Source organism: Trematomus bernacchii, unplaced genomic scaffold, assembly GCF_902827165.1.
Source record: "Trematomus bernacchii unplaced genomic scaffold, fTreBer1.1, whole genome shotgun sequence".
Lineage (NCBI taxonomy): Eukaryota > Metazoa > Chordata > Actinopteri > Perciformes > Nototheniidae > Trematomus > Trematomus bernacchii.
Window position 1 is genome coordinate 9,458,381 of NW_022987593.1, and position 121,896 is coordinate 9,580,276.

Genomic DNA, 121,896 nt, shown 5'->3' on the forward strand with positions numbered 1-121,896 from the left:
GTTCGTTTGTTTATCAGACAGGTAAAGTGGATCCTCACCAACCCCGAATATCGGGCCACAAAGGAAATGTGTTAGACGTCAAATGGAATCCATTCAACGACTACTGCATCGCCTCCTGTTCTGAGGACACCACGGTTTGTACAAACACACCCACCTAAAGTACAAATAGTTCATTGATGTGTTATCATTTTCATTCATTATGAGCGTGTAGCAGCAGGGAGATCATTTTATTGCCTTTCTGTTTAGCCTTCAAGAAGTCATTCCTCACATTCCTCAGCCATGACTTGGCTCAGAAGAAATCAATGTACAAAGAAAGAGAGAGAAGAGTGATATAAGACCATTTCTTTAAAGTAATTTATTTCTCGTATCCAGTGGACCCTCAATTATTTATTGAACCGTTATTTGTCATAGATTTAGACATATTGATTTTTGTTCGTTTGTGATTTCTCTTACAGTGGTGTATTCAAAGCCTTCACTAAAAAGTGCTGATGCCACTCTGTAAAAATGCATTGGAAATTAACTAAATGTATGTCAAAACTATCTAAAAAAAAATGCACTTAAAGTTAAAGGTGGGGTATGTAAGTTTGAGAAACCGGCTTGAGATCGCTAGAATTTGAAAATACACAGCCGGAAAAAATCTGCCACTTCCTTACAGAGCCCCTCCTCCAACACACACGAACGCGCACATGACCAATGAGGGCACGAGATAAGTTTGTGCACAGATGGAAGGCTGACAGGCAGGTAGGCCATCCAGTTACTTTAGCCGGGCCGGCTAAAATGATTGGTCGTGCTTTTTACAGTACTACGGCTTCTACAGATGACATTTCTTTATGGATTTTTTGTCAAAGCACTTAAGATATTCATTGCTATCGGGATGTTAAGAGCATTCCATGGAATATAACAAAAAGTGTATCTCGAGCCGGTTTCTCAAACTTACCTACCCCACCTTTAAGTAAAAGTACTCATCATTACTGATACAAGCATTCATGTAAAAGCTGAATTTTATGGTTGCAGTCGGTTGAATTTTTTTTCTGCCGTTTCGCCTTTATCAAATCAATGAGACAGGGAAAGAGAGAAAGGAGAAATGGCGCTTAATTGTACAAAATTGTAAATTATTATTCAAATAAATAATAATAGCAAACTTGAGAAGCTGGAAGCATTACATTTTTGCACATCAATCAAAAAGAATGTTTTTTTATATTGGCTTATGAACAAATCAACTAGTCAATTCAGGTGTACTGTGATAGTTTAATTTCTGACAGAACATCATATTTCATGAGGTCTTGATGATGTTGTTTTGGGTGTGTCTGCAGGTGAAAGTGTGGGAAATCCCTCCTCATGGCGTGCTGAAGAACCTCACAGTCCCGTGGAAGGAGCTCCAGGGTCACAGCCGCAGAGTGGGCCTCATCGAGTGGCACCCCACTGCTAACAACATCCTCTTCAGTACGGCCTATGACTACAAGGTAATGCAAACACACAGAAGTTAACCCTAACTCTGCCCAAAAACTGAACTCAAACAAGCTACTGTGACATATACTGTAAGCAAGTGTGCATATCAATGCAGTCAAACAGGTCACAGATCTATCAGCCCAGTTCTTTTTATCTGATCATGATAAAGACAAAGATTGCTGACAGTAACACTGCAATCTACAGTACAAAGCTTCACAATCGCTTTATAAGTGACAGCAGCATTTCAGGAATGTTCACTAAATGTACTGTCTTTCTGCTGCAATCAGAAATGGGACAAGTCTCATGACCGAGTCTAAATAAAGAACACTAAGTCAAATGTATGGCAGTGTCAACTCTCAAGGCACCAGTAGGCTTTAAAATAACCTTCATGTAAAAAAAAAAAGGGATTATTGTCTGAAATTATATGTATATATAATATAAGATATATTGCATCTACCCCTCTTTATAATAGCAGTGTCTCCCCCATGCCTTTTTAAATGTGAAAACCCCTTTTAAACATTGTTAAGACATGATGAGAAATCCCTTCATATCAACCAGTTGGCTTAACATTTTAATATAGAGAACCAAAGGAAGTTGAGTCAGGACACATAGGAGTGATTAACTACTATTACAGTCAAATAAGACAAAATATGTCAGTCTTTTATTTTGTTGAAAGAAATGCATTAATTCGTCAGATAAAAGTTGCAATCTGTCTGATTTTGTTATCTTCAATAAGTGAATGTCCCACAAAATGTTCAAGCCCTTGCCTTCAACTCTTCTAGGTGATGATCTGGAACCTGGACTGTCCAGAGCAGGTGATCAAAAACCCCGTACGGACAATCAGCCACCACACAGACGTCGTCCTCTCTCTGTCTTTCAACACGGACGGCAGCCTCTTCGCCACCACCTGCAAGGACAGGAAGGTCCGAATCATAGAGCCGCGCTCAGGAAACCTACTGCAGGTCAGACTGTTTCAATACATAACATATAATCCTGCAATTACATTTGAGAATGCTCTTATTTGTAAAGGCTGCTGCTTCAGTATGTGCCAGCTTATCTTATCTGAAACTTGTACAAACACAGGTATTTCTCTGTGTTTATTTAAGATATATTAAAAGTTTGAAAAGCTATTTTGAAAAAACATACATTTGCAGCTCAAAAAGTTCACATCACTTTTATTAGAAGCCTTTTTGGAGATGCACCCTTAAGTTTAGTTGTTGTTTACATTAGACTCCCAGCAACTGAAATTGCATGAGAGTGAGTTTCTTGCTCCTCTCCGTCTTCCCAGCTCAGGCTCTCATCCAGCACCACACAGCCAAAACTCACACCTCCGGCCCGATCAGGCCGACAGCATAACTCCACAGACCTTTGGGTCACCAGCCAATGACTCACACTCACATCAGTCCGCTCTCACTACCTTCCCCTGCCAAATAACCTCACGTGGACACATACATAACATTACATCACAATTCTGTCCTGTGAAACGTCATTATTAGTGTATACCTTTTAACCCTCCTGTTGTCTTCGGGTCAAATCTGACCGATTTACTACTTTCATCAATCATAACTTTTTTGTTTTAGATTCGATTGCATTAAGGCTTTATGATATCCTTCACAGTAGACATTTGAACATATACAATAGCTGATCACCACTTTCATTGAATTTAGGATGATTTAGTCAACTTTGTAAGACCCATGGTGTTCCCGGTCAAAAATGACCGCCATAAAGAAAAGGAATTAGTAACCATCCGGATCAGATAAAACACACGCGCACACACACACACACACACACACACACACACACACACACACACACACACACACACACACACACATGCGCACACACACACACACACACACACACGCACACACGCACACGCACACGCACACGCACACGCACACGCACACGCACACGCACACGCACACACACACACTGTAGATGTGTCCGTCCCCCTTTATGTGCCCATCCCCCCACATGGATCACACCTGGCACACGCAATACTTGTTCAGTGTCTATTCTTTGTATATTTACTGCAGTTTTTCATGTATACCAGTAGTCTGATACAATATTTACAGTTTGAAAGGGTGTTAAATGAAATTTGGTGATGATTAATGGTTTTTGTGTTAATGTAATAGCAGTTCAAACAGGACCGGCCAAATTTGACCGCGAACACCAAAGTAAGGGGGAGAAAACGAAGACAATAGGAGGGTTAATATAACTTAAGAAAACCTGTTTATACCAAATGTTTAAGATAAGATAAGATGGACCTTTATTAATACCCGAGGGGAAATTCAGGAGTTTAAACATAGTATGAGTTGTTTGATGTATGTTGTGTTTGCAGGAAGCCAACTGTAAGACGCACAAAGCCAGCAAGGTGCTGTTCCTGGGAAACCTGAAGATGCTCTTCACATCGGGAACTTCTCGCTGGAACGACCGACAGTTTGCTCTTTGGGATCAGGTGAGAGCTACAGGAAGTGTTTTCTGACAAATCCTCTCATTTCAGGTCCACTTATGCTCTTACAAGGCACTCCTATGCATTATGGGGTCTTAATTAGCTAATTGTAAGCTGGATCAGGTTTCAATATGTGGAGTGAATGCCATGTGATGACACCTACAATCACTTATCATCAGTTGACTGTCGTTCAACACTCAGGTTGTGTGGCGACACCTGAACCACCTCCATTCACCGACGATGATGATCTGACACTCTGTGGACCTTTGAGTTTAGATCCTTTTGTCACACATGCTGTTCCCATCCTCAAGAATTAACTAGATATGGTAGCTTCAAGTTATTTTATTTTATTAGTTCATGTTTCAACCTTCTTGGGCTAAAAAGAGTTGCTAAAAAGAGTTCTTCTGAGTATCCCAGGTTTTTTTTATATATATTTTTTCACAACAATTCAATAATTTGCAGTCAAAGTAGGGTTATTGACATTCATTACTTACTGAATGTGTTTCCTGTTCTTTTTATTCATCTCCAACATATTTATTTTAATATATAAAAGGGTTTGCACTAAACTTTAAAAGATATATAAATTTACATCATCAATTTAATTAGCCAATTGTCTTTCTAAATTCATTGGTTACCCGTTTAGTCAATAAAACAACAATGACAAAGATATATAAAAAGTGTATTGTTTTTTCCATAATGTTGCACACAAAAAGCACATGAAACGAACTGCAGTCGTTATTAAAAGGTTTGCAAATTGCTGGAAACCTTTGGGACAATGTAAGAACAAAATGTAACAAAATGCATATCATAGGTCTAGTTGGTTTTTACACCTTTCAAAGTGTAAAAGTTACATGTTAAACCTTCAAGACAAAAAGACGTGAGGAAAGTTGAATATTTTTGACCTAATAATCTTTGGGAAATGTACCTTACCAACTCATGGTTCATCTGTGTGAATCAAATTCTCTCACTGTAGAAAAAAAACCATTTAGCATCGTTTCATCCTAATGGTGTAATCTCATGGCTAAAACAATACTGAAAATGAAGTTGAAACTCTCTCACAAACACATCTCTGCCATCTAGTGGAGAAACATGTGGATTTCGCTGTGTTTTGAGAGAGTGTATCGTGGGTGGAAGATTAAAGCTGAAGCACGGATTAGGGATTGAGCACTCAGGCTTTTTAATTCAGCGCTGTAGAGTGTTCTTATGTAGAAGTGGATTTAAATGAGTGTTTTAATATTAGGGAATGTTGTCCATGTTCATTTTTTCATTTTATGTTTGTTTTCAGGATGATTTGTCTGTGCCTTTGCTAGAGGAGAACCTGGATGGTTCTTCAGGAGTCCTTTTTCCTTTCTACGACCCCGACACTCACATGCTCTACCTTGCTGGAAAGGTGGGTCTCTGACAGCAACTACAAAGTGTTAATACACAAATTACTTTTAATCACATTGTTATAAAGACTCCTCTTGTCTCTGTCAGGGTGACGGAAATATGAGGTACTATGAGATCGGCTCGGAAAAACCTTACATCCACTACCTAACAGAGTACCGCTCACACCAACCTCAGAAAGGAATGGGTAAGAAACACACAGATACACAAATATAAATACACACACAGAGAGGTGCTATACATTTAAACTGAAACCCAGTATGTTGGAAGTCAAATTGTCCATACATAGTGTGTCAAATGTGGTTGTTTTTTAAACTATGCATGCCTTCTGGGCCTCCTGACTCTCTTCCACCTGTAAGCAAAGCTATTGTGCAAATAAGCCGGCGATATTTGAATAGCCAAACCAGCTGATCAGGTGAAGTGATATGAAGACAGACATGCACTCAAGGTTTAGACTTGAAAACTCAAGAGATATTTTTTAATGAAAGAACTCTAGTTTGGGATTTTGCAAATATATTTTGTTATGGTACTAAACAGCAACCGTTCTTTGATATCAATTTACAGAGATATAAGCACAATGTAGACCTTTCACAGTCTTAGAGTACTATATATATCATACCCTATATTTCAGACGTTAAGATGATATTCAGGATGAAAGCTCTGTGGTAAAAATAATGTCGTTTTACCTGAAGCTTTACAAATATGGGTTTCCCCTTTGAACTTGTTTAAAGTCTTAGATTCTCTACCTCTTTCTTTCCTTTTTCTACTTGCCCTTTTAATTTTTAACTTAATGAGCATTGTTAAAGGGTGCCAGAGATCCAAGACTGTCATCCCCAACGATGGCTTAACTGTAATTCATTTCATTTCAAACCTTTATTTATCCAGGTGTATCCCATTGAGATCATTGATCTCTTTTTCAAGGGAGACCTGCTCAAATTGTTGTGTGTATGACAATAAAAAAACTTGAAAGCAGCAGAAATGTAATAAATCCTAAAGAAACGCATGCCAGATTCATTATAAGGGTCTAAGGATTAAAACGCTATGGACCTTTTTCTATTGTGTGTGTCCTTAATAAAGTCATTACTGTTATTAAGTTGAGTGGGTGTTAAAAGCCTATCATTTTTGTTCTGCACACGGCCCCTTGGCCTGTGCTCCGGGTGGGTACCACGTTGCCACATTTTATTTTTTCATCTCAATACTAACATACATGTGTACTTGCAAAACGTTTTTACCTTTTGTATTTTCAAAATGAGCATTACATTCATTCTTGTCAAGCCATAATGTATTTACAGTATATGGTTTTTTTCCGTAGTTATGTTTTGTCTTGGTTTTTATCACACCTTTTACCAAATCTCCATTTTAGTGTTCAGTTAATAACCGTCAACTGAATATAACAAGATATACTATACATATATTAAAGCTCAGTAGTGCAGCTCTAAAAGTAAAACTGTCTGTGTGTCTTCCTTCAGGTGTGATGCCTAAGAGAGGTCTGGACGTGAGCTCCTGTGAGGTTTTCAGGTTCTACAAACTGGTGACAACCAAGAGTCTCATCGAGCCTCTCTCCATGATCGTCCCCCGCAGGGTGAGAGCACAGCGTCTCACACAAACCACAAACACCAGGGAGATATACAAAATAAATACTCAATTTTGAACTAAATCGAATACGGAGAGCTAATCTGAATGTGTGTGTGTTTGTAGTCGGAGTCATACCAAGATGACATCTATCCGATGACGGCTGGCAACAGGCCGGCTCTGTCTGCAGAGGAGTGGCTCAGCGGCATCGATAAAGGTCAGACTTAATGTGTGTGTGTGACATTTGTGTATGATGGCGAGGTGCTGCGTGATTTACAGATGTGGTGGTGAACTGCTCCAAACTCAATTGTAACCGGGGTCCAAACATGCCTATAAAGATCAGGAAATAAAGGTAGGGCTGGGTTTAGTCAAGATCGCCATGTTGAGAAGAGTACTTCTCTGGTATTGAGATAGAAAACGTATCCAATACGTAAGACATATACATTTTAATTCAATTTGACTTATTTCTTATTTTTATTTTGAGATCACGGCAATCATGATACAATGGTTACTATGACAACATTTATGGATTGCTTAGCCATAGTTGCATTGCAAAGTTTTTCGCTATAGCATAGGTGTATTTTGAGTCACTTTTCCACTGTTTATAGTCCTTTGGTACCGTATTTAATAATAATAATAATAATAATACATGTGATTTATGAAGCACTTTTCCTGGTGCTCAAAGCGCTTAAACATTTAATAATGGTTCTTCCTTAAAGTGGTGGGAGAAGTAGTAAGATCCTTTACTTTGGCATTTAAAGCAAAAGTTCATCAGCAAATCTAGTATTTGAGCTGGTCAACGTACGGGAGATTGGTCTTACTTTTCATACTCACCTGTAGTTTAATCAGAATATTTCTTCTAACAAATCACACTGAATAAACTAAATGTTATTTCACCATCATTCAGCTCATCTTCCTCCTCTCTTCCTTCTCCATCTCTCTTTGCTATCTAGGTCCGGTGCTGATGTCTCTGAAGCCTGGAAGTCAAATAGCAGAGTCGTACTCGGAGATGGGTAAGGGGCTGGGAAACACACTGGACACGCGGCGGTCTCACAGCAGACCAGGCATGCTGCAGCTGGCCTACATTCAGGACAAACTGGAGACCAAAGAGGGAAAGGAGGACGGCGGCAACACAGAGGAGGAGAGGAGCTGGACGCCCGTCAGCAACGGAGAAGACTACGGACTCTGCTCTCCACCCAAGTCAGAGAATGAGGTACGGGGGGGATTTTGAGTTTATATCCTACTGTTTTTGCAATTATTTAGTTTGCAAAGGCAGAGACGTTGTGTGCTTTCCAGAAGACCAATAGAAGAATTAGAGATGAGCCTAAACTTTTGCATTGTCAATCCATCCTCCTGAATCCTGAAAGGTTTTATTTAGAGGCATCTAACCACAACATTTTAATGGAACAAAATAATTATACATGACAGGACATTCAAACCAAATAATAAATCAAACGGAGACATCACTTTGAATGATGTTGAGTTCATCAGTAAGTTGTGTAAAATATGAGCAAAATCATCATCAGTTAAAGTATGAATTATACAATTTCCCCCTCTCATCATGCAAACGATGCGGTGTCGTTTTCTGAGTCCGGTCAGGCTGTGTAAACAGTTTCCACCAATCAGAGCAGGGCATTGGTCTCTGTGCAGCCTGAAAGGCAAAACCTTGTCTAAAAAAGGTCCAGTAAGTCCCAGCTGCTGCTCAAAAAGCTTAAGGATAAGGCTGCGGATGCTCTATATTTTTGTTATTGACAATAAATCCCATGAAAATGCCAAAATCAACATTCAAGTAATCCTACTTAGGGATTGAACTGAAATATCTTATTCCTCAGCGCACAAACATATACATGTACAGCAGATATGTAGTTGTATTACAATATCATACTGTTTGAGTACCCAGCAGTTTAAGGAATCAACCTTTTTCCTTCTCTTACATTTTAAACTATATATTTTTCAACAGTAATCAATGCCACTGACAGGTTTGGGGAGTCAGAAAGTATTAGTAGAGATGGACTAACCAAATAGATGGTACAATTAGAATACCATCAGCTTTACCCTCAAAGATTTTGCTTTGAGTTTTCTGAAATAATTCAAAGTGACCTACATTAACATGTCAACATCATCCAGATTATGGCAGCTGGACGGTTAGAGAGATTTTAATAAGGAAATCAAAATGGAACGGCAACTCCAATGTATGGAGGACTAAAGCTGCCATTATAACAAATAAAGAAATAAGCCGAAAAAAAGATAAGATAAGATAAAAAACCACAATTAAAAAAATATATACATAAAATGTTTTTTTATCTGGCAAATTACTTATTTGTATAAGATGTAATTAATAAACAAATGTATATGTTTCAGTCCGTATTTATTTTTGTTCCGTATTTATCCTTATTTATTTTTTATTGGATTTTTGGTATATTTTTGCCCATATTTAAATGAGGGTTCATTAACCTTTGACTTAAAGGTCCCATGTCATGCTTTTCTGGTTATTACCCGTCCCCTTGTGTGTTATGTAGCTTTTTATGCATGTAAATGGTCTGTAGAGTCACAAACTCTCAAAGTACACCCTGTAGCGAGTAAAACTCTTAACACAGAAAAGACCTGTCTATGCTGCCCCAGAACGCCTCGTTGGAGATTTCTCTTTTTCCATTGTTTACTTCTTGGGTGAAGTGACGTATTTCGGGTATAGTGACGTAACGTAACGGCTCCGCAGATTGGTCCAAATTGACCAATCCGTGGAGCCGTTACGCTACATCCGCGGAGCCGTTACGTTTGGACCAATCCGCGGACTTCCTCACACACACACACACTCGGCGGGACGTTGCGAGGCTCGCTGCTGCGATGAGCGGGACACTGTGAGCTGGCTCACTGGTGTGGGGTCGGCGAGACAGCGAGACACCACGGAACTCAGCCTGGGAACACACACAAACTCCCAGCCAGGCTGCGGGTGTGTGTGTGTGTGTGTGCCCAGGCTGAGTTTCGCGCTGTCTCGCAGACGGCCACTGGGCTCACAGGGAGGGGGGGGCAGGAGCTTCAACAAGCCGTTTAGGACAGAGAGTGAATACACATACTATACAGAGATGCTGTATGAGAAACCAATGTGAGTTTGGAAAATTGCACAATATAAATGTATTTTAGTATTCCTCAACAATGGAATTATGATCAGTAGAAATGGCCATGACATGGGACCTTTAACACCCTATTAATTATCAAATAAACCTGCACATTTATTTGATAATTAAGGCTTTTAATTCTAAGTTTGTTTCTTCATATTTATACTATTATTTTTTTAATGGCAGCTTCAGTCCTCCATATAGAAGTAGATATATTCCAATGTATTGTGCTTGTGTTTTGTCTACAGCTGCGTCTGAAGTTCCACAAGCAGCAGGAGGAGATCAGACGGTTGCGGGAGCTTCTCAACCAGAGAGACGTACACGTCACACAGCTGGAGCTGGAGATAAAGAACATGAAAAACTCCCAGCCTCACCAGGGCTCACTTTGAGACTTGCCCCCCCCCCACAGAGTCACTTTCACCCCCTCATGGACCACATGCATTACTGTACAAACGCACTAACCCCATCTTCAAACCACCGCACCTCTGCCCTTTCTCACTCACTGCACAGGGGGGATTTACACCTCTACTTTAGGTTTCCTTTCTGTCTGTTCCTCACACGGTGCACATATTTTCTGTTCATGCACACACACTCAGACAGTGACTCTCACCCAGCTGTAATACAAAGTGAAACTCTTTGCACCTGTTGACTTTTACCCTGTTTCTTTTGTACGCTTCACAGCTATGCAAGTTTATTGTAATTTTTAGCTTTTCTATGCTGTTTGTAGCTGAAAAATAAAAAGGTTGTCTGTGCCTGTCTTGACTGAATGATGTGGCTGCCTGATGTTTGAAAGTTGTTGCAGGGCAGGACCAGACGTGGTGTGATTGTACGATAACGCTACATTTTATTTTTTATGCTTGGTGATTGTTTTTTTTCTTCCAATATTTAAACTACTGTAAGTGGAGATGGCTGTGGTGTTTTAATGTATGTTTGCTTGGAAGGAGCGCGATCTAAATGAATGCCGATATCATGATCCTCGCTGTGTTTCGTTGAGCTGCATATTTTTTATGTTTTTTTGTTTTTTTAATGACTGGAAAATTGGTGAATAATTAATCTGTTTCACAGCAGCTATTGTGTAAGCCATGTCTGTAACTGATGCCATGTACCAGTTCTTAATTTTTATATTTATTTTAAAAATACAGTCAAAGAAAAAATACAATCAAATCGAGTTCTTGAATTCACAATTGTAATGTTGCAATATACAGCATGCAAACTGTTTTTAAAAAGACTGAAAGATCGCTTTCATTTTTCCTGATGTGGAATCACTGTGAGAAAACTTTAAAGCCATCGTAGCTCCGGAGCCCTGCACCACTTCTGGGTTTGTTTTCCTCCAGATTTCAGCTCTGAATGTATTTTCCTAAATAGGGTGTCTTTTTTTTGCTCTCTGTAAAAAAAAATGAAACATATCACTGGGGTTTATTAGTCATGTTTAAGCTGAAAGAGTATCTAATACTGTAAGTGGATAGTCAAATCGGAGCATCCCAATGCTCTAATAAGTAATAATGCAAGTTAAGGTGGGAAATAAATATATGTTATAAGATAATGACATTTTTACCTTGTACACCATTGTGGCAATTCCTCTAACATCTCAGTCATTAAATCACGTTTTTTTTATTTGTCAATTCTTTAATTCACTGGCTTAGACAAAAACTGTGTTTTTATTCATATTTGGTTTCTCAGTATCCAATTATAGATATACACACCGATATTAAATTGCAAGAAAGATACATTTATACGATTTTGTTTACATGAATTACTCTTAACCAGGATGTATAGTTATTGACAAAATTGAGCTTTATAGTTGATTTGCAGCTCAATCTAGAACACTGACAGCTATGAACTGTTTTAATTTGTATATTTAGTTTGTAAGTAAATGGATGTTGAGTGAGATGATATTTATTATTATATAGTATATATAATTACTCTGGTCAACTGCTGTTTCTATGTCAATAATGAATTGTCAAGCTCAAATTTAGGCCAACCGGGACGATGAATACTAATACAGGTACGTGGATTTTATTTATTATTTATTTGTAAATGAAATATTGCCAGTATGATGAGTTGAAATACTAAATCTGGAATTGAAGAGAAATGAACTCAACTGGAAGACAGGTATGTATCTTTTAAAGGGAATATTTTACTAACATGTGACAGGAAACTCATCAATACTTTTAGAGGCTTAGATATGATAATCTGTTAATACAACTGCAAAGACTTAAATCTTTAAAACATACACAAATGTACACGAGTAAGTAAAGTCCACCTTAATGTCATATCTAAACGTGTTTTCCTTCAGGTAACCTCTGAATGGTGTTCACAGTATTTGCCATGTGCAGTCGGACCAGTTTCTTATATTTGCTGCTTTCAGAATTTAAACATCCCTTGTTCTCCATGTTAAAGGGAACCATTCTCTAAATGTAAATAATATATATAAATAAATATATATATATATTTATATATATATAATTAAAGAGCCACTTACTATACTGCATAACACCATGCATGCCTGTATTCATGTAGGCACAACACCATAATGATATTCTAGATTTGGCTTACATTTCACAGCCTGTTCTTTATAACACATACAGACACACTGGCTTCACTACAATTGTGACCTCTCTGACCTCTGGCTGGACAGTTCCAGCACAGCTTCATCTCTGGCTGACTTTTGTCCAGGAGCAGCAACGCCCGGTCTATTGTAAACTCTAACCCCCACTGCTGCTGGTGGACAAGTCTCAACACATTCCCACAATGCACTGCTGTTATTGCACAAGGGCTGATTTGGCTGTTTGATCACATCACAACTGTTAAAAGTGACATGTTGTACCACCAGAGACATGTCAACCAGCTTATCTGTGTCCGTGTAACTGTAGAGTTACATTTTCCCCATTCACAAAGCTATTTTATTTATATTTGTATATTATTTCTGCTTCTCTTAGTAGTTTGCAATCTATGCCATCATCTTGTGTTCAAAAGACAATCAATGGTCAGCCTGGAAATGCAATGCTGTATGCGGTTTATACCACAAATAAATATCTGTAGCTGAATAACAAAGGAGCTGCCATATTTTAACACATTTGTTCACAGCAGTTTTGTAGTGACTGAGCTGTCACTACAAAACTGAGAATTTGGGTTATGCACTTTAGTTAACGCTGGCCCATTTCCAGAGCATGTATTAGGACCACATACTATGAAACTGTAACATATTTAATAACATAATGATTGAAGAAATTCTTAAAGAGGCCCCTTTTTATACTTTTTGGGGTTTTCCCTTTCCTGTAGTGTGTTATATAGATTTCTGTGCATGTAAATGGGCTGCAAAGGCTAAAATCCAATAGTTCCCTGTAGAGGGAGTTTCTCTCGATTGGACTCCTTTGTTTACTTCTGCGACATTGTGACATCACTATGTAACGCTTGTGCTTCTATTGGCTAGTGCTCCAACACATTGTACGTGATAGTCTAAGGGGCGGGACATCTCTTAGCGGTTGACCAATCACAATAGAGCCGTACCTGATGATATTTATGGGGTACCATGTGTCAGTAAAGGTTCCTTAGACTTCATTTCCCACTTGTTAGTATGAATAAACATTAGCATGAATTATTGACGAAAAGCAGTGAAGGGTGGAAAATGAAATTGTGTCTCTTTACAAATCTTTTTCCTGCTGTTTCTCCAAGTTCTCTCATGAATGAATCATCACAATGTTGTGGTACTGTGCTGATTGCTTTGCTGAACTACAATTGTGAAAGATGGATCATCACTCTGTTGCTTTATTATTAATGTGGCCAATACCAAGTCCTCAGAAAAACATCTCAAGAAGCCAAATGAGAACAACAATATCAATCCATTTCGGAGAGCTCTCGGTATTAAACCATGCACACTCTGACAGTCTCTGTGTTATACTGGAGCAATAACGTGGCTGCAGAGTCGAGTGAGGCATTCACTCTCTGATTTAATAAAAACATTTATTAAAAGTTTGTTGCTGGCTTCACATGACCTCATTGTGTCTGGTCTATGCATTTAATCCAGTTACTCTGATATCTTTAAATTGTCTGTTAGATGTATTCAGTAAAAACGGAAACATATGCTTTCTTTTAATATAGTTTCGAAAAACAATATTGATCACATAACATATAATTTAATATTTCTGGGAAATCCATTTGTCTCTTGTCTACCTAAAACAATAAATTGAAGTAAAAAGCCTTTCACTCAGTGGCTCAGACCCATTAATATTTGAGCAGAGTAAGCTATTTCTGTTACAAAATCAGCAGTGGTGCTTTCAGGTCCGGTAGCTCCCTCAGTTAACTATTGACTATGTGTGTGGAGTCTGAGGCTGCAACATGTGGACAGCAAACATCATTCATCTGTACATGATTGCCTGTCTTGTGTTCAAAGTTAACACAAATAGGCTCTAAAGGAAGCAGCCTGGAGAAGATCAGCCGCCTGTAACGTTTTTAAAACGAATGACTTGTATACCGTTTCTGTAGATTGAACAATGACTACCTTTGTCACATAATGTGTTTTACACTACAAACAAGCTACTCTCTTGTTCCGGAAAACTCTTCTTTCTTTAAACAGTGACATTCACCAGTCATGTTATTGGTTGCTGTAAACTACACTCTAACCTGGGGGTCAGCAGGCTCCAGTTAGTCACAAGAGAAGGGTTCATTGATTGATTAACAAAGATACCATATTTTTGTTATATGAAAAGCCTGCTAAGGCCTCTGGAGTTTCAAACAGAGGTGAACATTAGAAAACATTTTACCCACAATTGAAGACTACATTTTGTCCCTATCTTACATGGACTTACGAGAAAAGGGTCCCCTTATGGCAAGTGGAGGAAAGTAATAATTGTAGCTACTAAGCTCTTTCCACATACAAATAGGCATTGAGGAATTGTATAGGGATCAACTTTAAACTGTCCGCTAATTCCTAGCTTAATCAATTGTTGGGTCAATTTAAATACAGAACATAGTAAAAAATGTCCATCTGTATTTCTCAAGATCCAACTGATGTCTTTAAATGTCTTGTTTTGTGCGTTCAAAACCAAAAATATTTGATTTAGTACATCATAACAGAGGTAGGATATTTTGAAAGCAGAAAACAGCACGTGCCATATTTTCATGAAAAAACCTTCAAACGGGTATCAAAATAGTTGCCGATTATTTTCTTTTGTCAATGAAATATTACAATCTCAACTGGTCTTTAAAGCCCTTTTCTGTGGACTGTGGGGTAGAGTCCCCTTGGTGCAGAGAACATAAGAATATTTATGGCTGCCATCACTTAACGCTCATTTTGGGGAAATGGCAGGAAGAGAGAGAAAGCACAAAATGTTAACATTTTATTTACAAAGTTGTTTTTTGTCATACAGAAAGTAAAAATGTAGCTACAACCTTGATTTGTGCAACAGGCGGCCACACTAAAAATCATGGCCCGCTGGTTGCACAGCTATAGCAATAATTTTATTGGGAAAAATAAGGAACAGAAAAAAGAAAAAAAACAATAAGACAAAAACAATTTAGAAATAATAAAACCCAACAAACAAAAAATAATTCATCCAACAAAATATTAAAAGCACAGACCCAAAACTAGATACCAGTCCCAAAGTCCTCACACGGGAATACACATAGAGGGAGCAACAGTGAAATTGTGGAATGCTGAGTGCTGGGCTGCCTGAGAACCTCGGGCCGTTGGGGGGTGAGGTGGAGGATGTTGGGTGGCTCTCAGCTCCATGTGGGGGAGGAGGGGGAGAAAAAAGGGGGCGGCAGCTCCACTCGGCCCACCCGTCCGGTACAGTCTTGCCCCGTAAAAAGAGCTCAGAGCTGGGGGTCAGACGTGGATTACAAAGGCGGTGCGAGTTGTAAGACGGCGGACGTTCGGGTTTGTGGGGAGGGAGGGTCACTCGGTAGGCTCTCGTTTTCAGTTTAGCTCTTAATCGTCGTCTTCATCATCGTCGTCATCCTCGTCCTCATCCTCTGGGTCTCGCTTTCTCTTCTCACCTTTCACGGCTACGACTTCTGCTTCTGGGGACAGAGGGAAATCTGTGTCATGAGATGTCATCGGATGGCAAGACCATAAAACTAGCACAACTGTGAACTAATATTCCTTTTGCAACCACTAAAACAACACTGGACACATTTTATCCCTTTAAAGTCCAAGAGCCGGATTCATGTTTTAACTTTTTACTATCTACATATCTTAATGTGTTACATATCTTAAAATTAAGTGTTAACTCTTACAAACAACTAGTTGTTCAGCTTTATCAAAGACATCCTCTAGTGGGACATTAAGGAGAGGGGTCAGTGTTGAAGAATGGTCACTATCATGTTTTGCTGTCTCTACATGATATAATGTTGCACGATTAGGAGCTGAAAATAACTGTCAGATATGTATCTTCAGTAATGAAATTTTTCAGGATTTACTGGCCCTTCCCTCCTCCTCCTGCAATGTATTTGCTCACAAGCTTTATTTCTTCTACCAATAGCTTTCTAATACCGTATTAATAATGAATCCATATATACTGTCTTATTTGAGTTGTATGAGTGGTCAGTAAGTCACCCCTATAGAAGCCCCTTGATAAGGCCCTGTGCCCTCTCCTGCATAAAGCTCCATCAGTAACCAGAACCACCAGCAGGTGTCATATTATCCCTGATATCAATTTGTCATTATCCAGTTCAACATGACACCAACATACTAATTATACTATGCAAACATGTATTCAATTTAAGTTTGCAGCTTAATTACAAACAAAATCTGAAGTACAATGTCTATAAAAAGCCAATCTGCCTTCCTGTTAATAGAAAAACGCATTTGATTTTTAAAACTGGACAGTGCCAGTTTAAGTTCATTTGACTGTTGCCCTTTGTTTACTTTAATAACACAATACACTAAAAAGGCACTCTGCTAAATTGTTTAATTATTTTGCATTCTACTTTTAGTGTTCACACAAATTCTGTTGTACTAATAGTAATAATTTACTACTGTGTTGAAACATGTTTAAAAAGGTGCTATGGGGTTAAATACATTTTCTAAATGTGATGGGGGTGGAACACTCAAATGAAGTAAATGGTACATACCGTCTTCATCATCATCATCATCATCATCGTCGTCATCTTCATCATCATCCACTTTTCCCACTTGACCAAAGGTCGCCACCTGTAAACAAAATTGTACGAGTTAAAATCGAAGATGCATCCAAATGCTTATATCTTTCCACCAAATAATCCTGGCTCAATGGTTTGTTTTATTACCTCATCATCTGCGCTGACCTCATCATCATCATCCTCTTCTCCTTCTACCTCCTCTACCTCCTCCTCGTCTTCCTCCTCGTCCTCTTCCTCATCAAAGTCCTCCTCCTCTCCGTCCTCATCTTCCTCTCCCTCTGCAATACAAAAGCAACAACAATCAGTCGATAACAAAGTGGAATAATGCTCTAATCAAAGTCCAATAGTTCAACTGAGAGACACAGGTAATTATTTTGTGTTGCAATTAAAAGTTCCAGACAGACGCATAGTTCCTACAGCTTCAGGCAAGTTAGATTAAATACTTGTAATGCCACTCAGAAATGTAAGAACAATTATTCATGCATTTTTTCCACTACAGATCTGCTTGACGTTAATGCAAAAGGAATTTGGTAAATATATATATTTTTTTAATAGATCTTACCAAAAATGTGTTTAGAAGACAGATGAAAGATTATTTGAAGACATTTTATCACAAATTAAGGCTTCATTTTTAGATGAATATATTTCATGCCCTTTAAGACTTTTTAAAGATCTGTGGGAGACTTGCAGGCAGCCGTGTTGAGGTTGAACTGTATTTACATTTCTTATTCAGCAGTTATATTCATATCTTTCCAGCTGTCGTGGACCTACGGATATCATTACAGCAGGATGACCATAGACATACCTTCAGAGTCATCAACATCGTCTACGCCTTCTCCGTCCACCTCTCCGTCAGAGTCGGAGGCTTCCCTGTCCTCCAGATCATACCCATCCAGGTAGGTGAGCTGTGGCAGCAGCTTGAACACACTCTCTCTGTAGTCGTTCAGGTTTGTCACTTCACAGTTGAACAGGTCCAAACTCTTCAGGTTATCCAGCTTTTTCTGTTGATCAAATGCAGATAAGTACTGTGATGAGTAACTGCTGTGTGTCCGGTCCTGAGTTCAGGGTACTAGAGGTACATGGTGTTGTGAAAAAAGTAAAACTAGTCTATGTTTAGCAATACCAATTATATAGGGTTGATATTCCCTTTAATAACTAAATGTATATATTGCACAGTATTCTAGTGTTTACAAAATATTAAGGCTAGAAGAGTTTGATAAGTTCAGAAAATAATATCACTTTACTTTAAACCCATCCTCTAAAACCAGGGACATGATGCAACATTATGTCCAACACCTAAGACAGTATCTGGACTAATTTCACAATATCAATTAGATATAATTTCTAGCCCTACCTTGATTTCAAAGATTGGTATCATCACTGTCTACAAACATGTTTTTTCTTATATGAATATCAACTCAAGAATCGTATTTCAAATTAGTATAATTGGGTATTAAATACAAGTGCATTGATGGACGATCTATCATTACTTTTGTAAGGGTCAGGTCCAACATAGACTAAATATTTAGATCAAAATATTCAGAAAACTGGGCTGAAATCATTTTTTATTCTGTTGGTTGAGTAATAACAGCTATTTACCTGCAATTATATTAATGCTAGTAAGGCTGTGTACATGACATGGTTTGGTACAAAGGTATGTCTGCATTTTAGTAAATTGTCATTAATAGTAGATGAGAAAACAAAAAGTGCAATGTCTTCCCCAACCTAAGAGTATACACATTCTGTAGGCATGCAGATGGATATGTTTTATGACTGAGTGTGTCTTCCAACATATAGGAAACATACCAATGGTTCCAATGTGCTGATGTCTTTCAATTTGTTGCCACTCAGGTTTAGATGTGTAAGGTTGGGAAGTTTCTCTGCTAAAACATCAAGGCCGCCGCTGATTCTGTTGTCGCTCAACTCCAGCTGAAACACGGTAGAAGGAAATGTTATTCGAGCTGAACTTTTATCATAATTCAACTTTTACTTATAGGGAGGATGATTGTAATTTTTACCTTTTTGAGTTTTCCTAGTTTAGGCAGGTTGGAGACGGACATTAGGCCAACATTTATCAAACTGAGGAACTCCAGGTTGACAAACTCAGCTGTGAGGCCTTCGATCTTTCCTTCAACTGATCGACAATTATCAAGGACAAGTTCTCGTACCTGAAAAGTAGAAAAGTATATCACATTTAAAATGTCACCAACGCTGTTTTATGCATTTAGTGAAACTATAATAAGAAGTCATACTTACAACTCATTCTTAAACAAATGTAAAATATTTAATAAAAATATTAAACAAAGTTAACATGATGAATTAAAACAAGGTACTTTGTGTAAACAAAATCACAGAGACAACAAGCTTGAAAACAACATAACGTTTTTTTAATCGGGGGTGGTGTTGTTTATCAAAGTGGCCCATGCTTTGAACAAAGTAATTAAAATGTATCTGCTGTAAAATACTGAAAAACAAGTCTAAAGGCGGAGTTTGTTTGAGTCAGTTAATACTAACAATGGTTGTGCAATTCAGTGTTGAACAATACGTTGCAAAAAAAAAAAGTTGTTGTCAAACGTCAAAGATCAGTATTTCCCAAGTAAAAACACCGAAACACAACCTGTGTCTCCATCTAAAAGCACTTGTGTGATTAATTTACCCGGGCGAGACAGATAACATAATGATTTTCATTGGGAACAGTAGAGCAGTAGCTTCTCATGGCCTGCTGTAGCAGTCACTAATGACAAATGCAATGATTTTTTAGTAAGCTAGCTCGCTACAAGCTAATCATTGCCCCTTTTAAACGCTGCCGTGCGGTAGAGGAGCAGCTATTCTGTCTGCCCGCCATTAGCCAACTCAACAGCAGCGGAAAGGATTGCGAATACACCCTTAGTAAAGATTCTTTTTCTACGATAAACCATCTTTCATTTGGGAAGTGGAATATTCCTTGTCGTCGAAGGAACGACCGTAATGGGCAGTTTGTAACGGGGTAAACCGTCGTTTTCATGTCGAAGGAAATATATTGAGAACGGACATTTAGTAAAAACAAAGATGGAGACAGTTCCTTTCTCCCAGAGCTTCAAAGACGACAGAATGACAACATGGCGATTCCTGAGATACAGTATGCAGTTCTCTGAACACCTTCAATGGCACAAAAAATGCTGTTTAGAAAGAGTAATTATAGTTTCTTAAACGTTATCCAGGTTATTTTTCGATGGTATATTAGTTTTATTTCATGCATGAGTCGGGGGGAAACGCCGACCGTCGAGTTTTTGGCTGCCCACGCATCAAGCGCGGTGCACCGGATCTCCGTGTCATTCAAGCAGGGTGGCTCGGTGTGTGAAGCCGATCGATCAGTGTAGTTTAAAACAACATCCAGTTTATAGTAACAGTAAATACTGGGCAAATCATTGTGGTTCTGACGTTTTAAGATTACAGATTTATTTATTTTTGTTGTCTTTGACCAGTGGAGCGAATGGTGGTAATGTGGCGGGAACAAAAATACTAAGTTAGGGTTCCTGCTCACATATTCTATTAAAGAAGTTAGCAATATTTATAATAGTATATGCACTGATATGAAAGTAGTAGCTGTTATAAAACTATGCAAGCTATTGTGTTGAGAAAACCGCTGCACACTCACACCTTTAAAAAAAAAAAAAATGACGAATCGGCTTAAACGTGGTTTTTAACGATTTACAATAACGGGTACAGTTGGCTATTTGTTACAGTTTTGATAGAACAACTGTTGTTATAGTAACACTGGCTTAACGTTAAATGGTCATGGTGTGGATGACTCGTGAATCAAGTGACTGTTTTTTGTTGTCGCGGCTGAATCTGCTGGCCATTTGCTATTAACGTACTATACAGAAATGTAAAGGCATAAAACTCGTGATCTGCCCGTTCACATGTAACAACAACCGATGTTTTAGCACGATAGTAGAGTTGTACCGATCATTTGTGATACAAAGCGCCCCATTTTTAGCAGTTATGCTAGCAGCAAACATGGCTTCCAAGGTCTGTGTAAAATATACCGCTCTGTGAATGCTAAACGCGGCGCAGGAAGCATATTTCGTAATATATATCAGCGTAAAAATAAGTTTACTAATAGTGGTACAAAGGGGGGGTCGAGCTGAATCGTGTGTGCACCAAGGAGGCTGCGAAACGGTTAAACCACTGCAATAATGCCAGCAAGCTGAGGAATCGCCGATTCAAAGTAACGATTCAATTTAGCTTTTCTCCTCTCGTTGCCCCTATACGCCCAATCCTGAACTGTTTAAAAGATTAAGCTTGAGTGTTTTTCGCCCTATTATGAACAAGAAACACAATCTAAATCCCATGTGGTCACCATTACGTTAGCCACACAGGTCACTCGCAAAGCAAAAAAGTAGCAAGCTGCTAGCAAAAGGCTAGCCAGAAAACTAAGGGTTGGTTTTAAAAAAGCACGACTCACATCAGACGGTGTCCTGTTTCTTAGCTCCAAGTGGATCCTCTTTTTCATGTCCATCGTGCCCTATGAAAGTGAAACTTTTCTCTCTTGGGTTTTGGTGGGATCTTCAGTCCAAAGGCAGAGATGCCCTAATGGAGGGAGAATATAGGACTGTATAATGAACTGAGCCAAACGCTAAGTTAGTCGGAGAGAGGAGAAACCATGGAGGGAAACGGGACTGAAACAAAATATATGCTCAACAGCGCCATCTGCGTCCAGAAACGCCCATCGCCTCTATGAAGGCATTGCAGTCACAAAACATGACGCTGCCCCGAAACAGTGCTATGGTGCAATTTATTTCTGCAAGGAAAGTACTGTACTACGTTTAGAGAAGACACGAGTTCTTTGTCTTTAAAGTCACGTTTGCTAAACAAAGAATAGCCTAAAAATTGTATATAGTATACGCGTAGCAGCATTTACCAAATACACATCGACAAAGTAGGTCAAATGTTCAACTTTGTTTATAAACTTCACTCCAAGTTTGCAAAGCTTAAAACATGTCCACGTTATTTATATGTAACTTTATATTGTTGTTGCTTCACACTGGATGTGTAAATAAGGCAACATATATTTTATTTGGACTAAAACCTGTTGCCTGGCAATTTCATAATTGTAATTGTTTATGAATGTGTAATCTTTGTAACCATTTTTCCAATAAAGTGCCCAATGGATAAATTGTGTTGTACTTTTTGTTCATAAATTCCAGATTCCTTTAACCGTTTCGACACTCTGAGAGGAGGGGTGTGTTTGGTTTGCAGTAAAGAGAGCATTGTATATGCACATGGAGAGCGCCCCTACAACCCCACCCCCCTTACTTCCTGAGACACCAGAGCCCTCAAGTAAAAGTACTGACTATGAGTAGTTGATTTTCAGAAATTAAAAAAAATGATCATACAACTGTATTCTGTACTTCGGGGAGATTATGAATACATTTTTAGTGTTGGTTGTAAATATTAAACAAAAATAAATAGGGTTTGGGCTTTAAAGCTGTAGGTCCACTGTTCAGGGCAAATTATGGAAATAGTCTTCGGCCTAGTGCAAGTTATACATACGACTTTAAAATATGTGTTAGGTAGTTGAATATATACACCAGAAGATGGCACCATAGCTGCTTTGACCTTCCTCAAATAATAGCTACATTGTGCAATAGTAAGGATTTGTATGTGAGTGACAGCTTTTTTTTGCCTTTGGATGTTCCAGTAGCCTAATGCTGATACTAATCTGTTATTTAAATAAAATGTTCATACTTTGAAGGAGTCTTTACTCCTTATCAGCTGAGAGGTTATCTGGTCTTTGGTCAGCTGGAAGTCCCCATTTTTAATGAATGTGCTGCTAAATGTTCAAGGTAGTGTGTGTGTTAGCTCCTGATTGACGTTGGGACAGTTTGTTCGTCCCAGCCAGGGTGTCCCCGAGGTTATAATACTTGGCATTGTATGGCCTTGCAAGGTGAGTTAAAGAATAAAAAGCGAATTACCACATTTCCCATTGCGACTTGTCTGCTGCCAAATGTCCATCTATACTAAGCAGGAAATTGAGATTGACATACAGTCCTCTTACTATAGAATGTGTGTGAATAGCAAGAAGCTCCTTGAATTTAACAGACCCTCAGCATTTCCCCTACAGTGCTGGAGGCAATTGGCAGTTGAGTGTTATTTACTCTGCTGGACTGCTTCTTTCTCAGAGTGTCTCAAACACACACATCAGGGCTCAATGTGCTGTGAGAAGATTGAGAACACACCCCAACCGAGCAGCTCTCCATCTGTGAGATAAGACGGGTATGCCAGTGCTCTGGCTAAAGACAGGATTTCTTGCCTGGTCTCAGAGTATCTGATGGCTTTTCAACACAGAGTACTTTATAATATGTTGCTGTAAAAGCCAAATACCTATTTACCTTGAATACAACAGCTTTGTTTATTGATGGGGTTTCAGTTATTTCCCTTAAGTTAACTGTTGAATCGTTTTTGTGTGCAGAAACAATATTAGGCTGTTTAAACATTGTATATTTTTCTATATGAATTCAGTCAATGTTTTAGCATTACTAAAAAAAAAAGCAACATTTCCGCTTTTCTTTTATCTGCTGGCTTGCACAGAGCCATGCATGTAAACAGAAGTGTCCTTTTTTTCTAGTCTGTTTACTAGTTTTAAGACTACTTAACCCAAATTGTATATGTATTTACCATCCTTCAGATGCATATCCCTAAATGCCCTCACACAACTTGACCTGGTCATTTTCTTTCTGTCTATGTTGTGCCAACTCCTCCAGCTTTACAAATATGATAAGACCAAAGCTGCAAGAACTCTCGCAGCACTTTGGTAATGGTTAACCAGATAATTCATTTAGGGGTGGGAATAGAAAACAGTCAGAAGTTATCCGGTCTTATTTCTGTGCTTGACCTCCTTCAATGAGTTGGATTAATTCATAGCAGGACTCAGAATGGAGGAGACATTTCAACAAGAGAAAGAAGAGTCAGAAAATAAAAATCAGAATGAGGAACAAGGTAACTTTTAATATTTACTTCTCTTTTAAAAGTTCTTAAGTCTTTTAACACTACAAAGTTAATTAAGCCAGTTCTTCATTTTCAAACTGTGTGGTGTCTTTTAGTTGACTAGACAGATACTCAACAGCTAAAATGCCGCCACAAGAAAAGTACTTGTGGAATTTTTCTGTATTTTTAACCCTTGTGTGGAAATGGTTCAGTCATAGAGTTGCTAGTGTTTAGCTGTCTATAAACCAATCCTTTATGTATACCATCAGTCACCGAAGTATGCATAAAACATATCTCTGTTTGTTTTTGATTTCATACTTTCTTTGTTAGCATGGTTTCTTTGTTTTATAGGTGGGATCCGTCGCCGGTTACGTGACAGGGATCTTCTGAGGAAAAGAAAAGCTGAAGCAGAAGAGAAGGAGACTAACCAGTGGGTTTTAGGGTACATTTATAAAAGGCACAGCCAATGTTGTGCAATGCAATGTATTTACATTAACAGCTAAGTTTACTTGGAGTAAACATCATAGATCTAGCATTGCCGACATATCATTTAGCAAATATTTGTTTACATGCAATGAAGTGTAAAAAATGACCTAATTGTAGTATCAGTTACTAATGTTTAGTAAGGCTTTACTAACAACATTTGCTTGATAAAACACTACTCCACAAACGCGGTTAAATCGTTATCAGTGCTGCAGCTGCTTATCACTCCACTGCTTTATATTGAATATGGGGCAAAAGGAAACCAAAGGTTGATCATGTGTTTCTATTGACATCCCAGTTCCAGGTCAAGGACTTTGTACTATCAGCTTTGCAAGAGTATCACAAAGAGCTGTATCAATGTCTGCTGTTGTTCAGGTCAATTACAATTGTTGTACTCTTAAAGGGTGGAGAGCCAGAGGAAAAGACCCAGGGCTGAGAGTGGCACAAAGAGGAGAGGGAGGCCCAAGAAGAGTGAGCTCACGTCGGAGATACCCGTCATTCAGGAGGAGGCGGCGGCAGGGACTCAGGAAGATCCTGCTGTAGTACTGGTGCCTGAACCTGCGGAGGACATCCCAGTTCAAGCTCAAGGATCTCTTCTAGCTGTGGAATCACAACCTTCATCTGCCCTTGCTCCCCCTGCTCCTCTACCAGTGTTTGGAGACATCCAAAATCCTGTCTTTGCTCCTTCTCTGACTCCTCCGACCCCACTTATCCCAACTCCTGCTCTTTTTTCACCTTCACCTCCTGCTCCAGCTCCCTCTAAAATCCCTGATATGAGTCCAATCCCTGTCCAAGATCTGGCTCCAGTTCCAGAAGCTGTTCCAGTCCCAGTCCCAGCTCCAGTCATGATCCTGGACCCCTTTCCAGCTGCAGCCCCTGCCCCTCCTGCAGCCCCTCCTCAGGTGGAGACCCTCTTCATAGAGTCACAAGGCAGGGAGGCCATTGGCCCGGTCCATGTTGAGGACTTGGGCCCAGATGAGGAGGCAGACATCTCTCCATCTCAAGACCAAACAGCTGCGGAAGGTAATAAAGAAGAAACTGACACTGCAATGAGAATGAAAGGTGTGCAAAACTAAATGTTTAAACATTGCTTTCTTTAAGGGATTATGCTTTGTCTTAATATTTTCTGTATCCTGTTGTTTTTTAGATCTGATTGAGCCACCATCGATCAACGTCCCTGAACAAAACGAAATGTTCTCAATTCCCACCTGGTCCTCGACACCTCCTCCACAAAAATACTTTCCAGGAAATGCCTTTTAATTTTCTAAAACACACTTTTCAGATACTGCCTCTGCCCAGACTACAATCCTTTTTCGGTCATAGATTGTATTTGAGTATTGTTTTGGTTAGTGTGCATCCTGTTGTTTAAAGAGAACAAACTCATCGAGCATATTTATTCTGGTTTCTGCTGAGAAGCTCATGAATTCTATTTTGTATTTTTGCATTTAGTAAACACCTGCTTTAAAAAAAAGGTTTTGGTATAAATCATTGGTAATGATGTATTTGTAATTACAGATTTATTTGATAGAATTTTGTAAAAGTTGTTTTCCACCAAATAAAATACACTGCTTACTACATCTGACTGTGGTCATGTTTTATCTTTGTTAGTTATTATGTGATATCTTAATAACCTATACTAAATTAATAGATTTCTCATACATTTTTTTTATCTCTCATCCAACTATCCTATAAATGGTGTTAAGACCATATATTTGCTGGTGATTTTCTACAGGTTCTTATGATCATTCATTTAGGTTAGTTTCATAGGATCAATCTTCTTTTGCAACATCTATAATGTGTCATATTTGTTTTAATTGGATAGAGAAACTATTGCCAAATGTCACTTAGAAAATACAAATGCTCTAGCAATACTCAAAGTTATAAATGGCAAAACTATAATATGTAATCATTGCTTAGAAAGTATACAACATATATTTATATATTCCATCTGTGCCTTGTTTGTTCAGTCCTGTTCAACAACTGGCTTTAATTCCTCTGTCTGTTCGTAAAACTGTTAGTTAACTTAACATATATAAAGAAGTATTTGGATTCTTAACTTCCTTCAAAATACCAATGCCAAAATGTGATAACACTCCATTACATACATAAGTCCTGCATTCAAAATAGAAATTATTAGCAATAACATCTCAGGTGCTTATCATGCTACAGAATGGCCAGTATAATATTATTACAAATATATATAGGTGATGCATTAGCTGGTAAGAAGCATTAATTTCAGAAGGTAATGTGGAATTATTTATAAATGCAAAGCACAATATTGATCTCTTAAATGTAATTTAAGGAAATACAATTCTCATGGACAATACTCTACAATACTGTACTTGTTTGGCTTGGCTTTATAAATACAGTCTATGGTTGGTTCCTTGTTCTGATTCCTAAATAAAGCTGCTGAAAAAGATAGAAATTATGACTGTGTCATCATAACTCCTGGCTGCCCTCTGCTGATATAAAACATGCAGTGCCTGCTAAACTAGGGCATATTATCCATGACTTCTTCAACAGTGATATGTAACAATGTGTAACATTAATGTATATACATGACAGTGCACATTATTCAGGATGCAACAAAACGACACAAATGTTGTTGAGCTGTTCGGATTAGTTGTACCTGAAACACTGCTGGTTGGCCAACAGGAAGTCACTATCGTGCTTCCGCATTGAGAAACGACCACGTGTTTCTTCAGCGTGTGTGTCAGGCAGCTAGCTTGAAGCTAACATAACATTTTCATCCATTATATCAAAAAGATGAGTCCTCGGTGTGACTGCTGCGGCGAGCACGTTGAAAAACTGAACCAGCAAATAACAGTGATGAGAAAAGAGATAAAGAACTTGAGGTATGTGAAGATAGGACTGTACCATTAACTTTATGACAGCTGTAACTATATATATTTAATTGTGTTGATTCTTTTTTGTCTGTCAACTTCATTAGACATATTAATTTACACCGCTGCGTTTTCCTTTAAAGACATTATGTTTTATCTATTTTTTAAATTACGTTTTTATTATTTGCTTATTATTCTTCTTTAACAGGCAGATAATGGACGGTGCAGGTAGAGCTCATCGGAAACACATGACATCCATTCGGTCTGCTGTGGCAAATATTGGCCTCCGTGAACCTGATAAAGAGCAGGCACCTCCACCGCCTTTAGCTGCACCACAGGCATTAGAGCAAGGTAATAACCTTTATATAATACAGTCTATGGTAATAACCAGCAGTACAGTCATCTACAATGGTAAATAAAAACAACTCTAATTATTTTTCAGAAGAAACATCTGCAGTGTGTCTTCTGTATTACTGCATCATAAATCATTTATTTATCCTGAAGTAATGATTTGTTGTGCCATATGTGCTGATTTATAGTATAACAAATACTTCTTCTACTACTACTAATAATATGAAGAAGAATATTCATTATACAAATAATAATAATGTGATAATGATCTTAAAATGTAATTCATAGGACTGTATAATATAGATAAGCTTTCCTTACTTATTGCCTACATTTTTTGTGGAATAGTTGATTTGTAATTTGGCCACTGAAGTGCAAATATAAAATATCAATAAATGTCCAATTTTAAAAATATCAATATATAAAATGGACACATAGCCAAAAATATAAAAAAAGTTGAAGGAAAGTTGCCTCTTTATGAATTGCATATACTGCATATATGCATGGGAAAAAACGTTCATAGTTATATAACATGACAGTAGAAACACATCCACACATAAAACAAAGCGAGTGGCAGAGTAAAAAATGGATGTAGTTGTTACAATGTTCTAAATTAAAAGTACAGAAAAAAATAAGCATCTATGTAATAAAATGCTGTTATCTGTGTAACCCTCCAGGAAACATCCAGACTGTCCCCATTGGTTACATCAGTTCCTGTTTCGCTGTGAAGAATGGTACACCCAGACAGCCCACCATCTGTGGCCCCTCAAGGGCCGAACTGCGCATCCAGCAGAGTATCTTCAATAACCCTGAGCACGCTCTGGTGGGCCTGGAGCAATACTCTCATGTTTGGTGGGTGTCTTACATTGTGTTTACTGTGTGTTATCACTGAAAGGGAGTGTTTGATGATTAAAGTGAATTTTTCACTTTTGCAAATGAACTTCTGCCCATTTCAACACAACTGCCTCTGCCATACATACAGACTTTATGTATCCACTGTTTTTCTCATGTCATCTTTATGTTTTTTTCCCCATATGTTCTATACAGGATCATCTTTCTCTTTCACAAAAATGGGCACTTGAATTACAAAGCCAAAGTGAAGCCTCCCAGACTGAACGGTCAGAGAGTTGGTGTGTACTCGACACGCAGTCCGCACCGACCAAATGCCTTGGGCCTAACTCTAGCTAGACTTGATAAAATTGACGGTAAGTGTAATGAATGAAAACATGTTTCTTCAATTGCGAACTGCTTGCCCGTTGTGTGTTTATGAGTTGTGAGCCCCTATGTACAGATTTAACAGACGTCATGATTTTAAACTCTTAATGCATGTATAGCATAATATCTTTTTTTCCTGCTTGCAGTTCAATTAAGCCACATAAACATATAGCTTTATAGAAACTATTGCATTCCCACTTTTATTTTCTAGGTGACACCGTACATCTGTCAGACATTGACATGATTGCTGGCACCCCAGTCCTGGACATCAAACCTTACATCCCAGACTACGACTCCCCCCACTCAAGACTGGACAAAGAGCATTGTGATCCAATCACAGACCAAAAAACAGATGCTCAATCAGACCTAGAAAGTGAAAACAATTACGACGAAGCCTTGGTAAGTCTCCTCTCCAAAGACAAACCTGAAGCTGGTACTCCCGTCCGAGATTCCTCTCAGTCAGTCAGTGCTCAGTTGCCCCTTCACAAAAACATCCACCAAATGCTAGATGAGGTCAGGGCTTATGTGACCCAAGGGGAACTCCAGCTGAGTTGTGCAAGTGAGGATCATGTTTCAGACTCTCCCAAAACGAAAGCACCAGAGTGTAATGTGGACTACCCCTGCTATGGAGAGAAGGCCTACATTACCATCGCTGGCTGGATCAGAGAGCCTCCTGTCAGCAGTCTGCAGGTGCGCTTCACTCCTCAGGCTCAGAAAGAGCTAGCAGACTTCATTCCCACACACCTGTCAGGTAAGCTAAACGTTCAGTAGCCTGTTGTTTAGTTTAGCTTATTTGCACATATATACGTAAATACAAATATATGTCTTGTAATTGCACTGAGGAACCTGTCATTGTCATGTCATATGCACAACTACTGTGTAGTTGTGCATATGACATGACAATACATCTTTGAATCTTGAATCTTGAAATCTAAAAGACAATGTAAAATCTAAGTAGAAGTTAGGAGGGCCGAAAAGCCTAATGAAGAAACCTCTCTTATTAATATTAATAATCATCTTTTAAAATCCATTAAAGGTCACCTGTTATGCAAAATTCACTTTCTCATGTCTTTTCTACATCAACATGGTCCCCTCTGTGGAAAGAGATTCTAAAAGTTTCAGTAAAAAATATTCTCTCTCTTTTTGTCCTGATCCATTTATATAAAAACCTGTCTGAAAATGAGCTGATCAGATTTTGGCCACTTTATGATGTCATTTTTTTGTCTTGTGTAACCATTAACCAATCACCAACCAAGGTAACCCCCCCCACCTTATCACCTGAATCTCCTCCTAGAGCACCATTGTGTTCTTTTTAACCAAATATCTCTCAGAGGGGCGTGGGGAGGGGCTCCTTATTTTCATCTAAAGTAACAGACAGAGAATCAGCACTTTTGAAATAGGGCTGAAACAGAGGGGTTTATGGGATGCTGCAATGATCTGTTTGGTGTTTGGAGCCAAACACTTCAGAGACATGTTTTGTATATATCCGAGACCTATAATATATTGATGTAAAAAGAGTATAATAGGAGACCTTATAAATCTCGCTAATTTAGATATTTTTAAAATAATGAAGTAAATGTTGTATGAAGTGATGAAAGTTGGTTGTTACAAAAGGATTATCCTAATCCCTAGTGTGTCTTTGAATGGCACTACTGTAAATGAGACATATTTCGTATTTAAATACATAAGTAAATAACTCTGTATTTACATTTTAAAATACAGGAAGGATAAATCAATGAACCAGAGAAAGATGATTTTGTGTTTTGTCCACAAGATGGTGCTGTTATGAAAAACCACCAAGTATGCACAGTAACATGTATACGTTCCTGTATGTTCAGCTTGCATGCATTATAATTGATTATAATAAATGAATAAATATTTGTAGAATAACAGAGTGCACCTTCATGCCACACAGGACCCTCTGAAAGTGACAGACCCAGGTTCAGGTTTCTCCGCAGTACAGAGGAGGCTGTTGCTGCCATCAGAGGCGTGCTTTCTGCAGACCCGCGGTCCATCCACAGGAGGACACGCTGCAGGGACAGGCTCTTCTACTTCATCCTGGACTCAGCTGACATCACCTGCTGGTTCGGACAAGGCTTTGCTGAGGTGCTGCAGGTCCGACCTGTTGAGCAAAATGCTGTCTCAGTGTGAGAAATAATTTGATGAAAGCTTTGTGGCTCGATAGACTAAAAAAAACAGCACTTACTTAGACATTTCCGGTCATTTCTCTACTGACAAATATGTAAGTGGTAATATCATTGAGACCTTTTAATCAGACACATGAAAAGCTGGGAAACATTCAGTTGTAAATAAGTTGATTAAATAAAATATTTTTGAAACAGAATTGCCTTTTTATTTTTTGTCCTTGTTTATACTTTCTATTTCTGGAAGGACGATACAGCTGTGATCTACAAATGACATAAATTGTATTGATTATTTTTCTTTCTTCTTATCAAGTATTGAAGGCCTGCCCACTTCTCTCATGTGTCTTCATGATTTAGAAAATGATTTAAATTTGTATTTTAGGTCAAGGCTTGTGGAAGATGTAAACACATGCACCTGTCGAATATACTTGACTTAGTTACTTAACTTGTTTAGTATTTTGCTTAAATAAGGGGCAACATTTTCAAAATAGTAATATAATAATGATTATAAGAAATATATACATTATTGCTTTTTGTAATATGTTAGGAGTAAAGTTAAACATACGCAATGATCAGAGTTATTTTTATATTAAAGAATACAATTATAAAAAAAACTAAAGAAAGCGTTTCCTGGCAACAAAGGGGAAAGATGTCAATTTAAATGTGTCTAATGTAGTGACATGAACTCCCAGCTGGGGGCGGTAGTGGGCTATAGTACGCGTTACGCCTGCGCAGTGTGTCAGAAAACCACTGAAGAAGAAGAATGGACCAATAGCAGCGCTGACATTTGTGTTTTGAACAAAACGCGGTTGATGGCTGATCGACGCTAAATGTTTATTTACCGTAGCTTTTGCAACGTTTTGTTGGTGAAAGTTGAAAGGTAATGTGGTTAAACTTGATTTTACATGTCATAGTGCATAGTTTGGTTGGTTTAAAAATTGTCGTTAGTTGACGCTTTGAGGTGTGTGCTAACTAACTTGAGTTGACGTTGCTTACGTTAGCTAGCGTTACGCCCTTGTTTAAATTATTCTTAGCAACACATTGTGAGATAATTTAGCGTTACTTCATACATTCAAGTTAAGTTAATATTATGTTGGCAAGGTGTTGTAATTGCGTATAATTGTACTCGTAAACATAAAGATACTTCTGGCCAACTGTCTGTGCTCGACACGTATTGTCAGTAACGTTAGCTTCTTAGCTATTGTTAACGTTAGAAACTGACTTTGTCAACACCAAACTGTTTAAACAATTGTTTTAAAGCAAGTTTGATATACAATCATTTGTCTTCATTTGCAGTTGTAAATAAGTCTTCCGGTGCAATGTCATCCAGGAAGAGTTCCAGTGGGGAAGGCTCGGTAAGACTTTTGTTTTCTTGATCAGCAGTGTTTGTTATTCAAATATGTCTGAACAAGCTATAACTAATACAATACTCAGTTTGGCTTCCGTTGACCTTTTATTTTGTTATTGTGTTTGATGTATTCTATACGGCAGCGGTTTTCAAAGTGTGAGGCGCGCCTCCCCTGGGGGGCGCCAGAGAGCTTCAGGGGAGGCGCAGCGTGAGAAAAAAATAAAGAGAAACAATGAAATCTAGCTCGTTAACTTCAGCTAACTTTATGCGAGCGGCAACATGGATCGATTTTTAGTGAAGTTACCTAAAGTGAGAGAGGAGACAGCGTCTGGCCACCCCAGTTGGCAGCTTTGTTTTGAAATAAAAGTTGTGGCTCATCGGACATTTATCAGAGAAAATCCCTGATGTCCGAGTGCAAGTGAATGCAGCACAAGACGCGAGCCTTGTAACCCTGGCGCGAGCGAGGAAATGTGATTGGCGGCGATTTCATTTGAACGGGCGGCAGAAAACGAGAAGCATTCGGACCCAAGTACACGGAAGGAATAAGGTATTTGCGGTCTACAATGACAGAGAAGAGACTGTCAAGTTTGGCTGTGCTCAGCATTGAATCAAAACGCACTAAAGCTTTGGATGTTAATACGTTTGTGAGGCGTTTTGCTGAACAAGATGGTAATCGCCGCATTCAGCTGTAATAGGCATGCCAACTTGATGCTCTGCTCACGGATGACTCGAGCATTAAAAACTGTTAAGATGATGACTTTACGTGTGTACATATATTTTTTTCTTTGTGGGGCTCTGCCCTGAGAAAGTCAAATAAGATGGTGTGTAAAACTACACTGCCCAGACAAAAATAAGTAACCACTTTGATTTAACTAGGCCAGTAGGTAAGGGCATTCCACTGGATAATAATACCCCTGCATTATAGCAACAACAATAATAATAATAATAATAGCAATAATAATTGGGAGGGGGGGCGCGGCTGTTCTTATATTCTCTGAGGGGAGGCTCACCTTCCCACACTTTGAAAACCCCTGCTATACGGTATATAATGTTGCATTGTTGGAGGAGCCTGGGAATTAAGATTTTCATTGCCATAACTTTTATCCACCCCAGAAAAACATTACGCATTACATTAATGCACATCAGTAAAATCACATCATAACATTTGTAAATCCTGCACATGTTGCACACTTCTTCTCCACACTACCTCATTCAAATCGGCACAGCTCTCCACTTTAGATACAGTATATAGTCTTATGTAAATATTGTTAATTTGTTATAATTGTCTTATTTTATACAGTCTTTTTTATTTTATTTGGTTTTGCTACATATACTTCTTTCTGTGTTTTTGAATGCACCACATATACCAAAGCAAATTTCTCGTATGTGTAAACCTACTTGGTAATACAACCGATTCTGATTCTACACTGTATCTACTGTGCCTATGACATACATTTTAGTCTTCAAGCAGATGTGGAGAGCGTACCCCTCTGAGAAGTCTGCAGAATGAAAATCTGCATCTGTCAACTCCATCCTCCAGACTCAAATCAAAACCGCTGACTGATGTTGTGAAACTGACTAAGGTGGGGTTATACTTATATTTGTAAATCCTCCTATTTTTTTGCTCTGTGACTTTTTTCTTACTTTCCATCCATTCTGATCAACAGGGTGATGGCCCTCTCTGTGATCCAGAGCCCCACTTGCAATCTTCTCCATCCACAAAAGGGATTCATATCAATGCTCCCACTACTGATTTATCAACTACTGAGTCAGCTTGTGGACTTGGAGATGTTACATTTAAATCTTTCATCTGTCCTGGTGGTGAGGTTGAGCTTGCAAGCTCCTTTGTGTGTGCAGAAGATAGTATTGTTCTGCCCAAGGATCAGGCTATGACAACCATTCATGAAACGGAAGATACCATCCTCTCTGACAGTATAGCGGTTCAGTCATGCAGTGACCACATCGAACACGCCTATTACAATCCTGAGGTTATAGATGCTTCCTTGGTTGACAATGAAGCATCATGTCCCTGTGAAATTTCCAACACTAATCTAACCTCTGGAGACTTGGATGATGGATGTGCTACACAAGATGTCCGAGCTTTTCAGGGTGACTGCTGTGGGAAGAATGGTGTCACTTGGAAATCCTTTGTCTGTGATGGCGGTGAGGTGGAAGTGGCTGATGTCACCAGACTACAAGATGCGACCATTCCTCTGCCAAATGACCAGCCTGGTGAACCTTTGCAAGATGACGGTGTGAATTCACCAGATCTCTCTAAGTGTGGCGAGCTGTGTCCAGTAGATCATGCCGATCATTTCTACTTTAGCAGAGAAAACTGCATTCCTGTCAGCACCACTTTCTTTGAAATAACAAACGGTCCTGAACAGCCTGCTGATGGACAGAATGATGTGACCTTCAAATCATTTAACTGCACTGGAGGTATGGTTGAAATTTGTGATGGCACCAAACTTGCAGATGAGACTATTCCTCTTCCAGTTAACCAAACGGCTACCGGCAGTGAGTCATACAATTATGGCATGAATCCAAACATGGTAACTTATGAAGAAGATGCCAAAAACAGTAGTGATCATTTAGATCACCCATACTATGATATTGAAAATAACTCATTCAGGGGACCGTTACCTTTCAGCCTTGATGATGTTGATGAAGTAAAACAGGTTAGTTTGGTGGTACCTGATGGTCAGACTGGGAGTCAAGAGGCTATTAGTCTCAGCTCTTTCATCAATGCCAGAAGTGACGGAGAAATATCAGACATCACCGAATTGTCTCAGAAACCTTCCCCCCTTACTGACGACCAGGCTGTGATTGGCCAGCCCCTGGATGACATCAGTGAACCTCCTGCCATGACACAGGATCAGCTTCAAGATGAACTACCATACAGCCATGTGGAAAATGATGAAGTTGTGGTCAATGCTGACTTACTAGCTATCAGTTCATCTTCCCTGACTAACGCATCTCTAGAGTTGAAAGAAACATCTAAAAAGGACTCAATGCATTCTGAGGACAGTGCGTTGCCTTCAATGCTGCATAAAAATCAGTCTTCTGATTGCAGCCATCCTGAGGCTTCTGCAGAGAGACCTACACCCGTAGAAGAGCATGTGGAACACGTCTCTCATGTGCAAATCAGCAGTAAACTCAATGGATGCAGTGAAGAAAAAGACAGTGCTCTTGGTTCATCTGGAACTGAACCAGAAAAACCTCAGCTAAAAAACATACCTGAAATATTCAGAGTGCGGTCAGAGTTTGAGTCAGGAACATTGCCTTTTCAGTTTGGGTTGCTCAGTCCTGTTGTAAAGAGAGCCTCTCTCGCTGTATTTAAGGCCTTCAAGGTTCCTGCTTTGGACCAATTGTTTGCTGAGGATCCAGCTCTTGAGGGTGAAAAGAGCTTGGTTGCTCCATTTAACGTCGACCCTGCTTTGTTTTGGACAGAACAAATGGAGAGCCCCATGCCGTGTCCTCTGTTTAACTCTACAGTGCTTGGTTGCAAGCCCCAGCCAAAACCAGTCCCTGAGCCAGTTAAGGAAATGGATGCAAAGCCTTCTGCTGTGCCTCAGTCTGAAGTAGAGAAGCCAGCTGTGGAATTCCCCCTGATTCCAGACGGTCCCCTTCAGCAGCAGCTTCGGCAGATGGCAGAGTTCCTTTTCTTAGCATCAAAGAAGATGTGTCCTGCTGCTGTCTCTGCTTTCTCTACTCCTGCTGATGCTGTCACAGTCCCATCGGCAAAAGCTACTCCTGCAGAATCCCACGGTGTCTGTGTGGGCACCACTCCTGTTAAATGGTTAGACCACAGCGTCAATACATCTGGCCAATTTGAGAGGAAGAGGATCTTCACTGTGGCTGATTCCTGCACTCTGACTGACCCTATCCTGTGGAAGTAAGTCTTAACGGGATCTGGATAAGTTGCCAATGATTATTGATCATAACACGGATAATTCATTGTTATGTGTTTTCTGTGTCTGCCTCTCACTCTCCCCCTGTTGATATGCTCTCAGCCTCCCCCCAGGCAGCCTTGAGGGTCTCTCACGACAAGAGCTGGAGCAGAGGTTAAGGTCAAGCATGATCATGGTGGAGGCTCTTGTGCAGCAGTTGGATGCAGCCAGAGCAAATGGATGTTCTTCTGCAGGCCCTCCACCTTCAGACCTCAGGGAGAAACAAGTGCAGACGGACCACACTGAACTGAGCCAGGTAAGGAACACGTTCAGATGTCTAAGGGGCCAAATGTGAGATGTTTATAGCATTTCGAAGTTGTACTTTTTGTAGCATGAAATATTTGACTATGACGACATCTGAAGTTTCTTTTAATTCATCCTCAATCTTGGTTATGACTTACTTTTTGTTTTATGTTCCATACAGACAACAATGTTAAGAGACCTATATTTGGAGGCTCTGAACAGGATTGGTGAGTTGGAGTTGGACAGGAGTTCTCTACAGGACCTCACCCAGTGTATGCAGGACATGCGGGTCACCATGGTGAGACAAAAACAATCACTGTCTAGCACAATTGTAATATCTTTATAGATGAAATGCTCTTACATGATTACATGGTTAAATAATGCATTGACACACCTGATGTTGCTCTTTAAAGGGGTCCTATCATGCAAAATGCACTTTTTGATGTCTTTTATACATAAATGTGTGTCCCCGGTGTGTCAGGGAACTCACGCAGCGTCAGAAAATAAAACCCTCTCTCTTTTCCTCCGTACCCACATCTCTAAAAACGGGGCTACAATGGAGCTGATCCAGATTTGCGTCCGATATGACGTAAAATCGGAAATGTAGGCTGGCTTTACACCCACGGCCCTATCAGAAACGTTGCTATCGGAAACAATGCCCGACTGTTTTGGACGTAATATGGTCGGTGCATGTTTACATTAGCATCGCTAACACTCAGAGCTAACCTGTACTGGAGAGCATGTGTGTAAAGAAGCAGGAAATAAAAAGGAACTCACCTTGTGGTATAAACCGGCAAGAGAGAAAGCCTTTGAGCTCCATACTGTTTCAGAAATAATCCTTGATAATCCATGATATGGCGTTTCATCACGGCAGAATCTGCCGGTAGAATCTCCCGCGTGAGCTCAGCCCCCTCCTTTTTTTTTGTAAAGCTTTATACCCCAAATCAGCACTTTTGAAACAGGAAGTGAAATGGAGGGATATGAGGCATGGCTAGAATGGGTGATCTGTTTGGTATTTTGAGCAAAACACTTCATAGACATGTTTTATATATATATTTGTATATATCTGAGACCTATGCTATTGCCTAAAAATAGCATGATAGGTGACCTTTAATAACATTGATGTGTGCATTTGTCCCAACAGACTTCTTTGAGTAGTGACACAGATGCCGCTCTCTCTAACATGAAGAAGATGGGAGACGTTGTCAGAGATGACCACCAGAGCCTTGTTTCACATGTATGTAAACGCCTCTTCCCTCATTCTCTGTAAAATCAATTGAGTATGCCTTCGTTGACGTGAATCTTTCTTGTGCTGTTTAGTACGGTCAGATGAGGTCTCTCTTTGAGAAAACAAAGACGACGCAGACAAAAATGATGCAGAAGGTCAAAGATGCTCTTCACCAAAGAGATGACATGAGGGCACAGATGGAGGAGGCCTTCACAGCCAAGGAGGCGGTAAGTGACAAACATCTGTATTATTTATGTGACTTAACCCTCTGAGACCCACGTATATATCATAATATCACGTTGTGTTCAAAGCATCATAACTTCTCAGCTGTTTGAGCCAGAGACATGCCGTGTTTTTCCTCTTAAACTACAGAAACGGCACTGAACAACTCCATTAAGTTTTTCATTGAGAGGCGTTTACTTATTTCGGTGAAACGGATGTGCGTAAAGTTTTAAAAGATGCGGATAGTCTCACCTTGATTCTGGCGCATTGCTTATCGTTTTGTATGTTTTATAGGTCTATTCTCATCCACCATCTTTGTTTGTGACGTAAAGAGTGTAAGAGTCACGTTTCTGAATACCATGATGGGTATTCTAATACTTATTCATGTTGCTCTTCTGAAGCATGAGGATTTTATTTTATTTGTGTATTGATAAAGTCCACAATAAACCAGGGCTACATTAGGCTTTTGTTTTGAAAAGACAAGATAAGAAGTCATTTCTGTTCTGATATTAAGTCCGTAGAAAACTGAAACATGAAACTGAATATAATAAAAACTAATTACAGGCCTCTTTAAGCTTTACACATTATGAATCAGAAGTAGTTTTACCATCTCTTAAACTTCCAAAGCACATTTTCAACATCTTTATATTACACACGGCATCTATTGCACGTCTGTCCGTCCTGGGAGAGGGATCCCTCCTCTGTTGCTCTCCCTGAGGTTTCTCCCATGTTCCCCTTTAAACTGTGGGGTTTCTCTGGAAGTGTTTCCTTGTACGATGTGAGGGTCTAAGGACAGAGGGTGTCGTATTGTCATACTGATATTCTGTACAAACTGTGAAGTCCACTGAGACAAATGTAACATTTGTGATATTGGGCTATATAAATAAACATTGATTGATTGATTGACTTATTGGCAGGGATATTTATTTCGTAGCACTCTGTATTCCAGGAGCATTAACCGTGTCTCTGGTTGTTTGTTTCCAGGCCTTCAGTGTGATGGAGCAGCTGAGGACTCACTGTTCCTCAGAAATCTCCGAGCTGGAGAGGGTTGTGGGGTCTCAGCAAGAACTGTCAGCTGCCCTAGCCCAGACTTATCCAGAACAGGTACACAGAGCGGGCAGAAACAAAAAGCTTTATTACAATCTTTTCATCAGAACATCCATCAGAATGTCATTTTATTTCTCTTTATTCTTTTTCTCTCTACTATTGCAGGTTGCATTAAACAAGGCCTACAATGAAATGCTCAATTCTGCGTCTGATGTTTTGTCCACAACCATGGAGGAACATTCCAGTTTGATGCAAGAAGTATGTTTAATATATCTTTTAAAAGGAGACTCAAATGGGAACTGTTGATGTAACAATACCATCACACAGAATGTTGCTTTTACCAAAAATCACAATATCTTGCTGTAAAAAAAGTCAATGAAAATGCAGCTTACTTACAACAGGGTGTCCGCGGGGTCTTAAAAAGTATTAAAAGTTGATAAATCAATTTAGCGAAAATTAAGGCTATTAAAAAGTATTAAACGGTATTTTCCAAGGTATTACATTTTGTAGCTTGTTTTCAATAAGTATATAAATTGTCCAAAGAGGTTGTATTCTACAGTTTGCCTGAATGTAATCATTGCGTAGGTGTGTAGTGTGATTCTGTGTAGTTTATTTATGGCATCCCGTTGGATTTGACGTCATCTGAACAGGACATCGCACGCTCACTGCTTGATAGCGCGCGAAGCTCCGTTTACGCCGGTTGTTAAACAACATCGTTATGGGGAAATGCAAGTTCGCGTCCAAATGGTTGGAAGATAAGGAGGAAGGACAATCAATACTGTGTATAGTAAATGTGAGGTAAAGTGTCGCCAATGTAACCGGTTAGAACTCCAAGTGGCGATGAGGTCTTAAAATGTATGGAAAGGGTCTTAAAAAAGGTCTTAAAAGGTATTACATTTGACTTCAGGATTCCTGCATATACCTTGTATATCTTTTAAAAAAAGACTCAAATAGGAACTGTTGATGTGACAATACCATCACACAGAATGTTGCTTTTACCAAAAGTCACAATATCTTCAATGAAAATGCAGCTTACTTACTCAGCTGTGTTTGTTTCAATTGGAGTTTGATTCCTGAAATGTGCTTACAGTTTAGAAACTGCATTAATGCTCATAATACTGATGCTTTTCCGTGGTCATATTTTTCACAGCTCTCTACAGTCAGAGGCCTTCTGCAGAAATCTGTTCCGATGCTTCTGATGCTGAATGAGAAGGCAGCTGCTGCTTTGATAGAGAGGGACGAACACTTCTCTGCCAGAGAGCAAGCGGTTGAAGAGCGAGAGCAGGTAAGACGTCATAATAATGAACAACAGGACTCTTACTTTCCTTCAACTCTTTTCTACTTGTCTTAAAAGCACTATGTCTTATGATTTCTGTGAATCAAGGAGGTCATTATTTTTTTATTTTTCATGAAATTGTTCTCAACAGATTGAAGACGAATTAAACAAAGCAAACATGATTCTACAAACGGCCAGAGAACAGATTGGTGATTTAAATCTGCAGGTGACGATTCTGACCTCAGGTAAAGACAAGCTATGGTCATTTACACTTGTTCAAAAAGTCAATTTAGCTTCTTCCTTACCAGCCTTTGACATTTCTTTCTCTTCAATTTCAGAAATGGGTGTGTTGCGTCAGAAGCTAACAGAAAGAGAGGATGAGAGGGGTCTGCTGGAGAGGCAGGTGACGGAGCTGTCGGCCACAGTTTCCTCCACATTGGCCTCCTACACCTTCCTGGAGCAGGCCCTTGCTTCACAGAGTACAAAGTAAGATTCCTTTTGTGTGTGCTTAAGAATATAATATTAAACAAAATCTGAAAATGTCATCAAGGGTGAATGTGAAAGAGCAAGAATCGCTACAGCACGGTGCTAAAATATGATGTTGTTGTTTCAGGTTGCAGCAGTCATGGAGAGACATCCAGCAAGCCAAGGACAGAGCAAACGGGTAAGTGGTGACAATTATTTTTCTACTCGGGGATGACAAAATAACTTTCAGGTTGAAATAGGTTAATAGCTGGATAACATTTTATGAAAACAATTATAGGATTGTTCAGTTTATCTCTTTTCAAACCTCAGACAAAATCTTCTCACTGACTTTTTGGATGCCTCTTTTAACTTGATATGTTAAAGTGTCCACATTTTTTTCAGTTTTCATATACTCTCTTTTCATAATAAGGGAACTTTCTGCTACGGACAACTTGCCTATATACATATGCAGCATATAAATAGGCAAATACATTTTTCTAGCCTGTTTGAATTGAGAAAGAAGAGTGAAGTAACTTGGCTCTCTGAGGGCAAAATGAATTTCCCTGCCACATCTTAAAAAAAAATTCTTCTAACTAGGGGTTTCACAACTACCAATATTTACTAGTCGACTAGTTGTTACGTCATAATAAAGACACACAAAGAGAGGTGTAAAACTGTATTTTGTATTGCAATGCATACAGTTACGTTAAACACTGTAACAAAGCAGCATTTTAATTTGTGTTACATGCTGTTACATGGCTGATTAAATTAAAAACAGTAACTGGCATTTGCGCATAAGATGAGGACCCCTGAATGTCGGACGTGTTTTGCTGGAGCATTTTGCAGCACCTCAGCGCCAATGTCGGCATCCTCATCTCCCACGTTTGCCTCCATTTTGTTCACGACTAGATGACTAGGGCCTACAGCGCCGACTAGTGGTAGAGGTAGTCGACTAGTCGATTAGTTGGTGAAACCCCTACTTCTAACTAATGCTCACTGCCTGTGTTGTGTCTTGTGTTCAGGTTGGAGGCGTCTCTGGGTCAGTCGGAGCAGCGAGTGTGTGAGTTATCTCAGGCTCTGACTCAGAGTGAGGAGCAGCTCAGCCAGCTGCAGGTCCTCTCTCAGTCCCAGAGCGTGCAGATCCAGCAGCTCCAGGATGTTTGCACACAGCTCAGTGGTGTGCGGGAGATGAACGAGGTTCGTTTTTCAGATTTAAATACTTACACTTGCATTACTTGTATTTAATTCTCTGAGAAGTCTGTAGCTCAACTAAATATAAATAAGTCTATTATTAGGGCAAAGAAGTCATTTAGTTTGAAGCTTCAAAGCTAAAGACATTACGTTCACAGTTAGTTATCTTTTAGCCGTTTAGATTTAATTACCGTCATTTTCTTTGTGTCCAAAATGTGTTTGCTCTCCTGATTGCTACACACAAAGGGAGGCACACACACCTGTATTAACTTAGCGGGAGTGCAGACATTTAGCGGCACTATAAATCACGGATCATAAAATATGAAGACAGACAGCTTACTCGGAAATTCTCAATAAAAGCTTTACAAATTAAATAATTACATTTGGTACAGTCATTTTATTCACCCAGTCTGCACAGTAAAGTGCGTCATCATGGTATGCAATTTCAGTTTGATCATTTCCTGTTGTCTGTGTGTGTTTCAGTTCTTACAGATGGAGAATGAGTTGACGAGGGAGCAGATGGATGAAAGTGAACGGTTGCTGAGTGCCAACCTGCAGGCTCTGCGGCAGAGGAACATAAAGTGTGAGGACCTGAATGGAGAGCTTAGTCAACTTCAGTAAGTTTAAGTTAAAAACACCCATGTCATTATCTTAATCCTATTGAATTCAAACAGTTTCAAAATGCAGCTACAGTGATAAAACATAATGGAGACACGTGAAATTAGATACTCCAATAAATCATCTTTAGAACAGGGCCTAGACACTAAACCTAAAGTACTAGCAAATATAAAATAACTTTGATTATTGTTCCTTTTTACTAGTTCTTTAACAAATATGATATGCATGTATTATACTTTATACAGTGTATTGAGTTGTATCTTATCATTAGCTTCTTCATAAGAACTGACATTATAATTAATTCTTTGTAAATGAAGGTAGAAGCAAAATTAAGCAAGGGAAATAATGGCTTGATAGTACATTTGATTAAGATACAAAATATTCCCAGTGTGGGTAAACAAGTCTTCAGTCCAACTATGAGCATACAGAAATGTTTAACATTCAGAAAATCTTTCTCCAAACTCTTTTAAAGTTGTATAACATTTTCTTTGTATACTGCATGATAATTTATCTGTATGTGTGATGCAGGTTTGAGAAGAGGAGCTTGCACGAGGAGCTGGAAACCACAAAGTCCAGAGCCGGTGCCACGCAGCTGGAGCTTAGACAGAAACTGGCAGACGCGGTCACTGAAATCACTTTGCTGCATCACACACTGAGGGGACTGACCAATGAACTACATACGGCTCTCAATGACCAGGTAAGAAAGGCTAAACACAACCTGAAGCAGATTTTCTGCATTTTCCATACTTCCATGTGAATCCATTCTAATATTAAAGGGGACCTATCATGCGGAATGCACTTTTTGATGTCTTTTATACATAAATGTGTGTCCCCGGTGTGTCAGGGAACTCACGCAGCGTCAGAAAATAAAACCCTCTCTCTTTTCCTCCGTACCCAAATCTCTAAAAACGGGGGTACAACGGAGCTGATCCAGATTTGCGTCCGATATGACGTAATATTGGAAATGTGGACCCACGGCACTATCAGAAAGTTGCTATCAGAAACAATGCCCGACTGTTTTGGACGTAATATGGTCGGTGTTTACATTAGCACTTAGAGCTAACCTGTACTGGAGAGCGTGTGTGTGAAGAAGCAGGAAATAAAAAGGAACTCACCTTGTGGTATTACCGGCAAGAGAGAAAGCCTTTGAGCTCCATACTGTTTCAGAAATAATCCTTGATAATCCATGATATGGCGTTTCATCACGGTAGTATTTAGTTTAGACAGTAGCTCAGCCCCCTCCTTTTTTTTTTTTCAAAGCTTTATACCCAAAATCAGCACTTTTGAAACAGGAAGTGAAATAGAGGGATATGAGGCATGGCTAGAATGGGTGATCTGTTTGGTATTTTGAGCAAAACACTTCATAGACATGTTTTTAATATATTTTTATTATATATCTGAGACCTATGCTATTGCCTAAAAATAGCATGATAGGTGACCTTTAACTAAATAGATACACGTCAGGCTATAACTATATTTCTAGTGGACTCGAGATTGCACCACTAATTGTGTTCAAGTTATGTTACTCATGTGTCAAGTCAAATTTCATGATAAGGGAAAATGCTAAAATCAGCTGCAATTAAACCGATTTCATCACTGTGGGGAAAAACAATATTTTGATGTATACTTGTATTGTTTTTCAGAAACCACAGAAGGATAAAAAGTCTCAACAAGTGGAGCGCCGTCACCCCTCCAGCTCGTTTGTCGACAGCGTCATGATTGCACTCACAACAGAGACACTTCCTGGATCAGGTACTGTAGCTTACTGTGTCTTTGAGTGATAATTGTCAATTATAATTTAGTTCATGACTCCACAAGAAAGGTTTGGTTCTTTTTAAGAATGAAAAATATTATATTTTCTCATTAAAGAAGCTTGTGTTTTAAAAAAGAAACCTGAACACAAATAGCAACTTTCCAACTGAAACAGTAAAGCTGGTTTAACCAATGCTGGTGGTCAATCTGAGCGTGTCAAGGTGCATTATCCAACCACGCATTATGATGCTCTAGCCAACCTGGGTTAAAAGAAGTCACTGTGCGTCTATCTGGCATGAGCACCAATTTAAATAAATGTAGTTCAATGCAAGTGTATTTAAAACAAAAAAGTTGCAAACAAGTGTCCCCGAACAGACTGACACCCAGAGACACTCATGCCTGTTAAAACAAGATGCTTCTGGTCCACAAGAGAAAGCTTACAAAGAAAACATTGATGAATCCCAGAAATCAAAGACTACCAAAACATGAGAACAAATCGTAAAGTAATTGTTAATATTTTCTATATATCGATTCGCTTCATGCTTGAGAAATGTTACGTCCCCACTAAGGTCTAGGGGACCTGGAGACAATAACACACAACAACCAATAAAATGAGAGTCAGCGTAAAGGTTTGACAAAAGGTTTATTCTTGTAAACCTTTTAAACTGAACAGAACCTTACAGAAATACTCTGTGTGTGAGGAGGAGGAGGAGTCGAAGGATTGTGCCAAACAAAAGAAACAAGCATAACAAAACCAGGCCTATCTCTACGGCTATCCTTTGAAACCAAAACTCAAACAAAAACCCTCACTACCTAAACTACTCAGAATTGGACAAAAACAGAATACAGGGGTGGCAACAATCCGCTAACCTAGTGTGTCTTAACATTAGTTATCTACGTGATGAGAAGTGTACAGGGTACCCCAGACTTACCTAACTACTCCACCTCTCAACACACACACACTTTCAACAAAGATTATACAAAATAAAGAGAAATGTTTTCTCTACAAGGCAGTCAATTGCATGCTCCTCCATCAGCAATCAACCCAGAGTGAGAGAGCGAGAAGACTTCCTGGGTGCCTCCTTTATGGTCGGCCCTGGCTGCTGATAGGCCAGCTGAGGGTGAGAGGATCCAATCAGCCATCAGACTCTGGTGCACAGGCAGGTCCTCATCAACTGCTGATTAGCTGTGCAGAAGACAGGGAGAAGAGAAAAACAGGAGGGAAGGAGAATCACACAAGTACAGCCTGCCTGGCACATAACAGGCATCTTATTACTCGAGGCAATTGGAAATCTAACTCGTAGTTCACTTTCTCTCCCGTCCCGTCAGACATGGCCGACCCACCGTGTGAAACTTTGTTTAGTGAGACGAGCGCCTTCACCCGCATCACGCCTAGAAAGAAAAGTAACGCAGCAGAGTTTGACCCCGAGGAGGTTCAGAGCAGCGTGGTGGAGCTGCTGGTTGATCTGGGCAGCACCGTCACAGAGCTGATCAGCAACACGAAGCTGCTGCAACAGCGCAAAGACGCTCAGCTGGAGGAGCTGCACCACACCATGTGAGTGCTGTACCGTGTCTATGTGGTGGGAGATCAAGATGGCCTTTTCATATGAGGCTTACATCACTTATAGACATCATTTAAAGATAATGACCAATACATTTAGGCCTGCAACTAACACTTGTTCAGTGCATCGTACACATGTTTCAGATTCCTCAATTAACTGCTCTGTTATTAAGGGAAAAATGCCAAACACAAGTTTCCTGATCTTTATTTAACAAATGTTTAGGATTTTTGTTTGATGCGTGATTTGCATCATTATCAATCCATAGAAAATCACTTTTCAGTAGTTTTGATTGTTTGATTAATGAACACATTGTTCCATAAGTAGATCTGTGTCATGTAGAGAGTGTGTTCTGCTGCAACTATTTGACTGATTGCAATCAATTTCTCAACTAACCAAATGTGAAAGACAAATCGGGAACAACCGATTGATTTATTAAAGGTCTGCACTTCATTAAGATTTTGTAACTTTGTCAGAGGTTTGGCATTGATATGGTCAACCCCACACAGAGAAGAGGTTATAATAACTGTGTTAATAAATATGAAGGTTTCTGGATTTACTTTCCTTTAGAAATGAATTGGTGGAGTTGCCAAGTTGTCTTTCATATTGAACATATTGGTGCCGTTTTTATAATTCATTTTGGTAAAAACCAATTGGGTACATGCATGTAATTCTTCTTCAACATTATCTGATGCATTGTTCCAGCTCTGGCCTGCAGGTGGAGCAGCAGGCTGCAAGCAACAGACATGAAGCCGAGGCGTCTGCGCTGAAGCTCCAGCTCAGCCGTCTGAACAGCCTGTTTGAGAGAGGAAATCAGGCGCTGCAGCAGAAAGCTCTGGTAAGTACTACTGGACTTTAACTTTGAAAACGAACGGGGGATACAAAAGAGCGCTGCCCTGTCATTTTCCTAAAAATGTTTCTCTTTTCACAGGATGAGAAGACTGTGACAAAGTTGATGTCAGAAGTTCAAGACACCCGGGAAATTCTAAATAAACACAAGACTGAGAGCAATGTAAGGCACATCATCCATACTGTATATATGTATATTGACTACCCGTGAAAGAAATGCTGGTATTAGCTTCAGCTGGTGCGATGGATGTCATCATTTTTATGTGGGCAGATTCGTAGTTAAAATCAAAAAGGGGGTGAAAGGGATCCCACCAGCCAGGAAGGACAATGGCACCCTTTCCTTGGACCTTGATTTTATCATTTTAATTCAACCCCATATCTGTAAAGTTTCATGACTGCCATTGCACACTTGCAATGCTATTGCAGTGACAAAATCTGTCTTAAAATGGAAATACAAACACTTTTTTATTATTTCTTAATAACAGAAAGAGTACGTACTCCATGCTACAGTTACCAAAGTGTCTCCAAAACCACATTCTGACACACACTCAAAAGCTGGAAACAATACTAGCTAAAAACCAACTCGGAATACACTTTATTACATTTAACGGTTTATTTTTATTTGTTCATTGTTCACAGGAACTGCGGAAGGAGGTGGTTGAGCTCCGTCATTCTCTGAAGCAGTCACAGGTGGAGGCTCAATACCTGCGGCTGGAGTTGAGAAAAGCTGGTAGCCAATCGGCTAACCCGGCACAACTAATGGAAGAAAAAATCAAATTGTTGAAAGAGGTATGATCCTGTCACTTATGCTTTGTGAAATGCCAGAAACATAATAGTTTATTAGCCTTAATTTTAAGCTATAGTTGAGCAAACACTTCAGGTTCTCTAACATGGGTCCTTTTTTTATCTGAAGGTGGAGACACTGAAGTTGAGTCTTCAGAAATTGGAGCAGGGCAGAGTTAAGCTCCTTGAGAGAGCAAAAAGACATGTAAGTATCGTCTTGTTACTGTGGTATTGACTAATATCACTGCATAAAAGTGGCGTTATTTATTATCTGGGAAAAATATAAAATCTATATGTCATTATGTACGATGTTGTAATGTCGCTTGCAGCAACTCATCCATCAGGCCAACCAGCAGAAAAGTGAAAATGAGCTCCAGATGTTGAACAAAATGATCAATAAAGTCAGAGAGGTGAGAGATGCTTTTCATAATGCTTGTGTCTTTTTCTGTACATGAATAAATACTGTTTCTATGTTTGTGTATTGGAAGTAAAGAGGGGTTTTAATTTCTCCACACAGACTTTGCTGTCTTTGCCGGTGGTCGTGAAGAATTGTGAACAACTCCAACAGCTCGTTTCATATATCGGCTGACATGTTTGTTATTGTAACCTGTGTTCATTGTATTTATATCCATGTTGTTTAAGCTTGTCCTGTCCTGGCTGTGTTTATTCATATGTTTAGTATGATATATGATATCAAATAAATGTTTAAAATAGGATTATCTTGTTGTGATGTTTTTTTATTTATTTCAAGATTAAATGCAATGACAACAATTCAAAGTGTTTGCCTTCTTTGTGATGGCGGCAAACACATGTTAACATTCAAAAAACACACAAAGACATGTTTTGCACAATTTGCTAAAAGCAGTTTTGCTGGACAATAAGTTTGACACATCTCTTCAAATGTCATACGTCATAACTATATGCTGTACACCTGGCTTTGTTTTAGCAGCAGTTACCCAGTATTAAGTAAAAGGTATATAGATGATGGCTTGAACGTAATAACGATAAATGATACAACTTCATTCAGAAGATGTCTCATGTCGGCCTGCAGTGTTCATAAAGTATCTGTCTTCAAATATATATTGAATCTGCCCCCCAAAACATTTAAATAAATACATCAGTAACCGTTTGCAAAGGTGCAATCCTGTGATGTTAATTTAAAATGTGGATCGATAGGGTGCACACACGTGTTTGCAGTTTCTTTCCACAGTAAATGTTATCATGCTGTTCTGTTGATGTTAATGTGGTTTGCCAATGCTGGCTAGACCAGAGTTTGTTAAAGTCTCTGTTCCCCTCTTTTGGATATATTATTTGTCTAAAAATATTAGCTAGGCAAACTGTGAAAATCAACCAATTACTGCTATTCTAGGCTACCATTAACAGAAGTGAGTGTTCATCAAATAAAGCTTTGTTGCGGATATCCCCTGTCACCTGTATCTTGAGTTCAAGATAACAATTTTTCTTTTGCAATTATAAATGTGACACTTGCTGATTACTGCTATTCTTAGTTGATCCACAAAGATTTAAACATTCAGCGGCACTCAAGAAAAATGAAGACCCTTTTAACTATGGATACTTTGTTGGATCATAACACATCTTATCTGTCAACAAAGCTTCTTTACTGATTGGAAAATCAACTATCTTCAAGATAATGTAGCGTTTCCCAGCGAGTCCCGTCTTGTCAGACATGCAGACTTCGAGTGAGGAAGGTTTCTCATGTTGAGATAAAGGCCTCAAAACGACTTAACTTTTTCAGGCTGAAATATCGAGTTACAAGTCAATTCATTTTCTTGATTAGTGGATCTGTGTGGCAGATTAACTGTGTCTGCCTGTCTAAGTGCAGCGTTGACGTCTGGACATGATAATTGGGGCCCGGTCACGCCGACTGGAAACGCTGTGGCTCCAGACAACACTTCAAACCAGCTGAGCTGAAACGGTGAGAAAAACACGCGAGCACAGAAAGAAAAACATGTTTGAGTGTGTTTTTTTTTTTTCCTGGAGGCAAATGTCTGGATCTGTTTGTCCATGTTATTTTGTAATATATCATAGTTGATGTATTACAAATATAACTAATAGGAATTAAATATGTGACAAGCCTTATGTACCCCTTAGGTATTATACAAATCATTCTGGTGCTTCAAAGTGCTATATAATTCTTTTATTTCCAAAAAGGCAACCTAATATGCATTTTCATTTGGCAACAAAATACATGCAAATGTACTAAAGCTCACTTATTGCTAAGCCAATGACCATGAAGCAAAAATAATTTATACTGATATTTCAGAGTCTGTCATGTCTCAGCATTAATGTAAATATTAAACTTGCACATTCAATTCATGACATAAAAATAAGCTTTTCAACCACACTTGACATTAGATACACTTTACACTCACATGCTGCGTAGAAGCCTTGACATTTAAATCCACATTTATAGCATCTAGTAATTTAAAGTCAATTATCATCAATGGAAAATGGGGTGTTGGGTTAATGTAATAAATCACAGTTCTGTAAGGTGAGGTTAATCAGTCTTTTCAATTTTGCCCTTAACAAAGGTCATTAACAAAGAGAGAAACCATCACGATTGTGCGCATTATGTCTGGCTCACTGGGTGCCGTCTCAAGTCTCTGAGGGTTTTAGTGGCTCAGATAGCAGACACAAACCTGTCCATATTCCCTGGATATGTTGGGTGTCTCAGGTAACCCCCAGTGTTAGCAATAGGCCCTGCAGCACTGTTATACTGCGAGAAAGAGCCCAGCTGAACGGGGGACACCCTGCCGTAATGGTCCACGGCCTCCACAGACCCGTGAGCTGAGGAGTGGAGGCGTCCAGGCGCTGCGTACCCCTGGCTGTGGCCCTGTGCATACGCTGCCTGGTGTGTGTGTTGGTGGCCGTTTGGCCCGGAGTAGGTGAACCCCGGGTGGGTAGAGGAGCGTGATGATACAGCCCCTCCGCACGCTTGACTCTGAAAAGCCGCTGCTCCCAGGCCGCAGTGACTAGACCCATTTGGCAGACCCTCTGGACTGAAGCTGCGGCTGGACTGCTGCATCACCTCTGACCCCTGACCTGCGAGCATGCTGGCTGGACTCTGGTGTCCTATGAGGTGGTTGATGCTGAACGTGCGGTGTTGGCCAGGTCCAAACCCAGGAGGAGATGCAGAGGGGTAATAGGCAGAGTGCAGCTGCTGCCCGTACGCCGGACTGACTGTCATGTTGTTGTAGACAGAGTTGGAATATGAGGCTGATCTGGCAATCTGCACAGGAGAGAAAACGGGTGTCTCATGCACATATGAGGTGTAAGTGTTCATGTCACAGCGCTTAAACCTCTTCCTGCGCCTTAGGAAGCTGCCGCTCTCGAACATGTCCTCAGCGTTGGGGTCCAAGGCCCAGTAGTTGCCCTTCCCTGGCCGCCCCGGCTCTCGGGGGATCTTGATAAAGCAATCATTGAGAGTCAAGTTATGGCGGATGGAGTTCTGCCATTTCTTTGAATTGTCTCTGTAGAAGGGGAAGCGCTCTGTGATGAATTTGTAGATGCCCCCCAAAGTCAGCTTGCGGTCAGGGGAGTTGGCTATGGCCATGGAAATGAGTGCGATGTAGCTGTAAGGAGGCTTCCCTCGCTGCAGAGGTCTCTTCCTCCTCCGACCTCTGGGCTGATCCTCTGTCTGCTGCTGAGTGTTGGACGCAGACGATTGTGTGTCTGCTGGAGAGCCTTTCTCCACTTTGACCACCGGCATTGTCATGAACAGTTCAGATATGTCCCTTAAAAGTCAGATTTTAAAGTGCACTTACTGCAAAGGCTGCACAGTATTAGTACTTCCACAGTTCAGATGAAGTTCCCTCCGTCTGATTTAATCCTGGGCTTCAAAAACAGTCCTGCACACAATCCTGCTTGAAAGATCACATTTGTTTACAACAACTCACGGTCTTTCGGTCCAAATCCAGCAGCTCTTCAAGTGCAAGTCATACACTTTTTCCCAAGAGCTCGTGTTTGAATATTTGCGGTTCTCATTCCCACAGTTTGTAGTCAGGTGCAATTAAAGAGTTGTGCTGCAAGAGTGCCATGCATGTTGCTTAAGGTGTGTGTGAGAATGAGTCACTCAGCGTTACCTGAAGAGACATTAGCTCCACCTGAGGGGCCACACCCCCTGAAGCATCACATGCTCTTGACATACCACAGCTCTATAAGGGTCTATTGTTCACGTTTGACAAGTCTGCATACTTTCTAGTAAACATTTTTATTTCTAGAGTGTTGACCTTTCCTTAATACAGCTGCAATACATCTTGAAAGTTCTGAAATAGCAAAAGGATATCTACTTAATCAGAATATAGTTTTTAAAAGTTGTAATGGTTGTTCATGAAGAAAATACCCACAGGTTTTTCAGTGTTTACCTTCTATTATTATATTTATCTAATCTAACTATCAGACTTAATCTATGCGAGCTATTTTTTATTATCACAGACCAGAACAGTAAAATCCAACAATGTTTCCTCTTGATATTCAAATACCCCTTTAAACCTGACCTCAGTTTACTTTAAAAAGTCAAAATGATCCATGTTGTTTTGATGTTTAACACTAAAATACCTATTTAGTGGTAACTTAACCTTCGTGTTGTTTTTCTATCCTGCTTCCTTGTTTGTTTTGTGCCAGTGGTTGGACGAACCAGCTGTGTTAAGAGATGTAAATGTTTTCCAGACAAAGGCCGTCCTGTGATTTCAGCATGCAAAAATATAGGCTATCATCATGAATCCTGGACGCAACCTGGGAGACGGGAATAACCAACTCTCCGCATGTGAATTGGTCAATGAGATTGGTTTGGTTATGAATGTCTCTAAGGAATTAGTGATAACATGTGCTGGACATGTTTTAAAGTCAGTGTCATAGAGGTTTGTTCTTTATATGAGTCTATTTTTGCGGTATATTCATTCAATTAAAATTATCAACCACTTTCTTAGATAGTTTAATCTGTGAAAGCTCTGTTTGAAAACCGACTTTAAACACTATTACATTTCACAGGCACCAGTGATGGAGACAAGGCTGAAGGTTTGAGCAGCTCTGGTGGTATGAAGTCCAGGGGCTCCACAGTGTAGGGTTCACCAGCTTAATCTTTTAAACAAACAGAGGGAAACAAGGCAGCACACTCCCACCGCTCATCACCAGGCCGGGTTAGCAGAGCGGGCATGTGTCAGAGCGGGAGCGAGGGTTTGTTCAGACAAACAGCGCGATGAAAGGTCTCGTCCCGTGGCTCTCCTATCTCAGCTCTACCTGCCGCACCATGCTATACAATGTGGTGTATGATGGGTTAACACCATATTAACATGGGAGTCCACATACCTGTTAGTAAACTTAGTTGTTGAAGTTGTCATTAACTAAACACAGGAGTGCCATTCCAATATTGTGCATCTTACTAAAAAATCAAGAAAATTGTTCACAGTTGATACAAAAAGTAGATAACAGCTTAAGTTACAGGACAATTGTCATTTACACTCTACAGGAGATAATATCTTAAATTTTAAATATCTTAAAGGTCTCTCCAATCTGTCAGTTCATTACAGACTTAATTGATTTTGTCTCATTATTGTTATTATTATTATTTATAAGGATTTGCTTATCTTATAATGAGTTATATCTATCATTGTGGTGAGACACAACCACTATAATATAGCTACGGTTTTACAGTTTATATTTTGATGACGTTTTGTCTGTGATGGATAAACATCCTATTATTGTTGTAGCTATTTCGTTTAGTTAAACCTAGCATGTACTTTTTGGTTCAAAGAATATTTCTCAGTCTGTTGTTTGAGCTTGATTTACATATTGAAATATATTAGACCACACATGATTGATAGCTGACAAGCTGATTAGTATCTCTGAATACAGTAGATAGGGTATGTCTAAGGTTGTAGATGTTTTTACTGTTCAATGATTTCTTTATTTGAGTGTGTGTGTGTGTGTGTGTGTGTGTGTGTGTGTGTGTGTGTGTGTGTGTGTGTGTGTGTGTGTGTGTGTGTGTGTGTGTGTGTGTGTGTGTTTGTAAGATTGTACACCTAGTACTGCATCAAAGTGGATATGATTGATTGTCATAGTGAGAATTTAGAGCCTAATTATCATTCTTGAAGCAAAACTAATAAGGATTGTTGTTTTTTGGACATAGCAAGCTATTTGAAGATGTCACAAGGGGATCTTGACATTTGTGTTGGACGTTTATCACCTTTTTGAGATAATAAAGATTAAGATATTCTCATAAACAATCAAGGAAACAATTGTTGGCTGTAGCTTTAATATAATTACTATGATAGGCTGGCTTGGAAATAAAATAATTAAAATAGGTGTTACCTTGTTTACATATCTTTATTTTCCCAAAGAAGTTCAGATACACTTCAGGCAGTACAACATATGATAGAGTTCAAGTGTTAAACGCTTCAACCAGTAATAAATAAACATGCAATATTTAAGATGCATATTTAATTTGAATTTAGTGCTTGTATTGCATGTATTTGGTCCGGGCCTTAACCACTTTTAAACATTTGTTGTTTTAAGACACCTTGTAAATACTGGTAACATTGCATTAAAATGACTGTAATAATGTGTTTGGTTGTGTAGTGTCTTCACTTCAGCTTTGACAGGTGTGATGGACATGCAGAGGACCTCACCCTTTCCTTAAGGCAGCTTCTTATGCTTTATGGCAATGAACAATTAGTGGTGAGTAACTTCTCAGGCACTCGTTGTTAGTGGAGCTAACAGGCTCATAGCTGCCATAGTTTGCTCATGCATCACCATCTGGCACTCACACAGCATTTACTGTTAATATTTGCTCATGAGCCTTTTATCTTTGCGTTCGTACCGGTGGATTAAATGTATGATTTATTCTGCTGAAAGGTGACTCAAGTGTCAACATTTGTGTTTAAGAATGTTTTATGGCGTGTTCATGCGCTTCAGAGGCTTACATGATTCTCAGTTCATGCAAAACGGTTCGTGTTGTGTAACAGGGAAAGTTGTCGTTTAGAAAGCAAACAAACTTTCACTCTTTTCAAAAAAGATATTAACAATGAATACAAATCTTATAATTATTTTAAATCGTTTTTTTTCCCGCTTATCTTTCAGGTTCTTTAATTATACTGTTTATATTATCCATGGATTATATGATAAATAGTGTAAATAAGCTAACACATTTGTTGTATCAACTTTTTAACGTGATACTATTTAAATGTGTTGTTTGCAGACACAATTCTATTGCAGCCTTAATCAAACAGAGGTACAGAAAAGAACAACACACCCTTATGAAAAGCTATTGTAGCTCCGAGTTGTACGAATTCATCAGGACATTTCTCAGAATAGCAAATAGCTACACTATGGGCTCTAGAAATAAGCTTTTTGATATGCCACCAATTGATGTATACCACATGTACGGTTGCTTCAGTAAAAAAAAGACACAATACATTTTTGGGTATGAATTAATAATCTAATGATAATCTTTGAAGTACCTGTGATGGAAACTTCTGAAGCAATGGAGACTCAGAGAGACACAGAGAGAGCAGGAACTTTGATGGCAAACACTGATGGTATATTTGGAGCTTCGGCCGGAGAATTCACAAGACATGTGCTGAAGATCTCTACCCCAGACCCATGTATTTAGCTAGTTCTGAGAGAATAATCAACATGCTGCATAACAAGATAAAACCATAACACCTCTATCAGCTGACGCCAAGAGGCAGGAGCAGGGAGACAAAACACTGAGAGGGCAGATGTGCTCAGGAAGGGCAGTACAAACTGATAAACTGGGTCAAAGGTATGGGCCTAGGAAAATATTTCCCCAACAGTACCTACAATGTATAACCTTAAGGTTAAAGTTATTTTCCCCCTGATTTTGTCCACTCTATGAACTTTCACTTGGACTCGGCATGCACAAAACTGAGTCTTCCAGTTAAGTGTTCTTTGGTTTGGCATCACTGAGTGTAGTTGGGCCCTCCGCAGCCAAGGGCCCTGGAGCTATGCATTGATGCCGCCATGAGAGGCCTCCACCTGCCCATCACGGCACAGCGAGGAGACGCAAATCAACGGCTTTAGGTCGGGACATCTGCAGGGCGGCAGCCAAGGCAAATGAAGAGCTCTTCACATATACATCTGGCAGTGCCAGGGAAACGGCTCTCTACAAACAAAGACAAGCAAATTTGACATTTGAATTTGAACACTTGAATTTAACCATTTCATGGCTGCATGTTTACATGTGGGGAATCACTTAAGGACTTATACTAGACGCAGCATTGTTAAAAAATAGATGATACAATGGGATAATGGAAGATCGTTAGAAACTTCTCATGTTGCATGTTCAGATATACATTTTTTCAGCAAGTATCTTTGGAAGGGTTTATGAAAAAATGGACCGTATAATTAATTAAGTAAAGGAAAGTTAAAAGTCCTTAAAGCTGAGGGCAGCTGCTGATTCAGGTGATAATTTGACTGCAGGTTTGTCCCTACACGAGGCCCCCTTTCATTGTGCCAACTAGATCAATTAGATAAATACACACACACACACACACACACACACACACACACACACACACACACACACACACACACACACACACACACGTGTATTTAACGGCAGGCTCCCGGGCAGTGGAGTGCTTCAGTTATGTAAACTGGCCCGGGTTAGGAGCAAGTCAACCGTCAGGATTTTGCATCCTCAACAAGCCCCTGCAGCTGCGAATGCAAACAAGAAACTCTCACTTTCTTCACACACGCACACACTTATACAAACACACATACAAACACAAACATACACACCCAGACAAACAGCTTTTGACTCGTATTCAAATAGAACAAAAAAGCACTTTCTTATAACATGATACACATTTCTTGAAAGGAGGAAACCCTTCTTGAAAATTAGTTTAGCTTATAAAAAGAAAGAAAGTGCCTTTAAGGAATATTATGGATCATTCGGAATATAAATATATTTTTGAGACAATGTAATATTAACTTAAAAGGGGCTCTAATCAATATTTTCAAACCTATCAAATGACTGCTAAAATAATGTGTGAATGTAAAATGGGTCTCTTGTATTGATGAACCCAGAGATAATTATCACCTTTATTTGCAGCTCTAAGGAGCTTAATAGAGTATTTCAGTTTATTGTTTAGCTATCTTACCCTCATCTTCACATGTTGGTTCACTCTTATCGTTTTAAGCCATAGCTGACAGCTGTTTACAATGAAAGATTCTAAAAGAAGTAGTGACATGCTAGTGAACGTTGTAGTGAATTTCGTGACAAAAAGCGAAATGTTTTCCTTTGAGTTCGGTAGAGACAAAAAAGAAAACTGTAGGTTTAAGGTGTGAACTGTAAAACTTGCCATTAAAGGGTCCCAGGATGGCCATTTGAGTTACTGATAACCTATTGAATCATATGATAGTTGAGTTAGAAAACAGTTGAACTTACAATGCTGCATTAACTTCACTGGCTCTATTTAACTCCAGCAAAACCATGGCCAAGCCCCAAAAAGTGGAATGAGAAAGTCCTTTAAGTGAGCCCACACATTTTAAACGGTTGTTGTTGCTGCATAAGACAATTCCTATACAACTCAAATATGACAATTTGGCATTCACACCCATTTTTCTTTTTAATTGGCAAGGTGTGTGGAGGTCACAAGGTAAGAAGCTTATTTGTCAACCTTCCCACTATGCTTGCGTACTACTTTTGAGTGCCAAACTAATTGCAATACTGTAAGTGCTTTCCAAGAAATATTTGCCAAACAATTATTTAATCTCCCTCCTTGGCTTTTGAGTTTGGCATTTCGGAACATCTATAAACAATTTTGCTTTAGGCGTGTTCAGACCTTAAGACTAAAAGTTTCCAACCTTGCTTTTATGTCATTAGAGTTCTATTTAAATTCACACCAAAATGTGAATTATGTGGATAAATTGTATAACTTCTGTGTCATTTAATCCTTGTTTTGTCTGCTGTCAAATTGAGGCCAAAAACGGCTTCTACTGAGTCGCTGTACAGCACTAGACAACTGTGTTTATTTTACCGGTTGACCCCTAACACTAACCCTGTAACAATTTCATATTTGTAGGTCTTCATACCAAAAAATACCGTTAAGGCTTGAAACATAGTCATTTGGTTTTTTTCAGCCGCAAGATCCACATAAATAAACCTCCATTATGTCTTACAAACAAAACAGTTTGAAAACAATGCAACAAAAAACATTGCCTGAAATCCACACCCATCAGAGACAAAAGAACATGTTATATAAATTTGAACTGCTACCTCAGAGTTATACGCTATCCAAGAGTCAACAAATGACAATCCAAATAGCACTTGTCAAATCAAACAAATTATCCCTGGGAACATATCTTCACCAAGACCATGAGAATAAACTTTATTTATAGATTAAGAGATCGGATCTATTAATGTATCAGATAATCAAAATGTCCACGTTTACATCCCTCTTCATATTTAGTTGTGGATCAGGTTTTCTTTGTATGACTCACACACAGAATGACTCACCCTTGGCTGATAGAGACAGTATCTATCTACTGTAACAGAGCTCACAATTATAGTCATGCCTGGTTGCAAGTGTCAGTGCATCTTTGTCAGTTGGCCTCTATTAGGATCCATGTGTCAACACCTCATAGAAGTCTCAGCCTGCAAAGGGCCGAGGCGGCTGCACAGGACATTTTACCCGTGCCTGCACCTGAAAAGAACGACAGTTGCACAACAGGATTGCACGTTAAGATCGAGCACTATCCTCCTTATTTTGTTCTACTTCATTAACACAGATTCATTTCTCAGCGTGTCTGCTGTCTGAGAGCGAGGCAGTCAGGAGGGTGGAGGTGGGAAGAGTCGGAGGAGATGTGTTGTTACCAAACACAGCTCTTGTGGCTTTGGCAAAGTGTTTCCCATGAAGTAAAGCTTTTGCTCTCTTAAATTGTTGCAGCACCTTCTGTTTGTGGGCAAGTATTGGCACGCAATTCAGTCTACAAAGTAATTGAATTTAAAACAGGTTATTTTATACTCCATTAAAAATGTTTTTAGAAGGATTTCAGTTTTTAATGAATGAAATATGCTAATTTGCTTTCTTTGTGAAATGAGAAGATTGACCACATGATTAAAATAAAAAGCTACAGCAATTGTCTGCTTAGCTTAGCTTAATTTAGCTAAGCATAGTCGTGATTTCACAACGAAAACTACAACCTGTTGATTATATACACAAAATAATTGTTTTTAAATATATATGTCACATGTAAAATCTAATTTAGAGATGCTGGTCAGTGGAATTTGTAACACTTTGACTGATCCAAGCTGCTGTTTCCAGTCTGTATGCTAGGCTAAGCTAAGCTAAGCAGCTACTAACTCTATCTTATACTCACAGACATGAGATTGGTATGGATTTTGTGACCAAATCCTAAAAGATGTACTTTATTGATCCCAGTAGGCCTATAAGTAAAAAGGGACAAACATTTCCCCACCTATAATTGGAATAGGCCTACATGTTCATCATTAAAACAAATACATGGTTTAACTTGATTCATTACATGGCCTACATTTCATTTTTTTCCCTTCCAAATCTGTATCTGGATTATTGCAGCAATAATGGATATTTCATTTTTAATCTTCCATCTCATTTTTATCATAATCACTGCTTCTTTCGCGGGCAATTTATCAGTGATGCACAAACAGGCTTTTGTGTGTGTCTGCTGACAGGCTTTCACCGCCGCTTAAATCCTCTGATTCCTAAGCAGGAAGATACAGGTATTCAAACAGCTTCCACCGAAATCCTGGAGCACAGTGTCGTGTTTTCTCAGCTGTCAAACTCTTGACATGTCTCTTGAAGCTTGGCAGATGGAGCACTTGCGGAAAGGGCCTTGGCTATGGAAATGCACGTTTGTTTTTGTACGATGTTGTACCTGTTGATTTTGTTGAATGTGATAGGATTGATATTTAAACAAATGAATCATTAACTGTATGTAGTTGTTGTTAAATAATATAAAATATCTCCTTAAAAAAAGAAACTGTAAAGTACACTGTTTTCAAAGTGTGTCATTTTTGACACTTCAACATAACTTTATTCTCCCAGACAACAAGATGTAAACACAAGATGCAAAACCAGAAGGGCACTTCGAGACACAGAATCAAACATGCAACAGCCAAAACCGAAAAGGTCAACTCCTTGGCAAAGGTAACATAGAAATACATGATTAGAAAACGTAAACATGAACACCTCTGTGAGACTGCATTTAGACAGAGCTGTGCTTTGAGCAACATGCTAATATCAGCATGCTAACGTGCTTACAATGACAATGCTAAAGTTGAGCAGGTATAGTGTTTACCATGTTCACCATATTAGTTTATCATGTTCACATGCTAACACTTGCACTTGAAAAGTACTACATTTGAGACAGATGTGATTAATTTTGCAGGTTTTTGGTAATACTCTCAACCTGACATTTTGACCTGATGAAAAAGCTAAAGGCAAAATTAGGGATTCAACAGAGTATTGCAATTCATCCTGTACGGGACCAAATTGTATGTCATTACATCTAAAAAAACAAATACAAACAGGCTTTCATTAGTAATTATGATCTATTCTCTATATCAGGGGTGTCAAACTCAAATACACAGTGGGCCAAAATAAAAAAATCGCTACTACTCGAGGGCCGGACTGGTTCAATGTTTATTGCAAAACTTATTGAAATGAACTTATTGCACATATTAAACCTGGAACTAACAAAGCTTAAATTATTGCCTATAAAAACAACATTAAACATTAAATAATCAGTTGCATTCATTTCTTATGGCTCTATCTGCAGAGTCATTTCTTATGATTACATTGTTCCACAGGCCAACAACAGCTTCAAAAAAACAATTTCCCTCAAAGAAAAAACCAAACATGCCCTGTTGTTGCAAGAAAAAAAGTGCAGAAGGAAACATCCATTAAACTCAGTGTGCTGCTCTGTGATGCTAGTTCAAGCCAGATACTTGGCATCTCATCTTGGGTGCAAGTTCATCAATGTTTGGGGTCAGGCTCTGAGCTGAGGAAACCCTCAGGATTGAGTGAAGGTGTGCGTGCAATATACCAGCGGGCCAGATCTAATAGTAATTTAAAATGATCCTGATTTGGCCCCCGGGCCTTGAGTTTGACACATGTGCTCTAGGGACTACTAATGACTGTTCATGTCACTTTCAGCGTTCTTGTTCACTTTGGCAGCCAAGTGAGGACTGTTTATGACTTGTTATCACCAGCTGCATACGAGGTGAGATCAGTTCAACCAAAGAATGTTGTTTTATTTCATTTTTAGAGGCTTGTTGAAATAAAAGATATTTGATATTTCCCACGATAAAGAGAAAATGATCAAAACCGCACACAGATCGCTCCACTTTGTTCATGTGCTCCTTGTTGTGTTAGAGAATTTAATTAGTTATGTACTTAATTATGTTTTGTGGTTGGCAGCTTGTGATAAGATCCTGCCTCGGTTCTTTGTAGGTGCAGATATTTCGAATGCCTTTGCCGGATGTTTATTACTCATTATAGGTAATTAGTTATACATTGTTTGTTCGGCGTTGAATTGTCTAGTGGTTACAATTTACGGCAGGATAATCGAAGCTTGTTTCCATTCGAAAGAAAGATAAGACACATGCGCTGGCAATGACTGCAGCACGAGTTTAGGGAGAGACTTGGTCATTATCACTCAAACAGGATGTGGTGCAGAGCAGGACACGTTTTAGTATCCTAATGAGTCGGCAGTGTTTTAGGTGTAAGGTCTCACGCATTCCTGTATCTAGGTTGTACAGAGGGAGGTTGCTCTTCTGACTCATCCTTGCATGATCGTTGGCCAGAGAGAGAGGGAGAGAAATCTAGACTGGTATGCTGTTTCTTTGCAGTGCCACCTGTGTGTCTGTTACAGTGGGATTTGTACCTCCTCAATCACTGACACATGTGGATTATCTGTACTTAAGGGGAAAAGCCAAAGCAAGCCACATCTTGTGTGCAGGCACTCAAACACAACATATCTTCCCCTTTGTGGACAGAATCTTCTAAAGACCTGCTACCAGTATAATTGCTGTAATTAAACCTGGAATAGATTGTTATTGCAATGTAACCCCTCCCAATTGTAAATTTAACACATTTATTAAAGACACCCTGAGGCATTTATTGTCTTACAAACAGTTTGTAGGTAAAATGGTCTTTGTGGTTGTGTATTGAGGTGCCCTGGGTTTGTGCTTGGCAGAGGCAGCCGAACTCAGGTGCAAACTCAGGTCAAAGGTGGGTCAACTGTAGAGGAATCATTATGAGCGAGTGAGTAAGCCAGGGAGAGGGAGGAGAGGAAATATTGTCGAACAATGCTGATAATCTCCCTCATCAGAAACCGACTCACCTGGATTTCTCTCTCTCTGCAGGTGCAGGGGGAAGTCGGCCCAAAGCAGATACTTTCCTTTTTCTTTGTTTAGCTTTCACAGGTGGTGTCATGGTCTGTTCCCCATCTATGCTGTCAGGGGGTTTATATTAACTGACACAATAAACAGAATGATAATTCATGAATAGAATAAGTAGGAAAGAAGAAGGGAGGTCATAGAAAGGTTCAGTACAGTGGTGTGTCTGTGGGAAACGTTGTATTGACAGAGATTAAACGCCTGGTCAGTAATCCATCTGTTCAACCATAAGCAAATCCCATTCATTTTAGATGGTTTCAGGGACAAACACATCGAGGCAGACAGTATTCAATTGCACACAAGCAATTATGTCGCCAATTCACCTAAATATCAACGTGTTATATATGAGAGTGATATCTGTCTGCATTTTGTAGATATGGCAACCATTGTGTGATTATGACATTTTAATCACCAACTTATTTGATGACATCTGAAACATTGCTAAAAGAAAAGGAGTCAGATGATCAGAAGGGTTTCTATCAAACCCCTAATTAATCCACATTTATTTGGAGGAGAAAACTGAAGATGAATGGGGAAAATATTTCTTATAAACATCTAAAGTTTACAGGTGAAGCTCTTCAGATTTGACCAACTGTACTCCTCAATGTAGTTGAGGGCTCCTGTGCATTGAGGCATTATAAGTGTAATGTTTGGTGTGCTGACTCTAGGTTTTACCTCCAAATGAAGTAGTTTATATTCTGTAATCTGGCTTCAATTCATTTAATGTCTGATCATCTGAATGCTCACATGTTTTGCCACGCCGCAATAGAATGTAGGGATCTTTCTCTTTTACCACATTTAACAAGTAACATTTCTAGTACAATTTAGCATACCAAAAGCTATGGGCTGAACTACAAAAACGACACCCACGTTGAATTATCCTTTAAAGGCAACAATAGGATACAAATAACAAAAAAAAAGACAAGGTCCAGAGCTGGAGGAGGGTGGAGGAAGCAACATATCACGAAGATGTGCAGAGAAGATGGCACAGTTTCTTCTGTAAGCATGTCTGAATCAGGATTGAGTCTTCTTTAAACTTTAAAGAAACCCAAACATTAATCTGTAAATGTCAGAGTGTTGTTGAGTAGGATTAACTGTTGATAGACAAGTTATTCTGGATAGAGTCAGACACAAAGAGAGCCTGTTTAACACCTGGATCCCGGTCACGGCCCAAAATCTGCAGGTAAACAATTAAACAAATGCACAACATACTAAAAGCCAACCATTTAAATTGCATGTGTGTGGCATTAAGACTGCACGAATATACAGTATGCATGTACATATACCTGTGTGTGATTTGAGCTGAGCTTGCAGAATGATCAACTCAAGGACCCAGACTCTGTCAAGCATGGAGAGGTTTGAGCTGCACAATGGCAGCGTGATGGGTGTGACTCTCTCTGGGATTAAAGCAGGAGAAAAGATCCAGAAGCGGACAGGTTCCACCACCTCTGTGAAGCCTCCTCCTTAACACCAAGCAGGGAAACCCCCACGCTCTCTAATGCTCTCAAATTAGTTTGAATTAAACGTTAAATTAAACTTTGAAAGGTGCCATGTTTGAGCCCATGTGAGTAACTTTTTTAATTTTTTTTATTCTGATTTCTCCCCCTCCCCTCGGGTTAATTGATTTGTTTGTGTAACAACTTTTTCTCTGCGACACCATTTGAATGGACTGGTGGATTTGCACACCAAATGTTGTCCCATCGTGGTGTTTTGCATGTTGTGCAGCTGGCCCTTAGCCTGGCGCCATTCGTCATGAAAGCCCTTCTCTCTGGTCCACTGTTTGCTCACACTGTAAAACCTTTCCCGGGCTAAACCACTGTGGAAAATTAATGACCAGGAATAAAGATACACTGAAGTTAATGTGTTCAGTTCTGCCTCATAACCAGAGGTGGAAGAATTACTCACATTATTTACTTAGTAAAAGTAGAAATACTGCAGTCTAAAAATACTGTTACGAGTAAACGTCCTGCAGTCAAAATCAAACATTAGAATCTAAATATACTTTAAGTACTAAAGTAAAAGTACTCATTATGCAGGAAGGCCCGTTTTAGCCCCTTATGGCGCATTTTCCACTACAGCGCGGAGCGCGGTTTAAGCGTGCCGTGCCCGGCCCGTTTTTGGTTGCGTTTCCACCAGGCGTAGTTCCGGCTAGCGGGTACTTTTTCACAGTTTTCTGGCTCTCCAAAATCGAGGTTCTTGCCGGGCCAACAACCGGGCTGAGTATGCTAAACTAGTGAGAGAATCGCTGGCAACTACAACAAAATGAACATATTTGACCGTGATGTAATTGTAATACACGTTTCAAAATGATGCCGAAGTAACAACATACTGATACCGGTTAGTAAAAACCATGAATTAATGCTTTGACAAGTCTGCAGACAGACGGCAGGCGAAACACCTTTTAAAATGTGTGTTTTCTAAATGGAGATCGGCTAAGCTAACGTTGTATATGCTCCGACCGTCCACACTCACAACAACGGCCTACAGACATAAATAAACCAGCGACTGTATTCACCATGACACAGGCTGTCTGTGGTTTGTACTTGTTTAACTTTTGTCTAGTTTCTGAACAGATATGAGGAGCTGTGAGCTCTGAGTGCTAACAGCTAACGGCTGATGTTGGTTTTGTGTTTCACATTGAAAATGACGTCACGGCTCCGCCTACACTGCGTTACTATAGATACTGCCCCAGCTACTAAACTGTAATGGAAACGCAGCATAAAGTGAGCCTGGCCTAACAAGGCCTAACGAGGCCTAGCCATATCGTACTAAGCCGAGCGAAGCCCTGCAGTGGAAAAGCGCCATTATATGTAGGTGTTATATATATTGATTATTTATTCACCCACCTAGTTCATCACTGTAATGTTGTTCTTTATACACTACTGGGTTGCTTAACCTATCATTATATATAATAATGTATTTGTTGATTTATATTTTCTATGAATAATCCAAATCTGCAAAAAAGCTAGTAACTAAAATTGACAAAATAAACGTCTGTACAACATGTAGTGGAGTAAAAGTATAAATTAGTACACTGTAAAAATACTCAAGTAAAGTACAAGTACCTACATTTGATACTGCAGTACAGTAGAGTGTAAATACAATTCTCCCTCATCAATCTTCCCTGAACAACAGAACAGCAGTTAATCCTGAGCAGGTTGTTTTTTCATCATGCTTGTAGACTTGTTTATGCACAGAACAATGTGGTAATCATTGACATCATTGTGTTAATCAAGACTGTCACACTTTGGAATTGCTTTGACATTTCTCCTTTATTGTTCGTCATTGTGCATTGAGTGACACATAGAGAATGAAGAGGACATTTGTAACAAATTGTTCCTTTTGTCCCCTGGAAATCATAATGCAAGTCAGAAAAAGGAAAAAGGTTAAGGTAAAGGTTCATTAAAAGAAAAATAAGGACATGGAGTGTTTACTGTGCTTAGTTTGATATGGCATAAAACATAAAAAAAAGTTGGTTTAATGTGTGTTATTGAAATCTCATGCAGATTTAAAGATACTGGTATCAATATGAACCTTTAAAGCCTTTGTGGCTACATCACATCACGCACCGACATTTAGCTAATAATAATATATATATTTTTTGCAATTACCCTCAAATGCAGTTAAAAAGTACATACACATCTGCCACAATGTGTGTCTCATCAACATGATCCTCCCAAAGCAGAAATATTTGACCTTTACCAGGGCTGTGAAGATAACTCCTGCTTTATCCAAATCATAACATGTGCAATACACTTTGTGTAGTTTACATTACATGTCATTTGTTAGACGCTTTTATCCAAAGCAACTTACATACTCAATACTGTGGACAATCCCCACAGGAACAATTTGGGGTGAAGTGTCTTGCCCAGGGACACAACGACATGCTGACTGCAGTGGGACTTGAACTTGCTACCCCCTGATTCGAAGTCCAGCACTCTATCCACTGAGCCACAACCGCCCTGTTTATTGTTGTTACTGGCTGCTACCTCGCCTACACATATGTATACATAATGCTGCTATTTTTTACCATGGAAGTGAACTTATTTGATTTCATTACCATGTGCCTGCCTCTTATTTATTTGTAAGAATACGTTTTGCATTGCCTTTTTATCTGCACTGTCCCCTTTACTGTAGCAATGTATTTTCCCGCCGTGGATTATTCTGCTTCTGATAATGAAATGACCAATGTAAATAGGGCTAATAATGAATCAGTTTCTATGCGTATTGCTTTTGATATTCTGAGAACAGAAAACGTTGTGAATAAAGTGAGTCAAATTGTTCTATAATAATATAATTGTTATCACTTAGTTATCAGGGCTGGTACTGTCCTCATGGAGGCTCTTATCTTTTTTAATTCAACATCCCTCCTCAGAGGACCATTCCCCGAGATGACGCCTGATGAGGAGAGATGAGGCCACACACACAGGGGTTATCACATTTTTCTCAGAATATTTGAAGGGTTTGGTGGCTTTATTTGAACACACACACACTGAATTTTCCTTCCTCTTTCAGATTCCAGTGTGTAAGCCTGAGTGACAGAGACCCTCATGGGGGACCGAGCTGGTGCTGGAAGTGAATCCCGAGCCGGAAACAAACTTTTTCCCTTCTTCAGACTGACGGACAAGCGTGGCGTCAGACCCCCAGATACCCTCACGGTATGATTAACACATATGCAAGAACACACACACTTGAAATACCTCCTCCCTGTTGGCACTCACACACTCCTTTCAGAGCCGCCTGCTCCCTCTCCCTCTCTGCAGCCGTAGAGCTGCCGGACCTGTCTTTCTGCCTCGTTTGTCATCTCCAATCACTTGCTCTTTGAGCGGCCCTGACAGACGGGGTATTAGCCGCCTCTGTCTGGTGTTGAGAGCTGGGCTTTCCTGCTGAATAGAGAAACTATGTACGAACGCCACAGGAAAACATGTAATGACACACACTGGCACACTCCCACCAACAGCTGCTCCTCAGTGTCTGTAGGTGAGTGTGTGAGTGTGGGTCTGTGTGTGTGTGTGTGTTGTGTTACATCTTTTCGTGGTTGTATTTTCTACAAAGTGACATTTCTGTCTTCTTTATTTCCATTTCATACACCTTTTATTGTATGTCTTCTTCTAAGGTGTGTGTTGTTAAAGTCATACCTTGAAAATATTGCAATTTAAAACACATTAGAGTATGTTTTTATTATCAAACTGTTAAGAAAGTATACATTAACGCAAAAATAAATGGCTCCTATCAGTGTTGTACTATTGTATTATTTCATATATTAATGCTTTTTGAATTATTAATACTCATGCCTCAATGTGCAAGTGAATCAACTTTTGTAGTTTTGTTGAGGTTGAGTTTTTTTTTGTGTTACAGTAGCTATTCTATATTTTGTTAGTTGGCATTATTACTCTACTCTTAGGCGACATCAAACAGAAACCACAGCATAATCAAGTTATACGACAAACATACACATATTGTATTAATCCATCTTTCATAATTTGAGTGCCACTTTAGGGTTATTAACGTGCGGGGTGTGGTTGTCGGTATCATCAGAAGTGTCAGTCAGCAGTAGTGATTGATGTGTGTGTGATAGGTAAGGTGAACCTACATTGAATTTAACTTCATCTACAACAATCATAATACTGTAAGTAGTAGTAGTAACTGTCATATTTTGTAACTCGTAACCATAGCTGACAAATAAATGTAGTGGAGTAAATAACACAATATTGATTTCTGAAAGTTAGTGGAATAGAAGTTTAAAATGTTAAGTAAAGCAAAGTACTGTACATTGTTTAAAATGTGTTTCTTAACGTACTTTTTGTTTTTGAATCTTTATACTATTTTAAAATGTGCCTTTTAGAAGTCTAAAAGCTAACATTTTACTACACTGTGTGAAAATATGACATCTGCCTCTGAAGTAAAAGGGCAGTGGTTAAACATGTACAATTACTGAATAATTGTGCTTAGGTTAAAGTTTATACAATTCATTAAGTAGATTTTATTTTCCATTTTGTGTGGCTTACACAAAGTCGTAAAGAGATGACAGAAAATGATTAAGAAATATGAAACTGTCCTCGACAACATCTTGTAACGAAGGTGCGCCTACTGTGCACTTTTAATTTCATTTTGATGCATTTCAATTACAAAAAGAGGTTTTTTATTATGTCTTGTAATTAATTCAATAGTAAATGAACTAACTAGTAACTACTTTATTGAAAACACTGTTAAATATGCAAACCTCTCAGTAGGACACAACAGTTTCAGAAAACAGCCATTGCTACAAACTGCAGCACCAAAAATCACAGTAAATATAAATGTACTGCTCCCTAAAACAACAACTGAATGTTATAACATTAATGAAAGAAGGTTTATCGCAACTGGGTGTATTTGGTATGTTTAGAAACTGAGACTTTGTTTTAACGTGTACATTTTGGAGTAAATTCTAAGTGTTGTAATCCTCCAACTGCTTTTTAGGAATACATACAATAGTGTACAGTATAATCTTTTACATATGTGAGTAACTAGTAGAACTGGTTGTAATGCCGTGGGAGTGACCTGAGTGTGATATTTATTGTTCTCTCGTCCTCAGTGAATATGTAGGACATGTCTGTAACTGGTGTGGTTGTCATGCGGTCTTCTGTGGTTTGGGGTTGGCCAGAACACAGATGCAGTCTGCCATTCATGCGTTACGAGCTGCTGCTGATTCAAGTGTCAGAAATGATGGAGTGGGTGACTAGCCTGCCAGTTTAAGCTTGCCATGGCTGAGTGTGCAGCATCGCTCCTCTTTACACGCAAACTAAATGAAACGTTGAATTCAGCTCCTGCAGACAGTGTGGAGAGCTTTAGAAAGGAAGGACTTTCTCAACTTCAAAATAGCTCCTCTGATTGAAAACACAGAATTCTCTCTTTTTTTTTAAATACATACGAGCAGCCAGAGGTGGAAAGCAGTGTTGGAAGAAGTACTCGGATCCTTTGATTAAGTGAAAGCACAAACCTGTGGTCTCAAAATACTCCACTACAAGTCAAAGTGAAACTACAAACGTATTAGCATCAAATTGTACTTAAAGTATAAAAAGTAAAAGTACTCATTCTGCACAATTACCCATTTCAGAATAACACAAAGTACAGGATAATTATTAGCTCTGTACTCAAGAGTAAAAGTACTTGTTATGCAGAATGGCTCTCTTTGCAACAGTTTATTATTATTGTTTTTATTTTATCCTGTCTTTATACATGTAAGAGTATTTTAGTATTGTGGTTTGTCCATGTGTGTCTTTGAAGATTAGTAGTTCAGTGCTATCATGTGTTTTATTTGTACATGGTAACTGTACAAATTAAACATTTGCCATAATTAAGTACATTTTTGAGGTATATATTCTTTACTTGAGAATTTAGATTTAAGGCTACTTCATACTTTTACTCCATTACATTTTGGAAGCAAATATTGTGTTTTTTTATGAACTACAATTGAATTTGACAGGACTAGTTACTTTAGCAGGTTCATATAAAACATTTAACAACTAATACATTATGATTTACTATCATCGATGAAGATAGCTGACAAAAATGTGATCAACAAAATTATCCATCACTAATTTAATACAGTGGTAAAATGTATATTTGTATATTGAGTACTTTTAGATATGGTACTTATTTTTCTGCTGATATTTTTACCTACTTTGAACACAGATCTTAAGTATACCGCAGTGAAGAAATACTAAGCTCTGAGTACTTCTTCCACCTCTGTTAGCAGCTGATAACCATCTGTTCAACTATTATATGTTTTAGTGGGTAAGGATAACGTGGCATTTAAACACAAAAGGATGAGAAATGTTCCACAGTAAGTGACTCAGTGGCTGAAACACAGAAACACAACGGCTGAGAAGGGTTTTTTAGTAAAACGAGCTGCTGTGTCTGCGGCGTCTAAGCAGGCCACCCACCAGGAGAGAGGGTCTGAGGAATGCTTTTTACTGGATTGCTTGTCTTGTTCCCCCCCCCTCCCCTCACCTCAACCCCATCCTCAGACCTACAGTGTTTTTGTGTTTGTGTGTGGGCATGTGTTTGAAATCCCATTATATACATTACTTGGAAGAGAGGAGTGTGTGTTTGTGTGTGTAATCAATGTGTTTTTGTCTGCGTGCATGGATTTTCTCTGTGCACTGTGACCTCCAGTGTTGTGGTTTTGAGTTTCCTTTTTATCTTGTTGACAGACTATTTAAGGAAAAGCAGCACAAAAGGGCTTTTTTATTTCATTACTGTTGAAACAAACCTAAGACGATTAGTTGACTAGTCGATGTCAAGAGTGATAGGTGATACTTTTATATTGTGTTAGCTGTAATTTGGCCCTTCAGTAGTATTTTATTTCTCAGATAGTTTACAGATTCTTATCTTCACGTTCAACTTGTAAATGTTTTACTCCTGTTTAATTTCTATTTTGAAATGTTTCTATTTTATAATTGTTTATTTTCTACTCTTTTTATTTTCAAATGACGTGCAATGCCCTGTTTTATATGCTGCTATAACGAAAACATTTCCCAATTGTGGATCAATAAAGTACATCTTATCTTATATCCTATCTTAATATACCCCTATTACACCCACATTACTCCATCCCGTATTACACCGTTATAAAACCAATGTCACACCAACGTTACACCGTTATAATACCCATATGACACTGTAATTAGACCCATATTACACCAATATTACACCCTTATTTCACTGTTATTACACCCATTCTAAGCAGCCAGTCAAATGCCTGCTTCCACCAGGATACAGAAACCATTTAGCCTTTTGAACTATCTATTTAGTTATATAAAGCCTTTTATGCTCCAGAGGTAGAGAGTCTGATAAATTGCCTCAAGTGACTTCACTTTCTACTTTAGCTGCTACTCGCATTGGTCAAATTGCATTGTGGTTAGTGTAAACGCCAGGTTAAGACACTTGAAAGGCAATATCCCTGTTTGTGCTACATCAATTAATATCAGGTTGTTCAGGCATACTATCACAGACAGAACAAAACTCCTGCTGAAGCGTGCTCTTCTTTCTTTGGATCGTTTATTTAAGGGGTGATCGTTGGTATCATTTGATACTGTGAGTACTCAGTTTGTGATGGCTATCAAGTTCATATCTGATAGACTGGGTGTGGGAAGGGAGGTATTTTAGATGCTGGTTAGTTTGTTTTTGTCGGAGATGATTGACAAGGTAAATAAGTAGGGAGAGATACAGGACAGATGTTTCTTGTAATACAGGTCACAAGTATATTTGCTTTTACAAAGAGGTTTTTAATATACTCCATTCTGTGTGTTTTAGTGGTATTCTGTTTTCAAGTGAAAGCTCTTTGTAACTCTGTTTGAAAGGTGCTATATAAATGAAGTTCAAGGTTCAAGGCTTTTATTTGTCATACGTACATAGCTACAGTGTAGTTATGTCTATGAAAATCTTAGGTCACAGGCTCCTACTAAGTTTATTATTATGTGTAAAATGTGTAATTTTTAAGATCTTGTTTTCCTCCTTCTTGAGTGATTGTGATATTATGTGAAATGTTTCCTTGTATCTTGTCTTGAATATAGTCTTATAATGATGTTGCTGCTGTGAAAAATGTCAGACTTGATCTATCTATGAAGTATTATCGTATCGTATTGCTCACCTTTTTTTTGACATTTCATGGTAATATTGTTAGCATTTCCTGTGACACAACACAAATACATTTATAAGATAAGTTATACTTCATAATTAGGAAACAGAAAAAGCTTATAACCACTTATTATCAGTATGTGTTACTGCAAAACAAGACCAGTTTCCCATATAAGCTCCACAGTACATATTTCTCACCACTAGAGGTCGCTTGTCTTCTAGTTTCCCTCAGCAGCAGGGTGAGAGTCTCCTGCAGAGAGATGGCACCGTTTCAGTCTCAACATTAAAAAGGAGACGCCCTAGATTCACAATATCCACCTGTACACATAATGATTATAGGCTGTCACTGTATCTTGTGGTTGGCACAAGTGTTTGTGGACTTATCTAACCTGTAACATGTCCAACAAAGTGCAGGCTGTGTCCATATTTGCAGTTATCAGTGGAGCGATCTGCCACTGGGTGTGTGGCTGTAACAGCGACATGCTCTGATGCTGTTCAAAAGACCGAGCTGATTCCTCTGCACGATGCTACACCAGACCCCCCCTCTGCGGGAACAGTGACAGTGTGTGTGTGTTAGTGTGTGTGTGTGTGTGTGTGTGTGTGTGTGTGTGTGTGTGTGTGTGTGTGTGTGTGTGTGTGTGTGTGTGTGTGTGTGTGTGTGTGTGTGTGTGTGTGTGTGTGTGTGTGTGTGTGTGTGTGTGTGTGTGTGTGTGTGTGTGTGTGTGTGTGTGTGTGTGTGTGTGTGTGTGTGTGTGTGTGTGTTATTGTAGGGAAGAGTGGGGGTTAAACAGTGTGCACAAAGAGAGGGTGTAGCCACAATGACAGGTGGTTACAGAGTACAGGGTGGGGACCACGAGGTGTCACACTATCTCTGATGTTAACTGTCAGTCGTTATCTAAACTAGTTTATCCTCCTGTCAGATGACGAGAGAGGAAGAATATGTTATTATCACATTTTTTTAAGATGGCTCTGCACCGATATTTCTTTGGGTGTTTCACCTTGTGAATTTTGTTTAAGGTTGGATGTTCAAATGACACAAAACCAATATTATTTTTCAACATTTCCGTGTGATGTTAGGCACAGGGAAGTATAACCTATCTTGCTCATATTAGTGAATATGCCTTAAGGATGTGACATTAATTGATTTAACACAAGTTTTTATAGAAATACATTTTTTTCACAAGATTGTATGTCATATGGATGTAGTCCAAACATGTAAAAAATGTTTGTTGAAAAGTCTAATTTATTTTCAATAGTTTCCACGTCATGTGACCAAGTGACTACCAATCCAAAGTTTATATTAATACTACACTGGATTTTGGGCTTTTTAAAAACATTTTATATGATCAGTGTTTTTGAAACTCGGGTGTTCTTAGTTGAAACGTCTCTTTTTTTCAAAAGCTTCAATGTCATGTGACGCAGTGACTCCAAGTCAATGCAGCATGTTAGGCCTGATACTACGCAGGACGAGCACGACACCTCTTTCAACTGGATTTTAGTCCGCTTTCTATTTTCTATTTCTTCAAAAATCATCCCTTTTTTATTGAAAACTCGTTAATTTAGTTTTCTTAAAGAGTCTTATGAATGTATTTTATTTCACTTTAGACCATACCCTATTATAATTGATTATTTGTACAGAACATTTCCAATGTTTACAATGTATTTCCCAGCTTACACGTGCACGTCTGATATCTTTTGGAGCCTTTCACTTGCTCTCGTCGTGACTTTGATAATGTTGCAGGATTAATACGACATCTCAATCGTACTACTGAGGTACTAAGGAGATTTTCTTACCCGACCTATTTTTTATGCTGTGTGGATTCTAGCAAGAATACATGAAAGAATCCACCAGAAAAATTAATAATGCATCTATGTTCTTCCCTGCATGCTGAGCAAGTCCCCGCTGTGTGTTCTCCATATTCAGGAAACAACAGCCAGAGAAAGTATTGATGTAAAATAGACGTTAAGGAAATGAGTTTTACATTTAGCAAGAAGTTAAATTATTAGTAATCTTCATAACAGATTTCTGCCTGAAACATATTTTTTTAGCTAATATCTAGAGGTGTGTGAACAGAAAGGGGTCGGAGCAATAACCATTTCTTCGTATTTATTTGAATAAATTACATTGACTTATCACATTGTTTTCTTTACATCAAGCATACAGTCTTAGAATCCAGTGCAAGAATAAAATAAAACAAAACAGAAAACCAACAAATAAAACAAAAAACAATCCAAAGACAATCATGTGCAGCACAGAGAATCCCTCCTTTCACATTGCTTTTGGATAATATACTGTATATATACATCTATACTGTATGTGTATACTTTTGTCACAGTTACAAAAATAAGATACGTTACTGTAGATGCGCGACTATACACACAAGGTGAAAACAAAACACAGAAAAGCTGTACAGTCCTCATTGAGGGCAAAGATACACACGATTGTTAAAAAAAAGTGAGAGAGATAAAGAAGGAAGGAATTGTTTCGCCTTTTAAAAAATAAATAAATAAATACATGACCTTTAAACTGTTATTCTTCCCCTGCCAACAAATATACTGTCTGTTAATGTTGTGCTTCCCTTAAAAAAACAACACTTAATATGGGTTTTAGTTCGTTTAGTGTAATCCTACTGAATATAATGAACTGGTCTTTTGATTAAAGAGACATCCATGTTTGTTTTAATGTGGAACACTGTCAGAAACAGTATATCTTAAACACCTCAGCATTCGAGGTCCTCTGAAACCCCGTCCCTGTGCATAACATTTACCAAACCCCTCCCCCAAAGCACACAGACTACATTACTACAAGATGGGTGAGAAAATATTGTTTACTTCTGCACAGATTACGCTGCAGAAGGGTTAATACATTGTAGATATTGCAGGAAACAAATCCCTGGGGGATGACGTGTGCACAACAGCACCTCTCTGCTCTGACTATAACATGTACTGTAATAACTGAGTGTTTTAGATTATCTTAAAGAAGGGGAGAGAAAATCCCACACAATACTGCACACACCCATAAAGCCGGTGAGGGGAAACACAATGTTTATAATCTTGCAGTTTTTCAGAGGTCTAACAAGACATGAAAAGGGTTAACCAGCGGCTTTAAGTTGTTATTATGTTGCAGAAAGGAGGTTTTAGTGTAAGTTGCATCATTCCAATTAATAAAAAAATGTCCAACAAGACAAAAATAAATTATTTCTCATTCTGTTCAGACGTTTGTGCACTCCTGTCTAGTTTTGTCCTAATCGTTGGCTCATAGACTGCTAAACTACAGAACACTATCGGGAGTAGTAGGGATGCAGTAAAAAGAGCTACGTCTTCATCTGCAGAAGAAACAGTTGCCCCAACGAGCAGTTAAGTCCTATAAGTTATTATATCACAATACACCGACCATTTTTCACACAAGCTGCTGATAAAATACACGTTGGAGGATTTGAAACTTATGCACCATAGTTTTCTTACATCACTTCAAACTGTTTAAACTTCACAACTTGTGTTTTTGCAAATCATGTCATCACTCCACTAATCACTGGCTCAGATAGGTAATGTCACATACTCAAGAATACAGCTTTCCCTCCTGATAAAAATACCAAAGAACTAGAGATTGCGAAGCTTCACCATGCGGCGTCGCGAACAGATTCACCGACATCTCGCGGTCTGGGAATCCTGAAGCTAAAATTGGCGTTGACTCTGGTTTTAGCAGGTAACTTTGGTATCTAAATCACATATAACCAATTACGTGCACATGTTAATATTTTCAAAAATAAAAATACGATAGGTAATCTTGGTTGTTAGTTATCAACTAGATAAATGTAGTCTACAACCTTTGTCAAAACTCTGTATGGTTAATATGGAGGACATCATGTGGATGCCGAAAGACGACTACCATTAAAAAGAGGACTGCTCAAAACAGAACAAAATGAGCTCAACATATTTTTTCGTAAGATAAAACGTTAAACACTTGAAACCATGCTTTGACCTAAAGTCTCTAACAAACATGAAGCACGTGGACCTTTTTTTTTTTCTTAGTATGTGAGAGAAAAGTATCTATCTACTGAAGAGGTTTCCACAAAGTACAGTGAATGAGAGAAAATTGTGATTTTGAAACTGGATATCATGACGGACTGACAGCCAACTCAAACCGAGACAAAAGCCGGGACAGAAATGGATAAAACGACTCCGTGAGCCTGAACGCACCTCCTGGGATACGGGGGAAGCAACGACATAAACGCAGATGTTTCCTCACTTAAAGTTTTTACGCTCAATCGGTGCATACTTGCTTTAATACTTCGCCAATACTCGTTCGTTTTTGTGTTGTTGCTGTTTTGACTCCTTTAGGTGGAGTACAGGATGTTGGTAGGAATGTTAAGGGAAAAAGGTTAGTGGGAATACTTAGAGAGGGGAGGACTGGAGATCTGGAGATCAAGGATCTTTTTCGCCATCGTTGCAGATACAGCTGGTAGCAGTGACGTCTTAGTGGGGCAGCGGCACCAGGATGTCCACATAGTTGATGGGGAAGAACCCGGAGTTGCCGTGCAGCATCCCCTCGTACCAGTTGTCATCGATCTTATTGGTCAGGGTGATGATATCGCCTTCCTTGAAGCCTAGCTCACCTTCGTTCTCGGGGTCAAAATCGTACAGTGCACGACAGCAGGGCTGGTCCAGCGGGGCTGGAGATAAGGAGAAGAAAATCAAAGTTAGATCACAGGATAGAGGCAAGAGATACGGTGCCGCATGCAGATTAGAGATATAAGGATTGCTTTAGAAAGGCTCACCTGGAGACCTGGCTGAAAGAGGGAAAGGGAAGAAGTGGAGGAGACAAAGCAAAGGAGACACAAAGCATGACTATCAGTGACCGCAATATATCAATGAGGCATCCAATTTTTAAAGGAATAGTTCTACATTTTCAGGAATACGCCTTTTACGCCCGGTAAGCTTAGCATTACGTCTGGAAACGGGAGGAAACATGTCTTATATACTGTAATGTAGGTGCATTGAAGCGACTATGCCCTTTTTAATGGAGGTCGGACAATTAACAAGACTTATTGCCTTCCTTGTTTCTAGGAAAACCGAAGCATATTTCCACCAAGCTGTTTTGATAAAGCATTAACATCACCTCTGTATCATTTCCAAACAGCAACCTCCAGGGTTATGCATTAAAGCCAATGTGGAAGTGCCAAAAACTGCAGTTACTCGAGCGGCCATTTGAGGCTGTGTCCTAAAGGAAGCAATTTCTATTAGACCTCCATGTAAAATGGCCAACTTTACAGCAGATATAACATGTTTAAGCATGGTACGAAAACAGTTTTGATCTCTATAGCTAACTTTCCAATTTATGTCATCTACATGTAATGGCATTTTTGATATAACTCATCTCATTAGGTCTTAAATGTATGCTTTATTAGCGGCGTTTCTGCTTTGAGTTACAGCTGGGTGCCGCCTAATAGCTTGCTGTCTGCGCTGTTGTGTGACACGGCCCTATCTCAATATCACCATTTTGTGATTGTGTCCGGGAAGTACACGAAGGCATCACGGCAAAGATGGCGACGACCGGAGAGGCCCACTTTTTGCTTCACTACGGCATGTCTATGGGTGACGTCACAGAGACTACATTTGTATTATATAAAGTGTTTATTGCTTGATGAAGTTTGTGTTTTAAGTCGAATAGACTCTATTGCCCTTTGTGGCAAACAGCAACTTCAACGGTTCTCAACAAAGCTTAAGTACCATGCGTTGGATGATAGCCTGGCTTCGTCCAACGGTAACTAATCCCACCTACCAGCACCTCTAAGGCTCACGTTACATTTTTTTTGTTTAATCTGTACCAAACCATGTTTAAAAATACAATTCACACATCCCAAAATGCTGTGCTATTCCTTTAAAAATAAGAGAAAGATGAACAATTTGAAAGAAAAAAGGGTCAAAAGAGAAACCAGGCGTTAGACAGAAACAGAAATGCAGACAAAAATACACTTCCACAAAAGTCCATTTAAGGAAGGATAACAATAATGTGGAGAGTGAGATTTTGCATCCCTTTCCAAGTCCCCTTTGCTCACCTGGAGATCTTGCTGCAAAGGGTGAAGAAAAAAGAAAAGGTGAAATAAGTGCAGAAGCTTTAAGTTTCTTTTTTCGATGGGTAAGTGATGAAATGATGGGTAAGTACAGCAGGCGGAGAAAGGAAAAGGTCAAACAAAACAAGAAGAAATACACGTTTGACGATGACTTGGCAGAGAAGGCGGACTGACAAAGAAACAGGAGGGTAGGACGGATCAGAAAACTGACAAGAGAACAAAACAGAAACTGCAAATGCTCGTCCGCCGGTAAAGCTTTTCATTGTTTCTGTAGGTCGAGCCCTCTTTGTGCGGCGAGCGGACGGCACTTGTTTTTCTGCTGTTAATTTGTACCATTTGTAACAATGAGAGATGGACACAGAAACGACGAAGTGACGGAGGAGATATTGTTATATCTCTCCAGGGATTCATTTTTGTCTCACCTGGAGATACTGCTGTAAAAGAGGGAAGAGGAAACAACACAAGAGGGAGGAGGGGAGAAATAAGCAGTAGACATATTGAGTTTCAAGTGTAAATGAAATGTATGATCACACAGACAGAAAACATGTTGACAGATAAGTTTGACCTGGCTCACCTGGAGACCTCGGCCCTGGGAGATTAAACACAATCACAAAGGGAAAAGACAAGCGCGCAGAGTAGCAGTAATTAGTTCTGGATTGATGGATATTACGTTCAGAAAAGGAATTAATGAAATGGTGGGAACGGAAAGAGCTGAGGAAAAAAAGATACGATTAGGAATCACCATAAACTCTCAAATATTTGCCTTTTTCATTTATCCCTAATGTGGAGAGCAGATAACTAGTATCCTGTTTTACAAGATATTTGTATGGAAACCAATTATGTTTCTTTAAGGCTACTAAAAAACACTTGCAATTTCTTCTTTAAAGTGGACCTATCATGCTATATTTGAATAATATAGTGTAGGACCATACCTATATAAGGCATATTTATACTTTTTTTTTTTCAAAATACCAAACAGATCATGCATTTTAGCCATGCCTCATTTTGCTCAATTTGACATTTTTTAGCTCTGTTTTTGCAAGGGCTGATTCTGTGAGAACAGCACCATCTAGAGGCCTGTCATATGTACTACAGCGTCTCCAGCGCTTTCGAACGGCAATGGCCGTGGCTGTCTCCTCCTGATTGGTGGAGTTGGCCCAATAGCCGTAGCGCCACCGTCCTGACGTCAGGACAGTGTTCAAATCTGGATCAGTTTTTATCAGATACGTTGCAGCCCCTTTTTTAGAGATTTGGGTATGGAGGAAAATAGAGAGGGTTGTGTTTTCTGACACTTGGTGAGTTCCCTGGAACACCGGGGACACATATTCATGTATAAAAGACGTACAAAAGTGCATTTTGCATGATAGGTCCCCTTTAAGATTGAAGGGGCCCTATTATACTCATTTTCAGATTCATTTGTGCATATTGTGCCTCTGCTGTGACATGTTGACATGCTTTAATGTTCAAAGAGGTCTTTATTTTTCGAATACTGTGCCCAGTCTGATTGGTTAGCTGGCCGGCTCTGTTGTGAGTGGTCAACCGCTTAGAGATTTCCCGCCCCTTAGCCTATCACGTACAATATGTTGGAGCACTAGTTTAAGCCTTTAAAATAATGTCTATCATTGTGTTGTGTATTTATGTCTGTCCATACTAATACTTGTTATTAGGCGACTCTGTCTCTTAGAAAAACATGAACTCAATGTGTCGATCAAAGTTCAACTATATCTGATCATATTTTAGTAAGACACCTTTCTCTTTTTGTGTCTTTTATTAATTATTCAAACCGCGAGCTGTTTATCCACACTACACAGCATTTTGACATTAAAAGGCTTCTCGCACATAATCATTTATTTTTCCTGGAAGGCATTTATTTTGAAACTTCAAGTGGAAAGGTTGTATTTCAGTAGAGTGATATTAAGAAACTAAAGTCACATAGACCAACATATATCAGTGGAAATTATGAATATGTTGTACTGGTTAAATATATTGTGTAAATGTCCCCAACTAACACCAGTTCTGGCTTTTGTTTGAGAATGTATGGTGCAAATTAAAAACATAGAAAGGTTGTTAAAGGAAAGAAGATCATAAATTGAAACTAGACAATGAATGATCCTTTACAGACAAAAGACATTCACAAATTGTTGTCGTTCACATCAGTAGATACAGCAACTCATGAGATTCACAGTCGCTGTTGACAGTACCCTGACAGTGCTGACAGTATGATTACCATACAGGACCCTGACCGTTTTCTGAGTGAATGTCCTCTAGTTCTCACCTGGAGAGCGAGCATTGTGGATGCCTCCATTGTGGTTCTCACTGATGGAGAAGTCCAGAGACGTCCGGGCTTTAGGAGCATACTCTTTCCTCGGTTTGACAGAAGTATCCTTTATCCTGCCGTAAAGTAAAAAACACAGAATCCATCAAGCCACTAATGATATAGATAAACATGAACCACAGTGTGTTTCTGGGGCAATGTAGCATTTGAAAATGGGTGTGAATTGTCGTGTCAAGTTATCATATAATCATTTAAAACATATAGTGTTATACTCAGATTGCCTTTTACACTGTTAAATTGTATTGTTAGTCTTGTATGTGTTTAACAGAGACATATGTTAAGGATTTACATTTCAGGAGGGCAAAAGGAAGTGTGAAAGGGGGATATGCAAATGGTTAAGGACGAGGGGGTTTTATGGTTAAATGGTGGGGATGTTTAGATGATGCCTAAGGGAATTTAAGGGTTGGCTATTCTCTCTTTCTGGGTGCAAAGATAAAATGGCTCTGTTCCTGCATTTGAGATCCACTTCACTTGTACATTGACTTTCGACACAGGAAGTACTAACCGCTCGTCGATCTTGCTTGAGAGCTGTGTGAGGATCTCAGCGGCGCGGCTGTGGTACTCCACCTGAGCGTGCACCAGAGCAGCCAGCTGGCTCACCTGCTCGATCTGTGAGAGAGGAGCACTGTTACACACTGACGCCATGACACCTGGCACACATCACCTGTGAGGAGGATAGTTGAACGAGCTCCCCATTGATCAGGAAATCAGAGAGTCTGCACACACCCCGTCGCAGACTGAAAACTCAGCTGTTTCCACTGCATCTTGGCTTTAAATAAATACAAATAAACTCTTCTGCACGTAGCACCTAGAAAGGATTTGGCTTTAAGTGAAGCTATTGCAGTAGCACTTCATCTGGTTGGGTTTATAGATAGGTAATGTACCTTCAGGATTCATGCTTCAGAGTTTGTAATTTCGTAATTCGCTTTGAACACTTTTGGATTGATGAATGTAATGTAATGATTGTTTCTGAGCCCTTGACTCAAATGTCCTATAACGCAGATTAATACAAATAATGTGTTCTTGGAGAATTAACAGCAAAAACACACAGGACAAACTGGCATAGCAAGTAAGTGGTTATTGATTATTTCATGTTGAATTTTCTTTACACAGAACATCTATTGCATGACTCTTGTTACTCGAACTGAGCTTTCTTTCATTTTGCTGGGTTTCTTTTGAGAAGTTTTTCATTGTCTGTTGCAAGACAGACAGTGTCATATTCTGTACAAACTGTAACACCCCCCCCCCCCCCGAGGCTAAGTTGTGATTTTGGGTTATATAATCAACATGTCATTGATTGATTGACTGTTACTAACACATACTGGGTGGAAGTTGTCAGTTAACTCATCAGTAGGACTACAATCTCCCCGCTCATGAGCAGCTGTTGTGAAGTATTTGGTAGCATCGAGAACTTTGTCAGTAGATGATATTTGCACAGGAATTGTATATGTATTTCAGTGTGGACGAGAAGACCATTAAATGCTTATGAAAAAAGGCAATCTGCAATTCAATGACAACTGGACAGAACTTGATCTGCAGAGGAAGATGCGTAATATTATAGAAAGCACCAGAACACCAACTCATCGACCCTGTGGTGAGATTTGTTTGTACACATATAGGATAAACTAATATTTCTTAAAGTAGTAGCAGAAGAAGTCAAAGAATTGTAATGGTTTTAGGGACAAAAAACTGTCACAATGCCTTTAAGACAATGACTTGCTTTGTTACGTTGTTATTCTATGTGTATAAAATGTAGCAGGCAGCAAAGGGTATTAATGGGTCATTTTACAAATTGGTTATAAATGCTGCCACAGCAACAAAAGAAAGTGTAGATAGTACAGTGTATCATACAGTTGACAGAATAAACAAAACACTAAAAACAAACCAAAAGGTAGAGTAAGTCTGCGGGGAAAGGGACAGGTGATGAGAACATCTTACGTCGCTCTCTATCAGGTTGAACATGCTCTGCTCAGCGATCTCCTTGGAGTCGTCAAATTTCTCTAGGGCCTGTTTGAGCTCGTCGTCTGTGCATTTGCCCTGGCGCTTCTTCTTATAGTCAAAGTCCAGACGACGACCCTCCATTTTCTTCAGGTGATGCTGCAAATGGAGGAGAGTAAGAAAATAAACATGAGTCACAGATCAAGAGATTTCTTAGGTAACTGCTTGTTTTTGCATCCGTACCTGAATCTCCTTCAGATCCTTTTCGTGGAGGTTCTGCATCGGATCGATGAAGTTCTGCTTGACCTCGATGTCCAGAGCGTCCTTCACCTCTCCAAGCTCACGCATGGCTTCCCCAGCTTCAATCAGAGCACCGCCTGAAAAATAAAGACTCATTTAGACACTGAACCAGAACACATATATATTACAGTCACTCTCTCATTCGAATCCACAGACTATTTTGAAGAAGGTATTTCTCTTTCATGCCACCGCTGGTGAACTAAATAACAACTCTAGTCAAAACAATGGGCTCATGCATATTTAATAACTTTGTTATGAGTCCTTGAGGGAACAAAGTGATGCCACTTTGTTCTAGTGAAGCTAAACAAAGAGTGTTATTCTCTCTGCGAGGAGCTTTAATGTGCTGCTGCTCACCGAAGTTAGACTCCTCTCCGAGCTCCCGGCCAAACCGCTGCATGGACTCTCCCAGGATGGCCTCGGTCTGCGTGTAGCCCGGACCCTTCTCCTGTCCCCGCATACGGGACATGGAGTTTATCATGCTCATCTTGGCTCTGGTGGCTGTGGAGAAAGAGCACTAATGAAACCAAACACCACTGCTCTAACAATTGGAGATTTAAGATTCAAAGGCTTTATTGTCATATAAGAGCTACAGTGCAGTTGTTGGAAATGAAAATCATATAATATACTTGAGACCGTAAGAAATACTATACATAATATACAGGTGCAAATCAAATGCAGCAATAAGTAAGCTATGTACATGTCAGATAGAATAAGTTCAAACAGAACATTGAGGCCATGTTTTAAAACAATGCCTAAAAAAATATTCAAAATGTTTTAAGTCATTTCTTAGTCTGACTGCGGTGTGTTTTGATCCATACGAATAATGTATGTGATGGGCCACCTCGTGTCTGAAAAATATTTAGTTTGTAGACACAGTTTAAAAGGCTATTGATCATCCAGTGGAAACCTTTTAAATCAACTCTGTCTGATCACACTCATTGGTGCCAAACAAGTCAAGCTGCTCTATATCAAACCTTGAACCTGACGTAGACTATAAATGAATATGTGAATATAAGTGAATGTAAAACTAACTTTATCCTGCTGGTTATCTGTGTGTACAGAGGCTGCAATTCCCTCTGACACCTTTACTTAACTGTGCCTGACTCAGCCTTTCCCCTCTGCCACAGGCTTTCTTTTTGCATGTTGTGCTGTTAAATTACCACAAAGCGTACGTAGTGAAAGATGTGTTCAATCTGTGAATCACACCTGCCGAGCTGAATCACACGGGTCCAAAAATACCTTGTTTTCAATTAAATGATATGACAGTTAAAAAACAGTCCTCACATCTGTGTGTCTGCTTAAATGGTACATGGTGTATTTTGGGAATGTTTTTTAGATCGTCTTGTATTAGTATATTAATTACTTTTAGGAGAATAGCCTAACGTCTGACACACTAAATCACATTGTCATCCTGCCTGTCATCACCTGGGTTCGGCTGCAGATACTCAGTAGTCTTAGTCATGATGTCCAGCACTGCCCGAGCGGTGGTGTCCATTTTCTGTAAAGCAGAATGTAAAACATGTAGAGACAGAAACAAGCTGCAGCGGTAACAGTTGTCTAAAAAGACGGTGGTAGAAACACAAACAGGTAATGGCTGAAAGCATTGTGGGACAATAGAGACAAATTCCTTTATGCATGTAGCAGTGAGAGAAACACCAGATAACAGAAGGTGTTGTTTTGTTCTGAAGTGTGAGAGAGGCGGGCAGAGCGAGAGCTGCCTGTGATGTTCTTGTTTAGTGCGTCGAGACTCGAGTGCTCCCAGCAGCTCTGCAACACTCAGCCTCTCTTTCTGCAGCACACTGAGATACACACACACACACAGCATCACGTATAACCATACAGTCTGTGGTTAAACACACATGCACTGACATGTGGTGATGCTCAAAAGTACTCACATTTACATTCATGCATAATGATAATATGGCTCAGAAATTGATTTTTGATTTTTTTGGGAAAAGTGATGTAGGCCATCAATGTATGCGAGCATTCACGGTTGACTCCCCATTAAGAGCAACAACATGTGTGCAATTTATTAATATTTTAGATTTACTAAATGTCCTGAGAAATCTTTCTGATGGTTCTTTGCGTTTGATCTTCAAATAACTTGTAATTCCAACATGACAGCAAGTGATAAACACACAAGTCCCACAAGATTTGTAAACTAATAACAAGATAAAGCGTGAGTTTTCTTTCCAAAGTGATAATGCAAAGATTTCAGACTTGCCTTCTCCATTTCAGTGAAGTCGTCATCGAGCTTCGTTCCTTCTGCCCCTCCGACTTTCTCACTCACTTTCTGCAAAACAGACACAACACGTTTGTTAGAAAAGCTTTAATCCGCTTGGCAAAATGATGATGTGAAAATATGAAACACTGCAAATTCCAGAAAGGTCAATCCATTTCTCCAATGCTCAAAAGTGAAATGAAGTTAATACTCTATCTAAAGGTCGTGCCAAAGTATCATCAAAAGAACTTCATCTTAAATATCGCACATACACTGCAGAGATCCAATAAAGAAAGAAAATCCCTTTGAATAGAAATTGTACGATTCCTTTCTGAGTGTCTGTTGGAAATGCTTATATAATTATATTATGTACGCACACTGAACTGTAGTCTGACACACAGGTTTATGAGATAATAAGGAACTAATCAGATGTTGCTCTTTATTCAATTACATGCTAAGTGACTTGATACAAGAAAGTGGTTTCCCCCGTCAGCATGTGCAGAGTGAATCAGTCTGTGTGCAGCGGGTCGCAGGCTCTCTACTAAGATAATGTCCGACAACATACACACACATATCAGCCTGACCTTGTGCTTCATAGAGCAGAAACCCATTTCATTAATGATTATACTTTGATGTGAGCCTCACCTCTCACTGCATCAACACCAGTGCTCGCAGATAAAACAACGCAAGTGTCACTTCACATCAGGGTTAATGATCTTAAGGAGGTTTGACCTGACATGAATGAAGTGTGTGTGTATGTGTGTAGAACTGCCACACTATTATTATAGCAGAATATATTTATTTCAAAGGTAGAGAGCCCTTACTATTAAACAAACACCGTCTTCTTGTCTTGTTCAAATGTCAAGTCAAGTTCTGGGCAGTACAGACACATATTGAATGTTTTTATCTAAGAATGGTGCATTTTAATTTCTTTTAGACGACTGAAAAGATAGATATAAGGTTCAGTATTAAAGAAACTATGTTTGTATAGCAGAAATATGCTTTCACTTCTTATTCATCCTGTGAAGCCTCAGATAAACTCCTCATGGATATATTCAAGATTCAAAGGCATAAAGCATATTCACAATAGTGCAAATACCTCAATGGTGCAACTACAAATGTAACATAAAGTAGTAAAATAAACTGTGCACATATAAATTAAAATAAGATCAATCAAAAACTGGTTTGTCAACAGATACATGTGCTATAAATAAATGGGATATTACAGAGCTGAGAACTCCAACAACCTCATGACCTGTGTGATGAAACTGCCCCCGAGCCTGGTGTTTTTTTTATATATTTCTACCAACATATTTGTATGCACACACACACACACACCCCTCAATCTAGACTCGACAGGCAGTGTCCGACCTCAGGCAGGACAGGGTCAGGCTCAGCAATGCAGAGATTCTCCATCACTGAAGCAGCAGAGGAAGAGATGGAGAATGGGCAGCAACAAGCTGAGAGCGCTGGCTCTTATAGCTTCAGACATGGCACAAGTCCACGTGCGCAGATATATAAACATAACTCCTGTGGGCTCCTGTCCTCCCCCTGTCTCTCTCTGGCTTACAATATTTGCAGCTCTGCCACCGTGCCGCTCCAGTCTGTGATGTAACCAGATGGCTTGAGAGGCCAGAAATCTGACACAACCAGGCCAGACAAGCCCCTCAGAGGATGGGCTGCAGGGAGGGGACATTTTCAGGGAACGTCACGACGCGTGACTAAAGGATCCATGAAAGCTAAGGTCATGGTGAAGTCTTTCCTCGAGTGAAACAATGACAAATCACATTGTGCAGTTTTTATATCTTTCGTCTTTCCCCGGGATGTCATTTTCTTCTAATGTCAAACTATTAAAACATCCTGAAATAGGGAGGAAGATTAAGCGAGTTAAAGAATAGCGGGGGCAGAGCGTGATTGGTGACAGAGTGAGTGCGGGGGTTATGTTATAAGAAATAAGCTGCACAAGTTTATGCAGCGTAAGACTTTCTGAGGATTGGTGCTCTATGATTTATCCGAGCAAAAAGTGTCTTCACTTGTGAAACAGCTCAATTTTCTGACAGGAATGCAAAAAAAAAACCCCACACACACACACACAGTCTGAGTCCTGCAGCGAGCCACACTTCCTGTCAGTCGCATCAGCGCATCACTACAATGTCTTCAAATCATCCTTGAGCTTGTTGCCATGGAGACAGCTACCTGGATTATCAGGTGCTGTGTTTTTTTGTCGTGTGTGTGTGCATCCTTTTCTTCTGTCAAACCTGATGCTCACAGACCAAAAAGACACACGAGCTGTGACATACTGTATAGAGGTGTTCGTATCAGATGTTTGCCTGTAAAATAACACGGCGTACCGTCAACGTGTGACGCGGTCCGTGTTCATTTTTGTGTGAGATGCATCTGTGCCACCACGAGACTAACATAGTGACACTTCTGGTGTTCATCCAAGCCGTCTAATCACATACTGAACTGCATCACACCTGGGAAACCATGTGACTGCGGTTACATGTGCATTACCACTTGGTCTGATCCATATATACGTGATGCGAATGTACAGACTGCTCCTCTGGATAGAAACTGGTGAATACATTTCACATTGACACACAGGCTTCATGAATCATCTGCGCTGATGTAGTGACGGAGAGAAGGGTTACATCAAAGAGAAGTTTATTTTTTCTTGTTTAGCCCTTATTAGTATTTTTTTATTTCAACAGCATGAACCAGTGAGTCATGGCTGTGCCTAATGACACAGTCACTATTTTGGTGCTGCTGGAGGATATTAGCAATTATTATTTTCCCTACAGAGAGAATTAGTCCGATGTTCTGACCCAAGATGGTGATTAATGTTTCACACCAGGTTGAACAGAGAGAAAAAAGCTTACAAATGACTGACATTTATATAACAACTATTACATGTATGCAGGGAGCAGAGTAGGTTTACTTGGCTTTGCATCCAACATTAAGCTGTTAATTGATGGCTGTAACTCGAAAGAAACTGGTGTCTAAATATCTCAATGTTATCAGGAATTACAAAATAAATGGTGTATCTGCCCCCTTGATCAGGATCTACTACGACGTTCAATGGGTTCTTCCTGTGGCCGTGCATCACCCTGTCATCAAAGTTGAATTAAAATTGGCCAGTAGTTTGACTGTAATCATTGTGATAAACAAACTGAACTGAAAACAGGTTGTTACAAATCAGGGCTGCGTTTAGCCATCATGATGTTTTCAATTCATCTTAAAATGTGTTGTCAATGAAGCTTGAAATCCTTGGGAATAAAATGGTAAAATTAAGAAAAATGTCATATAGCACATCGTTTGTTTTAATCTACCAAGTGTCCAGAAACCAAATATATTGAGTTTATAATACATACTAGAAATCCTCATTATTGAAAAGCTAGAACTGGGAAGAATGACTAAAACCATTCATTAAATACCAAAACCGCTAAAATCACATTTCCTATCAACCACCATTACATTTGATTTGATTATAACTGCAGTATAAATGATCAAACATTTTTACCTCCTCCACAATTCTTCTTGCCCACTCAGCCCACATGGACAGATGAAGATGGAAGCATTAGCAGAAAACCTGAGCCAGTTGCCAGACATTTTCCGACTGAACTCGACCACATATTGTTCCTCGCACAGCTTCACATTTCCGCCTCTGAATCATGGCCTATTTTGGGAAGGGAAACAGCCCCGTTAAGCACTTTCGATAATTACCCCATGAACACCTACATGCATCAAAATGTAGGTACTCGGTAATCAGCAAGTAAACCTGTAGGTAGAAAGTAATACCTCCGTCGCACAAACATGTCATTTGCTGGTACTTTTGAGTATGTGAGTCCCAGTGTAGACTTAATGGAAAAGAGCAGCAGCAGCAGTATTTCTGAGAACAAACTATGGAAATACGAGTGACGCAGGACGACTCACTTCACACGGTATTCAAACCTCTGAATTCAGCCATATTTATCGGTGTGCCTCTCTGTGTGTCCCACATCTCTAAATCCCTTAGCTTAGAGAAGGGAGTCCAGGGAGTCAGTCACTTATTTCTTAAGCTAAATGGATGAAAAACAACTCAGTCAAGTGGTGCCTGTGGGGAGATGGGTATATCCAGGCAGGGGGAGAGCAACTGAATGAATAAAAATGGGCTGTTGGTGGCTGTTTTCAGTAAGTGGAGCAGCACTGCTGTGCATGCCGCTGCCCATGGCTGCTGTCAACGCACGCTCAACCCCAGACACCAGAGAGGAGAGCAAAGACAGAGCCAGTGTTGTGCTTTCAGGGCTGCAAGCTGAGGAGACGGCAGTGATGAAGGGAGATGCATGCCAAGAAAACGTACACACACACACTCAGAGACACTAAAGGACTATATAGCATGTCACAGCCAATAACAGCGGCACTGGTGATTGATCCTCTACTCGCTGTGAGTTACACATCTCGCCTAACAGCCAAGAAATCTAAACAGCAACGTCACGGTGCTTTTTCACATTGCTGATTTGTTTTTGTCCCCCATTATCTGTCCCCTCGTTTCTCCAGCCATCACTCTCTCTCGCCACCCTCCCATTTCTCTCCCTCCCTGCAGGGGAAGGACACAACAAGGTGAACGGCACAGCAGTGCGAAGTGAACCTTGAAGGGATGAGTAAAATGCGCAGTTGGCTGCTGGGAAATAACAGCAGTTGCGTAGATTATATGTAATCTGGGACGTCACAGGCTGCTACGTCACACACAGAGCACTCGTAGTTAGGGCTGTGCAATTAATCGTATTTTAATCGCAATTACGATTTTGGCCTGCCACAATTACGAAAACAACATAATCGAAAAAAACGATTATTTTGCTTTGCTAGGTTGTGACTGCACTGCAACATATTTGATCTAATTTATTTGTATTTATCATATTTATATATGTTTAGTAGCTTGTGGAAGTGCGCTCCAAAATATTTGTTGATCTTGTTTATTGGTATTTATTATTTTTGATATTATTTATTTAAATGTAGATTTAAATGTATCATTTTTTAATTTATTTTTGTATTGGTTTTTCAGTTGAATTATACGTTCAGAGAAATCAACAGTTAAAAAGATACTGTTCAAATTATTATTTGTATTTAAAAGTTCAATAAATGGATGTTTTCAAAGTCAATGAATAATCGTATTTAATAATCGTGATATCAATTATTGACCAAAATAATCGTGATTATGATTTTTGCCATAATCGCACAGCCCTACTCGTAGTAGTGAAGGCTCATAAATGGACATGCAGCTGATTCGTGATACTGATAGACAAAGAGGCAATGCAGGGATAAGGTTTCACTGCAGAGCTGGAGCCGTGTGATTCCTAACACGCTGCAGCCATCGCACACTAATATGATTTCATTTACGGATCCCCCTCAAGAGCTTTTACAATATAATATCTAGTCTGCTTTGAATACTAATTTGTGCTCAATGTGTTTTTTTCTCCATAAAAACGCTCAAAGACCTTGTCCAAATATCTACTACCTCGTTATAAAATCCAGAATATATGAACATACAAATATTGTTTATTTCAAAAGTTAAACTATGTCCCCCCCCCTTTTAAAACCACTCGTGAGTGCTGCAAAATCACTTGCTTTCAAAATCCTGCTCATCCTCGTCTTGAACTGAGATTTAAGGTAAGCGTAGAGAATTTTTGTGTCCTAAAAAAAACCTTTTATGTCAAACTCATGCATTTAATGTACGTCATTCTGCACAATGAAGCTCAAAAAACCAAGTGAAGAGACAACTAGCAAGAAACCCATTTTGACTGGAGGGGAACTTAGATAATGTGCAGGGAGGAAGGAAGCCAAAAGCACTCCGGGTACAAAAGAAGAAAGAAAGCTGGAATCCAATTAAGTCAGGAGGATAGATGGAAAAACGAGAATAACCACAGCTAAAAGTAAATATAAAAGAGTCTACAGCAATGCTAGTGTACAAAAAGGCTCACAAAAACAATGTTAACATTTCGATGAACAGCTGATGATATGTTAACATGTTCCATATCTTAAATTAGCATGTTAACATTTTCTTATCAAAGGAAATGTCATTGGATTTACTGGCATTTGGAGCTTCAATAGAGGGTTATTACAATGAATCCTGAGTGGCATGAATGCCTGAACCGAAGTCCATGGCAATCCATTTAACACAGGTTGATACAGTTCACGTGTCTGTACAGATTATCCTAGTGATGCGTTCAATGAAACAGAGATATTTCTATCAGGATCAAAGAGGTGGACTGAGCAAATGAAATAAAGAATGAATATATAACTCTAATTACACTCAGAAAACCTTGATGACTAGTTCATATGATGAATAAGATATCTCTCCTTACTCTCTCATTTTCTCTCCAACTGGCCTGCACGTAACACAAATCAGACCAGAGGAAGTAACCCAGAGATTTTGCTAGAGGCTGCCGCACATCCTCCCCTGCGTGTTTGTCCCAAAATGTCTTGCATCATCACATGGGCCAGACAGCAGAGTGTCCCGACATGCTCTCACGGCCGATCTCTAAACGGTACATCAGCATGCAGAGGCTCAGGTGACTAAACAAGGTGTGCTAAAGCGGCCAATTAGCGTCATGTAAGGTCGGCCTTAAAGTGCATTTACTGCTGAGGCGGATTGTGTCTGATCAAGTTTGTCAAGTCATGACTGATCTAAATGGAAACCTAAACAAAGGTTCAAATGGATTACTCTTCTTCCCTATTTGCTTACACATGGATGCGTCTACAGTAACAGCTTTCACCTACATTATAAGCATATATATCCACATTATAAGCATATATATCTACATTATAAGCATATATCCACATTATAAGCATATATATCTACATTATAAGCATATATCCACATTATAAGGGCAGAGGTCAAAAGTCGGTAACCTGTGCAGCTTCGGAACTGATTATGAACGTTTGGAAGAATAGGTGAATCTTAAAACCACGATATAACTTACTTTAGTTCACTTTGTCTTTATTGAAAAGTACGATCAAACTACTGATCCATAAAATACCAGCACATTTATCAGTAAGACTATAATATTACAATTCATTTCAACTTCAACACAATTCACAGTCAATGTAATGTTGTTCTAATGTGTGTAAATCTAAACACTTAAATATAAATTATAGATATTTTAAGAAATACTGAGAGCGGAGAGCTGAAGCCAAAGGGGACTGAGGGCGAGAAGATAAGGGAGATTTGAATCCAATCATTTGAGGAACAAAAAGATGAGATGAATGGTTTTATTTCACATCGTCAGTTAAGAAATGCTTGATTTAAAAAAGGCTTTTCAGGTTGAAAGGAATAAAGAAATTCACCATTTCAAAAAAGCACATTTCAATCTCTTGATGTGATTTAGATGAGCAGATTGATACAGCTCTCATGTGTAGTGGTATCAATCTATCAATCAATATTAATGGCAAAAAAAGTGGGATGAATGTATTTCGCTCGATGTTCCTTAAAAGAAAAAAAATCGATGTTATTGAAAGACTGCTCTTGACTCTAAGGGTTTCAGCGAACACTGATAGATGTTGTAATTTCTCCTTCTGTCCCTATAACAACAAACCATTAGCAGGTATTGGATCCCACTCTGTTGTGTTTAATCAGCAGAGAAAATTCACCTGCAGGCCTTCAGTCTTTCCTTCTCTATAAAAGAGCCCGCACAGACCAATGGAGCACTGCTGGCACACAGGAGAGTTGGGACAGCAGGGTTTGACACCTGTAAGACACCTTGAGTTAATACTATTAAACGGCTGAGGAGGAAACCGACCAGAGACGCACTCTGACACGTAAAGCGTCTGCTTTTCAAAAGGAAGTCCAGGATTAGATTACGCTTCTCACTGCAGAACAGAGCATATGATCAATACTACAGCATCATATCTACACATGCACACACAGAGTTACGATGTGGGTTTGTTTCTCATGTTTCTACACTTGTTTTTCTAAATCATGTGCTTTGTCAAACATTAGTGGATTAGTCTTAACAAAATAAATGCTCTAGGGAGAGACAAACTCTTCAATCAAAAGCTTAACATTTAAGCATTCTTTATCCAAATATTTCTTAACTCTGCAAAGCAATAGTGCTTGTGGTACTGTATCCAACATTTCCTTTACACTCTTTCAATAAACTTAAAGCAGTGGAATTTGAGAACAAGTGAGGTTTGTTCATGGATTTGTAAAACATATTATTAGGGATGTCCCGATCACCTTTTTTTGCTCCCGATCCGATTCCGATCATTTGATTTTGACAATCTGCCGATACCGATTTTTCCCAATCCGATCTTTATGCAATGCATTAAGAGAAAAAAAAGGAAAAAAGCATTCAAGTTGTCCCTTAAACCTCACGTTCTCCACCACAGATAACGGCTGGTCATCCAACGCGATGAATTCAGCTATCTTGGCTGTTATGTTTTTGGCCTTTTCACTGTTCTGGGGCAGTTTCTCTTTCCTTTTAAAAGTCTCTGAAAGTGTCGGTTGTTTCAGTGCCGTTACCTGAGTGGCCGCTGTGTACTCGTCGTGTTGTTGTTGGTGTTTGTTTCTCATGTGGCGTATTAGATTGGTCGTGTTGAACGTATAGCTCTGTTCTTTCCACCACGCGGAACCTCCGCCTTGCAAACATTGCATCTGGCTGTTACACTGCCTTTGCTTTCAATTTTATAATACTTCCAAACTCCTGACATTTTCTCTGTCCCGACTCCCGAGGCACCAGCTGAACGTAGCCTCTCGTTAGCTTACTGCTACTATTAGACACTGCGCCCACTCTGTTGCCTAGATTTGAGAGAAATAAGCAACCAGGTCTATGAAAACAAGCCCAAAAGAAGCAACACATACATGATGTTGTGTAATTTTAAACCAAAACTAAGGCCTCAGGATGACTTTAAGACGTGAACATGGTCATTTTTGTTTTGTAACATTAAATAAAATAATAAAAATATTTAAAAAAAAAAAAAGATTCCCGATCCCCGATTTTTTTCTCCCGATTCCGATCTTTTGAAAATCACGTGATCGGCTCCGATCCCCGATCACGTGATCGGATCGGGACATCTCTACATATTATACAAAGATGTTAAGAAGCAAACAGATACAGTCACACAGCCAGTGTGTAATTCAGCCAATACTGTATTTCAGAAAAGCATCATTATGAACCCAAATGTTTTTCATGGCAAAAAGCGGCCTGGTTGAGGTTGACCTCAGGTGGTCAGGGTCAGGATGTCCCATTGGTCGGGGCATAGGAACCAATCAGGTTACTTGTATCGTGCGAACATGGACACCTGGCCTGCCAATACTATTCCTCAAATGCATGCAAGGTGGGACATGTGCTAGTTCAACATGGTACTGTATATTCATGATGTACGCATGAATGCAGAGGTCCTTACAAACTGTACTGTACTGTACTGTACTAATAGTGTTATAATGTTAAAGTCTTTTTTCAATAATCTATTTATTTTTAGCATTCACAACAGTGCTGTTAACATTAGCATCCGTCACATGGCGCCCAATGTGAGGCACAAGGAGTGTGCTGCGCTGCTGCTCCCTCCTCCCTCCTCTCATGCTCACTAGTCTAATCCCGGCCGGGCACATGCAGGCCCCTGCTTTAAATACGCCCAGGGTGGAAGAGGCAGATTAAAAATGACAAGAGTGATTAGTGAAGCTATACTCTTCCTCCATCTCCTGACAGCTTTCAAACACCTGCTAATGTGAAGGTGTCTCCTTACATGTTTCTCCTGCTCATTAACAAAAGTTCAAACATGTATATTTCACCCTTTTCTCTCCTTCAAACTCTTCATTTTCACATTTTTTGTTGTGAGAGATGAGGAGGACGATAAATCAGAGCGTCTTGGGTCGGTGGGGAATATGACTGCCAAATCTTAAAAGTCAAAACAATTGCATAACAATGCCCAGGAGATCTTTGACTTGTTTCCTTTTTTTCAGATGTCTCCCTCTCTTCTTCCCACTGTGTCTTTATCACTCCCTTTTTCGCTCTTCTCACCTCCAAACACCCTCAAGGCCTCGCTGTTCTCATGGTCACGTTTCTCATGCTGCACTGCGCCGATTATATTCACTGATGGACTGTGACTCAACAATATGTCTCTCTAAATTCATCACAAAAGGAACACAGACTGCCTCCTGTATACTTTAACATAATAAAGCACCAGAAGGACCAAATTGAGGGTAGAGACAAGTACTTTCATAAGAAATAAGGGCTACTGCACTGAAACTGTACTTTGAACACTTTAAATAACATTTTAAACTGTATACCCCGGTTATCTAGGCCCTTTTTGTTTTGTCTTATGTATACATGTCACACTGTGGGACTGCGGGAAACGATATTTCGATATTTCTGGATGTATAACACATGTAGAATTTTTGACAATAAAGCTGACTTTGACTTTGAAGAAGCAAAACCTTTATTTAAAAGCAAAATCAAACCTACTGTAAACCTAACAATACTACAGCACGAGAGGGACTGAACAGTGGATGATTATGAGTCCTCTAAATAGAAGCGCACAGTACAGGCCGTCCTGAGAATAGACCTGTGCTCTTGTGGAATCAAGGAAAATCCGTTTGTTATTCTTAAATCCTGGCGTTCAGAGCCAGCGTGGGGGGGGGGGGGTGGCTGGATCCTGCTCCAAGTACAGCTGTTTCAGGATGATAGTAATCCAGCAGAAAATCAAGGCCTGTGGCGGCATTAGTGGGGACACATTTTGCCGTTACGCCTGGTTGTGATGTCGCACAAACCCACAGAGAAACAAGTGTTTAACAGGGAACTGCAGTGTAACCCTAAATTAGCGGCTGACATTTCAATACCTGCAGAACAGGTGGGCGTCGAGTGCAGACAGGACAAGATGCTAACGTCTCTCCTGTCCACACTCATGCCAACATCAGTCCTCCGGCTCTCCATGTTGCTTCCTGACCTCTATCCTCTCCGAGTTTGCGGCCTACAGCTATTATAATCTGATTTGTAAGCCTTTGCATGGCTCTTATGTAACTGCAGGGATGAGTCTGTAGCTGGGGAGATGTGTGTGCAGACTAAAATCCATCCATGTACTGCTCTGTAAACGGGAGAGGATGGGGATAGGAGACCAGCTGGCACCGTGTGTGAGAGGAAAGTGTGCCAGGGTGTGTGTGAGCATTGGGATACGTGGCGATGGTGAGATGACAAACATGGATGAGCAATGGCACACACACAACATGAATATTGGCTGAGAATTCCAGAGCGTGCCATGCATCTATTGTTTACTGTGAATTCACGTTAAGACACAATTGGTATTATGTGTATGTATGTGTGTATCTTCTAGCACTTTCACAACTGTTTAAAATTAATTACAAGACAGCTAAACTGATCTGTGTGTGCAGTTACTAGAAATGTGTAAGATAACACGGGGTGTTACTTCATCCATTGGACGCATTTTGCTGTTGTGCTCAAACTGCCTCCATCATAAACGGCTCATTATTTCCTCCACCATCACACCTCTACAGACCACCTATAGTTCTGCCCGGCAACCATGAGTAGGTGTGAAAGACTCGTCACGTTCAATTCTCTCTTTTAATGACTTCTTGCAGTTATTTTTAAACCACTTTGTGCCTTTCTAACCTATTTGGTTCACACTTTGTCCTTTCTCTCTTGACATGCATACTCTCTCCATTCTAACATCCTGTTTGTACACAAAGGAAAGTGTTAGAGCCAATCGTAATATTGAGTGTTAGAGAGACCTCCACATGCTAATCATTTATCATAAATGTAGCTAGCATGCTACGAGGAGAGCTGAAGACCAAATTCTTAAATCAAGCCTCCTTTAGAGTTACTGTATATATGGTTTCTCCAACTGGCACAACAACAGATATTTAAAAAAAAATCTAAGACATATGAGGCGACTGAAACTATGCCACATGAATAAATACAAGGCATTTAAACAAAAAATACTCAAGAAAGTAACTCAGTGGAAAACAGGTACGTTTGTACCGGGCAGAACCAGGTTTGATTGAAAGTGTAGCAGGACACATCATATCAATAGATACAATCAATACAAGTACTAGTGTTAATTCAATGTAGCCTAAACATTAAGGATACTTAAATGAGGGCTACTAAAGCAGCTTCAGAGGCATTTTCCTAGAGACACCCTGGAGAAGGGACTTGCCATGTTCTTGCATCAAAAGGAAACCATTAAAAGATAATGAGTATTTGCACAAATAACAGCTATTAGCATAAATAAAACAGTATCATTAGTTCCCATTCTCATTCATCACCAGCAGACAGAGAGAGGAGCACGGCCCTTTTATAAATGATACTTTACATCCACTCACTATTCACTCAAAACGCACTTTAGACAAACACTGCAGAAGCTCAGACAGTTAAAACACACACACTAGCTCTCTCTCTTCCTCTGTACTCAACTGCTACTCTCCTATTTCCATATCAAACGCAAAGTGTTTCTCAGAAGAAATAATGACGGAGCTTTGAGGTTTGGAATTGATTTTTCCCTCCAGCACATCCAGAAAAGGGAGCCATGTTATATTGTTACGCAGCGTTGATAGTACGATCATCTTAATGTTTACCCATCAGAGCCAGGAGCCACACCTGTGTGGGTGTAATGATGGGCTGTCTAGGATGATGAAGGATGGAAAGCAGTATTGATGATAGTTATTAAAGCAGATACTGGAGACTGCATAGTGTGTGTGTGTGTGTAAACCACAAATGTATCACCACCAGGTTATTTTCCTTAAAGATTACAGTCCAGCTGCATGTCGGGCCAGAGTTCTGTACTGTCAGTATATTATTCATGAAGAACTAACAATATAGGGGACATAATATGCTCACTTTCACCCTTGACATTTCAAGCAGGTGGGGGAGTGTGTGGGAGAGAAACTCCCTCTGGAGCGAGCTTTGGGATTTCAGCCTTTGCAGACCATTGACATGCACAACAACCTATATTACACACTACAGGAAAAGGAAACCCCAAAAAACACAACAGGGCCTCTTTAAACAGCCACATATGAGTGTTAATCATATTTTCTTGTCATTATTTTAATGTATCCAGTTTTTAATATTAACAGAGCAGGTGAAATGATTATAAATTAAATACACTGTTCTTCAAAATCTTAGTCATTCATAACAATTGATTAAAGGTGGGGTAGGTAATTTTGGAGAAACCAGCTCGAGTGCGCTAGAATTTGAAAATACACAGCCGGAACAAATCTGCCACTTCCTTACAGAGCCCCTCCTCCAACACACACGTACGCGCACATGACCAATGAGGGCACGAGATAAGTTTGTGCACAGATGGAAGGCTGACAGGCAGGTAGGCCATCCAGTTATTTTAGCCGGGCCGGCTAAAATGATTGGTCGTGCTTTTTACAGTACTACGGCTTCCACAATTTTTGTCAAAGCACTTACAGTAAGATATTCATTGCTATCGGGATGTTGAGAGCATTCCATGGAATATAACAAAAGGTGTATCTCGAGCCGGTTTCTCAAACTTACCTACCCCACCTTTAAGTGAATTTAAATATAATATAAATTCAGTGCATCACTATCCAGCTTGTTCTTCTTTAATGCTTGGTGACATAAAGAATCCAGACATGAAAATACAAGAGATAATAATAAATGGTTAAAACTGAAAGGGACATAGCAGCCATTTTATAAATCTGCCGCTTCCTAGAGTTGAAGCCACAGTGTTTTTTCTATCATTTCAGTCTCTGGAGTATCTGGAAGAGTTGTTGCCATGTCCCTCTCTGCAGTGAGACCTTCGCTGCTTTGTCCTTCTTACAATGTGTTTGACCTTTTACATAAACGGCTCTGTGTGTCTCTCACACACACACACACACACACACACATTCAGTCACACAGAACACGGACAGCAAGGCTAGAACATAAATACTAAGGAAAATCATCACTTAACAAAAACATTCAGCTGCACTTCATCAGTCAATGTAAAAAAAAGATCCTCCCACACAGCAGATGGCCAGTAATCAATAAGAAAGCCAAACGAAAAACTTTGAAACTCACTGAAAATCCAGCAATGAGTGATGGACTTATAAAATCTTATAAAATCTTATAAAATCTCATTAACTATAATACTGCAGTAAGTCATTTGTGAAATAACTAAAACTGAGGGCACACTTACTCGTTTTTTCTGGAGGTTACAACCACATCTCACTGACTTCATCGTGAAACACGGTACGCTCTGGAAACAGCTATTAAAATGGACCGTGAGTTAAGATGACTTTCTCAAACTGCTGTTACCAAGGTCAATAATGGACAGTCAGCCCAGGGACACTTACATAGATTTCAAACATCTGAATGCATGCCGTTGCAGTGTTTAAGGTATGGTAAAGATGCAGAGGCTTGAGTTGTGGTTGAGTTGTTGCAATTAAGGGGGACTAAGGCAAAAATGTTTACAGAACAGTCATACCTATGAATATGAAAAGCGAAAGGAAGAAAAGTCAGGCGGGTGAGACATGAAGGACGATGGAAAATGGGTTGATTATTCAAAAATAAAAATGATAATTGATAGCAGTCGCATTGTGTGGAATGTGATTTAAAAAGTAGATCATATTATGAAAGTACAAAGTGTGTCTGCATTAAACATTTTTGTGTATCTACACATTTTTGCATATTATTGTGTGTCTAAAAAGCTTAGTATACGATGCATAATGTCTTAATTTAAACACAAGACTTTCAAATCAAGCACAAAAATGCAAAAAAACACAAAAAATAAACGTGATTTGTTCTTTTAAATTATTCAATTGCAAGGCCATGTTTAGGTACAATAAAGCAAACATTCGGGGCTCATAACTTCAAATGTGACGTAAATGTAATAAATATGTGTATATAAATAATACAGGAAACACATTAATATGGTAGGTAGAAGAGATCTGGAGCAGCAGCATGATAACAAGGAAGATAGGAAGAGAAAGTATGTGGGGCTGTTTAAATGCTGCCTCTACATGCCTGCAGAGAAACTATGTTTACACTAATAGAAAAACAACATGGTGTCAAAATGCACAGGGAGGGTGCAGACTGTTCCTGTGGTCTGTGAGCGCAGGAGACACCAACGCTCCCTGAACGCAACACATCTGTTCAAACCAGCTTTCCACGCTGGAGTGGACGAATGGTGCCTAGCATGAAAGAAGATCTATTATCACTGTTGACGAGGATAAATGTCTTCCACTCTTATCCTAAGGCTAAACAACCGGCAGCAGAATAATGGATCCTGCAGGCAGCCGTGCTTTTAGACACAAATCAATAAAACAGGTTTTTTGTTTTACCCTCCAAACACTGCCACAGACTTTCAATCACACTGCACCAATTGCTCCCAAAAATAAAGGATAATAAAAAACATCAGAGACCAGCATGACCCATTAAAAAAAGGAGGGGAATTGAAAAGCCTCAGCAGAGCGACGTGCTGTTTATTTGATATTGACTCTCTGCTGTTCAGCGGCGCTCTGATATGATTAGATCTCCACTCCATGAAGAAGGTCGCGTCAGGAGGGCACTCGCATACCGGAAATATAATGATACTCTGAATGATGAGGCTGGAATTCATTGAAAATATGTGAAAAATATATGTTGAAACACAATACGAGGAGCTGAGAATCATTGAGAAGCTACTGTACTATTTGGATGATTGTCATTTTTCAAGCAAAAATGCCAAATATCTACTGATTCCAGCTTCTCAAATATGCAGATTTGAAGCATTAAGCTTTATGAGCTATAAGTAAGCTGAATATTTATTCCCAAATTAAGCAATTGAAAGATGTAATTGTGCACTCTGGATGTAATAACGGGCACTCAGCATTCAGTATCATTGGTTTGAAAAACAAAAGGCATTTTTGTCTAGAAATAACCAGCCGATTAATCGACATTTAAAATGATTCATTGCAGCCCAAAAAAGGCTTATTGTTAAAAGAAAAATCAGCAGCAAAAAATAGAGGCTAAATGCAGGTCCACGAAGATCAGTAAATTAAAAAAGAAAGAAAAAGAAGATAATGGTTCAATCGATTTTCTCAGAGGGATCAATAAACCTCTCACCTTGTGACCTCGTATATTATGAATGCATGTTCCTCAGTGTGTTAAAGCCGTGGTCAGCATGTAGGCGCACTGTTGTAAATAGAGTGGCCATTTAATAAAAAAACACCATAATATACTAGTCAGTTTACTTATTAAATACAATTAAATAGCACAACACGACAGCCTCCAAAATGATCCATTTGATACTGACAGAGCCAGTATTTTGATTTGATAAGAAAGGTCACCTAATTGTGACGTCTGTAGTCAACGCTCTATAAAAGACTACAAATCCCACGGCGCCTTCTCTATAGTGACAGTGATGGGCAACCTGCTAGAAAGACCCCGTCGAAGAACAGTCTTTAACCGTTAAACTACCCTTTAAGTTATTAAGTTATATAAGCCTTAAGTTAAGTTAAGTTGTTTGTTATTTTACTTGAGTTTTGCTTATTTGTTTTGAATATTGTAAAGGCCTATTTTCTTTGTTGCACATATTTTATTTTTGAGCAAACACTTCGCTTAATACCATCGGAGGCCAAGCAACTCTTCAAACTGTAAGTAACACAAATATTAAGGAAGAAAACGAGTTAAAACATGTCTGTTTAAGGCGTCTAGTGGCTTGATAGATAAACAAGGAAGGAAGCCACGACAGATACAGTTGAATAAAAACTTTATAAAAACCTTGGTGAGTTCAGGAGGTGAATCTGCTCTAAAGTGGTTCCTGAGTGGAGATGGGCAGCAGTGCTTCAGAAGATGAAGCATATACAAAAATGCCTGTCTGTGTTTGTGCCCGAACAACGGGGTGTTTCTCAATGTCGAGGAGGCTTGCTTGGTAGCACATGTACCTCTGAGTGAGTTCCTTAAGAAGCGAGGCAAGAATACCTCCTAGCCTCGGAAAACGACGAATGGAACAGGCGAGCAAGTGTGCAGGTGTGCGTCATATGAGAGGCCCCGCCTTACATTTTCCGCCAAAGATTTTGGAAATTGGTCCGTGCGCAAAGCATTATGGGGATTTTAAGACCGCGGAGTCTACACATGTGCAGCCTCGAAATGAAGTACGAAGTACGCCGGGCTCGGTAGATTTCCAAGGATCCTGGACGTTGGAACAGTCCTTCGGCGGGACTCGATGATAGCATCCTTGAAATAGTGGCTCTGGAGCAGCCTTCCTCAACACCCACGGTTTTTGCATTTACTGTGTGCAAGCTGACATCATTTTTTGACTCTTTGCCTTGGTGAACTCTCCCCGAAAGCAGCATGAGGCCCCAATCTGTGAACAATGGCTGATCTCATCACATTGGAGGAAAACAAACCTTGACAATTACAAGAAATCTGTTTTAAATAATGTAAACATTGTTTTTTTATCCAAAAAACCTATTTTATCCTATGAATATATTTGATATATGTGCAAATGTGTTTTGTTTTATGATCATGTATTATCTGTTTGCACACCGGCCTCCACTTACAGTTGTTGACAAATTCAGCTCTTGCATTTTAAATAATTTGTTAAATGTCTATAAACCGATATAGGGATGCTTAATAAGGGAACATTTAGTTAAATCTTGCCTTTTATTATATAGGTTTGCAAATTCAGGCTGCAACTAATGTCAATTGTTGATTATTTTTTATTTTTTATTTAAAATGGGAGAACATTAGGAAAATAATGTCCATCCTACTTTCTCTCAGTCCAATGTAAAGTCCTTGCCATGTTGAAAACTAACATTTAGTTTAATATCATATGAAACAGAAAATCTTCATAAAGGAGATTCTAAAGACATTAAAAATAGGCTACTTTAACAACTAATGGATTATCTTTTGTTATCATTAAACAATCATTAGGTGTGTTTTGTCAGAATGACTCTCAGGGAATAATGTCATCTATAATAAAACTAATCTTTCAGGATTTTCACACATTATTATTTACTCACACCGATTGATTTACTCTGCTAACACCTGGTTACTTGGCTGTAAACACACACCTCCATGCAGCTAAACTGAAGACCGTATAATTAAAAACTATTCATTTCATTCTCTGTGTGTAATCCACGGCTCAGTCTGATGGTGGTATTTGTCATATTAAAGTCGTTTAACGTTGCTTCCCCTGAGCCTGTGGCACTTCGTATAAGTCTGGAAGATGATGAAGAGGCTTGTTGACACAAAGCACCAGCGTGATTAAATGACTCATTAATCAACTGCATGGTAAACAATAATATTATCGCAATTACTCACGATAGTGCAGGGTTAGTGATAATCAGGATCAAATGAAACTTAAAGTGGAAAAGGATGTGTTGTATCTGCCTCTTCACATGGTCATCCTTAAAGGGGCTCCATTATGCTTTTTGGATTTCCCTTTCCTGTAGTGTGTTATTTAGGTTTTTGTGCATTTAGGTGTGCAAAGGCTAACATCACAAAGTTCCCTCAAGAGGGGGTTTCTCTCCCACACTCTCCCCCTGCCTGAAACGCCTCCATTTGCTCCTTTGTTTACTTCTGTAACATAATGACATCACTCTGTAACACTGGCTCTCCAACTAAACACTTTGTACATGAAAGACATCTCTAAGCAGCTGACCAATCACAAGGCCAGCTAACCAATCGGAGCACACTGGGCTCTGGTTTCAGACAGAGGGTGAAAAGAGGTGCTGCAGCACAGGCAGTATGAGAACAACAAAGACCTTTTTGGCACATTACACACATAGGAACCACACTTAGGAACCACACTTAGGAACCACACTTAGGAACCACACTTAGGAACCACATAGGAACCACACATAGGAACCACACATAGGAACCACACATAGGAACCACACATAGGAACCACACATAGGAACCACACTTAGGAACCACACTTAGGAACCACACTTAGGAACCACACATAGGAACCACACTTAGGAACCACACACATGAACCACACACAGGAACCACACTTAGGAACCACACATAGGAACCACACATAGGAACCACACACAGGAACCACACATAGGAACCACACATAGGAACCACACATAGGAACCACACTTAGGAACCACACTTAGGAACCACACTTAGGAACCACACTTAGGAACCACACATAGGAACCACACTTAGGAACCACACATAGGAACCACACATAGGAACCACACATAGGAACCACATAGGAACCACACATAGGAACCACACTTAGGAACCACACTTAGGAACCACACTTAGGAACCACACATAGGAACCACACATAGGAACCACACATAGGAACCACACATAGGAACCACACTTAGGAACCACACTTAGGAACCACACTTAGGAACCACAAAATGAGCATAATCAGGCCTCTTTAAACCTTGTTGAGTGTTATTCAGTGTAAAGCGATCAAATTGCCAGTAGAAATCCTCTAAAATGCCACTGTGATCAAATAAAAAATAGCAAGAAGGAGTCGTGACTCTCTGACCGTGTCACATGGTACACTCGGCAGCACATGCACCATGTTTCACAGATAACCACTGCAGCGCTCTGCTTCTGACTCACACACAGCTCCAACATGATGCAAAGTCACTGTGCTCTGATTAATCTGAGTATAATCCCTGATAAGACATTCAGTCTCAGCTCTGCAGTTGGTGGGAGGACGCTGTGTGTGTGTGTGTGTGTGTGTGTGTGTGTGTGTGTGTGTGTGTGTGTGTGTGTGTGTGTATATATGTATGTATATGTGTATGTGTATGTGTGTGCACAGGAAGAGTAGCTGTCCGCGGCTAGATCAACTAACATGGGTTTTTTTGCAGCAGGGAAATCCTGCAAGCACAAAAAATACATATTCTTCCCCAAAACGTTCTGCTTTAGAAGATATTTAAATACAATTTTAGCTCATTCTGTTTCCTCCCACCCCTCATTACTGTCCTCTCATGAGCCAAATTAGGCGTAAGGCTGAGTGCATGATGCTGCAGCTGCCTGAACGCAAAGCCTCTTCTCCTCTTTTGTTCCCAACATCCTCCTCTCATCTCTTCCTGCTCTCGGCTGCACGTTATCCCCTCTTTCTATCATATTCCCTTCTTTCTCTTCCACACTATTCCTGTCCAAATGTCCTATTTTATTCATCGCCAGCAAATGAGTAAGTGCATCTGCCACATTATAAAGTTCACATAATGCCGTGTCATTCCATGTTGCTTCTTTAAGCTAGCGCTATCGCTCATAGGCTGGGCCGCCGCTTCAGTGCAGACGGAGATATCTCCACAGCCATTGAATGGATTTGATAACGAAACATGATTTTATGCAAATATGTAGACATGGATCTCAGATGATGAATCCTACTAACTTTGGTGAACTCCTGACTTTATATCTAGTGTAACCATCGGAAAATAATGAATACAAAATACCCAAGGACTTTTTAGAAGTACTTCATTTCTAAATATGTTCCTATACGAGACACAACGACTCTGTGAGATTGTCCTCAGGCACAGTGGGGCGTTAAGCTAAAAGCTACTGTTAGCATTGTAGCAGCGACAATGAAACCATGCTGAATGCAAACAGGTATAATGTTTGACCACTATCACTGTTTAGCATGTTAGAGTATAATCATTTGTTTAAAAAAAAAATCCATCGCAATCAATCCAAAAGGTTTTGAAATATTTGAGCTAGGGCTGTGCGATTATGGCAAAAATCATAATCACGATTATTTTGGTCAATAATTGATATCACGATTATTCAATGACTTTGAAAACATCCATTTATTGAACTTTAAAACAAATACAAATAATAATTTGAACAGTCTCTTTTTAACTGTTGATTTCCCTGAACGTATAATTCAACTGAAAAACCAATACAAAAATAAATAAAATAAATGATACATTTATATTTACATTTAAATAAATAATATCAAAATAATAAATACCAATAAACAAGATCAACAAATATTTTGGAGCGCACTTCAACAAGCTACTAAACATATGTAAATATGATAAATACAAATAAATTAGACTAAAATAAATTAGATCAAATATGTTGCAGTGCACTGTCACAACCTAGCAAAGCAAAATAATCGTTTCTTTCGATTATGTTGTTTTCGTAATTGTGGCAGGCCAAAATCGTAATTGCGATTAAAATACGATTAATTGCACAGCCCTAATTTGAGCTATCATGTATCCAATGGAAGAATCCCACTGGTTTTTGTTGAGGGAACCAGGGAGATGCTGCCTTCAGGATCCAACACAAAAACACGAGATCCTGCAGCTCTGTATTGCAAATCCAGGGAAAAGGACTTTGTTCGATTGTAATGTCTTTACAGTGAGCATCACATCTCAGTGACTCTTGGTTTTCTCCTGTCTTTTGTATTCTGATCATCATTTCATGGTCTCAAGTTTGACTGAAATGGTGACTGGCTTGTGTCGCTTGATTAATGACCTCTTGACAGATGATGACCTTTAACCCTTGAGTAAAAGCACTACCCTATCAAAGACAGTATACTTCACAAGGTCTCTGGGGAAATAAAAACATCCATATCTGCATTGCCCTTCATTAAATCCCCAACACGTCGGCAGTTACACCGAAGCCATTAACCAAGAACGGGTTTTCAGGAGAGTGGACATGGATGCTTCTCGGTTATAGATGTAGGTAATAATAATAATAATGTGACCTCAATGTCCCTGGAGTAGAGGTGTGTGCTTGTGTCTGTAGGTATGTGTGTGCGTGTGCGTGTGCGTGTGTGTGTGTGTGTGGAGGTGGTTTAGTCGTATCAATGTTTCCAGCTATTCCCACACATAGAAGCAAATACAATAACTCTGGAGACACATTCATTGATGTAGAAAAACATAAAGCAAAAAACCCAATGCTAATATTTTGTTGTGTAATATTACTTGTGGGGGAAACTTCTGAAGCAATTGGAGTCAGGACTCAAAGAGAGACACGATGGAGAGCTGGAGCTTTGATGGCAAACACTGACGGTTTATTTGGAGCTTCGGCCGGAGAATTCACAAGACATGTCACGGGCCACGGTCTGACCACACGGTTGAGATGCCACAATCAATTCTGAAGAACTCTTCTGCAGCTCCAGGTTTGAACTAGTTCAGAGTGTAATAATCAAGATTCTTTATCAGCGAGACTAAACAAATATGGACCCTGAATCTAACTAGAGCTGTCGTCCATAGAAAAGAATGTGCGCCAGGGAATCTAGGTACCTGAAAAGAAGGGCTTCTAGATGTCCCTGAACAATAAACTACCTCATGGCGGCTTGTGCTCGGTCATAAGCAACAACAATGCGCCCAAGCTGCCCCTCCTTGAGAGAGATAGCAGCAATACCCAAGGCCGTAGACCTATGCCAAGGAGACAGTGAGAGGAGACAAAGATGAACTGTGTCGAAGGTTGATTACCTAAGCAAATTATTCCCTAACATTACTGAATGTTCAGCAAGTCTCACTAATGGTCTTTTAAATTGTGAGTTAAAGAAAATATACAGAAATGAAATCTACATATTCTTTTCTTCATTGGTCATGATTGATTACACAAGCCTTATCCCAGCATTTAAAAACAGCTCCTGAGACTTTCCCTTCTCCACACCCAGGCATCGACAGCCTCTCCTGCAGTGGTTGATGCCCAGAATAAATAATATGCCAGGCTTGAATAAAACATTAAGCATGGCCTGAATACTGATGCAGCGAGAGCAGGAGAAGGAAACAAGGGAGTGGAGAAGGGAAGAAAGAAACCAGAGACAGTGATGAACAACACATCGCTTCCTACCGACAAACTGAAAACCTCAAGCGACCGTAGCTGTCAAAATAAAAATGATTGACTCTGCAGGACACCAACGCTTCTCACCCAGCACATCTTTCTTCTTTGACACGTTTTCACAATTCTGCCACATGAGGCCGTTTAACCAGTGGTGGGAAAAGGAATCAGATGTTGTACTTAAGTGAAAGTAGAAATACCACAGTATAGTACTGCATTTCAAAGTGTTCTTAAAGTGGACCTATCATGCTATATTTGAATAATATAGTGTAGGACCATACCTATATAAGGCATATTTATACTTTTTTTTTTTCAAAATACCAAACAGATCATGCATTTTAGCCATGTCTCATTTCGCTCAATTTGAATTTTTTTAGCTCTGTTTTTGCAAGGGCAGATTCTGTGAGAACAGCACCATCTACAGGCCTGGCATATGTACTACAGCGTCTCCAGCGCTTTCGAACACCAATAGCCGTAGCGCCACTGTCCTGACGTCAGGACAGTGTTCAAATCTGGATCAGTTTTTATCAGATCCGTTGCAGCCCCTTTTTTAGAGATTTGGGTATGGAGGAAAATAGAGAGGGTTGTGTTTTCTGACACTTGGTGAGTTCCCTGGAACACCAGGGACACATATTCATGTATAAAAGACGTACAAAAGTGCATTTTGCATGATAGGTCCCCTTTAAGTTAATGTAAAAAAGGGGGATAAGAATTAAATAGACTTTAGGTACAAAAAGTAAAAGCACTTGGCCCACATTATAATTACTGATGCATGAATGTGTTGCAACTGGTATCAGCAAATCTAATTAAAATACTACGTATACATATAATACTGGGGAGCTTGGGAATGTACTACTCCAGGTATAACTATAAAAGGATGTGTTGTTTTTAATTCATGTGAATTATGTGAATCTGCAAAGTAACTAAAGGTATTGAATACATATAGTTAAATAAAAAGTACAATATTTACCTCTAAGATGTGGAGTAAAAGTATAAAGTAGCAGTCATCTAAAAATACTCAAATGATATACAAATATCTAAAATGTTTTGTGACCAACTATTTATTGTGTTTAACCGCCACCTTCACAGAGTGACACAAATATACAGATCCAAATTAAACACATTGAAATACAAAAATGCGAATAAGGACAGGGTCCCCCCCATTTCCAGCCTTCTTACTGTTCCTCAAGAAATATATATGTTGCTTGTTTGCAATCATTTAAGTTCATATTTTCACACATATGTTAACATAACAAATCATAGTCTGCACGTTTTCTGACACAACATTTCATTGTTGTAAATTAAGTTGACAGTGAGTCCTCTCCTAATCAGCTTCCCATACGTCAAGGTGTGCAGTCATATTTTACATATGGATATACCCAGGTCAGCAGCTTTTTAAATAGCTTCTAATGTTTCTCCTTCGGCATTGTTTACAGATGCGATTGACAGCTAAAATTAGTACTTAAGTACAGCGCTGAGTACTGAGTAAATGCGGTTACTTCCCACTACTGCATTTAACGAGTTTAGCTCATCGTGCCCGTATTTAAACACGCCGACAGCATCTTACCCACGGTGAGCTAAGAATAGGCCGTGTCCGTCATTAACCTCCAAACAGGAAGTGACGTCACCGTCTGGCTCCAACCCTCCAGATACTGCAGGAGCAAAACCACTGACATTTCTTTCAATGTTATTGCGAATGTTAACCCTCTTTTATACAATATTTTTTAAATAATCCATAGAATTGAAGACAACATTAATAGTGTCCAACATTTTTCACATCTATTAATGTTGTCACTTGCTGCTACCTTATTACTCTTTATGCTCAATTTATTTTTATAACGCCTTTTGCCTGCACTTTCCCTTTGCTGTGACATTTCCCCGCTGTGGGATGAGTAAAGGATTACTAATGCTGTTACTTAAAGGGGACCTATCATGCAAAATGCACTTTTGTACGTCTTTTATACATGAATATGTGTCCCCGGTGTTCCAGGGAACTCACCAAGTGTCAGAAAACACAACCCTCTCTATTTTCCTCCATACCCAAATCTCTAAAAAAGGGGCTGCAACGGATCTGATAAAAACTGATCCAGATTTGAACACTGTCCTGACGTCAGGACGGTGGCGCTACGGCTATTGGGCCAACTCCACCAATCAGGAGGAGACAGCCACGGCCATTGCCGTTCGAAAGCGCTGGAGACGCTGTAGTACATATGCCAGGCCTGTAGGTGGTGCTGTTCTCACAGAATCAGCCCTTGCAAAAACAGAGCTAACATTTTTCAAATTGAGCGAAATGAGGCATGGCTAAAATGCATGATCTGTTTGGTATTTTGAAAAAAAAAAAGTATAAATATGCCTTATATAGGTATGGTCCTATACTATATTATTCAAATATAGCATGATAGGTCCACTTTAATGTATAGTCTGTCAGGCTTTCTGTATTGTTCCTGGCAACAACTCAGGAAAGCAGCTCTAGAAATGCCGAGTCATGTTTATCACATGGTGAAAAGCCAACAGACGAAAAGGTCGTTGTTGAAAGGCTCTCTAAAAGATTTATGAGCCATCCAGTAAATTAACGAGAGCTTTTGTCGTGAAGTGAGGCGATAGAGGACACATTTTAAATTCACACAGAAAAACTGCTGGTGAGGAACGCTGAAAGACTTCCCTGTTTGCAAACTTAAGGAAGGGACCAGCCTTCAGGAGCTGGGATCAAATATCTGAGCGCCTGCTGAAATGTCTGCTCAGTGAGCCGAGGCAAAGCACAGCAGTGTCCCGATAAAGAGCCTTCAGAGAAAGAGCTCTACTGAGGCAGGTGAAAACATTTTTGAAGCTGGGAGGCATTTGACAAGCAAAATTGAAAAGTACAATAAGCTCAGTGAGGGGAGGAAATAATCAAGATGAAAGGATGGAGGGACATGGCAGCAGGGACTGTGTGTTTCTGGATACGATCCAGTGCAGCATCTCTTTTGCTGCATTGCTGATCCACACTTAGCCAAAACTGGGAGCACTGGGTTGAGTGAGGAGAGCGTTCAGTTCTTAAAGAGACAGTACGCAGCATTGTCGGGAGCTGATTGTAAACACACAGCATTCAGAGGACGCCCCTCCTCTCAAGGAGCAAAAAGAGAGAGAGTGAGAATAACAAGGTTTATTATTAGATTGTTTTTCAAAAAACACATCCACACCTCCACAGAACCCGGCAGGACGGAGCTGGTTTCTGAATATATGCAGACAAATTGCACACTTCATCCTGCAAACAAGAAAAATAACGTTGTGTAATACAAAGGCTCTTGGGCATTATACACTTATGTGCAGTTATACATTTATTTTGCTTTACTGCTTATTTGTTTATATGTATTTGTAATAATATGTGCTCATGTACAAGTCTAAACGTATATAAACATGTGTCTTTTGCCCTTTAATCTGCACTGTATCTTTGCCACTGTAATTCTGTTCATTTGCCCACTGTAGGAGAAATAGAGGATTTCTGATTTTGGCCTACTGTATCTTATGTGTGTGAGCGCGTGTGGTTGTGTAGTGTGTGTGTGTGTGTGTGTGTGTGTGTGTGTGTGTGTGTGTGTGTTGGGGGCACCCTCGGTAAAGCTGACACACGACTAAAAGCACACAGCTGCCACTCAGCAGAAGAGAGGGGCCGACAGGGGAAACACTGAGGCACATAAAACACACGGCGATTTTACAACCTGTTATCCGTCACTTTGAATACACAAAATGTGACGACTTAAGAATGACAACTGAAGGCACACCCTGCTTATCGGCCGAGGCTTACATACCCATGCGGGGCCTGAAGGCTCTTTGTTATGCCAAGAAATGCAAAGCAAAAACAGGAGAAATAAGAAAATGCAGTGACTCAGCTGATAAAAACAAACTAATGGGTGAGTTTTTAAGAAAATGCTGCATGTAACTTTAAGAGATCATTCCAACAAGGAGTCTGCATCCGCTGACTCATGACAAAAAAACTGAAATGACTCAAATTATCTACACTTTCTAAAAACCCCCCCGGAGTCACAATTCTGAATCTCACGGTTTACATCCAACGGCAAAATGTAGTTTTACTGCAGGCTGTATTGTGCAACGTGCATAGTGACGCAGTAACAAGGGTGTAGAGGTCGGGGAAGGAGAGGGTGGGTAGCACACTTTACTTTCATGCAAGAGATTTAGTCAATTACTTACATATAATATTGAGATTGTTATTAAAAAAAAAGGCCTTTAAATTGTTATCTAAATAGTCACCCAGCAGTTTTTACAATAGTTAGTTAACTATTAGCTGTAGTAGTAGAAGTAGGGATAAGTACATGTCCCATCTTTGCCAGCTGTAGCTAAATGATACGTACATTGACGCAGCAATTATTCGAATACAATGACATAATTAGGAGGCGACCCTAGTTCGCAAAATGACCTGAATGCATGCTAACAATGTCGTCGTCCCTCTCCAGCATTAGAGAGAGAGAGAGAGAGGAAGAGAGAGAGAGAGAGAGAGAGAGAGAGAGAGAGAGAGAGAGAGAGAGAGAAGGAGAGAGAGGAGAGAGTAGAGGAGAGAGAGAGAGAGAGAGGAGATAGAATGAGAAGAGAGAGAGATAAGAGGAGATGTAGACGAGTAGAGAGAGAGAGGAGAGAGGAGTAGAGAGAGAGAGAGAGAGAGAGTCTAGTTGAACATGTTAGTCTAGTCGGCCTGACTCATGACCTTTTATCCGGCTGGATCAGTGGACGTAATATCCTTTGGCCCCGGCCTGAAGTATAAGTAACCTGACTGATGTGTTACAATAACTCCATGTCGCTGTCCGTGGTTCTGAAGGAGCAGACGCACCTTCACACAATGTCTGTTTGACAAAGCTAAGGGTAACAAGCATTAGTTGCACTTGTCAGAGATCATATTACACCATCAACAATGGTTGCCATGTGTAGATATGGTAAAAAGCAACGTAGTAAAAAACCTGTGTGACTACACCTATAACATTTCACCACTACTCAATAAATCCTGCAACCTACACGACTGTGACTCCTTGTTATAAATAATTAAAATGCCATTACAAAAGATGGCGTGATTCTTAAAGTAAGTGCTGCAATGATTATTTGATTTACTATTTGGTTAATAAGCCAAAAATAAGTAATCGCAAACTCATTTTCACACTGAAAAGTAATTTCATTTCAAGAAATGTTCAGCTATAACACATATTTTTGCTAACACTTTCTAGAGTGAGTGTGTGTGTGTGTGTGTGTGTGTGTGTGTGTGTGTGTGTGTGTGTGTGTGTGTGTGTGTGTGTGTGTGTGTGTGTGTGTGTGTGTGTGTGTGTGTGTGCATTTCTGACCCCTTTTAGCCTCCACTTGCACTGCTGGGTCAGACCCAAATACCATCTCTGTGATATAGACATGTACGGGGGGTTCCAAATGCATGACATGAACCATTTTCATTGTACTTGTTTATTGCACTAATTAAGGTAAGTGGAAGAAGTTTCATACAAAAAAAATACTTGAAAGTATTTTTCGTAGATTTTCAAACTTTCAAACGGGTCAATTTAACCCTGAATGTAACAGGAGGGTTAAAGGATGTGCTTGCTTTGTCATACATTGTAGTGAACTAGAGTTTGTACCGTTGTTTGGACAAAGCATGGCACCTCATTTTGATAAAAGAACGAGGTGACAAATAGATTATTTGACCTATTTTGAAAAGTATCAGCTCCAGAATTGGTAAAAACATTGGGATATAAAACGTACTGGCAATATCAACTGTCAAAATTTGGTTTCTCCTAAAGCCTTTTAAGAAAGTCCATCGTCACAGATTGAGTTCTCCACACTTCCTCTGTTTGACTTCTCCTTCCTCCTGCTCTCCCTTTAGGAATCTCTTGGCTTGATGTCCCTTTATCTCTCTGCCACTCCCTACTGTACCTGCTCAAGGCCACTCTCTATCTTCTCCTTCCTTGTCTTCTCTTATCTCTCTTTCCTAGCTTCCCTCTCTCCCCCCCCCCCCCCCCCCCCCATCTGTTATCTCCCAGCTGGATCTGTTTTACGCTGCAGTGCAGTGGGCCCGAGTGAGGATCCAGGCAGGATGAGTCACCCCCTCACAATCTGCTGCCCTAAAGCCCCGCAGGCGTCAGTCACATCCAGAGACCCTCTGCTGTCCATCGGCATGCACAGGATGTAGTTATTCACGCTTTCGCATTGCGTACCTTTTTCTGAGGGAATCAAACCCAGAAACTCCTGTATGTTTGTGCACTCACTCAGAAACAAATGGACAATGGAATTACTCAATTGTTTTCCGTTAATCTACAAACATAGAATGGATGTTTTTTCAGCAGTCAAATCCTAATGCTACACACAACACAATGAGGGTAAGATGTGTAGTCCCCACATTAGTATTCAGCCCACACACTGGGAATCCTCTAGTCGAACGAGGGCTGACTGCGAAATGAAGGATTACTGTTCTCTTACTAAGAAATACATGATACCACATCCAAATGTAATCCCCGTTTCTTAACAACCAATATTACACAGACGGATTGACACAGGCAGCTCCTGCATCTCGGTAGGTCCTTTTGTTGTCATACAGAACATGTGAGATAACACTTCACGCTGTGCCTTTTCAGCGATCCATCATCGGTGTCTTGGCTGAGATTTCCAGCTTTTCTCAGACTCATGTCAAAACCGCTGACGAGATCATTTCTAAATCACAACAGGAGACATTGTTACCTGCAGTTCACCTATGTCGTGTCTTTACAATCTGAAGATATTAGAGCGCTTTCATTTCAAAAGTTATTTGTGATTTGTTGTGCCAGTGAATTTTTTTTTTTTTAACACTGAGTAATTGAATTTAGAATGACTTGAATATGGCTTTCACCCAAATCTGGTGTAACTGATGATATACTCACTCAAAGGAACTGCCATCCTTAACTCATTACTATAATTAGAATGAATATTTCATTATTATGATGTGTTATATAATAGTTAATGGACTGTAAGTAGCCCATATGGTGTTGATCTGCAGCCAAGAAAGAACATTTGAATATACTTCCACAGTACATTTAGCACACACTATTCTCTAAAATGGCCTCTTATCTTATGCAATCTCTTATATATATGTTTCTGAGAAGCAGGTGGGGCTCGAAGTGAAGCTCTGAGGAAAAAGTAGTATGACATTTTGACAGATGGAAGGTCTAGTAAATGATCTTTCCACTAACTTCACATAGAAAAGCAATGCTTTTAGACTCAATGGATTCAAACAAAAACATGACGTTTGCAGACGCAGAGGATGATAAAGCTGTGAGGAAACTAGTTCTCCTCTTTCTGACATTGAGAAGAAGCAAAGCAACCATTTTATCTGGAAAAGCTACAAGACCCACACCCCCTCCCCCCCCAAATACTTGAAGTTTTTGTTTCCCTCTCTCTCTCACGCTGGCACCCTTTCTGAAGCTCCTCATCTCCCCTCTTTCTCTCTTGCAGTTTCTAATTAATGAACACATTTTCTCTTCCTGCTGGCAGACCACACTCATTCCACTTCGATAAAATGACTCTCTGCAGCCTTAAAATAGATATGAAAACAGCATTTAAACCAGGGGTTGATGAAAATAAAACAACAAGCTGAACTGTAGTAGATGCATGGTGCAGTTCACTCTTTCTCTAAACCACTAGTTGTGCTTATCACAGCCCCAAATCAAAAAGCCTCATCACATGTTCACACGGATGCATGCTCGGACTTGTACACACGCCTATGACTCTCTCCATGGGAAACAGAGCCATGATGAAAGTAGCATCTGCTCAAAGCATGACTCATTTGACTCTGAGGTGAAGTTGACTTGTGACGCAATAAGCGAGCAATCTCCACCTTTAAAAATACACCTGACAGAAGAACTGAGTCGTGGCTTATAATGACGTACGGCATAAATGGGGGATTTTTTTTATTTGAGATTGATTCTTTAACTATTTTTAAAGTTTGAATTGTGTTAAGGCAGGCATATCTCTTACAGTGTATAAAGAGGCATGGTCCACCACAGTGAGAATGAGTAATGCGTCTCTGGATAAATAAATAAATCATTTATTAAAAGGCAATGTATTGTGGGCCTGCTGGGTCTTACCCTTCATGCTCCATGCTTCCCCGTCTTTTTTTAAAATGGCCCCCGTTATTAATGCACCACTATAAGCCTGCATGTCCTTGGGTGAGAGCGATAGAGAGAGAGAGAGAGAGAGAGAGAGAGAGAGAGTCTTCTGTCCGTGAAAAGTGTGATTGTTGTTGTGTGAAATAAATTACTCAGTGATGTACGTGAGAAGGTGAAAGATGAGGGTGTGAGAGCATGTGTGCTAAAAACTTCAGTGACTCCACGGCATTCTGCTTTTCATGGCTTTTTAAGTGCACAAAGTCTGTCATAAAGAAAGACTCAAAGCACAAGAATGAGGGTTTCCCATCTTTCGGAGCAGATGCTGCGCACTTAACGTCAGACAAAACTGCACAGCTAATTAGCAATTAGTGACACATGGGAATTTAAGGTCAATGCAGCATTTTAGGACCTGCAATCTGCTCCAATCTACATATAACAGTTAGCTCCATTTATTCATTGAAATGTGTTGTGTTTAGATTTGATGTAATCACAGATATTAACCTAACAAGCCCTGTCCTCTACTGTCCATATGGCTCGGCTTCATATACCTTGAGACAATTTAAATGAGAGAGAGAGTTGGCTTTTTATAGCAAGGTTCAGCTGCTTCACTTCTGATGTCTTGAATTAAACCATTGAAGGAAATGTTGCAAATCAATGAGAAATATGGCTTAAAGCCAATATTGGATTTTTTGAGGATTGTGTATCAATTTTATGAAGTACCTTGATTTATAGTGTATTCAATTAGTTGGAACATCTTGAAATGGCATAATAGTGCTGCTTTCTTGCTCGGTTGGGAGCAGTCACAACAAGAGGCACTCAAGGGGTCGAGACCAAGATATCGTCCTAAATTGAATTTGGTCAACTCCCTGTTTCCAGTCTATGCTAAGCTAAAGTGACTTGCTACCAGCGATAGCTCAGTGTTTACTGTATAATTAATGACAGAGGCATCGATCTTCTTATCTAATTCTCGTCTCATTATGCATATTCTAAGGAAAATCTAATTATTGCTTTAATGCTGGTAACCATTCTACCATTCTGTTGTCTGGTTCTTTATAAATCCTTGGTACCATCCTTAATCCCTGTGACCCCCTCTGCATGTGTTTGGGTGGGGGTACGCCTGTGGTCTGCTTGCAGGATGTGTGTGTAAGTAGCCAGATTGTGAAGTTACTGCCCGGGTGAGTCTGGGCCTGGATTACAGGAACAGAGGGGCGATATGAGCCTTCTGCCACTGGGAGTCTGGGGAGGATGACAGTGAGTGTGTGTGTGTGTGTGTGTGTGTGTGTGTGTGTGTGTGTGTGATGCAGATGAACAGACGGAAGGGGACCACAGAGACCGCTGACTCTGAAGCTGCCTAACATCGCAGTGGGAGTAAAACTGAGTAATGAAGACTGTGAAAATCTACAAATTCAGATGTATTCACCACACACACACACACACACACACACACACACACACACACACACACACACACACACACACACACACACACACACACACACACACACACACACACACACACACACACACACACACACACACACACACACACACACAACACACACACACACACACAACCCACACACACACACACACACACACACACACACACACACACACACAACACACACACACACACACACACACACACACACACACACACACACACACGGCTGTAGAGAAACATCTGCAGGGAGAGTAGGCTCTGCTAATAGGTGACAATAGACTCATCACACAGAATTAACACAATGTGTGCAGTCATCTAATACCCTGTGTGGGCCGCTGTCTACTTCCAATCTGATCTAATGAGCTCCTGATTAAAACTGAGAACTCTGTTAAAAGCAAAACAATCATGCTTTTGAGGAATAGCAACACTCCTATTTGTGGCTTTTATCTTCTCAGCAGGCATCTCAAATGTCAGTGTGACATGAACGATGATATAAATAACTAATGGCAGCATACATGACCTATAAATACAATACGAGACTCCATTGTATCACCATATTATGTCCCAGCTGTTTGATGTGCACTCATCACTTCCTGTCCTCACAAACTGCCAGCTTAGTCTCAGTTATGCAGGTCCAACATGTAACTAATAGATTAAATATCCACACTAGCTGACCTTCACGAGACACACTATTATCAACGTCACAATTGACACATTAATCCCATCCATTTCAGTGAAGATTGCCTGTAATTATGAGGTAAGGTGCAAACTGGGAGCAAGCAAGGCCATTTGGACATTGGTGGACTGAAGAACAAGGGGAGGAGAGAGAAGCGTGTGTGTGTGTGTGTGTGTGTGTGTGTGTGTGTGTGTGTGTGTGTGTGTCAGGCTCCGGGTGTCCTGCTCTGTGAAGCTTGAAGCTGACTCTCAGTGTTACTGTGACTCACTCTTAGAAACAGGACAACCTCCCTCACACTCTGGAGCTCCCAGCCCACACCGGAAACACACGTCACTCAAAGCCTTGGGGTAAGAGAAGGTTGCCGGGAAGAATCTGTCCATACATTGGTCCATCAATATCTCCTCGGTGACCCATGGCCCTCAATGTTGGCCTCTGAACTCACTCATAGTCTGAAATACTGGAAGCAAAACAACCAAAGATGCTACAATGTGTGGGATGGGATGAGGAGTAACCTTGAACTGAATATCTTCTCATGTATGACATCTACAAATAACAAACGATTCAGCATTGGAAAGGGAAGACGTGATTTCATTCACCACTGATATCCCGCAGTAGAAGATAAATGCGTTTAGAGGGCGCTGCGGTCATGGCTTGCCGCTGATGGTAGGAGCGGATTTCCGCCAAGGAGCACTTAACGATTGCATAACATCGTCGTGCGCGTCGGAGTTCCCACTGTTGGTTGGCCGAAAGAAACACTGATTTAAAACCGTGCTTCATTTAGGGCAACAACCTGCGCAGTACAAGTGTGAGCGGCTGCCATGAGCTGCGACTCTGGTGCCTCTGTTTTCTGTGCAGAATGTCATCTGAAGGGTACCGGGAGGAACTGACGTCCCCGGCATCACCACCATCACCGTGTCGTGCCACCTGCCTCCCAGGCGGCCGCACAGAAAAATGCCTTTGAATAATCGTCGTGGTTTTCAGGAATGCATTAAAAAAAACACATTAAAAAAAAACAGCAACGTTGTTTTGCTGCAGTGCAAAACACGAGTAATAAATTATTCTACTGCTGCAACGCTGCACCATCTTTGCAGTGGAGTACATTTCAGCACTAGGACAGCGATGGGAGATTTAGAGGCAGCAGATGGAGCTGAGCTGCAGCGGATTGATACATGAGGGCAACACGATGTATCCATTTACAACCAAATTCCACCATCCAAACGCCACTCCACTACAACGTGACACCACAAACATGGAGATCTGATGATGCCTCTTACCTGAGTGGCTTTGTGGAATTGCTTCTTCAGCCCCGCTACAGACATGGTTGCTACACGGTGGTTCTAGCTGGGGATATGAACTGGATGCTTCAGGTGCGTAAAGGGAGGAAATCTCGGTGCTACTTGTATCTGGTGATGATCTTGCAGCCGTGGCTAACCCCTGTCTACGCGGTGCTTCAGCAGAGGGATCTCCTGTGAGAAAAGGGGGATGAGTAAAGCCCGGATCAGGCTATTGGATGTCGGATCCACATGTCCATGAGGGCGCTGACGTCGGAGCAGCTCCTCTTAAAGCGGCCGTTCCTCTCACCACGGCTGGGACTGTAGAGGGACTTATTGCTAATGTCACATCGTTTATTAAAAAGACAAAAACAGATTGGGTGAAAGCGATACAAATTGAATTTAAATCACTGGGGTTTTATAACCAGTTGGAATCTAACTAAGTAGGCTACATACAAGTACTATACTTAAAGGTGGGGTAGGTAATTTTGGAGAAACCAGCGCTAGAATTTGAAAATACACAACCGGAAAAAATCTGCCACTTCCTTATAGAGCCCCTCCTCCAACACACACGAACGCGCACATGACCAATGAGGGCACGAGATAAGTTTGTGCACAGATGGAAGGCTGACAGGCAGGTAGGCCATCCAGTTATTTTAGCCGGGCCGGTTAAAATGATTGGTCGTGCTTTTTACAGTATTACGGCTTCCACAGATTACATTTTTTTATGGATTTTTTGTCAAAGCACTTAAGATATTCATTGCTATCGGGATGTTAAGAGCATTCCATGGAATATAACAAAAAGTGTATCTCGAGCCGGTTTCTCAAACTTACCTACCCCACCTTTAAGAGCATTCCATGGAATATAACAAAAACTGTTTCTGAAATAAATTACATACCCCACCTTTAAGTACAGTACTACTGTGTCATAGTTGTACTTTATTTGAGTATTTATTTGTTATGTTATACATATATAAACACATTTACTTTTTACTCTTCTTCACTTATTTAACAATCGTAGCTAGTAGATTATTTTTACATAAAAACACATTGTTTAAAAAAACGTTCTATGATATAATACTGTAGCCTACTACTAATATCATCAGTATTTTAACAGTTACATTCTCTTTTGTATTGCATGTATTTATAAGCAATAGAACAATTGAAAAAAAAAAAATAATACATTACAAAGAGACACTGTGCATATTGGGCATATTGGGCACTTTTACTTTTAATACTTTAAGAACATTTAGCTGATAATACTTTTGTATTTTGACTCATAAGATTCTGAATTGAGGATTATAAATTTTCATGTAATATTTTAAGACCAAACTTTTGGATTCAACAATTTTTAAGTACAAGTATTCAGAATTAGAATATTGTATTTATCCCGGGGGGTGATTAGGTACAATTAGCATCAACATGCCCTTTAAGTACAAGTAGGATGGAATAATGCAGACAATTGAACATTACTAATCCTTAATATAAAGGTTGGTACATTTGTTGGGTATAGACTAAAATGTTACTTGCCCATTGCATCATGATACTCTGGGCTACCATCACCTTGGAAAGAAAAAAATAAGAGAGACTCAAATACACAAACACGTTTTATAGTTCCAGCTTGCCTCTCTTATACGAGACTCAGTGAGTTGTAAAAAGGAACCTGCAGCAGCTCCTCTTAAGCACCCTGGACAGCGCCCATCAACAGAGAGACCTACGTCCCTTTCCACACTTAATAACTATCTTTCCTCCCATTGCATCAGTAAAATTGCCTCTACATGGCAAAATATAATAATAATATTATTATATTTTCAGCATTTTTGCACCTGTATCCACGGTGTGTTCATATATTATATGACCGTGGATACAGGTGCAAACATGCTGATTTAAAAACTGAAATATTTACACACAGGTGTTGAAAATACAAAGCCATGGGACATGAAGATATGCAATCAAACTCTAAGAAAGATGAACGAATTACCTCAGTTTGGTCAAATGAGAATAAAATACATATAAAACACACATTCAGGCTACTTTTTTCATCCCTTTGTTTCTTTACAACAATGTATAAAATATCATAGGAAGGTTATTAACATACATTATTAAGTGAATTCATGTTGACATTAAAAGTTCATTTTTGAGTCTGGAAAAGTTAGAAGGTTTTCTGGAGCTTTTGGTTGTTTCATCCTCAAGAGATGCCCAGTTATGATGGTTGTAGATGCTCACATTTCCAAATCACTTGATAAATAATGCTCCTTGTGTTGACATTGTTTTTTTCTTTTGCTGCATGTGGAAAACAAAGACAGCGTTCCACCTTTTACATGTAAGAAAAGTATTTTACTGTCCAAATCATATGTGGGAATGAGTTAATCAACATGTATGATGATGACATTTTGCCTTTCCTATTATCACCAGCAATCAGTCAACTAAGATGATGCCAACTGGTGCATAATGGCACAACATGCAGCTTTCATGATACTACTATATATTGCAAGCAAAGGACAGATACCTGCTTTATTTAACACATAAATAAAGCAGTTTGTCGACATTGATATATAGATATTACAGATACAGATTTTAGATTTTAAAGTGTTATTTACACTACACTAAGTGTTACTTAAAGAGTTTAAGTATATTGTTTACGTATATACTGTACTTCAGCTAGAATGTATCGATTCTACTTTTTCGGTCACTCAATTAAATCAGAGTCAACAACATATCCTATGTCCGATTAGATTAAAAGCCTGCAGCACTAATGCGAATTGTGGCCCTGAATTAAAGCTAAGAAGTCACCTGCACTACACATGTATCAGCTGAGCCCCTCGACGCCAGATGGCCGCAGAGTAGAAGGAGGACTTGGGCAGAGAGTCAAAGACGCTCCCATATGGCCACTGTTACAGCCTTAAAAAACACTCTGTGACAATCAGGAAATGGGCGAATAAATCCTAGATGTGGCTGTATCTGCGGCTTAAAAATGTCCAAAGAAAGAGGTTAAATATTCAGGATGCTTCCTTGTTGGAAAAACACTCAAATTACATGTATATAAGGATATGCTGTGAACTGATATACGTTCATATTTTACCTTTCAATAATTGTCAAGCGTTTAAATACTGCTCGTTTTTTGATCTCGGTGAATAGTTGCCATGTGTTGACACTGACAGGCAATATGTCTGCACATCAATTAGG

The 121,896-nt window shown here is 39.6% G+C and overlaps 7 protein-coding genes across 19 annotated transcripts in view; 4 read left to right on the forward strand and 3 right to left on the reverse strand.

Annotated features, from left to right (window-relative positions):
• coro2a (coronin, actin binding protein, 2A) overlaps positions 1 to 11,597 on the forward strand; it is a 37,363-nt gene extending 25,766 nt beyond the window's left edge. For both annotated transcript variants that reach the window (XM_034130147.1, XM_034130148.1), the window contains exons 3-12: positions 18 to 134; positions 1,314 to 1,463; positions 2,232 to 2,411; positions 3,791 to 3,907; positions 5,187 to 5,291; positions 5,378 to 5,474; positions 6,757 to 6,869; positions 6,986 to 7,076; positions 7,813 to 8,072; positions 10,224 to 11,597. In XM_034130147.1, coding sequence (XP_033986038.1) covers positions 18 to 134; positions 1,314 to 1,463; positions 2,232 to 2,411; positions 3,791 to 3,907; positions 5,187 to 5,291; positions 5,378 to 5,474; positions 6,757 to 6,869; positions 6,986 to 7,076; positions 7,813 to 8,072; positions 10,224 to 10,364 — 1,371 coding nt within the window. In that variant the 3' untranslated portion in view covers positions 10,365 to 11,597. The remainder of the gene's footprint in view (positions 1 to 17; positions 135 to 1,313; positions 1,464 to 2,231; positions 2,412 to 3,790; positions 3,908 to 5,186; positions 5,292 to 5,377; positions 5,475 to 6,756; positions 6,870 to 6,985; positions 7,077 to 7,812; positions 8,073 to 10,223) is intronic.
• Positions 11,598 to 15,301: 3,704 nt separating this feature from the next.
• Positions 15,302 to 22,121, reverse strand: anp32b (acidic (leucine-rich) nuclear phosphoprotein 32 family, member B). 3 transcript variants are annotated; one of them, XM_034130471.1, is made up of 7 exons: positions 21,524 to 22,121; positions 19,095 to 19,244; positions 18,883 to 19,005; positions 17,882 to 18,077; positions 17,224 to 17,354; positions 17,050 to 17,128; positions 15,302 to 15,990 (listed from the first exon to the last, which is right to left on the reverse strand). In XM_034130471.1, the coding sequence occupies exons 1-7, from the start codon at positions 21,575 to 21,577 to the stop codon at positions 15,905 to 15,907; spliced, it is 819 nt and encodes a 272-aa protein (XP_033986362.1). In that variant the 5' UTR covers positions 21,578 to 22,121; the 3' UTR covers positions 15,302 to 15,904. The 3 variants fall into 3 exon arrangements, with proteins under 3 accessions (XP_033986362.1, XP_033986363.1, XP_033986361.1); XM_034130472.1 differs by having other exon boundaries at positions 15,302 to 15,996; positions 17,242 to 17,354; positions 21,524 to 22,109; XM_034130470.1 differs by having other exon boundaries at positions 15,302 to 15,996; positions 21,524 to 22,082.
• A 1,734-nt stretch (positions 22,122 to 23,855) lies between these two features.
• Positions 23,856 to 26,105, forward strand: hemgn (hemogen). 3 transcript variants are annotated; one of them, XM_034130473.1, is made up of 4 exons: positions 23,856 to 24,057; positions 24,397 to 24,487; positions 24,932 to 25,590; positions 25,676 to 26,105. In XM_034130473.1, exons 1-4 carry the CDS (start codon positions 23,994 to 23,996, stop codon positions 25,786 to 25,788), a joined length of 927 nt encoding a protein of 308 aa, XP_033986364.1. In that variant the 5' UTR covers positions 23,856 to 23,993; the 3' UTR covers positions 25,789 to 26,105. The 3 variants fall into 3 exon arrangements, with proteins under 3 accessions (XP_033986364.1, XP_033986365.1, XP_033986366.1); XM_034130474.1 differs by having other exon boundaries at positions 23,868 to 24,057; positions 24,397 to 24,475; XM_034130475.1 differs by having other exon boundaries at positions 23,871 to 24,057; positions 24,932 to 25,551.
• Positions 26,106 to 27,177: 1,072 nt separating this feature from the next.
• On the forward strand, positions 27,178 to 31,278 carry trmo (tRNA methyltransferase O). Its single transcript, XM_034130476.1, has 6 exons — positions 27,178 to 27,383; positions 27,580 to 27,722; positions 28,397 to 28,571; positions 28,767 to 28,924; positions 29,146 to 29,685; positions 30,850 to 31,278. Exons 1-6 carry the CDS (start codon positions 27,295 to 27,297, stop codon positions 31,083 to 31,085), a joined length of 1,341 nt encoding a protein of 446 aa, XP_033986367.1. The 5' UTR covers positions 27,178 to 27,294; the 3' UTR covers positions 31,086 to 31,278.
• A 586-nt stretch (positions 31,279 to 31,864) lies between these two features.
• spag5 (sperm associated antigen 5) lies at positions 31,865 to 48,380 on the forward strand. Its single transcript, XM_034130477.1, has 25 exons — positions 31,865 to 31,958; positions 32,375 to 32,433; positions 33,887 to 34,009; positions 34,094 to 36,321; positions 36,440 to 36,632; positions 36,801 to 36,917; positions 37,764 to 37,856; positions 37,940 to 38,074; positions 39,054 to 39,173; positions 39,282 to 39,374; positions 40,267 to 40,401; positions 40,544 to 40,637; positions 40,731 to 40,878; positions 41,006 to 41,056; positions 41,880 to 42,054; positions 42,532 to 42,665; positions 43,195 to 43,363; positions 44,310 to 44,418; positions 45,748 to 45,973; positions 46,683 to 46,815; positions 46,909 to 46,989; positions 47,466 to 47,615; positions 47,740 to 47,814; positions 47,939 to 48,019; positions 48,127 to 48,380. Exons 2-25 carry the CDS (start codon positions 32,398 to 32,400, stop codon positions 48,196 to 48,198), a joined length of 4,971 nt encoding a protein of 1,656 aa, XP_033986368.1. The 5' UTR covers positions 31,865 to 31,958; positions 32,375 to 32,397; the 3' UTR covers positions 48,199 to 48,380.
• A 1,372-nt stretch (positions 48,381 to 49,752) lies between these two features.
• On the reverse strand, positions 49,753 to 51,679 carry foxe1 (forkhead box E1). Its single transcript, XM_034130478.1, has one exon. It carries the CDS (start codon positions 51,343 to 51,345, stop codon positions 50,251 to 50,253), a length of 1,095 nt encoding a protein of 364 aa, XP_033986369.1. The 5' UTR covers positions 51,346 to 51,679; the 3' UTR covers positions 49,753 to 50,250.
• A 22,066-nt stretch (positions 51,680 to 73,745) lies between these two features.
• Positions 73,746 to 118,892, reverse strand: sh3gl2a (SH3 domain containing GRB2 like 2a, endophilin A1). 8 transcript variants are annotated; one of them, XM_034130418.1, is made up of 13 exons: positions 118,714 to 118,892; positions 84,527 to 84,595; positions 83,728 to 83,800; positions 82,657 to 82,800; positions 82,246 to 82,379; positions 82,003 to 82,161; positions 80,570 to 80,673; positions 80,005 to 80,120; positions 78,304 to 78,318; positions 78,152 to 78,163; positions 77,715 to 77,726; positions 76,434 to 76,445; positions 73,746 to 76,328 (listed from the first exon to the last, which is right to left on the reverse strand). In XM_034130418.1, exons 1-13 carry the CDS (start codon positions 118,756 to 118,758, stop codon positions 76,132 to 76,134), a joined length of 1,092 nt encoding a protein of 363 aa, XP_033986309.1. In that variant the 5' UTR covers positions 118,759 to 118,892; the 3' UTR covers positions 73,746 to 76,131. The 8 variants fall into 8 exon arrangements, with proteins under 8 accessions (XP_033986309.1, XP_033986313.1, XP_033986312.1 ...); XM_034130422.1 differs by lacking the exon at positions 78,304 to 78,318; XM_034130421.1 differs by lacking the exon at positions 78,152 to 78,163.
• Positions 118,893 to 121,896: the final 3,004 nt, after the last annotated feature.

Coding starts and splice junctions, on each gene's coding strand:
- anp32b (XM_034130470.1), bottom strand. CDS start 21,577: ATGGACATGAAAAAGAGGATCCACTTGGAGCTAAGAAACAGGACACCG. Junction 19,006..19,094: donor AACTAGGAAAACTCAAAAAG/GTAAAAATTACA, acceptor ACCGTGTTTCAG/CTGGAGTTGAGCGACAACAG. Junction 17,129..17,223: donor AGGTCAGCGCAGATGATGAG/GTAATAAAACAA, acceptor TTTTGTTTACAG/GTGGCGACCTTTGGTCAAGT.
- hemgn (XM_034130473.1), top strand. CDS start 23,994: ATGGAGGAGACATTTCAACAAGAGAAAGAAGAGTCAGAAAATAAAAAT. Junction 24,058..24,396: donor AAATCAGAATGAGGAACAAG/GTAACTTTTAAT, acceptor TTTGTTTTATAG/GTGGGATCCGTCGCCGGTTA. Junction 24,488..24,931: donor ACTAACCAGTGGGTTTTAGG/GTACATTTATAA, acceptor GTACTCTTAAAG/GGTGGAGAGCCAGAGGAAAA.
- trmo (XM_034130476.1), top strand. CDS start 27,295: ATGAGTCCTCGGTGTGACTGCTGCGGCGAGCACGTTGAAAAACTGAAC. Junction 27,723..28,396: donor ACCACAGGCATTAGAGCAAG/GTAATAACCTTT, acceptor GTAACCCTCCAG/GAAACATCCAGACTGTCCCC. Junction 29,686..30,849: donor CATTCCCACACACCTGTCAG/GTAAGCTAAACG, acceptor CATGCCACACAG/GACCCTCTGAAAGTGACAGA.
- spag5 (XM_034130477.1), top strand. CDS start 32,398: ATGTCATCCAGGAAGAGTTCCAGTGGGGAAGGCTCG. Junction 42,666..43,194: donor GGAGAGCTTAGTCAACTTCA/GTAAGTTTAAGT, acceptor TGTGTGATGCAG/GTTTGAGAAGAGGAGCTTGC. Junction 46,816..46,908: donor CGCTGCAGCAGAAAGCTCTG/GTAAGTACTACT, acceptor CTCTTTTCACAG/GATGAGAAGACTGTGACAAA.
- foxe1 (XM_034130478.1), bottom strand. CDS start 51,345: ATGACAATGCCGGTGGTCAAAGTGGAGAAAGGCTCTCCAGCAGACACA.
- sh3gl2a (XM_034130418.1), bottom strand. CDS start 118,758: ATGTCTGTAGCGGGGCTGAAGAAGCAATTCCACAAAGCCACTCAG. Junction 82,380..82,656: donor CGGAGAGGAGTCTAACTTCG/GTGAGCAGCAGC, acceptor TTTATTTTTCAG/GCGGTGCTCTGATTGAAGCT. Junction 80,674..82,002: donor TCAACCTGATAGAGAGCGAC/GTAAGATGTTCT, acceptor CCTCTCTCACAG/ATCGAGCAGGTGAGCCAGCT.